Source organism: Zea mays, chromosome 2, assembly GCF_902167145.1.
Source record: "Zea mays cultivar B73 chromosome 2, Zm-B73-REFERENCE-NAM-5.0, whole genome shotgun sequence".
NCBI lineage: Eukaryota > Viridiplantae > Streptophyta > Magnoliopsida > Poales > Poaceae > Zea > Zea mays.
The window spans coordinates 198,318,068-198,462,246 of record NC_050097.1 but is presented as its reverse complement, the minus strand read 5'-3'; the positions used below and the strand labels follow the sequence as shown (position 1 = coordinate 198,462,246).

Here is a 144,179-nt window from a genome sequence, read left to right as displayed (position 1 = left end):
TTTCCCATTAACAAGGCGCCAGACCTCCCGACCTGGTAGGAGGAGAACATAGAGGCATCAGCACACACATGAATGTTTGCACCACTGTCCATCCACCACTCAGGTGAATTACAAACTGAGAGAACAAATGGTAAAGAATTACCATACCCAGATGTTCCACCTTCAGTTTCAGTGGTAACAACATTAGCTGATTTCTTGTCTTGAGTGAACTTGCGATCAGGGCACTCTCTAGCCCAATGTTGATCACTGCCACAGACAAAGCAACCTCCCTTTCCCTTGTTGTTGTTGTTCTTCTTTTTAAACTGTGCTGTATGAACAGGTTTATTTGCGTTCTCTGGTTTGTTTTGGTTTTTCTTCTTGTTAAACTTGCGAAAGTTTCTCTTCTGCACCACATTAGCAGTAGAGGTCTCCACACCTTTTCCATTGTCCTTTGATCTAGCTCTTTCCTCAACATCAAGAGTACCAATGAGCTCCTCCACATTGAACTCTTGTCTCTTATGTTTGAGAGAGGTAGCAAAGTCCTTCCAAGAAGGTGGCAACTTGGCGATTATACCGCCAGCCACAAACTTGTCAGGCAAAGGACAAGGAAAAAAGTTCGAGTTCCTTAGCCAGTGCCTGAAACTCATGAGCCTGTTCTACTACAGATCGGTTCTCAACCATCTTGTAGTCATACAGCTGCTCCATGAGATACAGCTCGCTACCAGCGTCAGTGACTCCAAACTTTCCAACAAGAGCATCCCACAGCTCTTTCCCCGTGGGAAGGATGATATAGCTTTTCTGGAATTTTGTGTCAAGTGCGCTAATCACTGCACCTCGAAAGAGGTTGTCTTCAGCCTTAAACTTAGCCTCATCCTCAGGAGGTAAGTTGGCAGGCTTGCCCTCAGCGGCATGAAAACAAGACATTGCAGTTAGCCACAATTCCATCTTAGCTTTCCATATCAAGAAGTTTTTACCATCAAAAGGATCAGGCTTTAGCACAGCAGCAAAACCTCTGACAGAAAAATGCCTAACATTAGGTTTTTGGATTGTTAGAATTATAGGCATTTTCCGTATCATTTTAATTCCATAAATTAATATTATGATGATGACATATAAAAGATAATTAACCATAGAAATCGTAATCTCAAACATATCCATAACAATATGGATCATGAGAACACAAAGCATATGAATCATATAGATCATATAAATACGATAAACATATAAACTGACTGAACAATTGAAAATAAACAAATAGAAACATAAACAGCATGATTGTAAAATTAAAACAAACAGATATAACACATTATAAGGTAACAGAACAGATGAGATAAACTCTTTGCTATACATGAAACAGTACAAATGCATATATAAAACATATATGATCTGTAAAACGCAAAACAGTAAGGAAATAAACTGATCATACCCTCCCATGCGCTCTGATCCAGATCCTTGTCCAACTTCCTTTGTCATGTCGCAGATGTTTTGGGCAGTCGCGTAGACGCTCCCCAAAAACCTAATTGCCGATCCCCCGTGCAAGGTCTCGAACGGCACCGGCTTCGGAGGCACCTGCCCTCTCGCTTCTCTGTGCGCGCGCAGAGTCACGAGATGGAAATACCCTCACTCGGCGGCTGGACTGTGATTCTGAAAGTGGTGTGTTCGCGTGTGCCGAGTGACAGGGGTGCTCCTCTATTTATCCTCTCACAGAGGGAAGCTGAAGGAGAAAGGTCGCCGAGTCACGCCAAGGGTCGGTCAGCTCTCGCCGAGTCATGCCATGAGTCGGCCAGCACTCGCCGAGTCACGCCATAAGTCGGCCAGCTGAAGGAGAAGGGTCACTCGGCTGGCTGACGAAGAGACAGAGTCACTCGGCTGACGAAGAGACAGGGTCACTCGGCTAACGTACGCGGTTAGTGAGTGCTAAAAATTAACACAACCACACCACGCCCGCTCGCCTGCCTGCCTCGCCTGCCTGCCTGCCTGCCTGCCTGCCTCGCCTCGCCTCGCCTCGCCTCGCCACGCCACGCCACGCCCGGCCCGGCCGGCGGCGGCGGCGGCGCGCGTGTGGCACGCCCATGTCCATTTCTTGACTTCTCAAGATAAGTGGAATAAATCCCACCATATAAGTCAAGGCAAAAGACCCTTGGACTTCCAATGTGGTGCTATTGGTATTCTCCACCATTACACACCATAGAGTTTATTCAATAAATGGGCCAAGCCCATAAAAGATTCAACAATAGCATGACTGTAAAATTAAAACAGACAGATCTATCATATTATAATAAGACATAACAGATAAGATAAAATCATTCCTACATATGAAGCAGCATAGAAGAATATATGAAACATATATAATATCCAGAACACAAAACAGTAAGTAAATAAAACGATCATACCCTCCGATGCGCTCTGATGATCCAGATCCTTGACCAACTTCTTTTGTCATGTTGGAGATGATTTGGCCAGTCGCGTAGACGCTCCCCAAAAACCTAATTGCCGATCCCCCGTGCAAGGTCTCGAATGGCACCGGCTTCGGAGGCACCTGCCCTCTCGCTTCTCTGTGCGCGCAGAGTCACGAGATGGAAATACCCTCACTCGGCGGCTGGACTGTGATTCTGAAAGTGTTCTCTCTTGTACCGAATGACAGGGGTGCTCCTCTATTTAACCTCTCGCAGAGGGAAGCTGAAGGAGAAAGGTCGCCGAGTCACGCCAAGAGTCGGCCAGCTCTAGCCGAGTTATGCCATGAGTCGGCCAGCTCTCGCCGAGTCACGCCATGAGTCGGCAGCTGAAGGAGAAGGGTCACTCGGCTGGCTGACGAAGAGACAGGGTCACTCGGCAGACGAAGAGACAGGGTCACTCGGCTGACGTACGCGGTTAGTGAGTGCTAAAAATTAACACAACCACACCACGCCCGCTCGCCTGCCTGCCTGCCTGCCTGCCTCGCCTCGCCTCGCCTCGCCACGCCACGCCCGGCCCGGCCCGGCCCGGCCGGCGGCGGCGGCGCGCGCGCGCGCGCGTGGCACGCCCTTGTCCATTTCTTGACCTCTCAAGTTAAGTGGAATAAATCCCACCATATAAGTCAAGGCAAAAGACCCTTGGACATCCAATGTGGTACTATTGGTATTCTCCACCATTACACACCATAGAGTTTATTCAATAAATGCGCCAAGCCCATAAAAGATTCAACAATCCCCACCAAACTCTAGGGTTTGTAATGATGAAGTATCAGAATCACAATCCTTTGATATACCAGTGTTTCGATGGAGACTGTTAAGTTGAACATCCATCTAGAATAAGAGTTTCACTCATTCACAACTGAACAATGGACTAAGCCTTGAATTGACAGTTTTGTGCGAAATAAGATTCACTCAAATCCTTTGCTGATACTAGGCTGCAAAAGGGTATTCTCGCTGTTTAGAAGCATATAAGTCACACTTCAGTGCCTTTCATGAGTATTTAGGGATTACCCAAGTCCCATAGACTGTGACCAGCAGTCTGACTCATATAGGTGTATTCCTCAAAAGATGTTCTGTAGGACAACATCTCACCTTTATAAGACTCTTGGAATACATTAAGGTAAATACCATCCTGCCTTACAGAAAGGAAAGATGTGCATCAGAAATGAGTTAAGAAAGGGATCTTTCCTCACAACCTACTCCTAGCTTGTTTCTCCACTCTACTTCACGGGATCTCCGATCACATAGAGCAGGTTACCACTAGAGTAGATCTCACATGGGTCTCATACCCATTTCCCTCGATGCACTTTCTATCACATTGCGTGATAGACCCTTAGTGAATTGATCTGCCAGATTATTCGATGTGTGGACATAATCCATAGTTATAACTCCGGAGTTTTTCAACTTTCTGACAGATTTCAATCTCCTCTTAACATGCCTTGTAGACTTCATGTTATTCCTAGAACTGTTAACCTTTGTAATCACCGTTTGATTGTCACAGTTCATGGAAATAGCCGGTATCGATTTTTCAACTACCGGTAAGTCCAATAGGAAATCACGAAGCCACTCGGCCTCAGCCCCAGCAGTGTCTAATGCTGCGAGTTCTGCTTCCATTGTAGACTTTGTTAAGACAGTCTGCTTGCAAGACTTCCAGGAAACAGCGCCACCTCCAAACAGAAACACATATCCGCTTGTGGCATAAAGCTCATCAGCATCAGAAATCTAGTTGGCATCACAATAGCCTTCCAGCACTTTTGGGTTTCCGGTATAATGAATACCGTATGTCATAGTACCTTTCAAATACCGCAACACTCTCTCAAGAGCACGCCAGTGATCATCTCCTGGTTTCGACACAAACCGACTTAGCTTACTCACAGCATAAGAGATGTCTGGCCTTGTTGCACTTGCAAGGTACATGAGCGAGCCAATGATCTGGGAGTATGTCAATTGATCCCTTGCTATTCTCCGATTCTTTCTCAATAGCACACTAGGATCATAAGGTGTTGGAGCAGGATCACAGTCACTAAGACCAAAGCGACTCAATACCTTTTCCACATAATGGGATTGTAACAAAGTTACCCCACCATCAGCTTCTCTAACAAGCTTGATGTTTAGAATGACATCAACTTCTCCCAAATCTTTCATCTCGAAATTGCTCGATAGAAGATTTTTAACTTCCTCAATCACATTGAGATTTGATCCAAAGATCAAGATGTCATCAACATAAAGGCACAGCATAACAGACTCACCCCCACCATACCGATAGTATACACACGTGTCAGATTCATTTACAACAAAGCCAGCTGCTGTAAGAGTATTATCAAACTTTTCATGCCATTGCTTAGGTGCTTGTTTTAGGCCATACAATGATTTTATCAACCTGCACACCTTGTTCTCTTGACCATCCGCAATGAACCCTTCTGGCTGATCCATATAGATCTCCTCATCCAACTCTCCATTTAGGAAAGCTGTCTTAACATCCATCTGATGAATGATAAGACCATAAGAGGCTGCCACGGCTATTAATGTGCGAATCGTAGTCAATCGAGCCACTGGTGAGTAGGTATCAAAGAAATCTTCACCCTCCTTTTGGGTATATCCTTTGGCCACAAGCCTTGCCTTGTACCTCTCAATTGTACCATCAGGCCTAAGCTTTTTCTTGAAGATCCATTTGCAACCTATAGGTTGACAACCATAGGGACGGTCAACGACCTCCCAAGTTCCATTAGACATAATAGATTCCATCTCACTCCTTACTGCTTCCTTCCATAAGTCAGCATCAGGAGAGGAATATGCCTCACTAATGGTAGTTGGTGTGTCTTCCACAAGGTACACTATAAAGTCATTACCAAAGGATTTTGCAACCCTCTGTCTATTGCTCTTTCGAGTGACTATAGTGTCATCCTCCTCAGGGATGTGCACGTGAGAATCCTCAGCATGATCTATAGGAATCGAAAGTTCGTGCTCATGGGGAAGTATAGTCTCATGACTTGTATCACTAGGTGTATTCTTCATGGGAAACTCATTCTCAAAAAATGTTGCGTCTCTTGATTCCATGATAGTATCAACATACATATCAGGCACATCAGATTTTATAATTAAGAACCTATACCCAGTGCTGTGAAAAGAGTACCCAAGGAATATACAGTCAACAGTTTTAGGCCCAAGTTTACGCTTTTTGTTGATTGGCACATTCACTTTAGCCAAGCAACCCCAAGTGCGCAAATATGAGAGATTTAATCTTCTCTTTTCCCATTCCTCGAATGGTGTGATCTCTTTGTTCTTTGTTGGAACTCTATTCAGGACATGACATGCTGTCAAAATCGCCTCACCCCACCATGCCTTGGATAATCCCGTTGTACTCAACATGGCATTCACCAAATCTGTTAGAGTGCGGTTTTTCCTTTCAGCAATCCCATTGGATTGTGGTGAGAATGGCGGTGTCCTCTCATGAATAATACCATGTTCCACGCAGAACTCATCGAACACATTAGAGAAATATTCTCCACCTCGATCAGACCTTAACCGTTTTATTTTCCTCTCAAGTTGGTTCTCAACTTCAGCTTTATAGGCCTTTAAATAATTGAACGCTTCATCTTTTGTTTTTAAGAGATACACATAACAAAATCTAGTGGAGTCATCTATAAAAGTGAGAAAGTATTTTTTACCACCTTTGGTCAAAATTCCATTCATCTCGCACAGATCAGAATGAACAAGTTCTAGAGGTGCCAAACTCCTCGCCTCAGCAGCCTTGTGAGGCTTGCGGGGTTGTTTTGATTCAACACACACATGGCACTTAGACTTTTTGACCAAGTTAAATTTAGGAATTAAATTTATATTTGCTAACCGCATAAGACAGCCAAAGCTTGCATGACAAAAACGTGAATGCCATAAATCCGACTCATCAGAAAAATGAACAGAATTCACGAGTTTATTACACACATCATGCAGAGATAAGCGGAACAAGCCTCCGCAGTCATATCCTTTACCAACAAAAATACCATGTTTAGACACAACACATTTATTAGACTCAAGAACAACTTTGTATCCATCTCGACATAGTATAGACGCGCTAACGAGATTCTTCTTGATAGAGGGCACATGCTGCACGCTCTTCAATGGCACCGTCTTTCCCGAAGTAAACTTCAGAATGACCGTACCAACACCAAGAACATGAGCACACGACCCATTTCCCATTAACAAGGCGCCAGACCTCCCGACCTGGTAGGAGGAGAACATAGAGGCATCAGCACACACATGAATGTTTGCACCACTGTCCATCCACCACTCAGGTGAATTACAAACTGAGAGAACAAATGGTAAAGAATTACCATACCCAGATGTTCCACCTTCAGTTTCAGTGGTAACAACATTAGCTGATTTCTTGTCTTGAGTGAACTTGCGATCAGGGCACTCTCTAGCCCAATGTTGATCACTGCCACAGACAAAGCAACCTCCCTTTCCCTTGTTGTTGTTGTTCTTCTTTTTAAACTGTGCTGTATGAACAGGTTTATTTGCGTTCTCTGGTTTGTTTTGGTTTTTCTTCTTGTTAAACTTGCGAAAGTTTCTCTTCTGCACCACATTAGCAGTAGAGGTCTCCACACCTTTTCCATTGTCCTTTGATCTAGCTCTTTCCTCAACATCAAGAGTACCAATGAGCTCCTCCACATTGAACTCTTGTCTCTTATGTTTGAGAGAGGTAGCAAAGTCCTTCCAAGAAGGTGGCAACTTGGCGATTATACCGCCAGCCACAAACTTGTCAGGCAAAGGACAAGGAAAAAAGTTCGAGTTCCTTAGCCAGTGCCTGAAACTCATGAGCCTGTTCTACTACAGATCGGTTCTCAACCATCTTGTAGTCATACAGCTGCTCCATGAGATACAGCTCGCTACCAGCGTCAGTGACTCCAAACTTTCCAACAAGAGCATCCCACAGCTCTTTCCCCGTGGGAAGGATGATATAGCTTTTCTGGAATTTTGTGTCAAGTGCGCTAATCACTGCACCTCGAAAGAGGTTGTCTTCAGCCTTAAACTTAGCTTCATCCTCAGGAGGTAAGTTGGCAGGCTTGCCCTCAGCGGCATGAAAACAAGACATTGCAGTTAGCCACAATTCCATCTTAGCTTTCCATATCAAGAAGTTTTTACCATCAAAAGGATCAGGCTTTAGCACAGCAGCAAAACCTCTGACAGAAAAATGCCTAACATTAGGTTTTTGGATTGTTAGAATTATAGGCATTTTCCGTAACATTTTAATTCCATAAATTAATATTATGATGATGACATATAAAAGATAATTAACCATAGAAATCGTAATCTCAAACATATCCATAACAATATGGATCATGAGAACACAAAGCATATGAATCATATAGATCATATAAATACGATAAACATATAAACTGACTGAACAATTGAAAATAAACAAATAGAAACATAAACAACATGATTGTAAAATTAAAACAAACAGATATAACACATTATAAGGTAACAGAATAGATGAGATAAACTCTTTGCTATACATGAAACAGTACAAATGCATATATAAAACATATATGATTTGTAGAACGCAAAACAGTAAGGAAATAAACTGATCATACCCTCCCATGCGCTCTGATCCAGATCCTTGTCCAACTTCCTTTGTCATGTCGCAGATGTTTTGGGCAGTCGCGTAGACGCTCCCCAAAAACCTAATTGTCGATCCCCCGTGCAAGGTCTCGAACGGCACCGGCTTCGGAGGCACCTGCCCTCTCGCTTCTCTGTGAGCGCAGAGTCACGAGATGGAAATACCCTCACTCGGCGGCTGGACTGTGATTCTGAAAGTGGTGTGTTCGCGTGTACCGAGTGACAGGGGTGCTCCTCTATTTATCCTCTCGCAGAGGGAAGCTGAAGGAGAAAGGTCGCCGAGTCACGCCAAGGGTCGGTCAGCTCTCGCCGAGTCATGCCATGAGTCGGCCAGCACTCGCCGAGTCACGCCATAAGTCGGCCAGCTGAAGGAGAAGGGTCACTCGGCTGGCTGACGAAGAGACAGAGTCACTCGGCTGACGAAGAGACAGGGTCACTCGGCTAACGTACGCGGTTAGTGAGTGCTAAAAATTAACACAACCACACCACGCCCGCTCGCCTGCCTGCCTGCCTGCCTCGCCTCGCCTCGCCTCGCCTCGCCACGCCACGCCACGCCACGCCACGCCCGGCCCGGCCGGTGGCGGCGGCGGCGCGCGCGCGCGCGTGTGGCACGCCCTTGTCCATTTCTTGACTTCTCAAGATAAGTGGAATAAATCCCACCATATAAGTCAAGGCAAAAGACCCTTGGACTTCCAATGTGGTGCTATTGGTATTCTCCACCATTACACACCATAGAGTTTATTCAATAAATGGGCCAAGCCCATAAAAGATTCAACAATCCCCACCAAACTCTAGGGTTTGTAATGATGAAGTATCAGAATCACAATCCTTTGATATACCAGTGTTTCGATGGAGACTGTTAAGTTTTACATCCATCTAGAATAAGAGTTTCACTCATTCACAACTGAACAATGGACTAAGCCTTGAATTGACAGTTTTGTGCGAAATAAGATTCACTCAAATCCTTTGCTGATACTAGGCTGCAAAAGGGTATTCCCGCTGTTTAGAAGCATATAAGTCACACTTCAGTGCCTTTCTTACACACCTTGTTTTGATTCAACACACACATGGCACTTAGACTTTTTGACCAAGTTAAATTTAGGAATTAAATTTATATTTGCTAACCGCATAAGACAGCCAAAGCTTGCATGACAAAAACGTGAATGCCATAAATCCGACTCATCAGAAAAATGAACAGAATTCACGAGTTTATTACACACATCATGCAGAGATAAGCGGAACAAGCCTCCGCAGTCATATCCTTTACCAACAAAAATACCATGTTTAGACACAACACATTTATTAGACTCAAGAACAACTTTGTATCCATCTCGACATAGCATAGACGCGCTAACGAGATTCTTCTTGATAGAGGGCACACGCTGCATGCTCTTCAATGGCACTGTCTTTCCCGAAGTAAACTTCAGAATGACCATACCAACACCAAGAACATGAGCACGCGACCCATTTCCCATTAACAAGGCGCCAGACCTCCCGACCTGGTAGGAGGAGAACATAGAGGCATCAGCACACACATGAATGTTTGCACCACTGTCCATCCACCACTCAGGTGAATTACAAACTAAGAGAACAAATGGTAAAGAATTACCATACCCAGATGTTCCACCTTCAGTTTCAGTGGTAACAACATTAGCTGATTTCTTGTCTTGAGTGAACTTGCGATCAGGGCACTCTCTAGCCCAATGTTGATCACTGCCACAGACAAAGCAACCTCCCTTTCCCTTGTTGTTGTTGTTCTTCTTTTTAAACTATGCTGTATGAACAGATTTATTTGCGTTCTCTGGTTTGTTTTGGTTTTTCTTCTTGTTAAACTTGCGAAAGTTTCTCTTCTGCACCACATTAGCAGTAGAGGTCTCCACACCTTTTCCATTGTCCTTTGATCTAGCTCTTTCCTCAACATCAAGAGTACCAATGAGCTCCTCCACATTGAACTCTTGTCTCTTATGTTTGAGAGAGGTAGCAAAGTCCTTCCAATAAGGTGGCAACTTGGCGATTATACCGCCAGCCACAAACTTGTCAGGCAAAGGACAAGGAAAAAAGTTCGAGTTCCTTAGCCAGTGCCTGAAACTCATGAGCCTGTTCTACTACAGATCGGTTCTCAACCATCTTGTAGTCATACAGCTGCTCCATGAGATACAGCTCGCTATCAGCGTCAGTGACTCCAAACTTTCCAACAAGAGCATCCCACAGCTCTTTCCCCGTGGGAAGGATGATATAGCTTTTCTGGAATTTTGTGTCAAGTGCGCTAATCACTGCACCTCGAAAGAGGTTGTCTTCAGCCTTAAACTTAGCCTCATCCTCAGGAGGTAAGTTGGCAGGCTTGCCCTCAGCGGCATGAAAACAAGACATTGCAGTTAGCCACAATTCCATCTTAGCTTTCCATATCAAGAAGTTTTTACCATCAAAAGGATCAGGCTTTAGCACAGCAGCAAAACCTCTGACAAAAAAATGCCTAACATTAGGTTTTTGGATTGTTAGAATTATAGACATTTTCCGTATTATTTTAATTCCAAAAATTAACATTATGATGATGACATATAATAAATAATTAACCATAGAAATCGTGATCTTAAATTGGTCCATACCAATATGAATCAAGAGAACATAGAGCATGTGAATTATATAAATCATATAAATACGATAAACGTGTATACTGACTGAACAAATGAAAATAAACAGATAGAAACATAAATAGCATGACTGTAAAATTAAAACAGACAGATCTATCATATTATAATAAGACATAACAGATAAGATAAAATCATTCCTACATATGAAGCAGCATAGAAGAATATATGAAACATATATAATATCCAGAACACAAAACAGTAAGTAAATAAAACGATCATACCCTCCGATGCGCTCTGATGATCCAGATCCTTGACCAACTTCTTTTGTCATGTTGGAGATGATTTGGGCAGTTGCGTAGACGCTCCCCAAAAACCTAATTGCCGATCCCCCGTGCAAGGTCTCGAACGGCACCGGCTTCGGAGGCACCTGCCCTCTCGCTTCTCTGTGCGCGCAGAGTCACGAGATGGAAATACCCTCACTCGGCGGCTGGACTGTGATTCTGAAAGTGTTCTCTCTTGTACCGAATGACAGGGGTGCTCCTCTATTTAACCTCTCGCAGAGGGAAGCTGAAGGAGAAAGGTCGCCGAGTCACGCCAAGAGTCGGCCAGCTCTAGCTGAGTTATGCCATGAGTCGGCCAGCTCTCGCCGAGTCACGCCATGAGTCGGCAGCTGAAGGAGAAGGGTCACTCGGCTGGCTGACGAAGAGACAGGGTCACTCGGCAGACGAAGAGACAGGGTCACTCGGCTGACGTACGCGGTTAGTGAGTGCTAAAAATTAACACAACCACACCACGCCCGCTCGCCTGCCTGCCTGCCTGCTTCGCCTCGCCACGCCCGGCCTGGCCCGGCCGGCGGCGGCGGCGCGCGCGCGCGCGTGTGGCACGCCCTTGTCCATTTCTTGACCTCTCAAGTTAAGTGGAATAAATCCCACCATATAAGTCAAGGCAAAAGACCCTTGGACTTCCAATGTGGTACTATTGGTATTCTCCACCATTACACACCATAGAATTTATTCAATAAATGGGCCAAGCCCATAAAAGATCCAACAATCCCCACCAAACTCTAGGGTTTGTAATGATGAAGTATCAGAGTCACAATCCTTTGATATACCAGTGTTTCGATAGAGACTGTTAAGTTGAACATCCATCTAGAATAAGAGTTTCACTTATTCACAACTGAACAATGGACTATGCCTTGAATTGACAGTTTTGTGCGAAATAAGATTCACTCAAATCCTTTGCTGATACTAGGCTGCAAAAGGGTATTCCCGCTGTTTAGAAGCATATAAGTCACACTTCAGTGCCTTTCATGAGTATTTAGGAATTACCCAAGTCCCATAGACTGTGACTAGCAGTCTGACTCATATAGGTGTATTCCTCAGAAGATGTTCTGTAGGACAACATCTCATCTTTATAAAACTCTTGGAATACATTAAGGTAAAAACCATCCTGCCTTACAGATAGGAAAAATGTGCATCAGAAATGAGTTAAAGAAGGGATCTTTCCTCACAATCTACTCCTAGCTTGTTTCACCACTCTACTTCACGGGATCTCCGATCACATAGAGCAGGTTACCACTAGAGTAGATCTCACATGGGTCTCATACCCATTTCCCTCGATGCACTTTCTATCACATTGCGTGATAGACCCTTAGTGAATTGATCTGCCAGATTATTTGATGTGTGGACATAATCCACAGTTATAACTCCGGAGTTTTTCAACTTTCTGACAGATTTCAATCTCCTCTTAACATGCCTTGTAGACTTCATGTTATTCCTAGAACTGTTAACCTTTGTAATCACCGTTTGGTTGTCACAGTTCATGGAAATAGCCGGTATCGGTTTTTCAACTACCGGTAAGTCCAATAGGAAATCACGAAGCCACTCGGCCTCAGCCCCAGCAGTGTCTAATGCTGCGAGTTCTGCTTCCATTGTAGACTTCGTTAAGATAGTCTGCTTGCAAGACTTCCAGGAAACAGCGCCACCTCCAAACAGAAACACATATCCGCTTGTGGCATAAAGCTCATCAGCATCAGAAATCCAGTTGGCATCACAATAGCCTTCCAGCACTTTTGGGTTTCCGGTATAATGAATACCGTATGTCATAGTACCTTTCAAATACCGCAACACTCTCTCAAGAGCACGCCAGTGATCATCTCCTGGTTTCGACACAAACCGACTTAGCTTACTCACAGCATAAGAGATGTCTGGCCTTGTTGCACTTGCAAGGTACATGAGCGAGCCAATGATCTGGGAGTATGTCAATTGATCCCTTGCTATTCTCCGATTCTTTCTTAATAGCACACTGGGGTCATAAGGTGTTGGAGCAGGATCACAGTCACTAAAACCAAAGCGACTCAATACCTTTTCCACATAATGGGATTGTAACAAAGTTACCCCACCATCAGCTTCTCTAACAAGCTTGATGTTTAGAATGACATCAGCCTCTCCCAGATCTTTCATCTCGAAATTGCTCGATAGAAGACTTTTAACTTCCTCAATCACATTGAGATTTGATCCAAAGATCAAGATGTCATCAACATAAAGGCACAGCATAACAGACTCACCCCCACCATATCGATAGTATACACACGTGTCAGATTCATTTACAACAAAGCTAGCTGCTGTAAGAGTATTATCAAACTTTTCATGCCATTGCTTAGGTGCTTGTTTTAGGCCATACAATGATTTTATCAACCTGCACACCTTGTTCTCTTGACCATCCGCAATGAACCCTTCTGGCTGATCCATATAGATCTCCTCATCCAACTCTCCATTTAGGAAAGCTGTCTTAACATCCATCTGATGAATGATAAGACCATAAGAGGCTGCCACGGCTATTAATATGCGAATTGTAGTCAATCGAGCCACTGGTGAGTAGGTATCAAAGAAATCTTCACCCTCCTTTTGGGTATATCCTTTGGCCACAAGTCTTGCCTTGTACCTCTCAATTGTACCATCAGGCCTAAGCTTTTTCTTGAAGATCCATTTGCAACCTATAGGTTGACAACCATAAGGACGGTCAACGACCTCCCAAGTTCCATTAGACATAATAGATTCCATCTCACTCCTTACTGCTTCCTTCCATAAGTCAGCATCAGGAGAGGAATATGCCTCACTAATGGTAGTTGGTGTGTCTTCCACAAGGTACACTATAAAGTCATTACCAAAGGATTTTGCAACCCTCTGTCTCTTGCTCTTTCGAGTGACTATAGTGTCATCCTCCTCAGGGATGTGCACGTGAGAATCCTCAGCATGCTCTATAGGAATCGACAGTTCGTGCTCATGGGGAATTATAGTCTCATGACTTGTATCACTAGGTGTATTCTTCATGGGAAACTCATTCTCAAAAAATGTTGCGTCTCTTGATTCCATGATAGTATCAACATACATATCAGGCACATCAGATTTTATAATTAAGAACCTATACCCAGTGCTGTGAAAAGAGTACCCAAGGAATATACAGTCAACAGTTTTAGGCCCAAGTTTACGCTTTTTGTTGATTGGCACATTCACTTTAGCCAAGCAACCCCAAGTGCGCAAATACGAGAGATTTACTCTTCTCTTTTCCCATTCCTCAAATGGAGTGATCTCTTTGTTCTTTGTTGGAACTCTATTCAGGACATGACATGCTGTCAAAATCGCCTCACCCCACCATGCCTTGGATAATCCCGCTGTACTCAACATGGCATTCACCAAATCTGTTAGAGTGCGGTTTTTCCTTTCAGCAATCCCATTGGATTGTGGTGAGAATGGCGGTGTCCTCTCATGAATAATACCATGTTCTACGCAGAACTCATCGAACACATTAGAGAAATATTCTCCACCTCGATCAGACCTTAACCGTTTTATTTTCCTCTCAAGTTGGTTCTCAACTTCAGCTTTATAGGCCTTAAAATAATTGAACGCTTCATCTTTTGTTTTTAAGAGATACACATAGCAAAATCTAGTGGAGTCATCTATAAAAGTGAGAAAGTATCTTTTACCACCTTTGGTCAAAACTCCATTCATCTCGCACAGATCAGAATGAACAAGTTCTAGAGGTGCCAAACTCCTCGCCTCAGCAGCCTTGTGAGGCTTGCGAGGTTGTTTTGATTCAACACACACATGGCACTTAGACTTTTTGACCAAGTTAAATTTAGGAATTAAATTTATATTTGCTAACCACATAAGACAGCCAAAGCTTGCATGACAAAAACGTGAATGCCATAAATCTGACTCATCAGAAAAATGAACAGAATTCACCAGTTTATTACACACATCATGCAGTGATAAGCGGAACAACCCTCCGCAGTCATATCCTTTACCAACAAAAGTACCATGTTTTGACACAACACATTTATTTGACTCAAGAACAACTTTGTATCCATCTCGACATAGCATAGACGCGCTAACGAGATTCTTCTTGATAGAGGGCACATGCTGCACGCTCTTCAATGGCACCGTCTTTCCCGAAGTAAACTTCAGAATGACCGTACCAACACCAAGAACATGAGCACGCGACCCATTTCCCATCAACAAGGCGCCAGACCTCCCGACCTGATAGGAAGTGAACATAGAGGCATCAGCACACACATGAATGTTTGCACCACTGTCCATCCACCACTCAGGTGAATTACAGACTGAAAGAACAAATGGTAAAGAATTACCATACCCAGATGTTCCTCCTTCAGTTTCAGTGGTTACAACATTAGCTGATTTCTTGTCTTGAGTGAACTTGCGATCAGGGCACTCTCTTGCCCAATGTTGATCACTGCCACAGACAAAGCATCCTCCCTTTCCCTTGTTATTGTTGTTCTTCTTTTTAAACTGTGCTGTTTGAATAGGTTTATTCGCGTTCTCTGGTTTGTTCTGGTTTTTCTTCTTGTTAAACTTGCGGAAGTTTCTCTTCTGCACCACATTAGCAGTAGAGGTCTCAACAGCTTTCCCACTGTCCTTTGTTCTAGCCCTTTCCTCAACATCAAGAGTACCAATGAGCTCTTCCACATTGAACTCTTGTCCCTTATGTTTGAGAGAGGTAGCAAAGTCCTTCCAAGAAGGTGGCAACTTGGCGATTATACCGCCAGCCACAAACTTGTCAGGCAAAGGACAAGGAAAAAGTTCGAGTTCCTTAGCTAGTGCCTGAAACTCATGAGCCTGTTCCACTACAGATCGGTTCTCAACCATCTTGTAGTCATACAGCTGCTCCATGAGATACAGCTCGCTACCAGCGTCAGTAACTTCAAACTTTCCAACAAGAGCATCCCACAGCTCTTTCCCCGTGGGAAGGATGATATAGCTTTTCTGGAATTTTGTGTCAAGTGCGCTAATCACTGCACCTCGAAAGAGGTTGTCTTCAGCCTTAAACTTAGCCTCATCCTCAGGAGGTAAGTTGGCAGGCTTGCCCTCAGCGGCATGAAAACAAGACATTGCAGTTAGCCACAATTCCATCTTAGCCTTCCATATCAAGAAGTTTTTACCATCGAAAGGATCAGGCTTTAGCACAGCAGCAAAACCTCTGACAGAAAAATGCCTAATATTAGGTTTTTGGAGTGCGTCTACGCGACTGCCCAAATCATCTCCAACATGACAAAAGAAGTTGGTCAAGGATCTGGATCATCAGAGCGCATCGGAGGGTATGATCGTTTTATTTACTTACTGTTTTGTGTTCTGGATATTATATATGTTTCATATATTCTTCTATGCTGCTTCATATGTAGGAATGATTTTATCTTATCTGTTATGTCTTATTATAATATGATAGATCTGTCTGTTTTAATTTTACAGTCATGCTATTTATGTTTCTATCTGTTTATTTTCATTTGTTCAGTCAGTATACATGTTTATCGTATTTATATGATTTATATAATTCACATGCTCTATGTTCTCTTGATTCATATTGGTATGGACCAATTTAAGATCACGATTTCTATGGTTAATTATTTATTATATGTCATCATCATAATGTTAATTTTTGGAATTAAAATAATACGGAAAATGCCTATAATTCTAACAATCCAAAAACCTAATGTTAGGCATTTTTCTGTCAGAGGTTTTGCTGTTGTGCTAAAGCCTGATCCTTTCGATGGTAAAAACTTCTTGATATGGAAGGCTAAGATGGAATTGTGGCTAACTGCAATGTCTTGTTTTCATGCCGCTGAGGGCAAGCCTGCCAACTTACCTCCTGAGAATGAGGCTAAGTTTAAGGCTGAAGACAACCTCTTTCGAGGTGCAGTGATTAGCACACTTGACACAAAATTCCAGAAAAGCTATATCATCCTTCCCACGGGGAAAGAGCTGTGGGATGCTCTTGTTGGAAAGTTTGGAGTCACTGACGCTGGTAGCGAGCTGTATCTCATGGAGCAGCTGTATGACTACAAGATGGTTGAGAACCGATCTGTAGTAGAACAGGCTCATGAGTTTCAGGCACTGGCTAAGGAACTCGAACTTTTTTCCTTGTCCTTTGCCTGACAAGTTTGTGGCTGGCGGTATAATCGCCAAGTTGCCACCTTCTTGGAAGGACTTTGCTACCTCTCTCAAACATAAGAGACAAGAGTTCAATGTGGAGGAGCTCATTGGTACTCTTGATGTTGAGGAAAGAGCTAGATCAAAGGACAATGGAAAAGGTGTGGAGACCTCTACTGCTAATGTGGTGCAGAAGAGAAACTTTCGCAAGTTTAACAAGAAGAAAAACCAAAACAAACCAGAGAACGCAAATAAACCTGTTCATACAGCACAGTTTAAAAAGAAGAACAACAACAACAAGGGAAAGGGAGGTTGCTTTGTCTGTGGCAGTGATCAACATTGGGCTAGAGAGTGCCCTGGTCGCAAGTTCACTCAAGACAAGAAATCAGCTAATGTTGTTACCACTGAAACTGAAGGTGGAACATCTGGGTATGGTAATTCTTTACCATTTGTTCTCTCAGTTTGTAATTCACCTGAGTGGTGGATGGACAGTGGTGCAAACATTCATGTGTGTGCTGATGCCTCTATGTTCTCCTCCTACCAGGTCGGGAGGTCTGGCGCCTTGTTAATGGGAAATGGGTCGCGTGCTCATGTTCTTGGTGTTGGTACGGTCATTCTGAAGTTTACTTCGGGAAAGACGGTGCCATTGAAGAGCGTGCAGCATGTGCCCTCTATCAAGAAGAATCTCGTTAGCGCATCTATGCTATGTCGAGATGGATACAAAGTTGTTCTTGAGTCTAATAAATGTGTTGTGTCTAAACATGGTATTTTTGTTGGTAAAGGATATGACTGCGGAGGCTTGTTCCGCTTATCACTGCATGATGTGTGTAATAAACTGGTGAATTCTGTCAATTTTTCCGATGAGTCGGATTTATGGCATTCACGTTTTTGTCATGCAAGCTTTGGCTGTCTTATGCGGTTAGCAAATATAAATTTAATTCCTAAAAACCTAATTGCCGATCCCCCGTGCAAGGTCTCGAACGGCACCGGCTTCGGAGGCACCTGCCCTCTCGCTTCTCTGTGCGCGCAGAGTCACGAGATGGAAATACCCTCACTCGGCGGCTGGACTGTGATTCTGAAAGTGTTCTCTCTTGTACCGAATGACAGGGGTGCTCCTCTATTTAACCTCTCGCAGAGGGAAGCTGAAGGAGAAAGGTCGCCGAGTCACGCCAAGAGTCGGCCAGCTCTAGCCGAGTTATGCCATGAGTCGGCCAGCTCTCGCTGAGTCACGCCATGAGTCGGCAGCTGAAGGAGAAGGGTCACTCGGCTGGCTGACGAAGAGACAGGGTCACTCGGCTGACGTACGCGGTTAGTGAGTGCTAAAAATTAACACAACCACACCACGCCCGCTCGCCTGCCTGCCTGCCTGCCTGCCTCGCCTCGCCACGCCACGCCACGCCACGCCACGCCACGCCACGCCCGGCCCGGCCCGGCCCGGCCTGGCCGGCGGCGGCGCGCGCGCGCGTGTGGCACGCCCTTGTCCATTTCTTGACCTCTCAAGTTAAGTGGAATAAATCCCACCATATAAGTCAAGGCAAAAGACCCTTGGACTTCCAATGTGGTACTATTGGTATTCTCCACCATTACACACCATAGAGTTTATTCAATAAATGGGCCAAGCCCATAAAAGATCCAACAATCCCCACCAAACTCTAGGGTTTGTAATGATGAAGTATCAGAGTCACAATCCTTTGATATACCAGTGTTTCGATAGAGACTGTTAAGTTGAACATCCATCTAGAATAAGAGTTTCACTTATTCACAACTGAACAATGGACTATGCCTTGAATTGACAGTTTTGTGCGAAATAAGATTCACTCAAATCCTTTGTTGATACTAGGCTGCAAAAGGGTATTCCCGCTGTTTAGAAGCATATAAGTCACACTTCAGTGCCTTTCATGAGTATTTAGGAATTACCCAAGTCCCATAGACTGTGACTAGCAGTCTGACTCATATAGGTGTATTCCTCAGAAGATGTTCTGTAGGACAACATCTCATCTTTATAAGACTCTTGGAATACATTAAGGTAAAAACCATCCTGCCTTACAGATAGGAAAAATGTGCATCAGAAATCAGTTGAAGAAGGGATCTTTCCTCACAATCTACTCCTAGCTTGTTTCACCACTCTACTTCACGGGATCTCCGATCACATAGAGCAGGTTACCACTAGAGTAGATCTCACATGGGTCTCATACCCATTTCCCTCGATGCACTTTCTATCACATTGCGTGATAGACCCTTAGTGAATTGATCTGCCAGATTATTTGATGTGTGGACATAATCCACAGTTATAACTCCGGAGTTTTTCAACTTTCTGACAGATTTCAATCTCCTCTTAACATGCCTTGTAGACTTCATGTTATTCCTAGAACTGTTAACCTTTGTAATCACCGTTTGGTTGTCACAGTTCATGGAAATAGCCGGTATCGGTTTTTCAACTACCGGTAAGTCCAATAGGAAATCACGAAGCCACTCGGCCTCAGCCCCAGCAGTGTCTAATGCTGCGAGTTCTGCTTCCATTGTAGACTTCGTTAAGATAGTCTGCTTGCAAGACTTCCAGGAAACAGCGCCACCTCCAAACAGAAACACATATCCGCTTGTGGCATAAAGCTCATCAGCATCAGAAATCCAGTTGGCATCACAATAGCCTTCCAGCACTTTTGGGTTTCCGGTATAATGAATACCGTATGTCATAGTACCTTTCAAATACCGCAACACTCTCTCAAGAGCACGCCAGTGATCATCTCCTGGTTTCGACACAAACCGACTTAGCTTACTCACAGCATAAGAGATGTCTGGCCTTGTTGCACTTGCAAGGTACATGAGCGAGCCAATGATCTGGGAGTATGTCAATTGATCCCTTGCTATTCTCCGATTCTTTCTTAATAGCACACTGGGGTCATAAGGTGTTGGAGCAGGATCACAGTCACTAAAACCAAAGCGACTCAATACCTTTTCCACATAATGGGATTGTAACAAAGTTACCCCACCATCAGCTTCTCTAACAAGCTTGATGTTTAGAATGACATCAGCCTCTCCCAGATCTTTCATCTCGAAATTGCTCGATAGAAGACTTTTAACTTCCTCAATCACATTGAGATTTGATCCAAAGATCAAGATGTCATCAACATAAAGGCACAGCATAACAGACTCACCCCACCATACCGATAGTATACACACGTGTCAGATTCATTTACAACAAAGCCAACTGCTGTAAGAGTATTATCAAACTTTTCATGCCATTGCTTAGGTGCTTGTTTTAGGCCATACAATGATTTTATCAACCTGCACACCTTGTTCTCTTGACCATCCGCAATGAACCCTTCTGGCTGATCCATATAGATCTCCTCATCCAACTCTCCATTTAGGAAAGCTGTCTTAACATCCATCTGATGAATGATAAGACCATAAGAGGCTGCCACGGCTATTAATGTGCGAATTGTAGTCAATCGAGCCACTGGTGAGTAGGTATCAAAGAAATCTTCACCCTCCTTTTGGGTATATCCTTTGGCCACAAGTCTTGCCTTGTACCTCTCAATTGTACCATCAGGCCTAAGCTTTTTCTTGAAGATCCATTTGCAACCTATAGGTTGACAACCATAAGGACGGTCAACGACCTCCCAAGTTCCATTAGACATAATAGATTCCATCTCACTCCTTACTGCTTCCTTCCATAAGTCAGCATCAGGAGAGGAATATGCCTCACTAATGGTAGTTGGTGTGTCTTCCACAAGGTACACTATAAAGTCATTACCAAAGGATTTTGCAACCCTCTGCCTCTTGCTCTTTCGAGTGACTATAGTGTCATCCTCCTCAGGGATGTGCACGTGAGAATCCTCAGCATGATCTATAGGAATCGACAGTTCGTGCTCATGGGGAATTATAGTCTCATGACTTGTATCACTAGGTGTATTCTTCATGGGAAACTCATTCTCAAAAAATGTTGCGTCTCTTGATTCCATGATAGTATCAACATACATATCAGGCACATCAGATTTTATAATTAAGAACCTATACCCAGTGCTGTGAAAAGAGTACCCAAGGAATATACAGTCAACAGTTTTAGGACCAAGTTTACGCTTTTTGTTGACTGGCACATTCACTTTAGCCAAGCAACCCCAAGTGCGCAAATATGAGAGATTTAATCTTCTCTTTTCCCATTCCTCGAATGGTGTGATCTCTTTGTTCTTTGTTGGAACTCTATTCAGGACATGACATGCTGTCAAAATCGCCTCACCCCACCATGCCTTGGATAATCCCGCTGTACTCAACATGGCATTCACCAAATCTGTTAGAGTGCTGTTTTTCCTTTCAGCAATCCCATTGGATTGTGGTGAGAATGGCGGTGTCCTCTCATGAATAATACCATGTTCCACGCAGAACTCATCGAACACATTAGAGAAATATTCTCCACCTCGATCAGACCTTAACCGTTTTATTTTCCTCTCAAGTTGGTTCTCAACTTCAGCTTTATAGGCCTTTAAATAATTGAACGCTTCATCTTTTGTTTTTAAGAGATACACATAACAAAATCTAGTGGAGTCATCTATAAAAGTGAGAAAGTATCTTTTACCACCTTTGGTCAAAATTCCATTCATCTCGCACAGATCAGAATGAACAAGTTCTAGAGGTGCCAAACTCCTCGCCTCAGCAGCCTTGTGAGGCTTGCGGGGTTGTTTTGATTCAACACACACATGGCACTTAGACTTTTTGACCAAGTTAAATTTAGGAATTAAATTTATATTTGCTAACCGCATAAGACAGCCAAAGCTTGCATGACAAAAACGTGAATGCCATAAATCCGACTCATCAGAAAAATGAACAGAATTCACGAGTTTATTACACACATCATGCAGAGATAAGCGGAACAAGCCTCCGCAGTCATATCCTTTACCAACAAAAATACCATGTTTAGACACAACACATTTATTAGACTCAAGAACAACTTTGTATCCATCTCGACAAAACATAGACGCGCTAACGAGATTCTTCTTGATAGAGGGCACATGTTGCAAGCTCTTCAATGGCACCATCTTTCCCAAAGTAAACTTCAGAATGACCGTACCAACACCAAGAACATGAGCACGCGACCCATTTCCCATTAACAAGGCGCCAGACCTCCCGACCTGGTAGGAGGAGAACATAGAGGCATCAGCACACACATGAATGTTTGCACCACTGTCCATCCACCACTCAGGTGAATTACAAACTGAGAGAACAAATGGTAAAGAATTACCATACCCAGATGTTCCACCTTCAGTTTCAGTGGTAACAACATTAGCTGATTTCTTGTCTTGAGTGAACTTGCGATCAGGGCACTCTCTAGCCCAATGTTGATCACTGCCACAAACAAAGCAACCTCCCTTTCCCTTGTTGTTGTTGTTCTTCTTTTTAAACTGTGCTGTATGAACAGGTTTATTTGCGTTCTCTGGTTTGTTTTGGTTTTTCTTCTTGTTAAACTTGTGAAAGTTTCTCTTCTGCACCACATTAGCAGTAGAGGTCTCCACACCTTTTCCATTGTCCTTTGATCTAGCTCTTTCCTCAACATCAAGAGTACCAATGAGCTCCTCCACATTGAACTCTTGTCTCTTATGTTTGAGAGAGGTAGCAAAGTCCTTCCAAGAAGGTGGCAACTTGGCGATTATACCGCCAGCCACAAACTTGTCAGGCAAAGGACAAGGAAAAAAGTTCGAGTTCCTTAGCCAGTGCCTGAAACTCATGAGCCTGTTCTACTACAGATCGGTTCTCAACCATCTTGTAGTCATACAGCTGCTCCATGAGATACAGCTCGCTACCAGCGTCAGTGACTCCAAACTTTCCAACAAGAGCATCCCACAGCTCTTTCCCCGTGGGAAGGATGATATAGCTTTTCTGGAATTTTGTGTCAAGTGCGCTAATCACTGCACCTCGAAAGAGGTTGTCTTCAGCCTTAAACTTAGCCTCATCCTCAGGAGGTAAGTTGGCAGGCTTGCCCTCAGCGGCATGAAAACAAGACATTGCAGTTAGCCACAATTCCATCTTAGCTTTCCATATCAAGAAGTTTTTACCATCAAAAGGATCAGGCTTTAGCACATCAGCAAAACCTCTGACAGAAAAATGCCTAACATTAGGTTTTTGGATTGTTAGAATTATAGGCATTTTCTGTATTATTTTAATTCCAAAAATTAACATTATGATGATGACATATAATAAATAATTAACCATAGAAATCGTGATCTTAAATTGGTCCATACCAATATGAATCAAGAGAACATAGAGCATGTGAATTATATAAATCATATAAATACGATAAACATGTATACTGACTGAACAAATGAAAATAAATAGATAGAAACATAAATAGCATGACTGTAAAATTAAAATAGACAGATCTATCATATTATAATAAGACATAACAGATAAGATAAAATCATTCCTACATATGAAGCAGCATAGAAGAATATATGAAACATATATAATATCCAGAACACAAAACAGTAAGTAAATAAAACGATCATACCCTCCGATGCGCTCTGATGATCCAGATCCTTGACCAACTTCTTTTGTCATGTTGGAGATGATTTGGGCAGTCGCGTAGACGCTCCCCAAAAACCTAATTGCCGATCCCCCGTGCAAGGTCTCGAACGGCACCGGCTTCGGAGGCACCTGCCCTCTCGCTTCTCTGTGCGCGCAGAGTCACGAGATGGAAATACCCTCACTCGGCGGCTGGACTGTGATTCTGAAAGTGTTCTCTCTTGTACCGAATGACAGGGGTGCTCCTCTATTTAACCTCTCGCAGAGGGAAGCTGAAGGAGAAAGGTCGCCGAGTCACGCCAAGAGTCGGCCAGCTCTAGCCGAGTTATGCCATGAGTCGGCCAGCTCTCGCCGAGTCACGCCATGAGTCGGCAGCTGAAGGAGAAGGGTCACTCGGCTGGCTGACAAAGAGACAGGGTCACTCGGCAGACGAAGAGACAGGGTCACTCGGCTGACGTACGCGGTTAGTGAGTGCTAAAAATTAACACAACCACACCACGCCCGCTCGCCTGCCTGCCTCGCCACGCCACGCCCGGCCCGGCCCGGCCCGGCCGGCGGCGGCGGCGCGCGCGCGCGTGTGGCACGCCCTTGTCCATTTCTTGACCTCTCAAGTTAAGTGGAATAAATCCCACCATATAAGTCAAGGCAAAAGACCCTTGGACTTCCAATGTGGTGCTATTGGTATTCTCCACCATTACACACCATAGAGTTTATTCAATAAATGGGCCAAGCCCATAAAAGATCCAACAATCCCCACCAAACTCTAGGGTTTGTAATGATGAAGTATCAGAGTCACAATCCTTTCATATACCAGTGTTTCGATAGAGACTGTTAAGTTGAACATCCATCTAGAATAAGAGTTTCACTTATTCACAACTGAACAATGGACTATGCCTTGAATTGACAGTTTTGTGCGAAATAAGATTCACTCAAATCCTTTGTTGATACTAGGCTGCAAAAGGGTATTCCCGCTGTTTAGAAGCATATAAGTCACACTTCAGTGCCTTTCATGAGTATTTAGGAATTACCCAAGTCCCATATACTGTGACTAGCAGTCTGACTCATATAGGTGTATTCCTCAGAAGATGTTCTGTAGGACAACATCTCATCTTTATAAGACTCTTGGAATACATTAAGGTAAAAACCATCCTGCCTTACAGATAGGAAAAATGTGCATCAGAAATGAGTTAAAGAAGGGATCTTTCCTCACAATCTACTCCTAGCTTGTTTCACCACTCTACTTCACGGGATCTCCGATCACATAGAGCAGGTTACCACTAGAGTAGATCTCACATGGGTCTCATACCCATTTCCCTCGATGCACTTTCTATCACATTGCGTGATAGACCCTTAGTGAATTGATCTGCCAGATTATTTGATGTGTGGACATAATCCACAGTTATAACTCCGGAGTTTTTCAACTTTCTGACAGATTTCAATCTCCTCTTAACATGCCTTGTAGACTTCATGTTATTCCTAGAACTGTTAACCTTTGTAATCACCGTTTGGTTGTCACAGTTCATGGAAATAGCCGGTATCGGTTTTTCAACTACCGGTAAGTCCAATAGGAAATCACGAAGCCACTCGGCCTCAGCCCCAGCAGTGTCTAATGCTGCGAGTTCTGCTTCCATTGTAGACTTCGTTAAGATAGTCTGCTTGCAAGACTTCCAGGAAACAGCGCCACCTCCAAACAGAAACACATATCTGCTTGTGGCATAAAGCTCATCAGCATCAGAAATCCAGTTGGCATCACAATAGCCTTCCAGCACTTTTGGGTTTCCGGTATAATGAATACCGTATGTCATAGTACCTTTCAAATACCGCAACACTCTCTCAAGAGCACGCCAGTGATCATCTCCTGGTTTCGACACAAACCGACTTAGCTTACTCACAGCATAAGAGATGTCTGGCCTTGTTGCACTTGCAAGGTACATGAGCGAGCCAATGATCTGGGAGTATGTCAATTGATCCCTTGCTATTCTCCGATTCTTTCTTAATAGCACACTGGGGTCATAAGGTGTTGGAGCAGGATCACAGTCACTAAAACCAAAGCGACTCAATACCTTTTCCACATAATGGGATTGTAACAAAGTTACCCCACCATCAGCTTCTCTAACAAGCTTGATGTTTAGAATGACATCAGCCTCTCCCAGATCTTTCATCTCGAAATTGCTCGATAGAAGACTTTTAACTTCCTCAATCACATTGAGATTTGATCCAAAGATCAAGATGTCATCAACATAAAGGCACAGCATAACAGACTCACCCCCACCATACCGATAGTATACACACGTGTCAGATTCATTTACAACAAAGCCAACTGCTGTAAGAGTATTATCAAACTTTTCATGCCATTGCTTAGGTGCTTGTTTTAGGCCATACAATGATTTTATCAACCTGCACACCTTGTTCTCTTGACCATCCGCAATGAACCCTTCTGGCTGATCCATATAGATCTCCTCATCCAACTCTCCATTTAGGAAAGCTGTCTTAACATCCATCTGATGAATGATAAGACCATAAGAGGCTGCCACGGCTATTAATGTGTGAATTGTAGTCAATCGAGCCACTGGTGAGTAGGTATCAAAGAAATCTTCACCCTCCTTTTGGGTATATCCTTTGGCCACAAGTCTTGCCTTGTACCTCTCAATTGTACCATCAGGCCTAAGCTTTTTCTTGAAGATCCATTTGCAACCTATAGGTTGACAACCATAAGGACGGTCAACGACCTCCCAAGTTCCATTAGACATAATAGATTCCATCTCACTCCTTACTGCTTCCTTCCATAAGTCAGCATCAGGAGAGGAATATGCCTCACTAATGGTAGTTGGTGTGTCTTCCACAAGGTACACTATAAAGTCATTACCAAAGGATTTTGCAACCCTCTGTCTCTTGCTCTTTCGAGTGACTATAGTGTCATCCTCCTCAGGGATGTGCACGTGAGAATCCTCAGCATGATCTATAGGAATCGACAGTTCGTGCTCATGGGGAATTATAGTCTCATGACTTGTATCACTAGGTGTATTCTTCATGGGAAACTCATTCTCAAAAAATGTTGCGTCTCTTGATTCCATGATAGTATCAACATACATATCAGGCACATCAGATTTTATAATTAAGAACCTATACCCAGTGCTGTGAAAAGAGTACCCAAGGAATATACAGTCAACAGTTTTAGGACCAAGTTTACGCTTTTTGTTGACTGGCACATTCACTTTAGCCAAGCAACCCCAAGTGCGCAAATATGAGAGATTTAATCTTCTCTTTTCCCATTCCTCGAATGGTGTGATCTCTTTGTTCTTTGTTGGAACTCTATTCAGGACATGACATGCTGTCAAAATCGCCTCACCCCACCATGCCTTGGATAATCCCGCTGTACTCAACATGGCATTCACCAAATCTGTTAGAGTGCGGTTTTTCCTTTCAGCAATCCCATTGGATTGTGGTGAGAATGGCGGTGTCCTCTCATGAATAATACCATGTTCCACGCAGAACTCATCGAACACATTAGAGAAATATTCTCCACCTCGATCAGACCTTAACCGTTTTATTTTCCTCTCAAGTTGGTTCTCAACTTCAGCTTTATAGGCCTTTAAATAATTGAACGCTTCATCTTTTGTTTTTAAGAGATACACATAACAAAATCTAGTGGAGTCATCTATAAAAGTGAGAAAGTGTCTTTTACCACCTTTGGTCAAAATTCCATTCATCTCGCACAGATCAGAATGAACAAGTTCTAGAGGTGCCAAACTCCTCGCCTCAGCAGCCTTGTGAGGCTTGCGGGGTTGTTTTGATTCAACACACACATGGCACTTAGACTTTTTGACCAAGTTAAATTTAGGAATTAAATTTATATTTGCTAACCGCATAAGACAGCCAAAGCTTGCATGACAAAAACGTGAATGCCATAAATCCGACTCATCAGAAAAATGAACAGAATTCACGAGTTTATTACACACATCATGCAGAGATAAGCGGAACAAGCCTCCACAGTCATATCCTTTACCAACAAAAATACCATGTTTAGACACAACACATTTATTAGACTCAAGAACAACTTTGTATCCATCTCGACATAGCATAGACGCGCTAACGAGATTCTTCTTGATAGAGGGCACATGATGCACGCTCTTCAATGGCACCGTCTTTCCCGAAGTAAACTTCAGAATGACCGTACCAACACCAAGAACATGAGCATGCGACCCATTTCCCATTAACAAGGCGCCAGACCTCCCGACCTGGTAGGAGGAGAACACTGAGGCATCAGCACACACATGAATGTTTGCACCACTGTCCATCCACCACTCAGGTGAATTACAAACTGAGAGAACAAATGGTAAAGAATTACCATACCCAGATGTTCCACCTTCAGTTTCAGTGGTAACAACATTAGCTGATTTCTTGTCTTGAGTGAACTTGCGATCAGGGCACTCTCTAGCCCAATGTTGATCACTGCCACAGACAAAGCAACCTCCCTTTCCCTTGTTGTTGTTGTTCTTCTTTTTAAACTGTGCTGTATGAACAGGTTTATTTGCGTTCTCTGGTTTGTTTTGGTTTTTCTTCTTGTTAAACTTGCGAAAGTTTCTCTTCTGCACCACATTAGTAGTAGAGGTCTCCACACCTTTTCCATTGTCCTTTGATCTAGCTCTTTCCTCAACATCAAGAGTACCAATGAGCTCCTCCACATTGAACTCTTGTCTCTTATGTTTGAGAGAGGTAGCAAAGTCCTTCCAAGAAGGTGGCAACTTGGCGATTATACCGCCAGCCACAAACTTGTCAGGCAAAGGACAAGGAAAAAAGTTCGAGTTCCTTAGCCAGTGCCTGAAACTCATGAGCCTGTTCTACTACAGATCGGTTCTCAACCATCTTGTAGTCATACAACTGCTCCATGAGATACAGCTCGCTACCAGCGTCAGTGACTCCAAACTTTCCAACAAGAGCATCCCATAGCTCTTTCCCCGTGGGAAGGATGATATAGCTTTTCTGGAATTTTGTGTCAAGTGCGCTAATCACTGCACCTCGAAAGAGGTTGTCTTCAGCCTTAAAATTAGCCTCATCCTCAGGAGGTAAGTTGGCAGGCTTGCCCTCAGCGGCATGAAAACAAGACATTGCAGTTAGCCACAATTCCATCTTAGCTTTCCATATCAAGAATTTTTACCATCAAAAGGATCAGGCTTTAGCACAGCAGCAAAACCTCTGACAGAAAAATGCCTAACATTAGGTTTTTGGATTGTTAGAATTATAGGCATTTTCCGTATTATTTTAATTCCAAAAATTAACATTATGATGATGACATATAATAAATAATTAACCATAGAAATCGTGATCTTAAATTGGTCCATACCAATATGAATCAAGAGAACATAGAGCATGTGAATTATATAAATCATATAAATACGATAAACATGTATACTGACTGAACAAATGAAAATAAACAGATAGAAACATAAATAGCATGACTGTAAAATTAAAACAGACAGATCTATCATATTATAATAAGACATAACAGATAAGATAAAATCATTCCTACATATGAAGCAGCATAGAAGAATATATGAAACATATATAATATCCAGAACACAAAACAGTAAGTAAATAAAACGATCATACCCTCCGATGCGCTCTGATGATCCAGATCCTTGACCAACTTCTTTTGTCATGTTGGAGATGATTTGGGCAGTCGCATAGATGCTCCCCAAAAACCTAATTGTCGATCCCCCGTGCAAGGTCTCGAACGGCACCGGCTTCAGAGGCACCTGCCCTCTCGCTTCTCTGTGCGTGCAGAGTCACGAGATGGAAATACCCTCACTCGGCGGCTGGACTGTGATTCTGAAAGTGTTCTCTCTTGTACCGAATGACAGGGGTGCTCCTCTATTTAACCTCTCGCAGAGGGAAGCTGAAGGAGAAAGGTCGCCGAGTCACGCCAAGAGTCGGCCAGCTCTAGCCGAGTTATGCCATGAGTCGGCCAGCTCTCGCCGAGTCACGCCATGAGTCGGCAGCTGAAGGAGAAGGGTCACTCGGCTGGCTGACGAAGAGACAGGGTCACTCGGCAGACAAAGAGACAGGGTCACTCGGCTGACGTACGCGGTTAGTGAGTGCTAAAAATTAACACAACCACACCACGCCCGCTCGCCTGCCTGCCTGCCTGCCTGCCTCGCCTCGCCACGCCACGCCACGCCACGCCACACCCGGCCCGGCCCGGCCGGCGGCGGCGGCGCGCGCGCGTGCGTGTGGCACGCCCTTGTCCATTTCTTGACTTCTCAAGATAAGTGGAATAAATCCCACCATATAAGTCAAGGCAAAAGACCCTTGGACTTCCAATGTGGTGCTATTGGTATTCTCCACCATTACACACCATAGAGTTTATTCAATAAATGGTCCAAGCCCATAAAAGATTCAACAATCCCCACCAAACTCTAGGGTTTGTAATGATGAAGTATCAGAATCACAATCCTTTGATATACCAGTGTTTCGGTGGAGACTGTTAAGTTGAACATCCATCTAGAATAAGAGTTTCACTCATTCACAACTGAACAATGGACTAAGCCTTGAATTGACAGTTTTGTGCGAAATAAGATTCACTCAAATCCTTTGCTGATACTAGGCTGCAAAAGGGTATTCCCGCTGTTTAGAAGCATATAAGTGACACTTCAGTGCCTTTCATGAGTATTTAGGGATTACCCAAGTCCCATAGACTGTGACCAGCAGTCTGACTCATATAGGTGTATTCCTCAAAAGATGTTCTGTAGGACAACATCTCACCTTTATAAGACTCTTGGAATACATTAAGGTAAATACCATCCTGCCTTACAGAAAGGAAAGATGTGCATCAGAAATGAGTTAAGAAAGGGATCTTTCCTCACAACCAACTCCTAGCTTGTTTCTCCACTCTACTTCACGGGATCTCCGATCACATAGAGCAGGTTACCACTAGAGTAGATCTCACATGGGTCTCATACCCATTTCCCTCGATGCACTTTCTATCACATTGCGTGATAGACCCTTAGTGAATTGATCTGCCAGATTATTCGATGTGTGGACATAATCCACAGTTATAACTCCGGAGTTTTTCAACTTTCTTACAGATTTCAATCTCCTCTTAACATGCCTTGTAGACTTCATGTTATTCCTAGAACTATTAACCTTTGTAATCACCGTTTGATTGTCACAGTTCATGGAAATAGCCGGTATCGATTTTTCAACTACCGGTAAGTCCAATAGGAAATCACGAAGCCACTCGGCCTCAGCCCCAGCAGTGTCTAATGCTGCGAGTTCTGCTTCCATTGTAGACTTTGTTAAGATTGTCTGCTTGCAAGACTTCCAGGAAACAGCGCCACCTCCAAACAAAAACACATATCCGCTTGTGGCATAAAGCTCATCAGCATCAGAAATCCAGTTGGCATCACAATAGCCTTCCAGCACTTTTGGGTTTCCGGTATAATGAATACCGTATGTCATAGTACCTTTCAAATACCGCAACACTCTCTCAAGAGCACGCTAGTGATCATCTCCTGGTTTCGACACAAACTGACTTAGCTTACTCACAGCATAAGAGATGTCTGGCCTTGTTGCACTTGCAAGGTACATGAGCGAGCCAATGATCTGGGAGTATGTCAATTGATCCCTTGCTATTCTCCGATTCTTTCTCAATAGCACACTAGGATCATAAGGTGTTGGAGCAGGATCATAGTCACTAAAACCAAAGCGACTCAATACCTTTTCCACATAATGGGATTGTAACAAAGTTACCCCACCATCAGCTTCTCTAACAAGCTTGATGTTTAGAATGACATCAGCTTCTCCCAAATCTTTCATCTCGAAATTGCTCGATAGAAGATTTTTAACTTCCTCAATCACATTGAGATTTGATCCAAAGATCAAGATGTCATCAACATAAAGGCACAGCATAACAGACTCACCCCCACCATACCGATAGTATACACACGTGTCAGATTCATTTACAACAAAGCCAGCTGCTGTAAGAGTATTATCAAACTTTTCATGCCATTGCTTAGGTGCTTGTTTTAGGCCATACAATGATTTTATCAACCTGCACACCTTGTTCTCTTGACCATCCGCAATGAACCCTTCTGGCTGATCCATATAGATCTCCTCATCCAACTCTCCATTTAGGAAAGCTGTCTTAACATCCATCTGATGAATGATAAGACCATAAGAGGCTGTCACGGCTATTAATGTGCGAATCGTAGTCAATCGAGCCACTGGTGAGTAGGTATCAAAGAAATCTTCACCCTCCTTTTGGGTATATCCTTTGGCCACAAGCCTTGCCTTGTACCTCTCAATTGTACCATCAGGCCTAAGCTTTTTCTTGAAGATCCATTTGCAACCTATAGGTTGACAACCATAGGGACGGTCAACGACCTCCCAAGTTCCATTAGACATAATAGATTCCATCTCACTCCTTACTGCTTCCTTCCATAAGTCAGCATCAGGAGAGGAATATGCCTCACTAATGGTAGTTGGTGTGTCTTCCACAAGGTACACTATAAAGTCATTACCAAAGGATTTTGCAACCCTCTGTCTCTTGCTCTTTCGAGTGACTATAGTGTCATCCTCCTCAGGGATGTGCACGTGAGAATCCTCAGCATGATCTATAGGAATCGACAGTTCGTGCTCATGGGGAATTATAGTCTCATGACTTGTATCACTAGGTGTATTCTTCATGGGAAACTCATTCTCAAAAAATGTTGCGTCTCTTGATTCCATGATAGTATCAACATACATATCAGGCACATCAGATTTTATAATTAAGAACCTATACCCAGTGCTGTGAAAAGAGTACCCAAGGAATATACAGTCAACAGTTTTAGGCCCAAGTTTACGCTTTTTGTTGATTGGCACATTCACTTTAGCCAAGCAACCCCAAGTGCGCAAATATGAGAGATTTAATCTTCTCTTTTCCCATTCCTCGAATGGTGTGATCTCTTTGTTCTTTGTTGGAACTCTATTCAGGACATGACATGCTGTCAAAATCGCCTCACCCCACCATGCCTTGGATAATCCCGCTGTACTCAACATGGCATTCACCAAATCTGTTAGAGTGCGGTTTTTCCTTTCAGCAATCCCATTGGATTGTGGTGAGAATGGCGGTGTCCTCTCATGAATAATACCATGTTCCACGCAGAACTCATCGAACACATTAGAGAAATATTCTCCACCTCGATCAGACCTTAACCGTTTTATTTTCCTCTCAAGTTGGTTCTCAACTTCAGCTTTATAGGCCTTTAAATAATTGAACGCTTCATCTTTTGTTTTTAAGAGATACACATAACAAAATCTAGTGGAGTCATCTATAAAAGTGAGAAAGTATCTTTTACCACCTTTGGTCAAAATTCCATTCATCTCGCACAGATCAGAATGAACAAGTTCTAGAGGTGCCAAACTCCTCGCCTCAGCAGCGTTGTGAGGCTTGCGGGGTTGTTTTGATTCAACACACATATGGCACTTAGACTTTTTGACCAAGTTAAATTTAGGAATTAAATTTATATTTGCTAACCGCATAAGACAGCCAAAGCTTGCATGACAAAAAACATGAATGCCATAAATCCGACTCATCAGAAAAATGAACAGAATTCACGAGTTTATTACACACATCATGCAGAGATAAGCGGAACAAGCCTCCGCAGTCATATCCTTTACCAACAAAAATACCATGTTTAGACACAACACATTTATTAGACTCAAGAACAACTTTGTATCCATCTCGACATAGCATAGACGCGCTAACGAGATTCTTCTTGATAGAGGGCACATGCCGCACGCTCTTCAATGGCACCGTCTTTCCCGAAGTAAACTTCAGAATGACCGTACCAACACCAAGAACATGAGCACGCGACCCATTTCCCATTAACAAGGCGCCAGACCTCCCGACCTGGTAGGAGGAGAACATAGAGGCATCAGCACACACATGAATGTTTGCACCACTGTCCATCCACCACTCTGGTGAATTACAAACTGAGAGAACAAATGGTAAAGAATTACCATACCCAGATGTTCCACCTTCAGTTTCAGTGGTAACAACATTAGCTGATTTCTTGTCTTGAGTGAACTTGCGATCAGGGCACTGTCTAGCCCAATGCTGATCACTGCCACAGACAAAGCAACCTCCCTTTCCCTTGTTGTTGTTGTTCTTCTTTTTAAACTGTGCTGTATGAACAGGTTTATTTGCGTTCTCTGGTTTGTTTTGGTTTTTCTTCTTGTTAAACTTGCGAAAGTTTCTCTTCTGCACCACATTAGCAGTAGAGGTCTCCACACCTTTTCCATTGTCCTTTGATCTAGCTCTTTCGTCAACATCAAGAGTACCAATGAGCTCCTCCACATTGAACTCTTGTCTCTTATGTTTGAGAGAGGTAGCAACATCCTTCCAAGAAGGTGGCAACTTGGCGATTATACCGCCAGCCACAAACTTGTCAGGCAAAGGACAAGGAAAAAAGTTTGAGTTCCTTAGCCAGTGCCTGAAACTCATGAGCCTGTTCTACTACAGATCGGTTCTCAACCATCTTGTAGTCATACAGCTGCTCCATGAGATACAGCTCGCTACCAGCGTCAGTGACTCCAAACTTTCCAACAAGAGCATCCCACAGCTCTTTCCCCGTGGGAAGGATGATATAGCTTTTCTGGAATTTTGTGTCAAGTGCGCTAATCACTGCACCTCGAAAGAGGTTGTCTTCAGCCTTAAACTTAGCCTCATCCTCAAGAGGTAAGTTGGCAGGCTTGCCCTCAGCGGCATGAAAACAAGACATTGCAGTTAGCCACAATTCCATCTTAGCTTTCCATATCAAGAAGTTTTTACCATCAAAAGGATCAGGCTTTAGCACAGCAGCAAAACCTCTGACAGAAAAATGCCTAACATTGGCGTGCCACACGCGCGCGCGCCGCCGCTGCCGGCCGGGCCGGGCCGGGCGGGCCGGGCGTGGCGTGGCGAGGCGAGGCAGGCAGGCAGGCAGGCAGGCGAGCGGGCGTGGTGTGGTTGTGTTAATTTTTAGCACTCACTAACCGCGTACGTCAGCCGAGTGACCCTGTCTCTTCGTCTGCCGAGTGACCCTGTCTCTTCGTCAGCCAGCCGAGTGACCCTTCTCCTTCAGTTGCCGACTCATGGCGTGACTCGGCGAGAGCTGGCCGACTCATGGCATAACTCGGCTAGAGCTGGCCGACTCTTGGCGTGACTCGGCGACCTTTCTCTTTCAGCTTCCCTCTGTGAGAGGTTAAATAGAGGAGCACCCCTGTCATTCGGTACAAGAGAGAACACTTTCAGAATCACAGTCCAGCCGCCGAGTGAGGGTATTTCCATCTCGTGACTCTGCGCGCACAGAGAAGCGAGAGGGAAGGTGCCTTCGAAGCCAGTGCCGTTCGAGACCTTGCACGGGGGATCGGCAATTAGGTTTTTGGGGAGCGTCTACGCGACTGCCCAAATCATCTCCAACATGACAAAAGAAGTTGGTCAAGGATCTGGATCATCAGAGCGCATCGGAGGGTATGATCGTTTTATTTACTTACTGTTTTGTGTTCTGGATATTATATATGTTTCATATATTCTTCTATGCTGCTTCATATGTAGGAATGATTTTATCTTATCTGTTATGTCTTATTATAATATGATAGATCTGTCTGTTTTAATTTTACAGTCATGCTATTTATGTTTCTATCTGTTTATTTTCATTTGTTCAGTCAGTATACATGTTTATCGTATTTATATGATTTATATAATTCACATGCTCTATGTTCTCTTGATTCATATTGGTATGGACCAATTTAAGATCACGATTTCTATGGTTAATTATTTATTATATTTCATCATCATAATGTTAATTTTTGGAATTAAAATAATACGGAAAATGCCTATAATTCTAACATTGTTGAATCTTTTATGGGCTTGGCCCATTTATTGAATAAACTCTATGGTGTGTAATGGTGGAGAATACCAATAGCACCACATTGGAAGTCCAAGGGTCTTTTGCCTTGACTTATATGGTGGGATTTATTCCACTTATCTTGAGAAGTCAAGAAATGGACAAGGGCGTGCCACACGCGCGCGCGCGCCGCCGGCCGGGCCGGGCGTGGCGTGGCGTGGCGTGGCGTGGCGAGGCGGGCAGGCGAGGCAGGCAGGCAGGCGCGCGGGCGTGGTGTGGTTGTGTTAATTTTTAGCACTCACTAACCGCGTACGTTAGCCGAGTGACCCTGTCTCTTCGTCAGCCAGCCGAGTGACCCTTCTCCTTCAGCTGGCCGACTTATGGCGTGACTCGGCGAGTGCTGGCCGACTCATGGCATGACTCGGCGAGAGCTGACCGACCCTTGGCGTGACTCGGCGACCTTTCTCCTTCAGCTTCCCTCTGCGAGAGGATAAATAGAGGAGCACCCCTGTCACTCGGCACACGCGAACACACCACTTTCAGAATCACAGTCCAGCCGCCGAGTGAGGGTATTTCCATCTCGTGACTCTGCGCGCACAGAGAAGCGAGAGGGCAGGTGCCTCCAAAGCCGGTACCGTTCGAGACCTTGCACGGGCGACGGCCGGGCGTGGCGTGGCGAGGCGAGGCGAGGCGAGGCAGGCAGGCAGGCAGGCAGGCAGACAGGCGAGCGGGCGTGGTGTGTTTGTGTTAATTTTTAGCACTCACTAACCGCGTACGTCAGCCGAGTGACCCTGTCTCTTCGTCTGCCGAGTGACCCTGTCTCTTCGTCAGCCAGCCGGGTGACCCTTCTCCTTCAGCTGCCGACTCATGGCGTGACTCGGCGAGAGCTGGCCGACTCATGGCATAACTCGGCTAGAGCTGGCCGACTCTTGGCATGACTCGGCGACTTTTCTCCTTCAGCTTCCCTCTGCGAGAGGTTAAATAGAGGAGCACCCCTGTCACTCGGTACACGCGAGAAACACTTTCAGTCTCACAGTCCAGCAGCCGAGTGAGGGTATTTCCATCTCGTGAATCTGCGCGCACAGAGAAGCGAGAGGGCAGGTGCCTCCGAAGCCGGTGTCGTTCGAGACCTTGCACGGGGGATCGGAAATTAGGTTTTTGGGGAGCGTCTACGCGACTGCCCAACGTCTGTCGTTGTCTTCATCGCTGATTCTTGGCGTCTTCATCTCGATCGGATGACAAGAGAAGTTGGACAAGAATCAGGATCCTCGGAGCGCATGGGAGGGTATGATCAATTCAGTTCATTACAGTTTTATATTCTGCATATTATATATGTCATATGTAGCTTTGTTCTATCGTATTATAATATGTTATATCTGTCTGTCTTAATTTTACAGTCATCCTGTTTATGTTGTATCTGTTTATTTCCAGTTGTTCCGCAATAATCCATGAACCATGTTTATATACTTATTTTATTTATATGATTTACATGCTTCATATGCTTTGTGTTCTCATGATCCATATTGTTATGGATATTTTTGAGATCATGTTTTCTATGTTTGATTATCTATTATATGTCATCATCATAATGTTAATTTATGGAATTAAAATGGTACGGAAAATGCCTATATTTCTAACAATCCAAAAACCTAATGTTAGGCATTTTTCTGTCAGAGGTTTTGCTGCTGTGCTAAAGCCTGACCCTTTTGATGGTAAAAACTTCTTGATATGGAAAGCTAAGATGGAATTGTGGCTAACTGCAATGTCTTGTTTTCATGCCGCTGAGGGCAAGCCTGCCAACTTACCTCCTGAGGATGAGGCTAAGTTTAAGGCTGAAGACAACCTCTTTCGAGGTGCAGTGATTAGCGCACTTGACACAAAATTCCAGAAAAGCTATATCATCCTTCCCACGGGGAAAGAGTTGTGGGATGCTCTTGTTGGAAAGTTTGGAGTTACTGACGCTGGTAGCGAGCTGTATCTCATGGAGCAGCTGTATGACTACAAGATGGTTGAGAACCGATCTGTAGTGGAACAGGCTCATGAGTTTCAGGCACTAGCTAAGGAACTCGAACTTTTTCCTTGTCCTTTGCCTGACAAGTTTGTGGCTGGCGGTATAATCGCCAAGTTGCCACCTTCTTGGAAGGACTTTGCTACCTCTCTCAAACATAAGAGACAAGAGTTCAATGTGGAAGAGCTCATTGGTACTCTTGATGTTGAGGAAAGGGCTAGAACAAAGGACAGTGGAAAAGGTGTTGAGACCTCTACTGCTAATGTGGTGCAGAAGAGAAACTTCCGCAAGTTTAACAAGAAGAAAAACCAGAACAAACAAGAGAATGCAAATAAACCTGTTCAAACAGCACAGTTTAAAAAGAAGAACAACAATAACAAGGGAAAGGGAGGATGCTTTGTCTGTGGCAGTGATCAACATTGGGCAAGAGAGTGCCCTGATCGCAAGTTCACTCAAGACAAGAAATCAGCTAATGTTGTAACCACTGAAACTGAAGGAGGAACATCTGGGTATGGTAATTCTTTACCATTTGTTCTTTCAGTCTGTAATTCACCTGAGTGGTGGATGGACAGTGGTGCAAACATTCATGTGTGTGCTGATGCCTCTATGTTCACTTCCTATCAGGTCGGGAGGTCTGGCGCCTTGTTGATGGGAAATGGGTCGCGTGCTCATGTTCTTGGTGTTGGTACGGTCATTCTGAAGTTTATTTCGGGAAAGACGGTGCCATTGAAGAGCGTGCAGCATGTGCCCTCTATCAAGAAGAATCTCGTTAGCGCTTCTATGCTATGTCGAGATGGATACAAAGTTGTTCTTGAGTCTAATAAATGTGTTGTGTCGAAACATGGTATTTTTGTTGGTAAAGGATATGACTGCGGAGGCTTGTTCCGCTTATCACTGCATGATGTGTGTAATAAACTGGTGAATTCTGTTCGTTTTTCTGATGAGTCAGATTTATGGCATTCACGTTTTTGTCATGCAAGCTTTGGCTGTCTTATGCGGTTAGCAAATATAAATTTAATTCCTAAATTTAACTTGGTCAAAAATTCTAAGTGCCATGTGTGTGTTGAATCAAAACAACCCCGCAAGCCTCACAAGGCTGCTGAGGCGAGGAGTTTGGCACCTCTAGAACTTGTTCATTCTGATCTGTGCGAGATGAATGGAATTTTGACCAAAGGTGGTAAAAGATACTTTCTCACTTTTATAGATGACTCCACTAGATTTTGTTATGTGTATCTCTTAAAAACAAAAGATGAAGCGTTCAATTATTTTAAGGCCTATAAAGCTGAAGTTGAGAACCAACTTGAGAGGAAAATAAAACGTTTAAGGTCCGACCGAGGTGGAGAATATTTCTCTAATGTGTTCGATGAGTTCTGCGTGGAACATGGTATTATTCATGAGAGGACACCGCCATTCTCACCACAATCCAATGGGATTGCTGAAAGGAAAAACCGCACTCTAACAGATTTGGTGAATGCCATGTTGAGTACAGCGGGATTATCCAAGGCATGGTGGGGTGAGGCGATTTTGACAGCATGTCATGTCCTGAATAGAGTTCCAACAAAGAACAAAGAGATCACACCATTCGAGGAATGGGAAAAGAGAAGATTAAATATCTCATATTTGCGCACTTGGGGTTGCTTGGCTAAAGTGAATGTGCCAATCAACAAAAAGCGTAAACTTGGGCCTAAAACTGTTGACTGTATATTCCTTGGGTACTCTTTTCACAGCACTGGGTATAGGTTCTTAATTATAAAATCTGATGTGCCTGATATGTATGTTGATACTATCATGGAATCAAGAGACGCAACATTTTTTGAGAATGAGTTTCCCATGAAGAATACACCTAGTGATACAAGTCATGAGACTATAATTCCCCATGAGCACGAACTGTCGATTCCTATAGATCATGCTGAGGATTCTCACGTGCACATCCCTGAGGAGGATGACACTATAGTCACTCGAAAGAGCAAGAGACAGAGGGTTGCAAAATCCTTTGGTAATGACTTTATAGTGTACCTTGTGGAAGACACACCAACTACCATTAGTGAGGCATATTCCTGTCCTGATGCTGACTTATGGAAGGAAGCAGTAAGGAGTGAGATGGAATCTATTATGTCTAATGGAACTTGGAAGGTCGTTGACCGTCCTTATGGTTGTCAACCTATAGGTTGCAAATGGATCTTCAAGAAAAAGCTTAGGCCTGATGGTACAATTGAGAGGTACAAGGCAAGGCTTGTGGCCAAAGGATATACCCAAAAAGCGGGTGAAGATTTCTTTGACACCTACTCACCAGTGGCTCGATTGACTACAATTCGCACATTAATAGCCGTGGCAGCCTCTTATGGTCTTATCATTCATCAGATGGATGTTAAGACAGCTTTCCTAAATGGAGAGTTGGATGAGGAGATCTATATGGATCAGCCAGAAGGGTTCATTGCGGATGGTCAAGAGAACAAAGTGTGCAGGTTGATAAAATCATTGTATGGCCTAAAACAAGCACCTAAGCAATGGCATGAAAAGTTTGATAATACTCTTAAAGCAGCTGGCTTTGTTGTAAATGAATCTGACACGTGTGTATACTTTCGGTATGGTGGGGGTGAGTCTGTTATGCTGTGCCTTTATGTTGATGACATTTTGATCTTTGGATCAAATCTCAATGTGATTGAGGAAGTTAAAAATCTTCTATCGAGCAATTTCGAGATGAAAGATTTGGGAGAGGCTGATGTCATTCTAAACATCAAGCTTGTTAGAGAAGCTGATGGTGGGGTAACTTTGTTACAATCCCATTATGTGGAAAAGGTATTGAGTCGCTTTGGTTTTAGTGACTGTGATCCTGCTCCAACACCTTATGACCCTAGTGTGCTATTAAGAAAGAATCGGAGAATAGCAAGGGATCAATTGACATACTCCCAGATCATTGGCTCGCTCATGTACCTTGCAAATGCAACAAGGCCAGACATCTCTTATGCTGTGAGTAAGCTAAGTCGGTTTGTGTCGAAACCAGGAGATGATCACTGGCGTGCTCTTGAGAGAGTGTTGCGGTATTTGAAAGGTACTATGACATACGGTATTCATTATACCGGAAACCCAAAAGTGCTGGAAGGCTATTGTGATGCCAACTGAATTTCTGATGCTGATGAGCTTTATGCCACAAGCGGATATGTGTTTCTGTTTGGAGGTGGCGCTGTTTCCTGGAAGTCTTGCAAGCAGACTATCTTAACGAAGTCTACAATGGAAGCAGAACTCGCAGCATTAGACACTGCTGGGGCTGAGGCCGAGTGGCTTCGTGATTTCCTATTGGACTTACCGGTAGTTGAAAAACCAATACCGGCTATTTCCATGAACTGTGACAACCAAACGGTGATTACAAAGGTTAACAGTTCTAGGAATAACATGAAGTCTACAAGGCATGTTAATAGGAGATTGAAATCTGTCAAAAAGTTGAAAAACTCCGGAGTTATAACTGTGGATTATGTCCACACATCAAATAATCTGGCAGATCAATTCACTAAGGGTCTATCACGCAATGTGATAGAAAGTGCATCGAGGGAAATGGGTATGAGACCCATGTGAGATCTACTCTAGTGGTAACCTGCTCTATGTGATCGGAGATCCCGTGAAGTAGAGTGGAGAAACAAGCTAGGAGTAGATTGTGAGGAAAGATCCCTTCTTTAACTCATTTCTGATGCACATCTTTCCTATCTGTAAGGCAGGATGGTTTTTACCATAATGTATTCCAAGAGTCTTATAAAGATGAGATGTTGTCCTACAGAACATCTTCTGAGGAATACACCTATATGAGTCAGACTGCTAGTCACAGTCTATGGGACTTGGGTAATCCCTAAATACTCATGAAAGGCACTGAAGTGTGACTTATATGCTTCTAAACAGCGGGAATACCTTTTTGCAGCCTAGTATCAGCAAAGGATTTGAGTGAATCTTATTTCGCACAAAACTGTCAATTCAAGGCATAGTCCATTGTTCAGTTGTGAATGAGTGAAACTCTTATTCTAGATGGATGTTCAACTTAACAGTCTCCATCGAAACACTGGTATATCAAAGGATTGTGATTCTGATATTTCATCATTACAAACCCTAGAGTTTGGTGGGGATTGTTGGATCTTTTATGGGCTTGGCCCATTTATTAAATAAACTCTATGGTGTGTAATGGTGGAGAATACCAATAGTACCACATTGGAAGTCCAAGGGTCTTTTGCCTTGACTTATATGGTGGGATTTATTCCACTTAACTTGAGAAGTCAAGAAATGGACAAGGGCGTGCCACACGCGCGCGCGCGCCGCCGCCGCCGCCGGCCGGGCCGGGCGTGGCGTGGCGAGGCGAGGCGAGGCGAGGCAGGCAGACAGGCGAGCGGGTGTGGTGTGTTTGTGTTAATTTTTAGCACTCACTAACCGCGTACGTCAGCCGAGTGACCCTGTCTCTTCGTCTGCCGAGTGACCCTGTCTCTTCGTCAGCCAGCCGGGTGACCCTTCTCCTTCAGCTGCCGACTCATGGCGTGACTCGGCGAGAGCTGGCCGACTCATGGCATAACTCGGCTAGAGCTGGCCGACTCTTGGCGTGACTCGGCGACTTTTCTCCTTCAGCTTCCTTCTGCGAGAGGTTAAATAGAGGAGCACCCCTGTCACTCGGTACACGCGAGAAACACTTTCAGTCTCACAGTCCAGCAGCCGAGTGAGGGTATTTCCATCTCGTGAATCTGCGCGCACAGAGAAGCGAGAGGGCAGGTGCCTCCGAAGCCGGTGCCGTTCGAGACCTTGCATGGGGGATCGGAAATTAGGTTTTTGGGGAGCGTCTATGCGACTGCCCAACGTCTGTCGTTGTCTTCATCGCTGATTCTTGGCGTCTTCATCTCGATCGGATGACAAGAGAAGTTGGACAAGGATCAGGATCCTCGGAGCGCATGGGAGGGTATGATCAATTCAGTTCATTACAGTTTTATATTCTGCATATTATATATGTCATATGTAGCTTTGTTCTATCGTATTATAATATGTTATATCTGTCTGTCTTAATTTTACAGTCATCTTGTTTATGTTGTATCTGTTTATTTCCAGTTGTTCCGCAATAATCCATGAACCATGTTTATATACTTATTTTATTTATATGATTTGCATGCTTCATATGCTTTGTGTTCTCATCACTACCGGAATCAGCTTCTTTGCCGTGTGTTCTAAACACACGGCAAAGGCTATTTTACACTCGGCAAAGCCTTTGCCGAGTGTAACACTCGGCAAAGAACGCTCGGCGAACTGTACATCGGCAACAGCTTCTTTGCCGAGTACTTTTTGTCGGGCACTCGGCAAAGACTTTGCCGAGTGCCATTTGGCACTCGGCAAAGAAAAGTCACCGTCACGGCGCCAAGTGACGGTGACGGATCCTTTACCGAGTGCCAACGGCGACACTCGGCAAAGACTGGTCTAGTGGACCCCACAGCCAGTCTCTGTGCCGAGAGCCCTAGTAGGCACTCGGCAAAGGAGGTTTCTTTGCCGAGTGTCTGGTGGACTGGCACTCGGCAAAGAACCCTCCAGTGGGCCCCTTTGCCAGTCCCTTTGCCGAGTGCCTTGGCAACGGCACTCGGCAAAGACATCTTTGCCGGTTCCCAGGTTTCCTTCTTTGCCGAGTGCCATGGTCAGCACTCGGCAAAGATGGCTTTACCGGTTCCCAGGTTTCCTTCTTTGCCGAGTGCCATGGTCATAGCACTCGGCAAAGCGACCTTTGCCGAGTGTTACACTCGGCAAAGTGACCAGGATGTCCCTTTTTTATTTGTTTTTGCTGTTCCATCCAAACAAACAAAAGATATATATCATTCACATCACATTATATATCATTCGCATCACAGAATCAACACATTTATCATCAACACCATATATATCACAAATATCACCACATAAATCAGGTTTCACAGCACATAAGTCTCATTAAGTATCTCACAAGACCAAGTATAACTAACATCACCAACACTCACAAATATAAGTTTGGATCATCACAAAACAGATATAAGTCTGGATCATCACTAACATCACCAAGTATCTCACAAGACCAAGTCTAGCCAAACATCACCAACACTCACAAGACCAAGTCTGGATCATCAACGAGGTGGGCATCTGGACTGGTTCGGCGAAGGGCTGGACGAAGCATGAGGGTTGTTCGACGCCGCCGATTGACCCTGCATAGAGAGTAGATTGTATGTGTGAGAACATATGAATATATATCATGCAGTACTAAAATTTTGATACTCACAGGAGTAGTGAACTCAGCAGGGTCAGTTGCAGGGAACAACGGAGGTGGTGGAGCATGACCCTGTGCGGCGCCAAGGCTCTGCATGTACGCGAACATCTCCGCCATCCTCTTCTCCAGCTCCTCACGTTGCCTCCTCTCATCATCTAGCTGAGTCTGTAATATTTCGCCCTAATGTTACGATAATGCAAAGAGAAGATATATAAAAATTAATGAACGATGAATAGATAAGGAATAACCTGGAGTTGCTGGATACGATGCTGTGAGGTGTCCTGCCGAGGTCGTATGGCTGGGCTCGCGCTCGTGCTCCTTGCTCGCACCTGAGAGAGAGTGGGAGTGGAGGACGAGTCGATTGCCCCGTCGGCAATCCAGTACCGCCCATGCCTCTTGCCTCCTCCGACCCTCATGAGGACATCTCCGTCGATGTCCTCGGTCCTCGGATCGTAATCTGGCCCATGGACCTCCTTGGCCATTCCGGTGTACTCACTGAGTCGGCTGTGGATGGCGGGGTTGGTGTACGCCTCGGGCCCGTCATCCGGGTTGTAGGTGACGTCGGACGTCGCCTTCCCCTTGTGGGCCATGGCATATGCCGAGAACGTGGAGCAAGGCGCGCCACCATGTGCCGCCGACTGCGAGAAAACCAACGATATGGTTAGAAATCATGTCTAATCGAAAGTTATATACCTAAATAAAAAAGAGCGCGTACCCATGCTTCCGCGTATTTGCCCAGGCTGCGGCTGCCTTGATGGTGGGAGGGACCTTGCATCAGCAAACGCCGTTCCCGGCTAGCGTTGTGCGCCTCGTCCCACTCAGACGAGCACCACCTCTGCACCATCTTCTCCCAGCACTCAGGATGCGCGGCGCACCAATGAGGAATCATCTAAAAAAATATAAGTACACCGCATATCAGAAGATAAGAATAAGCATATTTAGTACCAATAATAAAGTTTTGTATTTACCTGCAAGTACTGGTCCGCAGTCAATGACATGGTTCGGGCGTCCTTCTTGTTCACCTTCTCCCCAAGGACGGAGCCGTGGTAAGTGACGATGGCCTGGATGCGCGCCTCGTAGTGCATGTCCACGACGAGCTTCTTACAGCACGTCGTAGACACCACATCCGCCCTGGCCTCGTATCCAGCATCGCACCTGAAGAAATCCTACATACAAAGACGATGTATCCATACATTATTTAAAGAATATGCAACAAATGCGACTTATTAAACAATATAGTGCGAGGAAGACTTACCCACAGCTCTTGCTTGACCCGCTCCGCCTTGTTGTTGAATTGTCTGCCGTCCCGATCTACTGCATCGGGGGCGACGGCGTAGTGGTCGAAGGTGTATGCTGGGCTCGTCACTCCGGCGTACTCGACAAGTCCAGGGAAGTGTTCCCGGCATAGAAGGCCGAGGATGCCATTGGGGTTGCGGCCGTGACCCCCTGCAGTCTCCAAAACCATCCAAGACCTGTCCAAGTGATTAAGATGAAGTATTAGTTTCTATTATTAATTTGAACATATAATATGAAAAAGCAGCAACAACTCATGCTATACTGCGACTTGAACGCCATTATACGCCCAATGGCATCCAGTTGAGAAACCTTTGTCTTGCCGTGAAGGGATTTCTGTGCCGCGTCAAACATGTCGTAGAATGCCTTTGCGGTCGCCTCTGGCTCGTCCTCCGTACGTCCTTCGGCGAACTGTGCCTCGTGATAGTCGTTCAACATGTCCGCTACCCCGGCATCAGCATCGTAATCCTCGACGCGTTGTCTCACCACCTCCTCTCTCGTGCGATGCGCTTCACCATGGAAGATCCACCGAGTATAGTCCGACGTAAATCCATTCTTCCAAATATGTTCTACCATGGCCTTCTTTGGTTTTCTTTTCCGGTTGTCACATTTGCTGCACGGACAAGGGACTAGGCTAGCTCCTTTAGCAGCTTCGCCATATGCCCGTTCCACGAAAGCATCGGTCTTCCTAATCCATTCTGGGGTGACATCATTACGTCGAACGCGGTCCGTGTACATCCACTCACGGTCCTCCATCCTCTAACATATATAACCGAGTATAGTTTAATATAGACATGTAATGCATGTACACTACGTTCCTACCTTCTAATAGGTGAGTATAGGTCCTAATCCCACCCGCGGTTGCGTAGATGGAGTTAGTTTCCATGCTCTACTCCGATCCGAGATAGAATTTCGGCAGCACCTCCCCGCTGTTCTCCGGATACACGTCCTGGCAGGGAGAGTGTACTGTCCGGAGAACAACAGGGAGGTGACGCCGAAACTCTTTCTCGGACCGGAGTAGAGCATGGAAACTAACACCATCTACGCAACCGCGGGCTGTCCAAAAAACGTGGACAATTCGAAACTGATACATTTGTAGATATGCAAAGATCTGCATATCTACACCGTATCACTTTCGAACGGGAGACGCCTAACTGGGTTAGGTGATCTACGACCATGATGCGGATGTAGAGGTTATACCTAGGGTGGCGGTGGAGTCAGGCTGGTGGGGCTGTGGCGGGTCGGTGCAGTGGCGACGGGACGCGGTGCAGGGAGACCCGCAGCGGCTAGGAAGACAAGTATCTTCTCTGTAAAAAAGAAACACAAGTCTGTTAATACAAAAGCCTAGCAACAGAAAATTTCGGCAGCACCTCCCCTGCACGGGGAGGTTTCAAAATCCTGCAAATAAAACTATCAGCACGATGGCTGACATCCACGCATAATTCAACGGCACGATGGCCGGCAATCCACAATACTAAAACTAATCATTTCATATAAATCATACACGTATAACATAAATCAAGTAATCACCTTAGAGGTTTCGGCACGGTCGAGACGACGGGTCGCGGGCGAGGCGCCTGGCGGGCGAGGGCACGGCGGGCGCGACTGCGGCGAGCGCGAGGGCGGGCACGGCGGGCACGGCACGACGAGCGCGGGCCTGGGCGGGGCGAGCGCGGCGTGGGCGTGGGCGCGGCGGCGTGGGCGCGAGCACGGGCAAGCGTGGGCGCGGGAGAGTGTGGGCGCGAGCGCGGGCGAGCGTGGGCGAGCGTGAGCGCGCGCGGCGTGGGCGAGCGAGGGCACGGGCGCGACGGCGTCGCGGCGGCGCGGCGGCGAGCGAGGGCACGGGCGCGACGGGCGCGGGCGACCGCGGCTGGCGAGGGCCGGCGAGGGCCGGCGACGGCGAAGGCGGGCGAGGGCCGGCGAGGGCCGGCGAGGGCGGGCGCAGGCGACCGCGGCTGGCGAGGGCCGGCGACGGCGAAGGCGGGCGCGGGCGGCCGCGGCTGGCGAGGGCCGGCGAGGGCGGGCGCGGGCGTCCGGCGAGGGCGCGGCGCGGTGGGGTGGCGAGCCGGCGACGGTGCGGGGCGGCGGCGGTAGCGCAGGGAGGCGGCGGCGGCGCGAGTTAGCGAGAGCAGAGAAAGAAAGGAGGAAGAAGGGTGCGGGCGAAGTATATTCGCCTACTTTGCCGAGTGCCCGTGATCTGGCACTCGGCAAAGTTTTTTTTTAATTTTTAAAATAAACTTTGCCGAGTGCCAGATCGGTGGCACTCGACAAAGGATCCTTTGCCGAGCGTCTGCCATCTGACACTCGGCAAAGATGAACTTACACATCTTTGCCGAGTGTCAACCTGGGGACAGTCGGCAAAGCATACTTTGCCGAGTGTCAACCATTAGACACTCGGCAAAGTATATTTTTATTTTTTTGATTTTGTCTCTCAAAATTTTTGTGGTATGTTCCTACACTATGTAGACCTACATGTATCATTTGTGGACAATTTTAACAGAGTATTCAATCGTTAGTAGATTTAGTTCGTTTATTTGAAATTCTTCGGAAAATTTAGATTTGAACTGCAGGTCACTCGAAACTTGGAAAACCGTGCATGCAAAAATGATATTCATGTTACTTAGCATAAGTTACGACCGATTCCAGGAGCGGACCGGAAACTTCGAGCAACATGCTCACTAAACATGGCCGTGAACTTGGCATCCACATGTTTAAAAATTGTATAAAACACAAACAAAGTCAGAAAATCATGAAACTTGTCCACGTGTCATGATATCATATGTACAGGCTGTGATAAAAATTTTAGAATGTTTGGAGAAAGTTGTGAGACACTATGTGTAGAAACCTAAGAGGACTACACATGAAATCATAGAGTTTCAATGTGAATCTAGAAGGTTTCTACAGATAGTGTCTCACAACTTTCTCCAAATACTCTAAAATTTTTATCATAGCCTATACATATGATATCATGACACGGGGACAAGTTTCATGATTTTCTGACTTTGTTTGTGTTTTATACAATTTTTAAACATGTGGATGCCAAGTTCACGGCCATGTTTAGTGAGCATGTTGCTCGAAGTTTCCGGTACGCTTCTGAAATCGGTCGTAACTTATGATAAGTAACATGAATATCATTTTTGCATGCACGGTTTTCCAAGTTTCGAGTGACCTGCAGTTCAAATTTGAATTTTCCGAAGAATTTCAAAAAACGAACTAAATCTACTAACGATTGAAAACTATGTTATAATTGTCCACAAATGATACATGTAGGTCTACATAGTGTAGGAACATAACACAAAAAGTTTGGGAGACAAAATCAAAAAAATAAAAATATACTTTGCCGAGTGTCTGGATAAGACACTCGGTAAATCATCCTTTGCCGAGTGCCAGATGCGCGGCACTCGGCAAAGAAGCATCTTTGCCGAGAGCCGACTGTTGGCACTCGGCAAAGACTGACGGCCGTCAGCTTTGGGACGGCCGCTGACGGCCCTTTGCCGAGAGCCCCATTTGCCGAGTGTTTGACACTCGGCAAACATGGATTTGCCGAGTGTGGACCTGTACCGAGTGTCCTACGCTCGGTAAAGACGCTCGTTACCGAGAGCCAAGCTTTGCCGAGTGCGGCTCTCGGCAAAGCCGTCTTTGCCGAGTGCCCGAGAAAAGGCACTCGGCAAAGCGTCCGGCACTCGGCAAAGGCTCTGATTCCGGTAGTGCATGATCCATATTGTTATGGATATTTTTGAGATCATGTTTTCTATGTTTGATTATCTATTATATGTCATCATCATAATGTTAATTTATGGAATTAAAATGGTACGGAAAATGCCTATATTTCTAACAATATATTTAGTCTAAAATAAATTATATTTTAGGATGGAGATAGTACATCTTAAAGAATGCCTGGCTACGTTTTTAGATTTTACACACCATCGGGCCGTTGCAGGTTGCAGCGCCCATTTTCTAGTTCCAAATCAAAGTGGATGCTGCTTCACAGATGAAGCGTAGAAACTATTGCTCCTGATTTAAACTCAGGTTGCCAGATCCATTTGATATGATATTTCGGGATCACTCCTGCGCTGGACATGCCTAAACCTGATTATCTCGTGCTTAACTCATCATCATTGTATGGTACCAGAAAAAGGTTGGGCTACGGGACCATGAGAGAGGGGGGAGGGAACACTTAAAATCCCCATCAGGCCTCTCTCTGAGGTGCAACTCTTGTTATGCTGCCGCTGCTGACTTCGTCTTCTTCGTCTGACAAGTCGGTAACGCCGGTGACACAGCTTGAGGACGGCGACTGTGGCGCCGGGAACAGCAACGGCTGCCGTCCTCCCACACCTTCCCGGAGCTGCGGCGGCGCAGCGGATGCGCGGTGTCTCAGAGCTCTGCTGTGGTTACCATCCCGGCCCGGCCTGCTTCTTCTTGCTCCCTTCTTCAGAAAGACCCGGCACACGACCCACTCTCCCGGCTCAGCATCGCAACAACCCTGCAGTCATTGGCACGCCATGTTTTGTTCGGGGGCAAATGTAAGCTACATGCGGCAAAATATCGCGGTCGAGGTTGCAAAGCGAACCAAGCTACTTCCAAACGGAGGCATCATGGTGGGAGTTCTGAGTTCTCACGTGGCTCGCATTCTTCTTCCTCTGCTCGGCCACGCCGCGGGACGCGGCGGCGAGCCGGTACTCGTGCATGACCCAGCCTGTCCGCGACGACGACGGCGGCGACGGCTCACTGCGGTGGAAGGCGAGCGCCGTCTTGCCGCCCACGAGCAGCTGCCTCTTGCCGCCTACGCCGCCGCCGCCGCACTGCAGGAACACCGGCTCCTCCTTGCCCGTGGCCTTCCAGTACCCGCTCCCAGCTCTCCTCCTGCGGCTGCCACGGCCGGTCGCCGGCGCTCGCCGCAGGCTAAAGAAGTAACCCTCCCCTTCGCTTGCCCCTGCGTGGTTCAGTCACACCAAATAACCAGGAAAAACTCCGCGTCAGTACGCTCACGTCTACGCTGATCCGAAGGTGCTCGCGCTCAGATGAAGAGCGCGTGCACACGCACCAGGGAGGTCCCATGGATCGAGCCCGGCGACGTCGTGGACGACGGGGATGACGGCGGCCGGCAGCGGGCGAGCCAGGGCCTTCCGGCGGAGGTACAGCACTACCAGCTCCTCGTCGGTGGGGTGGAACCGGAACCCCGGCGGCAGCTGCGTGGGCGCCTGCGCAGGTCTCTCCATGGCACTGAATCCTCTCTGGTCAGGGCTCACAGCCGGACTCTGCTCTGCTGCAGAGCTGGCTGGCTGTGCACACTGCACAGTAGCGCCGAAGCAGAGCAGGACAGTCTAGCTGGAGCTTGTAGAGAGAGAGAGAGAGATTTGTGATGAGTGGAGTGGAGAAGAAAAGGCAGGGGAATTTATAGGATCCCCAGTGGCGTGTAGCGGACTCCATCCTGCATCTACTCTCCTTTGCTTATAAACCGTATGATTCCTTGTCCGGTTTCACATGATCCCGTCCCAGTCCGAAACAAATCTTCTCTAAAATCTCTTCCCTGTTGCTGTCAGTTTCAAGATGGCGAATTGATAATCGCAGACTAGCGCGAGCGAAAACAATAAAAAAAAAAGTAGGAAAAGGAGAACTAATCTAACTCAAGCAATCTAAGCTCTTTCTTAATTTTAGCTGCAAATGAACCCATTTTTTTTTCTTCTGGGAGTTCTCCTTCATATGCTCGCTCGCTTTCCCTGAAAACGAAAAGCTCTCCGTTTTTATATTCAGACGCGCTTTCAGCAGGTTTGTGCATAAAACATGGACAGCACGGACCCTGACATGGCGAATCGGATGGAATGGAAGCCTGATTGATGTGGGCTTCTTGTAAATGATTGCTAAAAGAAAGAAGGGTTGAACCAACGTTTTTGCTAGTTGGAAAAATGCTTTCCAATCCAACACATATTTTTTTTAATACACAAAGCGATTTACCATAAGGATATCTTCCATGCTAATCGACAGCGCCAGCTGTTTTTTCCCCAGACGAAGAGCTCAGCTGAATATTGACATGTGTTGTACGTGCTGTATGCCTACGAGACCACTTTATATACTCCTTAATCTGGATTACAAGGAACGATTACAATAAAAAACATGCTGCCTGCCTCCTCCTTCGAAGCAACCCAGCATATATAGCGAGCACTTGGGGGTCCACTCGTGGTCAGATATTTCTCAGGGGCGCTGTCAGGACCACACATTTTTAACGCAGATGAGATGTGAAAGTTCTCAGCATCGTATGACTTTTCCGCCGCTCCTCGTTATGACGCAACACTTTTGACAAGTCTCTTTGCTTCTGGTTCTGAAGAAGTGAAACATTCTTTGCGTTGCGTGGCTACGCAACGCATATAACATGTGTATTAAAAATTAAACTGAACTGTTTTGGTTCAGACTTTTGGAGTACAGTTAACTGTCTCCTCTGCTCTGAAAGCACCGGCATCAGCAGCAGAGCGAAAGCTACAACACGGAAGATCGAATGACAGAAACTATTAGTGTATCATGCATGCATCTTTAGTTAATTAGCAGATTTATTTACGCTTGATCTCGTAATGGGGACAGGGTTAGCTAGGCCAATGTTAGCCTGCCCAAGCAAAGCAACAGGTCCCCTTCACCTGACCTCTCACAAGCCAAAGAAGCAGCACCGTATGGTCCACACGTACGCAGCGCAATCATGCAGGTGTTGACAGGAATTAACGCAACCCAAAACACGAAGGGTTGGCATCAGGAGGCATGCAATGCAATGCCAGACCACCACAAGTAGGAACCCGCAAAGGCCGAATCCTCCCCCTAATTACAAGCAAGCCGAGCCCCAGTCATCGCCTCTTTCTCGTCGGTTTGCTGTCGCGCGCGCGCTCGCTCTGTCCACACCGACCTGCTCAGGCCTAGCTAGTTGCAGTAGCAGTGGAGACTGGAGAGGTTTGGGTTAGGAGGGCATCTGCCTCACAAAGTCCAGTCCGGCCAACAAGGCTGTCAGCTCACTTGACATGCCATGTCTATTCCTTAAACAAACAGCAAGAGCCTAGCCCAGAGACGGTGGCTGCTGAGAACAGGCATGGAAGCAAAAGGCGTGTGTGTGCAGCAGTAGGTAAAGATCAATCATATGGGGAGAAAGGAGGGAGCGAAACAGAAAGTGAGATGTTATTAGCTAGGACGACGTCCTACGTTTCCTCAAACACAAGCTAGCTAGCTAGCCAAATACTACCAACTGACGTAGGAACCCAGAAAGCCTCGGACGATCCGATCATGTGTGCAGGTGTGAACAGTGGCGTAATAATCGCCATGCATTACTGAGAAGAAAAAGATGACTAGATCCCGACGACATCGTCTGGATTGGTTGTAGCGGCTGCTCTTCTGCGCATGCATGCGCCACTGCAGCAAGCACGTCGTCGATGGCAGCCGCCTAGCTAGCTGTTGGCCGGCCGGCCGGCGGGGTTGCTTTTGGTTTTGGAGCGGGCGGGGTCCCGCATCGTCAATGCCTTTGGAGTGCAGGTACCTCTGACTTGTGGCTGCGCGAGCCCGCCCGTGGAAGTGGGACGAAGCAACACCCATCCGCGCGCGGTTCATAATCGTTCGTCTCGAGTAGATTATTCCTATAGATGGCTAATAGTGCCGGACTAATCGGGCTAGCCCGGAGCACGGCACGGCACGACACGGTACGGTTGGAGCCGGGCCTGTGCCGGCACGGTCCTATGGGTAGTGTCGTGCCTAGGCCGAGCACCGGGCACGCTGGGCCGGCATGGGCACGGCCCGATTAGCCCCTAGGCACGGTTAGACACGATTATGCATGATTAGATCCAATCACGACTAATTAGCTGTGTTGTACTCTTTTTTTCTATTTAGGGTTTTCGGTGAGTTTTTACCTAGATAGGTTTTTAATGAGTCAGTCATTGCACTAAACAGCTCAGTATTAGCTATTTTAGTATGTTTTAACTGTGTTTGTGAATACCTGACTAAAATTCTGTGGTGCTAAACGGGCTAAATGGACTAAACAGGCTAAACGGACCGGCACGGCTAAGCAGGCTTAGTGCCGTGCTTGGGCCTGGTCTTAGGCACTAGTGGCACGACACGACTATTAAACGGGCCAAACGAGCCGTGCCCTAACCGTGCCGTGCTTGGCCGTGCCCGGACCGTGCCGGGCCGGACCGCCTATTTAGCCATGTACAATTATTGCAAGGAGAAAACAAAGCGACGCCCCTGATCGAAGCAATAGAAAGGAAAGAAAAAAAAGTGAGGGTTAGGTTGATGCCTTCTGTCGCCGGATAAGCGGCTGCTGGACCAGGGGTGCAGAGGGGTAGCCTTCTTAGACATCTGGGGTATGTTTCGTACGTTACGTATTTATCTTTTCTCCTAGTTTTGTTGGCCAAAAATCATGGACTGCTCTTACATGTATCCATCCAACTATCCAACAAAGTTTTTTTTTAAAAAAAAAACTGCTCGAACGGTGATGTTATCGCGGGAACCGTGATGAAGGCCGTGTGATGTACAATCTTTTTTTTTCTTTCTTTTGTCCGTGTTGACCCTTTTTTTTTTCTCCTTCTTTTGTCCGTGTCATCCTCATCGAACGCACTTCTCTGCCTCGCGTGTCGCGTCGCGCGCGCATCCCTCTGCCATCCTCAGTCTCCCTCCCGCTGCCTCGCAGGCAAGGAAGCTGAGCTATCTCAATTGATCGATGGTGTGGACGTAAACCATCTAGCTAGATGCAAGTCCTGGTCGAGACGAATTTGATTGTCTAGTTTCTTCTTAACATAAAAAATGACTCCTAGATTGGTCTATTTCTTTTTTTCTTGGCGAGAATTGTCGCACACACGTGAGAATGAACCACTTGCTACGAAATTCTTTGACACAGAGCTAACCACACAAAAAAAACGCGAAGAATAGTCTAAAGATGATACCCTGAGAAGCAACATTGCCATCGCTAACCACGAGTAACGAGGCGGGCGCGCGGTACATCACATGCACATGTGCGAATTGTGACGATGTGAAGTGTCTCACTTCCGGAAGCAACGGCCTGCTCTCAAAGTCACAAGGGATTATTGATAGGTCAGGGCACATGTCTGGTTTTTAAAAGTTTTTTTTTGTTCGGCTACACGTGTTTTATTTTATTTTTAAATCTTAGGATCGGTGTCGTGACTCACGGTATCAAGATAACACGTTTTTGCACCATTAGTAACGGTATCGAGATGCATAGCATGGTGATGGACGTGGCGCTAACATGCCAAGTAGATCGGTACCACACACCATGACCAGTGGCGCAGAGCTACGTATCATATATTCTCGATTTGTTTTCTGACCGAGGCAACCAAGTTTTGTTCCCTCGTTATATCCTCTTCTTTTTAATTGATGGTAGGAATAATCGTATTGTGTAGCAATATGTTTTATTTATGTTATATTGTATAGTTTGACCACGAATTGTTACCCGTATTGTAGAAGCTAAAAATAAGTAGTTATTGCGCTCTTGTTTTGTCTTTGAATAATTTGATGCAACAAGCACACCAAATAACCTAGCCCTATCTGAACATTATATTGAACAACATATGACATGTACGGAACTCTATAAAGCTAAATAGTCCCACCACTAATCCTAACATGCCCTGTCAAAATTAAATAAAACGTGACTTGCGTGAAACCCTATAGAACTCCATTTGTTAGTAATAATATGCATGAGATAATATAACTTGTCAAGCCTATTAAATTTTATCTACTAGGTGTAGTGTGGGTGTTTTCTTTTCCTCTCGTACTCTTAGGTAGTGTTTGGTTGGAGAGCTAAGTAGAACAGAGCCGTTATGTCCTAGTTTTATTGTTGTTTGGTTACAAAGCAACTAGAACAGAGTGACTCCAATTAGGGAATATTCTCCTCAGATCCGGAACCATCCCACTCCAAAAAATCAATGGGACGGAGCCGCTCCGTTCCCAGCCCGCTCGCACAGCTCGCTCTCCCATCCGTGCGCAGCAGCTCACGTGCCTCCCTCTGCAACCAAACAAAAAACAGAGCCGCTCTGTTTCAGTTCACTCTGCAACCAAACAAAAAACAGAGCCGCTCCGTTCTAGCTTACCAAACACAAAATAGAGCGGCTCCGTTCCTAGAATCAGGAATGGAACGGCTCCGTTCTACTTGGCTCATCAACCAAACACTACCTTAAGGTGCTTCTACCACTTCCTTGTTTCTTTGACTGATATTCTTAAGAGCTGCCTCCTGAGCTTGGAGCTCTTTCCCACAATGCTTGATAGTTCTTCACGCGCACTTAGCCGCTCTCGCCTCCTTACAGCTCATCCTTCTTGATATTCAGGCATGCATATTGGATCCACCATCACGCGCAACGGTAAGAAATAGATAGTTATCTACAAGAGTTAGGTATAACATTTGATAAAAAGGAGGACACGCATATTCTAACTCAAAATGGAGTCGAGTCGAAGATAGGTGGAGCGGTATCACATCTTTACCTTGCAAGCAATCTGACCATCGTTAATATAAAAGGGAGGTTCTCGAACACCATTCCTTCTCAATCACCATGCTTGCCCTATCCTCTGGATCATCTAACAACTCATCTTCTCATCCTTCTGCATAAGTGTAATGACAATGACTAGTTGAACTCATGAACTATGGGATCTTGACTATGACAAATATGGCTGATCAACTCAATACCACTCTTTGTGAGATCCCCAATGTGACAATGATCGTTAGAATTAGGGATGTTCCTAAAACATCCAACTTATATGACAAATCTAATATTTTAACATAAATATACATGGAATTTAAGCTAATTTTTTGGCAATGTTATTAAGAATATTATGAAGTATTTAAATAAAGTTTTGTATATTTTTTATGTGCATTATTTTCTCCCTGCAACAAAAAGGTGAAAAACATCTGAATCCGTATTCGAATAGACATTCGAATTTTATACCAATTATTTAAAAAGATATAGAAGGAATTTAAGGTTTACTTTTTTGTGAAGATTAATAGCATCAATGCTAAAACAAGAATATAAATTTACATAGCAAATTATATATGTTATTTATTCACAATTAAATAAAGAAGACTAAAAATTTGATATGCAAATAAGTATCCAGGTTCATCCCTAGTTAGAATCAACGACCCTTGAGATCTTGTGAGGCTCCACACCATCCATAGTTTGAACAGACGCACTATTGAATATCTTGCATACTTCTTCAACATTGACACATGGAGCAACAAAAAAACCACCCACATTATCACGGGTGTATCCTGCATCATAAGCACAAAAGGATCGAACTGAGACAAATTAATAGAATGAACAACGAAAGTTAACAACAATTGCAGAGGCGACACTTACTGGGTTGATTCTAGGTCAAAGGGATCTCCCAAGATGTTGCCAAGACATCATCAGTCTAAAATTTATCTCGAATTAGCTAAGAAGTTTGGACCTCATTAGGGGTAGATAAAGCATCAGGTACCGTGGGCCCATGTTCCACCTCTACATAACGATCTGATAACAAATGGTCAAAGGGTGCATGCTGACCCTGTTCTAGTAAATACCGACAAGGGGTGAGATCAACTCACTACAGTAAACGAAGGAATTTCTGACGGCTAAAGCCGTCGGACATAAGATTCAGACCGTCGGAGATAGGTTATGTCCGACGGCATTAACCTATCTCCGACGGTTTTAAGCCGTCGAGGATAACGCGTCGGAAATAGCATTATGTCCGACGGCCGCCGTCGGACATTAGCTATGTCCGACGGCCCTATCGGACCGTCGGAGGTAAGATGTCGTAACCGTTTTACCCGCCGCCTGGGCCCACTGCTGTTATGTCCGACGGCTTGCACTAAGCCGTCGGACATAACATTTTTCAGAAATTGCACAAAATTCTGAAATTTAAAAAATCTGACATTTGCAAATACAAAACAGATTTCATACACATATACACATTCACAATCACAAATATACTCACATAAGTATACACATTCACAAATATAATCACATAAGCATTCACATTCACAAATTTAACATAACGACATAGTTCCAAATGGTTGCAACAAGTGTTTACATCAACATAGTTGTCCAAAAACCAAAATGAACATTATTCGACGGATAGGCTTTCACATGAAAGATTGCAACAAGTGTTTTACATCATTATCACTCATATCCATCGCCACCTCCTCCGGCTGGACTATGCGTGTTGAAAAGATTGTTCACCCACGAATGTGTTGTGTCGTCTTGACCAGACCCATCTCCAGGTGCGACAACTGAAGCGGGTGGTGTCTGAAATCCCTATAACACAAGCACATGAAATAGTAACCACTCAGTTGTTCATTTAAACACATAAGACATCTATGAACATGTCACACACGCATATGTGTACATACCATAGGGAATTGTGATGGAGGCGGAGGCGGAGGTGGAGGTGGAGGCGCCAACATTGGCATTGGCAGTGCAAAGTCCGGAGGCGGTATCCCATGTGACGCCTAGGTTTCGTTTGTTCACACTATGATACACTATGATTAACTATAATCATCGTGCATTATTAAATAATTAAACTAATAAACCACAATACAATATTACATACGAAATAACATTGTTATGGATGACAAATCATATAAAATGACCTTATTTCCGAGGGCATAATAATTATCCTCGGAAATTAAAAATTTAAATTATCTAAAGCACCACTAAATAAACTAAAACAAGCTAATTTAATTACGTAATCAAATTTTGGCCGTCGGACATAATAAACTAAACAATCAAATGCATTCATACATACAATTCTAATCAAATACATTAATACATGCATACAATTCTAATAAACAATATTGTTAAGGATACTCACTTAGCGGGCGTGGGGAGCCGGACGGCGACGGGCGCACGGGGCGGCGGGCGCACGGGGCCGGCGGCCGGAGCACGGGGCGGCGGCGACCGGCGAACGGGGCGGCGGCGGCCGGCGAACGGGGCGCACCGGTGTGTGCGACGGGACGGCCGGCGGCGACCGTCGACGGTGGGCGGGGCGGCGACGGGGCTGTGGGCGGCGGCGGGGCAATGGCGGCAGGGCGACCGGCGGCGGCGACGACGCACGGGCAGAGAAACGGACGGCGCGCGGGTGAAAATGAAACGGCGCGCGGGTCGGATCCGCGTTAAAACGCCTTATGTCCGACGGTTATGGACTCGGCCGTCGGACGTAAGCTTATCTCCGACGGCTGTGTACGAGGCCGTCTGAGATAAGCACTATTTCCGAGCGCCCGTTGTGGTCGTCGGACATAACCTTATCTCCGACGGCCTCGTACACAGCCGTCGGAGATAAGGCGGCCGTCGGATGTTTGTTAGTTTACTGTAGTGACTGATACCTTCTATAGAAACAGGTCCCAAGATTACAAGCTAGCCTCCGTGTATGGAGGAAACCATTCACCTCGAGCATGGTCAACGGATGCGATGGACATGCATGCATTCGTCGTGGCAACGGATGTTCAACGGATGTTCATATTACAGACACACGAATTATATCTTATGAGCATTTTAAAGATTTGGTAGCAAATTCTTGAGATTGATAAAGTCATGTATAGACGTCTTGTTATTAAAAAAATACAATTTGTCATTAAAAACATAACACCCTTAAATTATGAATATTCACACAGAAAGTCAAATCGAGGCGTTAGATACATGCTCTTTCGGCTCATTGATTGTTTGTTTGGGAGGCAGGATGGGCCAACCAGCCTGATGCCTCCATGTGCATGCATGCACGCTGTTCATTTCTGACGCCGCAGGATGCTAGATCGTGGTGTGTCAGTGTGTGCAAATGGCCAGAGGTTCAGAACGGTAATTGCTTGGATCTGAAGAGTGTAAGCTATGATTATTCCAGGAAGTGATGGTGATAATGGAGAATGGTAACGTACGCTAATGACATCCGGTGTATTTGTATATTTGGTAGTGGAGCACGTGTTCTCTGCGGCTGCATAGTATCCTGAAGCTGTCATGGGCTCATGGCTACGGACAATGAGCTTGTTTCGTCCCGAATTTTTTGTATTTTAGCCATTTTTCGGAAAAAAAATTCATGTTTAGATCTTAAAAAATTTTAATGTCATTTTTGGACTCTTTGTTCGGCGACATAGACTATGGCGCCGAAGTAACACAGCTCGGCGCCATAGGCTATGACGCCGAGGTCGTGTTGCGTTGGCACAATCCAGACGCGTGGCGTCGACGTGGCACCGAGCTCGGCGCCGCAGATCTTGGCGCCGAGCTCGGTTGTGTTATTAACATATTTGTTGTAGACATGAGCACAAAGCCCATCTAGCCCACTTGGTGGAGCACAAGGCTTCTAACCTTGTGGTTGTGTGGGTTCAAGCCCCACAATTTGCATTTTTATTTGTTTTTTTTGTTTATGTCGCTGGTGTGTCCGTTCAAATTTATTTCTCACCTAGATTTTTTTTATCTAGCCACTACTCATTTTTTTAAATAACTCATTAGGTATAATTTTTTTGTCTTGGGGCTTTTGCTGCCAGCACAAAAGCGTCCATGCACGAACTCATTTCCTAGCTTCCAAAAATAAACGTGTGCACTGTGCAGTAAAGCCCGCAAAGCAATAAAGCCAGTGACAAGATCAGCAACCTTGTCACGATGTGCATATATATTTTATCTGGCCAGGTAGATGTGCATCGTCTTTAACAAATCCGGAGCCACTTTTCTCTTTGAAATTAAGGCAAACCATCCGGAGCTATGTGCACCTCCTATTGCGAGCTCAGAAAGGCTCGTCGAATCGACCGAATTTTTTGTATTTTAGCACAAAAGCGGACACAAGAAAATGAGTTCTGGCAGCAAAAATCCAAGAAAAAAAATATACCTAATGAGTTATTTAAAAAATGAGTAGTGACAAAGATAAAAAAATCTAGGCGAGAAATAAATTTGAGCGGACACACCAGCGACATAAACAAAAGAAAAACAAATTAAAATGCAAACTATGGGGCTTGAACCCACAACCATAAGGTTAGAAGCCTTGTGCTCTACCAAGTGGGCTAGATGGGCTTTGTGCTCATGTCTGCAACAAAAATTTTAATAACACAACCGAGCTCGGCGCCAAGATCTGTGGCGCCGAGCTCGGTTCCACGTCGACGCCACGCGTCCGTGTTGTGCCAACGCAACACGACCTCGGCGCCATAGCCTATGGCGCCGAGCTGTGTTACTTCGGCGCCATAGGCTATGGCGCCGAGCAAAGGGTCCAAAAATGACATTAAAATTTTTTAAGATCTAAACGTGAATTTTTTTCCGAAAAATGGCTAAAATACAAAAAAATCGGTTGTTTCGTCCCTCTAAGTCTAAGGTGTAGCACGTGTTCTCAGCGGCTGCATAGTATTCGATGTATTTTTTATATCAAACTTTCTTGGAGACATTCATATTTATATTATTTGCTATATTTTTTTAAAAAAATATTAACTTGTTTTCTGGGTGTGTGTGAGGCGGGACACTGGAAGTGGTTTGACTACTTGAGCGTCAAAACTAAGGCTCTTTACAACAGCACCTAGGGTTGTTCCTGACTTTTCATGGGCCAGTGCGAAATCTAATATAGATGCCCTATCTACACACAAATATATATAATTATATATATTATCAAATATTTGACTTATAACTTATATTATACATTCAAAAGTTTTGAAGTTTATAAAATAACAAATGTAAAATATAGCCAAAACACTTACTTGTTATCTGATATTATTAAAAAAAACTTCTAATATTTTCTGATACAAAGTCATCGCTTGTATCATTGAGATTAATCTCATCCAACAACTTTTCTTCGATATATAGAATCACCAAGTCATTTAACCTCTCTTGAGTTATTGTTGACCATAAATAGTTCACAAAAATATTTCAATTTTAAAAAGTTTCTCTCTGCCGAAGCAACCATCATATGTATAGTTTATAATACTCTCTATATATCAAAATAGAATTTGTTTTGCTTCTTTAGTGGATTCATCATCATCAATATAAACATAAAAACCAAAAGCTAAAACAAATATTATTTTGAAACGGATGGAGTATTCGATAAGTAACTGAGACATTAGTTTAACAATATAAACAAGACTAGTCGATAACTCGATAGCGCATCGCTCTTTGTGTATTTGTGTCTATAATAGATAGATTTAACAGGAAAAATGCTAGCATCCAGTGGCTAGGGACTTCTCTGTTTTGGGGGGGCCGATGCGGCCGCATCCTCCGCACCCCCTCAGGTACCCCCTAACAACACCTATATCCATCTCCCTCTAAGTTGTTGTTTGTTTCACATATTTATAACATGATAAATAATTGATAACATTAATCTATGTTTGTTTAAGTCCAGATGTAATCGAACACTATGCTAAAAAATGATATCAACTTATTCAAACTTATTACCGCTGATACTAAAGTGTGAATTATTATCGTTGTCATTTACGTCACATTTTGTGAACCAAACAACACATAAATGTATTTTATACTATATTTCCATACCTCCCCTAAAAGATTTCTCCAACATCCCGACAATTCCCCTATATCAACTAACTCTTCTTTTTCATTACAAATTAATTTGTGAGCATAAAACAATTTTGTCCAGGTTGCAATAGAATACTTTATACTTACCTGCAAATAGTGGATCCGGGGAAGGAATGTCCCTGGATGCGTCCGGAGAAATCCATACGTCCCCATGTTCGGACAACGGATAGGGTGGATTGTTAGAGCCGTTCGGTCAACACTGTTTACTCGAACATGTAAGGTTAGGAGACATGGTTTGGGGACATATTAGGAGGCTTTCGGTTCTCTCGGAACGGTGAACTGAAACAATTCCAAGCTTTATTATTGTTCTAATTTACGTAAGTTTTAATCAACCTGAAAAATTCTAGAGTCATTCCGAGAGAAACGAACGGGGCCTTAAGGATATTGTTGGAGAGAGACTAAACAGGGAGCCAGGGACAACTTGAGTTCTCACTTTTCAACAAGGTAAAAGATAGCGTTTGGTGGATTAATAGTGGATTGGAGTGCTTGTCACTTAGCTTTTAGGGTCCGTTTATTTCGCTGCCTAATTTGTTACGTTTATCTAACTTTTTCTATCTAAAATTAGTGCTTCCATTTAAACGACTAACTTTAAAATGTGACACAGTTAGTCACAAACCAAATACATGCTTAATGGTTCGCGGTGCAAACAATCCTAGTTGAGGTTGAGATGAGAATGTGGAAGATCACCGCTGGCTGTTGGAGTTGGCTACTGCAGGTTTGGAATTCAACGTGGCAGCAGCTCACAACAGGATTGCGATTCGAATGGTACAGATTCTTGACCTCGAAGTAGTGTCGTGTCGTGCTCATACGGCCGTACCTGTGACTAGTTGTGCTACATCGGTTTTCTTGAAACATGCGCACCTCGCAGCTGACCGGTGTCTGACCACGGCCCATGTACTAGAATGTAAGTGCTGGTCCAGTCCAGCACCAGAGCCTTTTTTTTATCAAATTTCGATTCAGGATTCAGATGGCCCGACCCATGAGAAGCCTTTGCCGATTTTTGAAGCCTTTGTTTGAAGAACTAACCAACTTAGATGGAATGATGATACACCATGAGTTTATTTTTTTAAAAAAAATAGTGGAATAACTTTAGGTGCGTTTAGTTTAAGAAATAAGTTTCTCCAACATCTACTATTTTTTCATTTTTTTTGATTCGTTTGTGAAATATAATAAGTTGAGTCATCATCACCGTATTTCTCACAAGCTAATAATCGGTACTGGTGTGAGAAATCTAGTCCTTTTTTTTTACAAAATTTGTGGAATGAATAAGGTTATGATGCACCACCTCGAGAATAAGATGATTCCTTGAGCTAAACATGTCGTTTATTCTTTAAACTAGTACTAATTATTAGCTCACGAGGAATAAGACGAGTGATCGATCAACTCTCCATTCTACTTCTACACACCAAATGAAAAAATATATATTAGAGTGAGATGATGATGACGATTTCTTTAGATCATTCGGCAAACCATACACCCTCCAACCAAATCATGTATGGGACTTACTGCCAGCCAATCTGAAGTGGTACCGTAGCAGTGGCCATTTCATTTGTGATATCACATTTGCATACCGATCCTTGCTAGTTCTTCTGCTTTTGCTACGTACCGTTTTGAATTTGAAGTGTGCGGCCGGTCATTTCTGGATTCATCTAGACTCCAGTGACGTGTCTCATTCTAGTTTGGAGGCTCCCAGCCCTAATCTACTGGTGGTTGCATTTTGTGTGTAAAAGTAAAACCTTACCCATAATGGGATGGTGGCACAATTTGAGGACTTATTGTTTGTTTTGTTTTTAATCCATATTGATTGAGTGAGATTAAGTGGCTTTAAATTTCAGATAAGTTATTTTTTTTTCTAATCTTATCTGATCTATATGGGATAAGAATGATGGAACATTACAAGATCTCAATGGCGCTTCGTCATGTAACTTAGCATCGTGATTTCGGCATCTCTCATGGTCAGCTCTAGTTGGTGTTTCTTTAATTTTCTTTGGGTCGTTCTTGCGCACAGTTACTTCAGACCCAAACGTGCGGGACTTGGACCCCTAATTTTCATTCGAAAACAGCATATAGTTTAATTACTATACACATTGCGCTTAATTTCAATTGTAGCTTAAAAAAAAGCCTGCACCATTTATCAGCGACCGGCTCGGCAGCCTCGCGAGCTCGGCCTTGCATGTAAGCAGAAGCTTTCCTAGGGAGAGCGATTCCATTTCGCCGTTCCCATAACTGGCAGCCAGCAGCATAGGTAGGGCGACGAGAGCTTGCTGTGCTGCTTTGCGGGAACAGTATTGTCTTTTGCATTGCAGGGGAACCTTTTTTCTACAATATTTTGCATTGCATTGCATGAGGCCTGAGCTTTCGGTGTACAGTATTGATAACAGTCTTGATAGGTGGTACAGTTAGCATTGCCTATCTGGCTACCTCCCAACAACAGTTAGCAATGCCAGTCGGTATTGCTACCATACTCTTGATTTCACCATCTGTTGGCCGGTTACCATAGACGTGTTTCACCTTGATTATTTTAACATCTGTTGGCCGGCTGATTAACTGACAGAAGACATGCCGTGCTTTGCCTACTGCTGCACGAAGCCCTTTCGAAATTGATGGGTTTGAAATAGGGAGAAAGCCAAGGTTAGCTAAAGTTAAAAATATAATGGCTCTCTCATTCACCTCTCTGCTCGCTCTGGTCGTCGTCTCGTTGGATCCTTGGAATAACGTACTCCCTGCTCCAGGTGGGCAGGCCAGGCTTGAAGATTTTGTACAGCCCCTTTCTTCTGACGTACAGTACGCAGTTCCCACGCGTGGCAGTGGCAGGTAAATGCTTCTGCAGACGAAACTCTAGTGCTGTCAGCCAGCCGCGACCGCGAGGGATCACCATCGATTGGAGCCGGCCGCCGGCGGCCGGCGGGATCGCCTGCGTGCGCTGCGCCAGCCACCGCGTCGATCGGTCTGGAGAAGGTGGCAAAATCCAAATGGCCTGCCCTGGAACCGTGAGCGATTCTGTTGCCATGCCAGGTGGCTACTTCTTGAGCTGTTTCTCTTCTTCGCAGAATCGCAGTCATGGCCCCGGTCTTTGAAGCAGAAAAGTTATATATATAGTAGTACGCCTGAAGGCTGCAGCTGCGGCGGAAGGTTCAGGCGTCCCGCGTCCATTACTACGGCCTTTGATTGGGCCTGTGTGTGTTTTCCAAAATGAGAAGGGCAGGCCGTCACTCAGATCAGAGCAGCTATGAGGCGACGGTACCGGTGCCGGTGCCGGTGAGCGAGAGAAATTTGACGCGGAGGAGGAGCGGCAGCGCGGGTAATGCGTCCACGTACGTGAGCTTTTATGAACAGCGACCCACTGCTTTTATGAACAGCGACCCACTGCTTTTATGAACAGCGACCACCGGGGTCAAGGTCAAAGATGTGCAGTTGCGGAGTGGATTGCGAGGCCGGCAGAGAAGACGAGGCACGGGAGGGGATTGCTTTGCTCTTCTCAGACTCAGAGTTCCAATTGGATGATGCCAATTCTTATAGCCGTTCGCGTCGGATTGGGATCCTCGATAGACGACTGCTCGCACGCGTCGACACGAAGAGACCCCACCTGTCAGCCTCCCAGTAGTCGACTGCGCGACTGCTGAGGATCCGGGGTCCCGTTCGCGTCCCCGAGTCGTTGGTCCGCGTGGGACACTGGGACCAACCTGGCAACTGGCCGATCCATCCACGCACGCGTAGACGGGTCAAACTCAGATGTGGCATAAATCGAATCGCGCCGGCGCGGATCGCCACCAACAGGGCAGCCGAAACCGAGAAGGGCAGGGGAGTTTTAAATGGCCGGCGCTCTCATCCCGGCTGCCGAAGCGTGGACCGATCGACGGGCGCGCGAGCGTGCGTGCGTGCGGGATTCATTCGTATCCGGCTGACGCTCGTTGATCGGGGCATCGCCTACCGTGCTCTATCTACTACGGGAGACGGGCGGCGTGCTTGTTCTTGTTCCCGTGCCAACGCGAGCGGGTGCGGCGGCGGGATGGGGGTAGTGCTCTGCTCTACTAGTGCGGCAGTGGCCACGGCCCACGGTGAGTCTACAGTTTCCAGGCCGGATGGACGTGGAGAGTGGAGGAGGAGCCGTGACCGTGATGGAATGGAAAAGCCGATCAACTCCATCTAGTACATTGCATGCACGCGCGAGCAGCAAGTGTGGTGGAACCAACATCCGGGCGAGGCGAGGCGAGGCTAGACTGGACGCGGATGTCGACGTGAGGACCTGCCGAGGTGGCCGTCGGCGTCGGCGAGGTCATTGCCATGCGTGCAATATATATAGTAGCATCTCGATCGCCGAGCCGAGTGGCAAAGCCCAACATTATAATCCAACGTGTTATAGCTGTCGCTATTATAAGATATATACACTGGCTCTCTGCAGAGGTTAAAGCTATTAACTACTCCCTCCGTTTATGTTCTATAAATGAATAATAATGAATCTATATACATATATAAAACATATACATAAAATATTCTATGAATCCGGTAACAACCTACGCGTGACTAGGGATATCAGCGGGTCGGATTTTGTTCGGGTATAATAATACCTGACCCGAAATTGTACCCTTAACTTTTACAAATATCCATACTAACCAAGCTAATCGGTCGAGAAACTGTACCTGTATCCGTGTCCATCGGGTATCCAGTGGATATGTTATTGTAGACTAAATAACATTCGATTAGTGTTAAAATAAATGCATAAAATATTTTAGTTTCCATCTAAGCACCAGTGCAACACGAGAATGACTATATTTGGTTACGGGTCAACTCATAACTATCATATCCAATAGATTTAAATTCGAGTACAAAGAATAAAAGCTTAATGAGTTCATGACAATTAACAGTCTTAATATTGTCAATATCTCATTGGCACGGTTGATTGTTAATACAACACAAATTAATATTCATTAATCAACAACACATGCGCCATCATAAAATGATAATAAAAACAGCATGCAGCAATCAGCTCCAGCAGCACGTGACATGGTGTATAGTAGCAGCCTGCCGCCAGCACCAGTAACTTGTGGTCGTGCCTGTGCCCATGGTAAAATAGCATCATGCAGCAACCATTATGCATCAAACAAGTATTGTTGTGTATTTTTTTGGCTCCATTGTATTATGGGCCTTAATTTTCAGTGGATGTAGCATATTTAAAGAGGTATATTGATATCTCAGGTATCCCCTGCGGAAGAGTATCTTACGCATACGCATACCCGATCCGATGTATTTCAGGTATCCGACCCGATAAACCCCGCGGGTATCCATACCCACGGGTCCAAATGTCCAACTGTCATCCCAACGCGCGACGGCGGTCCTAACATTTTAGAAACTAGAGTAAGATTTTAATAGATATCTTTCTAATTACTTTTGATATATAAATGTTACCGATATAAATACTAAGATACATCTAAAATATTCATATTAAGTCACATTTAAACAAAAAGATATGAATGCTTAACTTCAAAACGACGTGACTCTAAGATAGAAATAAAAGGAGGATTAATGTTTATAAATCTAAATTCTAATTTACACTCCAAATATTCCAATCTTTGTTTAATTAGGACCAAAATTATATCGGCGTCTGGGTAAGTGTTGGGCACCCAAGGACAGGTGTCCAAATAAAGCCTAAGAAGTCCTTGCCGAGCCACCTTGCGAGACGGAGCGGACGACTAAGTCCCTACCGAGCCACGTTACGAGGTGAAGCGGACAACCAAGTTCCTACCGAGTAATCTTGCGAGACAGAGAGGGCGACCAAGTCCCTGTTGAACAACATTGCGAGACGGGATGGACGACCAAGCTCGTGTTGAGTAGCTTTGCGAGGCACAGCACACGACCAAGTATCTGTCGAGCAACCTTACCAGAGACAGGCGTAAGAGAAGGTCGGCCCAATAATATAAGCCCACGTCAGCGAGACAAAGACGAGTCATCACCAAACTACGTCTGGGCCTCAGGTACGATTTGAGCCATGTTTCGATGCCGAGGAGAATGTTGTTGAGCTCAAAGCGGGCAGCACGAAAACGAAGCAAGGATTTGTCGATGTGCGCGCCAAGACTTTGGAAGAGAAAGACGATAATGTCATAGTAGATTACATAGTTGCTTGTATAGGGTTTGAGGGTATGATAGTAATTTTATACGAAGTTGTACACCGAATCGTCACTATAAATAGAAGCACAGTGTCGTGCACGAGGGACATGCACGGGAACGAAATCGCTCCACCTCCGAAGATTACGTTGCCACCTTCAAACCGTTGTTATAACCTTCAAAGGTACAATTATAATCATTCGTAGTCACGAGAGAACAACAAAATGAGGGTATCAATAACGAACTATCTTGAGCATTTTCACCTATCATGCTTTTTTCTAAATTTGTAAGGATCTTCTGTCTTCAATCTATCTCTTACATGGTCTTCAATCTATCTCTTACATGGGATAGATTTCAAGGGCGAAGATCTTATGGTGTTGTCCTGTTCTGGTTCTCCACATGAATCTTTTAGCAGACGAACAACATTAGGAATTGATGACGTCGGCACTAGTAAATTTGCAACCAATGAAATAGAATTTCAAATCCTCTTTTGTGGGTCCGTGCTCGTGCAAGCAGTAGGAGGTGGAAGGCATGTCCGACCCCCACGTGCCCCTCACGCTCAGATCAGAAGACTGAAACTGTAACGGTAACAGAATGAGTGAAACTTTAATAGAATGACTAAATGAGTAAATGCATAAAACAGTAATGAAATGATTGAAACTGTAACGATAACAAAATGACTGAAACTATAATAGAAACTAATAACTAAAACTTTAGTGGAATTACTGAATAAGTGAATGATTTTTTTCTAGTTCCGTCCTTGCTCTTAATTGAGTGATAAAAGATAAAATTGACCCCATTTTGTAATGCGCTATTTGCTGCTGTAATCTAATTTAGCTTGCTACTATTGATTGTTTGAGAAGGAGTTCAAATGTGGGGTGGGGGTGGTCATGTTGGCTCGCCCATGGCCCATGGCCCATGGGCCATAGCTTTGTGGTGTGTGTGTGTTGCTCGCTTGCGGGTTTCTCTGTGGGTGGACTACTACTAGCACTAGCAGTACATACGCCGATGGCAGCATTGATTGCGGGAAAGACAGTGCCGAGTAAATGGCCACTGCCCCGCCATTAAAGCGTGTGCCTGCCTGCCATCTCCCACTTCCCTCTCTCCTCTCCTCCCCCGGCTCTCTGATGAGGCAATAAATGCCTGCGCTACGCCCATTAATGTCTCGAGATGGAGAGCTACTGGACGGTGGTGACCACAATCCGCCTCTACTACGAGCTTTTCTTCTTCTTCCTCCTCGCGTCTGTCTGTTGTCTCATCATTCCGCCATACATATACTTGCTCCCCGCTCCTGTGTAGCGCTGCGACTGCGAGGAACAAGAGACGATCCCTCGGCGGCAGCCGGCAGGAAACCAATGCAATTGCAATCAGGGATGACAAGTTGAAGGAAGATAGGCCTTGGGATTAATTAGGCCTCTTCGCTCTGGACGCTAAACCACATGACGTAGACGTATGCATGTGCCGTTTGTTCGGCAGTCGAGATCACCATAAACTCTGGATCTGAGAAGTGTACCATTTTCGATCATTGAATGATTCCCCCTCGTGTACCATCCGACTCGGGTTTTTTTTTCTTTCTTGAGGATGATGCATACGGATACGGCTGACTCATTCACTCCGTAGTGAAGTTGCAAGGCATACGGCTGGCACTACAGTATTTGACAGGTTTAGCCTGCCATTTTTTATACCGTGAAAAAAAATGTATCGACTTCCTAATCAGCTGGCAGAGAAGAACACGAGGTTCAGGAAAGATTTATTTATGTATATGAGGTGTTCTTTTTTTTTTGTACAAGCCAAGAAAGAGTTCAAGATCTGTGTGCAGGCAGGCAGATTGCCGAGCCGAAGGGATGATACGATGCGCTTGTTAACACGGTAGCATGGCTTCTACTGAAGCCCTAGAACAGTACAACTATATATTCATATATGTTCATCGTCCACCTAAAACCCTTCACAGCCTCATCATGGCCATGGCTGCCTTTCTGACGAAGATCTCACCATCTAGATCCTGGTCAAACACACACAGAGAGCGAGGGAGATGCGTAGTAGTTGACCTCGTACACAACTTCTGTACAGACTACAGAGAAAGTTGTGATCCAAAACTCCCCTGCAACAACAGAGCCAGGCTCTTTCTTTCTTCTTCTCTTGCTGCGCTTCACAAGCTGACCACGTCGCTCACGCCCTCTTGCATGCGCCTGAGGGTGTCGCCGGGCCATTCCTTTCCTCCTTGACCGGGGTCTGCGGCGGCGGGGCGGCGCACACCGGGATCACCGACCGCACGCTCACAGCCGGGGCGTGGAACCCGCCCGCGGCGAAGGTCCTCGGCGCGCTGCCGTGGCGGTACGCCGAGGCGGCAGGCGCCGCGTAGTAGCACGGCGAAGGCGGCGTTGCCTCCCGGTCGCGCACCATGGCGCGCTCCAGCATCCGCACCAGCTCTGCCGCCGCGGCGTCCCTGGAGCCGCACGCCGGCCGTTGTAGCAGATGCAGTGGGGGCAGGATCCTTGGGCCGGCCGGCGGCTGCAGGGGCAGGGCCCCCGTCCTCGGCGGCAGGGGTTGGGCTTGGGCAGGGGTACTGGTCCGAGGCCGCCATTGGTGTCTGTACAGCGACGGGTTCGGAAGAGCGGAGGAAGAAGAGCCGTTGCTGCTGTGCTTCTGCAGAGGCGGCGCCGCCTTTCCGTCGCCGCCGTCTCGCGGCTTCAGCGCCGCGAGAGCTCTGGCGACAGCCACGTGCTCCTGCTCGTCGCCGGCGCCGGGCTCCTTGCGAGCCTCCGGCACTGCAAAGACCATGGCGGGGGCCATTAATGATGCCCCGTGACGCGTAAAGATATGCGCAAGGTTTGTGTTTTCGGGATTGGGCCGATGACGTACTCTGTTTGAGCGAGGACCAGGCGGCCATGGCGGCGTTCTTCTCCGCCTGCTTCTTGGTCCTGGCGGGGTCGCCCGCGAAGCTCAAGCCGGCGAGCTCGACGGTGGAGGAGAACACCGGCGAGTGGCCCGGGCCCGATCGCACCGTGGTGTACGCCGGCAGCTTCAGCCCCGCCCGGTGGGCCGTCTCCTGCAGCAGGTTCTTGTACACCCCCGTCTCATCCTGACATAACGGGCACGGTTTCACTTCCACATCAAGCTCGGCGCCAGCAAGAAGCAGAGCACGTGAAGATGATGGGCGGTGACTTACGAGGACCCGGGCGGCGAGGGTAGTGGACGGGCCGCGGAGGGAGAGGCGGGCGAGGGCGACTTCGGCAGCGGCGTGCTCGGCCTGGCGGAGCGTGGTGCAGCCGCTGGGGCCCTCGAAGGTCTCGCCGTTGAAGGTGACGGCCGCCCGGAAGCGTGGCGCGTGGTCAGGGCCCTCGCGCGTGCACACGTACGACGGCAGGCTGAAGCAGCTCCTCTGCGCCAGTTCTTGGAGCTGGTTCTTGTACATCCCTACTGCTGGCGGCGTGCTCCTCCCTCCGCTACCTCCTAGCTGTATAGTTCTTATCCTATAGTACCCTACATGTACCTATGTAGCACTCTCTGCTTCTCCTTGTCGTTCACGGGGAAGCTGTGGTTATGGCGTCATATTCGTGCAACAAGAGAGAGGAGGAGAGGGAAGCTGTGGTTATGGCGTTGTTGGAAGGAGATGAGGGGAGGAGGAAGAAGAAGAAGAGGGGAGGTGCACGTTTGAAAGCAAGTGAGGGTGTAGACTGCAGGAGCACACAAATCAAATGGTGCAGTGTTCTTTATCTGCCCCTCCCTCCCCTTTCTCTCTCTATCATGTTGAGCGTTTCTCTCTCTATTTGTATTGGACTGATGAGTACGCTCGCTGCTTGAGAGAAGAGGTGGGTGGAGGGAGATGGGCACAGACACCTTCTGGTATTAATGGGGCATTTATGGTGCTTTGTAAGGAGTATGCTGGATCGATCACACTCGCCCAGAGCCCGTCAGCCGGTCAGAGACTCAGAGGCCGTCCCTTTCTCCCTCTCCTCTCCGCTCGATTCCAACATGGATGTTTCCCAGAGGTCGCATTGCAAGTAGCAACACGTTACACGTCTCATGAACTCTTGGGGAAGAAAAAGGATGGGTGTGAGCAATGGAGGCCGATGGAGAGGAATTAGGGAAGAAGGAAGAGTTTATGACGGTTCAGATGTCTAGTTCTTTACTAGAACAGTAGAATCCAGTTACCATCCAAAACATAGTTAACACTCTGACGTCTCTCCTTTTCTCTCTACTGCAGGAATAGAGCCCATCCACAGCAAACTGCACGTCTCCTTTTCCTCCCCATTTATCTTTTTCTCCTTTCACCGTCGCCCGCAGCAGATCCGCAACGAAAAATTCCCATGCCGTCCGCTCCGCGTCTGGTGGACGCCTCACAGATATCTATAGTGAAACACGAAGTGTCTTCGAGTATGTAGTCATGTTTAGGACTGATTCAGCTTGTGAACCCCTGAAAGATATTTAGGTTAACTTATTTTGTTTATCATTTAAATTATAACATTCTTAAAATATTAAAATTTATATTGTAAACTATAACTCTTCACCGAATCTAGAACATAGAGCAGTCTCAAATATCCCTATAATCGACACGTTGCCTAAACCCCAACCCACATATTGCCTAATCCTCATCCCAAACCATGAGGCCACACCATGTATGACTCCCTAACTCCCACCAACACCACGAGCGGATCTAGATTTTATTTTTGACTTAGACCAAATCTGTTAAATTGTGTTCTCTTTCTTTCATCTTAGCCATTTTATATTAGATCAAATAGAGACTCGTATATGGTTATTCAGATCAAGCCCCGAGCCATGGACCAGGTGATCTAGGATGCAGATTCGCCCCTGACCAACACCACATATCACTTGCTTCAGCTCTCTCTCTCTCTCTCTCTCTCTCTCTCTATATATATATATATATATATATATATATATATATATATATATATATATATATATATATATATATATATATATATATATATATATATATATATATATATAAACTCTAGCCCCATGCTCCCTACTCCCTCTCCCTGCTGCCCTCTGATAACCCAATTGTGTTCCTTCATCTTCTCCCATTCCACTGAACCCTATCGCGTGAGTTGTCTTACCCAACCCTCATCTATGACGATCCCACCTCGTCCCCTATCTTCGCGACCCTGACCCAGTCACCCTATACACATCAACAAACACATCAACAAGGGTGTACTGATAGCCAGAGGCTGACGACAAGGGGAAGGCACCCAGCCACCCCACCAGGGATGGCTTTTCTCTCCTATGTTTGTTTCACATTACTTTTGTTCGAAACCTACCAATATAAAAAAATTACGAGACATCTCTACTACTATTAAGAGCAAAAAAAAGTCTGTAATCTATAAATGATTGAATTATTTGGTTTTCACACATTTTCATTAGGTGATGGTTCAAATCATAATCATGAGATTGGTGTTGTGTATTATGAGATTTATCCTATTTGAAATCCTTTGTTGTAGTATATTTTTTTTATATTTGCATGATCTTTATGAGAGGTTGTAAAGGCATGGCGTAGAGGTTCTACTATCTAAGGAATGCTCGTATCCGATCCGGATAAAAAATACTCGAACTCGTTTTTGAAAATCTGGTGTTTTTACTATCTGCATCTGGTACCCGACGGAGTGGCGGACGCAGAATTGGAATTAAGGAGGTGCTAGTGTATCAAAAAATAGTATATATGTAGCACATGTGTACCAATAAAACATTATATTTTTTATTTGTGTTTTTGTTAATGCGAGGAGTACTGCTCGAATCACTTGAGAAAAAACTATGCAATGTTCCTCTCGACATGTCTTGCTAACCTATGAATACATTAAGTTGCACATAAATCTAAGCTGCTACTTGCTAGGACTGAACTTGATAAAAAGCAAGGCAACTGGGTAGGACAACTAATTTATCTCACGATAGTTTATTTTCCCTTGCCGTCTAGCTGAAAATAAATATATCGTCATGTGGTCTACATAAGACCAGCGGCGTGTAGGAGATGCGCTCGTCCCGATTACCGATCAACGACCGATCCGATGGGTATACCGACCCGTTTTTGGCCCTAGGATCTGAGGCATCGGCCTCGTGAGCGCTTGCAAGTAGAGATGGCAATGGGTACCCATGACCCGATAACCGATGGGTATTTACTCTATTAGGGTTTGTATGTAGGCTAAATATTCTACCTGTGGGTCTGTTATTGGGCAAAAATCTTCACCCAATGGGTAAACGGATATTAGAACGTTCCACCTTCACCCATACCCGTTAACCCGTGTGTATAAAATATCCAATATAAACTTAGTCCAAGCATGAACTTGTACTTTAGTCATCCATCTTTTTTACTATTTAACAACCTTTTAGGCTATAATGTCATAGAAGGCTTAACGACAATTTAATGACCGTGTAATAGAACATGTAATGTGCTATGTAGTATTGTCCTAGTGTTACTACTTTATTTAATTATCTTTGTTGTGTTGAATGGATGGTTAAATGATGCTAGAAATTTTACAATGATATTTAGATGGAAATATTAACGTTTGTATAATATAATATTTTGATAGATGTTTAATTTTTGTGGGTACGGATGATCCGATGGGTGACCCATACCTAGGGATGGCAACGGGGATTTCCCCGTCGGGGAATGGCTTCCCATCCCCGTCCCTGCGGGGACAAAAATTCCCCGTCCCCGTCCCCGTGAACGCTCACGGGGGAGCTTTTTCTCCCATCCCCGTCCCCGTCGGGGAATTTATCCCCGTGGGGAACCCCGCGGGGAATCTATCCCCGCTAGAAGTACAATATTTAAAGATAAATTTAAATTGATTGTATCAAATTAATACAAATTTAACAAACAAGATTGAAAATTACAAGAGACATCTACTTTAGAGTTTAGTTTTCTATTTTATAACATGCCATGCACTAAGTTCTTACTATAATTTTAACAAGTAAATTGACTAACTTGGATAAAATAGTTTCGTGGGGCGGGTACACGGGGAACGGGGACGGGGGATGGTTCCCCGTCCCCGTCCCCGCGAACCCGACGGGGATTAAATTTCCCCCATTTAGATCCCCGCGGGGACTAAATTCGTCCCATAACCGTCCCCTAATAGAGGAATTCTCCGCGGGGAATCGGGGATCGGGTCCCCGTTGCCATCTCTACCCATACCCATGTGGGTATGGGTATGGGGGTAAATCCATACCCATCAGTGTATATGTGTGACTCGATGGAGTTATTTTTTGTCGTGGGTATGGATATGGAGTAGTAAAATCCGATGGGTATTTACCCATTGCCATCTCTACTTGCAAGCGCAGGGGCGCTCACTCACGCTCCCGTGCGCATTTGTGTGGCCGTAGCCCATCCTGTAGTACGCCAGCGCCTTGCCGAGCCGTTGCCGGACGGCTAAGTGGTAACACTATCGATCAATTCACTACCGATCAACGACCGAGATCAGCCATATCAACGTCCATACGGCCTGGGCTAGATCAAAAGAGGCAAGCATGTCATCGACCTTAGCGATGCTGTCACGCCTGCTCTCTGAATTCTAACTTTGATGCTGATGCGAGACTTGTGTGAGTGGGGTTCACTTGTTCACGCGTGTAGGGAAAATGCTAGAGCGTGATTGTGGTTGTGTCGGTCAACTATTGTTGGTCAATGACCTTATTTGGAAGCACCAAGTTTTTAAGAATCTGGTTTATAAAATTTGAGTTGGTTCCAAACATACTAATTTATAACCTAGTTTATAGAAGTTAGTTTCTCAGTTTCTTAAAAACTAATAAGCTAGCCTCCCCTAACTAAAAAAATAAAAACTGGTTTGTTTCCAAACATGCCTTAGTCATTTAGCAACAAAATTGGCCACATAAAACTGTAGGTTTAGTTCAAGTGACGCTTGGCCAAACACGTAAGACGGTAAGAGTATATACATAGCGTAATGCAATATCTGATGTTTGAAGAAAACATGGGCATTGTCAAAGATATTGCTCTACGTGCAACGACACACTGTTTCCTCCGTTCCAGGAAAAAAAACAATAATAATATTTGTGTCAATCAAACACTCTCAAATTCGATTAAATTTATAGTAAGAAATACTAACATTCATGTCTCTAAATAAGTTTAATACAATTATATAACTAATTCAATGATATTTATTCTATATTAATAAATATCAGTACTTTTTAGGTAACTTTGATCAAAGCTTAAAGTATTTTTTACGGAAGTAAACGCTGCCTTCATATGAAACAACATAGATGAGAATGTATCAGAGACAAAGATAGAGGTGGGAGAATCTTTTTAAAAATATTCAGAAGAGGTGGGAGGTGGGGGTTCTCTTAAAAATGACATTTTTTTAAAAAATCTCTCTCTATCCTTATGTCTTGGTTACACGGTTACAAGATTGCACCTGGTATGTTTGCAAGTTCAAGTTTCCGGAGAAACCAGCTTACAATACAAAGCTCAAAAGAAAACCACCGCTCACAGACATAGCGAAAAGATACTGGCAGTCCAACATCCTCTCAGCTTCCACGCTCCTCCGATCGAAACCTGCTTTGCCCCACAACTACGCCAAACTCTAAACAAACTCGACTGAACAAACCTAAACAAAAGCGAAACTAAGCAGAACTCAGATCAACCCTTCAGTGACCATGTCTTCAGTTCGTCACCAAAAAATCCTGCAGCCAATCCCTCGCGCTCTTGAATTCTTGATCGCTTCGTCCATGTATTTGACATCGGGTACAACATTTCTTTCCACAGTGGTTTAAATCATTTAACTTCTCGAGATGTTTCAGCAAAAAAAAAAAAAACTTCAACAAAAGTTGACAAATCCTAACCTGCAAGTGTTAAATGTCAAGATAACACCACGCTCCCAAAGGGTCAACAATTCTACGGCCTCAGACATTTCCTTGTGTCCTTGCCCAAAAAAAAAATTGGTCAGCTATGCTTAAACCCGGTCAAACGGTACAACGCTTTCCCGGTCGCTCAGCCGTTCTCCAACTACTCGCGGAACTGGAAAGGTCAAGGAAGGCTCCTTGCACTCGCAGTCCCATCCTCTTCAAAGAAAAGCGAGCCCAGAACATGCGCACTGTGCCACTGCCAAGTGGATCCCACCCGTAAACTATAAACATCCCGGCCACACTGCTTGCTGACACGGTGGCACACCGCCCGCTGCTACGCTCACGCCACCGTGTACCCCCAGGCCGTGCGCGCTCGCGGAGGCGCATTTCTGTCGCGAGTGCTCGAGGACTTGCCTGCTCCGTTTTCTTTTCGCCCACATCCGCCGTTTTGCCTCGCCGTTCTGCCGCGCCATCGCATCGTCCGCGCTCCTTCTCATCGTTCTTCCCCCGGTACGGCTCGACGGCGGGCGTGGGCGCTGGAGTTGCGGCTCCGAGGCCGAGGCGCCGGGTGGTGCGTTGGGTGCGCTCGGTTCGGGAGATCCCGGACTTTGCTGCTCGCGCGGTCAGACAGGGAGCGCCGGAGGAGGAGGAGGCTGTTCAAGTGCAAGCTGTGCTGAACTAAGGGTTCTGGCTTCGGACTCTGTGTACGCGCCGCGGCAGGAGGGAGCTGGAGATGTACGGGCCGCCGTCCCGAGGCGGCGGGGGAGCCGGCGCTGCCGGAGAGCAGCCGAGGGTTTACCAAGTTTGGCATGGAAGCAACGTGAGCCCTCGCTCTCTCTGTTTCTCTAGCTCCTGTTTTTGGATTTTTGTGTGCTTGTGAACAGTGCGTCTGGATCTGGGCGTACGGTGATTACCAAGGGTTTTGTGAGAAGACGGTAGGGTCCCTGACGCGATTCTGCACGAGTGGTGGGAAAACTTGATGCTGCGGCTGTGCGTTAGGTTCAGGTGCCTGTGGTATGTGTGATCCTGTGCTTGAAGTGTAGGGGTTTAGTCACTTTAGTGGATAGAATTGTGGATTGTTGAGTATGTTGGTGCCACTTGTGTTTTAGTGTTTACCTAAGCTTGAAATTGTCATTCGATGGGTACCAACCATGCAGATGTTTCAACTCTCTGTGCCTTCGTAGTTGTTCCAGCTTGGAATCTAGTTTCCATTTCTCCCATACGGACAACAAAACCCTATCCATTTGTCTCTTTTTATTCTTGTAGCTTTGGTTCAAGCTTGGGCATGCTTTTGTTATCTCGAGCATAATAGAAGACAAGAAATGGCTTTTACTTCCTTTGTATTCGTCTGTTGGATATCATAATGGGAATATGTATTGCAACATGATTTCATATTTTATTCTGTTGATCAAATTGTGTGGGCACAATAGATTGCATAATGGCAAAATTCTTCGGGTTTTCAGTTTTTGGACTTCTTGCAGCTATTACATGTTCTGGAATGAATCATGAAATGTGGATCAAGACTAGGAACAGCACATGCTTTGTTTAATTTAAACATTACACTGACAGCCTGACAACATCCTGTATAATGGTTGCCTTTCATACTTGTAGTGTACCGATCAGTCTGGGCAGGACATACTAGTTCTCGTGATGAAAGATAACTTTAGTTGATGTAACTGCTAAACAGTTCTGGAATGAATTATAAAACATTGATTGAAACTAGGTGGAGCAAAGGCTTCCTTTGTATTGGTGTACAGATGGCTTATCTCTTTGTGGCATGTCGATTTGACTTTGGTGTTTGGTGGAAAAACATATTTCAAGGCATTGAGCATAATAACAAAATATTTAGGTTAGTGATGTGCATGCCTACCATTTTGGGGAAAATCATTGGGTACTGATGATGTTGGTCTAATTTATAGAAATGCCCTTTTGTCCGTTCACGGAGATAGGGATACTTTTCATTAAAAAAACTTTTGTCTATTTTGGGGGAACTGGGATACTTTTTTTTTGTGTGGTGGTGGTGGGGGTGGGGGTGGGGGTCTGGGATACTTTTTATTCATCTGTGGGGAATTGGCACCCATTCATCGATGGATACTTTTTATTCACCTGTGGGGAATCACCATCTGTTGATTGTTTGAAACTTAACTTACTAGATGGAATCAGCTTTCTTTTACTGGCCATTGAGCGTAATTTCAGCAGAACCTCCTTTCCCCCATCCCTTTTCTTTCCTGTTTCTCCACCCATTCTGTTACTCTAGATTGGCCAGTTGGGTGCAAGCTGATATCCTCAACCAATATATGTACCAGTCCTTCTTCTCAGGTTATAGACTGTGGACTCTGTTTACGAGCTATTGGGGCTTCTTTTGAGATGGTCTACGACTTGTGCACACTGCACAGTTCCCAGGCAGGCAGTATTGTGTTTCATTGTGAGCGACTAAACATTTGTTCTCAGCTGCTCATTGACCATGTGTTTACTCATGCAATTCTTGTGGCATCTGTAGTTTGAATTTGTTTCTGGTAGTCAGGTACAACTTCTTTCCTGTCAGTGGTCAGTATCCCTTGGCTTATAGAGAGAGATATAAAAATCGGCTTCAAGTTTACAATTAATTAGAGGAGGTACCTGGCTAACTTCCAGAAACCATTATATATGGCCTGTCAGCCTGCCCAACACATCCTCCCTGTGAACAGAATCATAATTTACACTATGACATGTTCAGACGCTTCTATAGTTCATTATAATTCTTTGCTTTATACAGTGTGCTTCTAGTATCTTTCTTGTATTATATGTTCATATCCCATTGACAGATTTTATGGCTGTAGTGTTGAGTGGATATTTGTGTTGTTTGATATCTGATGGATGAAATGTTATCAAACTCAATGCCCTTCGTATGCTACAGGATGCTTTATTTTTTTATACATCTGTTTTACTATTGCAATGCCATTTAACTTTGCTGATATTCTTTTCAGGAGTTTTTCTTGCAAGGCCGGTTCATATTTGGACCTGATGTGAGATCCTTGTTTCTCACCATATTCCTTATTCTTGCACCAGTGGTGGTCTTCTGCATATTTGTGGCCAGACATCTTATCAATGACTTTCCTGATCATTGGGGAGTTTCAGTCATGGTCATAGTGATTGTCTTCACAATATACGTAAGTGTTGTTGTGCTTTCTAAACTATTTCTGTGGAAGCTTGTCTGAAGCTAGTTATTTCATATGATAGCTAAATCATGTTCTTGATAATTCGATGTTTTGGATAAATAAGATATATGACAGTGTACAACAAGCAAATTGTTAATGCTTGGTGTTAGACTCTGTGTGTGGGCCGGCACCACTGTTGGGCTGCCGGCCCATTAGGGTTGTGAGTCTATATATTGTACCCTATCTCCTATCAATACATGAAGCACTCCATAATTCTACACATGGGATGGCCCAAATTTTTTTTATGTTAGTTCGTCGATGAAATTCTGTTAAGTTCATTCCTGAATTACTATATTGTAGACAAATCTATCAGAAACAGTGCACACAATTTTAATATGGGTCCAGAAATGTAATGTGTAGTCACATGATCTATAATTTGTGACATGCAATCAAATTAATAGGTTTATTAACAGGATCTTGGACTGTAAATCTGTTGTCTAACCGCATATTTTATTTGATCCTCATTTTTTATGTTTGAATTCCAATTTTTTCAGAGTTGTAGCAGTTGAACCCCTTAGTGACGGTGAGCTTTTAGATCCCAAATAGTGTCGTTGGGTTGTTTGTGCTAAACGGATGCAGTTGTACCAGTTGCTAATACCTGGAGATGGATCTTGATTATGACATCTATAAATTTTAGAAGAATCACCCTTTCATCTTCTACTATAACTAGTTGCTTATATTAAGGAGCACAAGATGATTCATAAAAAATATAACCGCAACTAGTGACCTTAATTAACATGGGCAATATGGCCTCAAACTGCTAATCCCTTTGACTCCTGCCATGAACAATAGCTTGGCCTCATCTCGAATATCCTTCAAGATGATGTTAATACTAGGTGATGCACCATTAAAATAGACAACCATTTCTGTACTATAAGTAGTTTCTTTTACAACGAATTTAAAGATTGTGGACAAAGATGAAGATGTAACTCTTAAACTGTATCCACCATTGGAATGATGGCTGTTTTACATCCCAATCTAATAGAGTAGTGTGAGTAGCTGTGGTCAGTCTGTCCTACTCCTACACGAATGATGGTTCTTTGGATCCATTTTTACTTTACTGTAATTGATTGTTAAATATCAGCAATTTGGAACAACTCTCCCAGTTTAAGCAACAAAAGAACGATTCAGAATCTATAGAAGCTTTGCTGAAAGCCCTGAGAAACACATTTGGTTGGTCCGTTGGTGTTATGGAGAAATTATTGTAGTTGGCTGATAGCATTTACATGTCATGCACAAAAGGGTGTATTACTTAGTTTACCATTGAAAACGTCAAAGCAAATAAGGTTTTTTATGCTTTAGGATTATCATTGAAGGTATTTGTTTGAATAAGTTTTAGTCAGTAAATCAATCCATCGACTGAACCTTATTTCTTTTGTTTTTTTTCAGGATTTGACACTGCTCCTTCTTACCTCTGGTAGAGATCCTGGTATAGTGCCTCGTAACACCCATCCTCCTGAACCTGAAGCTATTGATATGAACAATGATGCTGGAAATGGTCAGACACCACAACAGTTGCGGTTGCCACGGACAAAGGATGTTATCGTAAATGGGACCATTGTGAAAGTCAAGTACTGTGACACCTGCATGCTGTACAGACCACCTCGATGCTCACACTGTTCTATCTGTAATAACTGTGTGGAGCGCTTTGATCACCACTGCCCTTGGGTTGGGCAGTGCATAGGATTGGTAAGTTTGAGAATAACTTGAATAGTTTAGCATTGTTGTTGCAATATGCATTACAGTTTAATCTTGTATCCAGTAGTGTTATCAGAAGATTGCTCAGCGGTTCAATATTCATCCAGTATTGATATATCTCAGCATTTTGATATTGCATCCAGTAGTGTTATCAGAAGATTGCTCAGCAGTTCAATATTCATCCAGTATTGATATATCTCAGCATTTTGATATTGCATCCAGTATTGTTATCTGCAGATTGCTCAGTAGATTTCTTTGTAATTAACAGCAGATCTTGTTATTTGGTGCTAACTGCACGTTTATCTGCTGCAGCGCAATTATCGGTTCTTCTATATGTTTGTATTCTCTACAACATTACTGTGTCTCTATGTATTTGGCTTCTGCTTTGTGTACATTGTCAAGATTAAAGACGCAGAGCAGTCGACGTTCTGGAAAGCAATGTTAAAGACCCCAGCATCAATCGTTCTGATCATATACTGCTTCATCTGTGTGTGGTTTGTGGGTGGTCTGTCTGTCTTCCATTTCTATCTCATGAGCACTAACCAGGTTGGTACCCTGTCAACTTTTTTAATATAGTTGGTTTTACCCGTAAGCATATTGCTGATAATTGGTTAGTTTACTCGTAAGCATATTGCTAGGAATTTGTAATTACTCTCATGTGGGAGCCTCTGGCATTGGGTCTGCCCTTTTCCTATCCTTTGCAGACAACCTATGAGAACTTCAGATACCGCTATGATCGGCGGGACAATCCGTACAACAGAGGGACCGTGAACAACTTCATGGAGATATTCTGCACCTCAGTCGCTCCTTCCAAAAACAATTTCCGAGCTAGGGTCCCAGCAGAGCAAGGTTTACAGCAAGCACGTGCGCCAGCAAGGGGTTTCATGAGCCCAAACATGGGTAAACCTATTGGGGAACTTGAATTGGGCAGGAAGCCAATATCATGGGATGAACCTCGGTCAGCAGCTGATATCAGAGACTTGGAGGTTGGTCTAGGCAGCCTACTGGACGAGAAGGAAGGCAGGGTAGCCCATGCATCCCCGGACCTGAGCAGAGAAGCCCTTCCTGAGCTTGTGGAAGGGAGGGCTGGTACGCATTCGAGGCGATCAAGCTGGGGTCACAGAAGTGGGACCTCGGCCTCCATGGATAGCCTTGCTGCGCAAATGGGGACCGCAGAATCAATGGGGCTCCATTAGCAGTGTCCATGGTACAACCAGTGGAGCTCACTAGCAAGCCGCTCCACGTCTTGATGCGTCTCTTTGTGTAAACCTGCCTGATACCACCAACTAAGAAGCAACCTTTGCGTGCTCTGTGCGCCTGTGCTTTTCACTCTACCTAGGATATACGTCTGCAGCGTTTTCTTTACTCAGCGCCCTGGGAGAGCGCATCAGTTCTTCTGATGTGCTTCCCGTTTGGTGTCCTAAGCAAAAATAACAGAAGTGCCATTTAACTCCTTATTAGTTGTTTCTTGTTTGGACCAACCACTGTATATAGATATATATCATTGCAAATTGGAATTGTCTGCAGAAAGGGTTTGTCATGTTTGGCTTTCGCGCGTCCTGGTTTCTTCACGCCCTTCAAATTTGCACCGTGTTGGAATGGAATCGCATGGGCTTTCTATTCACTTGTGTGAGCATGTCAACTGGTGCCAGGCCGAGTTTACCCACGGGATGTTGAGCGCAATCATCCCCTGGGTGCTTGCCACCAAAAATCATCAAACCGTTTTAGAACAAAAAAAAAACGCCCTTTGGAGGTATCGGATTACCGCCAGAAACTGGCCGATTTAGCAAATTAAACTCGAATTTTTCAAAAAATCAGTAACCCGGTGAACCGCACGGGAAACCGCTAAAATTCACTGAGAAACTGGTTTTTCGTAGGTTGTTTCATTTTTGACCGTTATGTATTTAGGGCCTGTTTGGTTTGATGACTAACTTGCCACACTTTGCCTAACTTTTCTGCCTAAGGTTAGTTATTCAATTCGAATGACTAACCTTAGGCAAAGTGTGGCAGGTTTAGCCACGAACCAAACAGCCCCTTAGATTTAAACAAAACGGTTTCCTCGGTGGTAAACTAGTATTTTATCGTTTTTTTCTTGTTCTTTACCGGTTTTCATGGGGTTTTAACCCAAAACGCTAATTATTTTTAAAAATAAATATAAAACGAATATAATATATACCAGGAAAATATTTATTTTTCCATATGGTTTTTTTTTCTATTTTTACAAATTTTCCAAAAAAACAAAATATTTTTTTTTTAAAAAAAAGGTGGGAGACCGTCCCCAGAACATACCGGTTTCGGGAAACCGGTTGGTTTCCGATCAAAACCGGCAATTTTGTTTTCCTTGTTTGCCACTCATATTCACAACCGTTTTGGGACCAGAAAGTGCATTATCAAATACCATAATAGCAATATGGGTCTTAAACTCTTAATGTCAAACAAGACAAATTATATTTACTTTTCCAACTGTGATTATGTGAGCGAGTTAAAGGCCTCTTCTACTATGAATGTATGTGATGTAAACAGTAAGCATAAGTAAAATGAGAATCAGTCATCATCAAAATTATGGCATTGTCGTTTAGGCATATTTTAAGGGGAGGATTGAACAATTAATCAAAAGAAAATATGCAACTATTAAACTTCTCAGATTTTGACTAATGTATATAATGTAATGAGGGAAAGTATGTGAAACAAATTAAGTAGAAGCATAAAGTTTGAGATAATTCATACATACATTCATAGTCCTTCTTAGTGACGATAGTAGATGTTTTTGATTTGATCTTCCTCCTACTTGCTGACTAACGGGTGGATCTAGGACTTCTTGAGAGATTTGCTTGGATTCAACCTTAAACTGAAGCTTCTAGCATCTAGGATTTTGAGTTTGGGCATGAACCGGGCTTCAATGCCACTGCAAGAAGAAATTAGGACCTTATCTGCGTAAACAATAGTAGAGTACGTTCGAGGTTGGAGGATGGCATCATTAGGGCGGTTGTTCTTCACATAGAGACAGTGAAGAGCGACGACGGCGTTTCCTTCACTAACCGCGACAAAGTTAGATCGGTTATGGGTATGTCAAGAAAAGTAAGTAACGACGAACGTTGGTTCACGTGCCAACTCATCTTTCCTTTTATATCCGTGGTGTGAAAGGGGGCATAACCAAAGAGGTTGTTAGTTGCTCCACCGATCAAGAGGTGTTGGATAAGTCCGACTTGGTCATGAGATTAATTGAGCTGGTTGAGATCAACACTAATATTAGATATCCTTGATGTGAGATGGAGTGTTATAATAAGTGAACAGATTAAACTCTTTCCATTAGCTTAATCTTTTAGGTTTGAATTGGTTGGTCTATGGAACTCAATCATATAAAAATGTCAAACGGCTGCTCACAACCTATATCTATGATGTTTGGAGTTCATATGCTGCACAGGTGTGTGGCCGTTGGGCGTACACATGGTCATGGAGTGGGGGTGGGGCATAGTTTTGATGTGGATTCTGCAATTGAGCTATTGCCTATTGGAACTACTACAAAAACAGGCGTTTCCGTAGCCGATGTGCAGGTGACACGGAGTAGGTACAGGTGTCCGTTGTAGCCGATCCCTGAACATGGAGTTCATCAGGATCGTTACCTCTTGTCTTTTCTGCTGGACTCAAACATGGTACTTACGTACGGATACGATGCTGCGACCGCCAAGGTGGGTGCAATCTTTCCCGTACGCATGAATGCACGAGAGAGAGAGAGAGAGAGAGAGAGAGAGAGAGTACAGCACAGCCAAGCAGCAGGGTCCGGAGAGCTTCAAGAATCATGGTTGCATTTTGGTTCCAGCTGGTGTTTGAACGCGCTGTAGTGTAGACTGTAGAGTGTGTTTTGTCACGTACGAAGCCCAAGGACTGAAACCATAAAAACAAATCTGCCAGAAGCTGACGTTTTGGAGCTAGCTAGCGTTTTCATCGGTGAAAAATCAGGGAAGACAGACGTTGCTAATTAAGCTAATTAAACAACCCTTGTGGCCGGGGAGTCTGACACCTCCAAACTAATTGCAATCATGCACGCAACAGGCCCTAAATCTACTGCATTATTTGCCATGACGCCATGAACTGGCCCTTCGAGTCGATCGGCCACGCTTCATGTCACGACTCATGCCTGCTGCATCGATCCGTGCACGGATTGTCTCCGGCTCCTGCTAGCTCTGCAGTCGTTTACCCTTCCGAAATACTATTGTATGCACGTACGTACGCGCTACAAGTTGAACTGTGCAATTCTATATGTGCAATGATTGTGTACTAACAAACTATAAAGAGCCTCTCTGGTGAACATAATCTTATATACAAACAAACAGCTTGATCATGACCCTTTCTAGTTTCACTGAACATCTTCTCCTCTATATATATATTCATCTAACATCTCTCACCTTCTCATTCTTGAGTCTTGACCACACTAAGCTTGATTTCACATTCTGCTCTAGCTTTGCGACGTGCCCAAGCGCTGTTTTTGACGTGCCCATGCTTGAGAAGAAGCTCACGGTCACGGGCACGGGCACGGCCATGGCCATGGCCACGGAGAAAGGAAGGAAGCCGGGGCTCATCACGAAGACGCTGGGCCGGTGCCGCGGCGCGCGGCGGAGGAGCAGGCCGCCGGCGCCGGAGGGGTGCTTCGCGGTGCGCGTCGGCGCGGGGCGGCAGCGCTTCGTGGTCCGGACGGAGTGCGTGAACCACCCGCTGTTCCGGGCGCTGCTGGAGGAGGCCGAGGAGGCGTTCGGGTACGCGGCCGCCGGCCCGCTCGTGCTGCCCTGCGACGCCGACGCCTTCGTGCGGGTGCTGGAGCAGATCCAGGAGGAGGAGGAGGACGCTGCTGGCCAGGCGGCGCCGGCCGTGGCGAGGTGCGGCCTTGTCAGGGGCCACTCCGCGTACCGACTGCTGCTCGTCCCCGCCCGCCCGCTCCTCGTCGGCCGGTCCTAGTCTGTAGTCCTCGGCTCCGGCCGGCCAGCCTGGGAGTGGGAGGTGACGACGACGATGCTTCACCTCATGATTGCACCGAGAGCGAGATGGATATGTGTACTGAATACTGATATGAGTCGTGTGCAAACCGTGTAGTATGTTTGTAGATGCCAGCCGCCAGAGGTGGGTGGTTCCTGCGTCGTAGCAGTTGATGCGTTCTTGAGCTCTAGTTTTTGTTGAGCATGTTCTTATTGTCAAACAGACAGAACGCCATGCGCTTTAGACGTGTTGATGCATGGCAATTGGCATGTTGGTACGATGCATGTTGCCCTCATATGATCGATGTAATCCCAGTTAGTTTTCCCCTTTTTCTCTAGAATCAAGAAGGTAGTGTCTTTAATTAATACATGTAATACAACACAGAGTGTCAATTTTCTAGCCCAAATGATCTTACAGCATGGAGAAGCTAGAGGTATTAGGTTTACAGACGTAAAGAAAAAAATAAACATTATCCTCGGCAAGTGTAACTTGTAATAAGAGACATGTTTTGACTACATCAAGACAGGAAATTAATATTGCACATATAGACCTTGATACAGTATTGATCCGATCATTGTCTTTCGAAGTAAGTTTTGTTTAAGAAAACCATTATCCATCAGCTTTTGGAACACTTGGACAGCCAGTGGAGATAGCATCAACTCAAAATCTGAGGAGATGCTCCCTGCCTCATTTTCAATATTGAATCCTCTGAATTCTGGAGCCAGAAGGTTGGATGCTCGGAGACACCTTATTTTGTTAGCTATAGGCCTATAGCCCTCTCCAAAAGGCTGAAGGGAGACTATGTAAAAGGGCTTTTGGTGACAATGCAGGGCACATAATTCGGCTTCTGATTGCCTCAGCAGGTTGACAAACAGAGTGCAAATGATATAAAGCAATCAGAAACAGGGTATTTTGAAAGACGTGCAATGCAGAATGAAATAATCAAACAGTATTGCTTTTTAAGTTACAAATCTAATGAAGTAAAAAACATAACTGCCTATAATTGAACCGCAAAGTCAACATACATAAGTTTGAATGAGATTAACCGTTCAGGCTGAGTGCAGTTTTGTAGACAAGTAGACAAGACTCGGTGGACCTTTGATAAACACGACAAAGACCTGAGGCTATATGCAATAAAATGGTACACCTATTGACATATGTTTCCACATGAATGGAGACTCTCTACAATATAAAAACTAATATATTCATGATGAGAGCAAAATATACCTAGAGGTCCATTAATTTTTGAAGAGGTGTTGTCTAGGTCTCTAGACTCTTTAACTAGTTCAACGGACATCCATACCACTTCGTCTGACAATTAAATGGCAAGCCCATTTAATGACCAACACAATGGATATATACTATAAATCTCATCGTTTTCTTCTTCTTCTTCTTTTCCCATCCATTTCCTTCTTACTCCCCGTCGCCCATATCTTGTTTAACCTTGGTTCTAGCCCCCTCACCTTAGCGGTATCTCATCTACGCTACTTTACTTTCTTCTTCTTCTATTCACGCCCAAACCTTCTTCCTCCTGTTCGACGCCATGTCTTGGTTGACCTTGGTTCTACCCCCTCACCCTAGCAGTATCTCGTCTACACGTCTTTTATCTGTAGGTAGCTAATGGATATCTGCAATCTAATAATATATACAAATGTATATTATTTATATATTGTGGATATTACGTCTACTAGCTCATTTAACATGTAATTTGTATAATCCACATAGTGTGTTGAAATATAAAAATGTTATTTTTATGAGTGATTAGATAAGGTGATTGTGTGAGCTATTAACTTGTTACTATAGTTCTTATTAATGTTGTTTTGTGTTATTAGTATGAGCATGAATGTCTAAATTATAAATTTATGATGTATTGTGTCCTATGAGATTCGACACTTGAACAATGGTGTTTCATAATTTTTCAAGAAGCCAAAAAAAGAAAAAGAAAAAAGAACTTCAAGTGAATGTAGTAGGGCAACAACTAGAGCAACCTATTTTCGAGTGATATATCTCCAGCATGCTGATAGCCTCAATTTGCAAGCACAAACTAATCGTCCAAAATGCCAATAATCACCTATAAAAACTTGGCCGGGGAGAGAATGATCATCCTCCTCGTATTTCTAGGGCTGACACTCAATACGCACACGACACTCTTAGGTCTAAGAAGGACAATTAGGGGTTTTTTTGGTGCAGAACCAAAGGTCGAACCCTTGAATGTCGCCTTCACCACTAGGCTATACACCCAACTGTGCTAATCACATGTACTCGAGAGAATATGCCAATTCTACCCATGAAGTATGAGCCGATCGTGAGTTACACTAAAACCTCTAGAATTTCATTTAGGTATCCCTTTCCCAGTTTTCAAGCCCTCGACAGAAGCATAGGCATATAGATCAAGATGGGAGAGAAAGAACCGAGGGTAAACTTCACCTAAATGCAATTAAGCTCAGACACACCGGAGAGTCTCATTCCTCATGGAAATCTGGTGTCTGGGCTCGTCGCCGTGGCGCAACAACTAAGCGGGTGTTTAGAACCAAAAGTATTTTTAGAGTTTTAAGGTAAATATTTACTATCTGAAATACATGATTTACAGCTTTACCGTTGGATCACAATTTGTTTTAGTGCTCTACACTACACACTTTAAATGATATAATATTTTAGTTTTTAGGGTGATATTTTGAGTCATCTTGTTAGAGATGATCTAAGCGGTACAACTGTACAAGCAAAGTGAAAGACGTTTCATTTAAAAAGTGCCAAATAAGTGGGCTCAAACAGAAACCACTGATCAACAAACGGCCCAGATTATAGAGGCCCACCTACCTTTCTCTCCTAACGACCCAAATGGCATCGCCTAAACCCTAGTCCCGGCACCAGACGGCCGAGACCGGCCCGCTTGCTTCTTTACCTCGCATCCGACGGCCGAGACCGGCCCGCTTGCTTCTCTACCTCACATCTGACGGCCAGAGTGCGTCCAACTCGGCGCGAGTCATCCTTATAGAATCACCTCTCCGCCTCCAAGCGCCAGTCGCCGCCTCTCCCCACTCCCTCTCGTCGCCGTCCTCTCCCGTTCGCAACGCCACGCTCCCCACCGCCGAAATGGTGCGTTCGCTCACGCCGCCGATCTTCCGCTTGTGCTTTTGGATTCCCACTGACCCAATCACTTCTCTGTGAAAAAACCCTGGGATTTTTGGGATACCATTCAATTGTATTTCAATCCTGTTTCGTGGATCTAGGGGGCACATGTTTTGATGCTTACGTTCTTGTGGCTTTCTGATGTTAACCTGCTGCATATCTCCGTACGATTCATGTAATGTGCTAAGAGTTCGACTTACGAATCTGCAGGCCCCGAAGCGAGGTGGCAGGGCACCGGTGCCGGCCAAGAAGAAGACGGTATGTATTGCGCTTTCCCGCGTTCTTGCTCGAGGTGTGGGCGGCGCCATGATGGAAATGTGTGGTCTGATTGTGTTGGGTTTGGTTGGGTGCAGGATAAAGTGACGAACCCTCTGTTCGAGAAAAGGCCGAAGCAGTTCGGCATCGGCGGCGCGTTGCCTCCCAAGAAGGACCTGCACCGATTCGTCAAGTGGCCCAAGGTCGTGCGCATCCAGCGCCAGCGTCGCATCCTCAAGCAGCGCCTCAAGGTGCCTCCGGCGCTCAACCAGTTCACCCGCACCCTCGACAAGAACCTCGGTATGAATGCCACTCACCCCTCTGGTTGACTGTGATTATTATGTTAGGTTACTAAGCAAGTAGAATTATCACTTTTTAACTGCAAGTCTTGATTTGATGCAGAAACCTGTTCTATTTCAGTTGCACAGAAGGTTAACAACTAACTGTATTGGCTTAGGCATTTACATGTTTGGGTACCTTCATTAGGACAGGAGGCTTTCCAAGAGTCTATTAGGGTGGTGCTTTTCATCAGTGTGCCTAAACATTTTGTCCTTTTCATCTACTAGTGTTACATTTTGACATAAGTAGTAGCATTTATAGTATTGGCTCTGTTACTCTCCTATAAACATGATCGAACCATCCTGCTAAAACGAGTGGGCATGCATTCATCTAAATTACTGAAAGACTGAAGGACAGATATAATACCATGTGTATCAGGAGAATTGATAGTCACTGAATGCACTCGCATGTTCTTGTTTAACTTAACTGGCTGCTATGTTTGAACTACACCTTTACTGGAATTACACCATATCTCTTTTCTTTCTATAATGATATAAGCTGCCTATTCATTTGTCAGAATGTGTATTATGGTGTTGAAAATCTATGATGTGAAATGTTTGCAGCTACCAACCTGTTCAAGATGCTTCTTAAGTACCGGCCCGAAGACAAGGCTGCCAAGAAGGAGAGGCTTCTGAAGAGGGCCCAGGCTGAGAATGAAGGAAAAACTGTTGAATCCAAGAAACCAATTGTTGTGAAGTATGGCCTTAACCATGTGACTTACCTCATTGAGCAGGTGTGACATTGGCACTTTGTTTCACTTTATTACTAGGTATATAGTCAATTGCTTGCAATACTTTTGTGGCAACGAGCAATTATATTTATTGAATGTATGAATTTGTGCAGAACAAGGCTCAGCTCGTTGTCATCGCTCATGATGTGGATCCGATTGAACTGGTTGTTTGGCTTCCAGCCCTGTGCAGGAAGATGGAGGTCCCATACTGCATTGTTAAAGGAAAGGCTCGCCTTGGATCGGTATGTTTTATGCCTGAGCTGTTCGGGACTTTCTAAATCTACCAAGGTATCTTGAACAATATGGCTCACTCTATTGGAGCAATCATATGCAGATCGTTCACAAGAAGACTGCATCAGTCTTGTGTCTGACCACTGTCAAGAACGAGGACAAGCTTGAGTTCAGCAAGATCTTGGAGGCTATTAAGGTGTGAAACTATGACATACTGCAGTATATTCTTGGTATCATGTAGTTATGCATCCCCTGATGAGCTGACTCTTGCAGGCGAACTTCAATGACAAGTTTGATGAAGTCAGGAAGAAGTGGGGAGGTGGCATCATGGGCTCCAAGTCGCAGGCCAAGACCAAGGCCAGGGAAAAGTTGCTGGCCAAGGAGGCCGCCCAGCGGATGACGTAGATTATCCACTGTTGAGTTTGCCCCTGTAGTTTGACGTGGAAGAACCGATGAGCATTGTGCACTCGTATTGTGTTTTTTTGAATCTACTTTCATATGTTTCTGTCCATCAGACCGTGTTTAGAAACTTTGGAAGACAGTTCTACAGTGTTTGTGCAATGTCTTATATCGAAGTATATCATTTGCGCCTCAGGCAGTTTTGCTTTTATTTGCCTAAGCAATTGGTCCCGAATTCAGCATTCGTGCTGTTAGTCATGCACTAGCCAGAGCCCTTTCGTTTTCTAAAGCAAGAGAGCCAGTTAAGACTGCATATTTACTAAACAATTCAATTTAGTTTCAATTAGGGATGAAAACGATAATTATTGGATATTATTTTTGTCTTTTCCCTTTAATTGTGAATAAATAAATATAAAATCTGCTATTTAAGTTTGTATTCTTGTTTTTTTAGCACTGGGTTTGTAAAGAATATAAACTTTAGTATGAATTCAAATACAAATTTAGTTATTTTTCAAGTAAATAATGCATAAAATAATTTATGCAAAATTGTAATGTGCTTGATAACAAAGGAAAAGATTAACATAAAATTTTATACATATCTATTTTTAAGTGTTAAATTTGTCTTAACAATTTCAATTACCGCTTTTATCCCTAATTCTGAACGGCTGTGTCCATCTACTTTATTTGCTTGTCTTAGTGTTTGTTTCACACGATGACTTATCCAAAAATAACTTTGGCTCTGTCTTTTCCTAAAAAGCAACTTTCTGACTTGTCCAAAAATAGTTTTGGTTCTAGCTTTTCCTAAAATGCAGCTTCTTTGGTAAAGCTGAAGCTATTTCGTAAATCGTTTGGCGGAAACGGCTTATCCTAGAGTCGAAGCCATTTTCTGTATTAAAGTGTTAGAGAGAGCCGATGAAGCTACTATTTGTGGCTTATTCTTCGTAGAAAAAATGGTTCTAACTTTTAGGTGCTTTTCAGAGTAAGATATTTAAAAAAGGTATTTGGTAGGGCTCTGGCTTTTTTTTTGAAAGAAAAGCTAGAGATGAAGGGCCGCCAAACAGTCTCAGCGATATGTTTATAATGTGAATATTATCTTTGCCTAGCCTCTTGAAAATCTTCGAGACCACCACTCTGTAAACTTCTACCATAATCTCTTCCTTGCAGTCCATCCGGCTTACCCTTCATATTGTTGTTCTTTCTTTTATACTCCTTCCGTTTCTTTTTATTAGTCGCTGGATAGTGTAATTAGGCGTTTTTTAATTATATCATTTATATTCTTTCTCTATATTTATTCGTTGTAGACTTTTCTATCTATATTTTATTTCTCTCTAACAATATTCTTTATATCTCGTCTTCTTTACGTTAAAAATCTATATTAGGGATATATTTTGCTTAAGTTTTTTTTATGTATTCATAACACTTGTAAATGTCTTATATATATTTCAGTTTTAATTAATATGTTGTTTGAAGTATAGAAATAGATAGTGGAGAGTAGATAGTCTCTATATAAAAAAAATGAAAGAGTATCTTCTATATTAGAATAGACTATTGAGTTTCAAAAATTTCTAATTCATTTGCTGACACAATATTATACTAATTTTGTTCTTACATATTTATCGTTCACTAGCTTATTTTAAACTAAACCGCAACAAAAAAAAAGAACAAAGTGAGTATCATAGAAATGTTTTTATTGCACAATTCATCTGCGTGCGACAAGTAACAAACCACCATCATCTCTACATATGTTTGTACCTGCGTATCGTGCCGACATTTCTCCCTTCTTGATCTGAAAAATAGAAATGTGTGGACTGAAAGGAGACTGCATCTATCCAAACCTGCTAGCTTCTCTGGAGTTGGGAAAGCTCGGATGATACCAAATCCACGGAGGTAACGCACAACACTGGTTTGTTGCAAGCACTTGGTCATCAGATTGTTACAGTAATTCTAGGTGTAAACCATATGCAGGCATGCAGCCTTGTAGGTAGCCTGAGTCGAGCTCTCCAAGTTCAAACCAGGCTCGCTGGAGGTCGGCTCGTTGATAGCCCAGCGGCTCAGCCGTATCCCATCCGTTCGGCTCCTTTCCCGTCCGTTCTGACCTTCGGGCACCGGCGCACCGCACAGGCCCTCTCTGCCCCCTCGCCAATCGCCATGGCCATGACCGTGGCGGTCACCTGGCTCCCGTCGACCGCCTCCCGCGGGAGAACCTTAGCCGCTCCGCTCCCTCCGTTCGCGGGCCCTATCTCCATCCACATGCCACTGCGGGCGCCGCCTCCTATTCCCTTCCCCACAAGCCGCGCCTCGCCGTCGCCTCCGCACAGTTCGATTTCTCCAGAGGTATCGCGTCGTACCTCACGTATTCTTTTTTATTCCACTTGCAAGGACGACTTGGATGCCGTTATTTTATTGAGAAAATATCTTCAATGTCATCTAAACTTATACCAATCCCATAGAATTTATAGCTTACTTTTGATGCCATCAAATTTAAATTTTAATCCCTTTAATGCCATCGCCGTTAGTTTAAGGCGTGGCTAACGCCGTTAGTTCCATTTAAAGCAAATCCCTTCAATGTCATCAAAATATATACCGATCTCTTCAATGCGACTAGAAATTAGTTCGATATATTTGAGTTTTAAAAATTTCCAGAATAAAAAATTATGGAATTGAAAGGATTTTCTTGCTGAAAATATAGCAGTGAAGGGATTTTCTCGTTGATATATCTATATCTGAAAAACAGATCCAAGGGTTCTGGGCTTACATGCTCTAACTACTATACGACTGTATTATTAAACTTGATCTTATGCGTTGTAAGGAGCAAGCAAAGCAGCTTGTTTGGAACTGTACTAAACAGAGCTTGGGCAATGGCCACCGGGCAGCGCCACTGTGCAGACCAGGGTCCAGTGCTGTCACGGATTTATGAACGACCATCTACAGTTCCGCATTCCCTATGTTACACTATCCGTTGGAGACATCCTAAGATGACACTATTTGTGCTAGTATTGCATTATTTAGGGTGCCATGTTAAAGGCCACTGGCAAACGAGTTGGTCAAAACGTCACGACAGCAAAACGTCTGTCCGTTTGTTATTCCTAGATTTTTTTAGCACATCAAACACACAATAATCTGATTCTGGCACCCATTCTCACCTCCCAGGATGCTTTGCTGCTCCTGTGCTCAGTTTTCAGGGTTTAGGACCAAGCACCAAGTATGACCTGCAAACTGTACTGAATGCTAACCTAAAATACCACCATTTACATATACCGAATGTTGTCTTGCCTGCTGACTCATCATTGATTTTGTCCCTGATGAAATTATCTGTATACTTGTACACTAACTGTTCTCATGTTGGGTCACATATATTTCTATGGATGCCTAGGTAGTCTATATTATCCTTCTAGGACTAGGAGCATGATATTTTGACTGGTATATTTTTAACGTACTGAAATATATATATTGTATAACAACTTATTCTGCTATTCTCTTAACAAACTGCATATATGATAACAGCTGTTCAAACGGTATGGCGGGTCGGTAACGATGCCGTGGAGGCCGGAAGTAATCTTGTCCCAGTATGTATTCCTTTGCCATTCATATCGCTCAAGCTATTGTCCTCTTAGTTCTGAAGAAAATGTTTTTTCTCGAAGCTTCGGTCTCAAGAAAATATACTGAGATAAGAAACTCTAGTTCTGCTTTTTTCTTTAAGATTTGAAATTGAAGTGATTATCCCCTTCTTATGTCTGACAGGGTTCAGTTCCACGACCAATTGCTAGGATAGGTGTTGCCGTTGCTGCTGTGTCGGTTGCCCTTTTCCTTCTTAAATCCATTGTGTCCACTGCATTGTTTGTTCTGGTAAGAAATCACAACATTTGTGGTATGATTCTCTTGCCGTTGATGATCAATGTGCTGTGCGCAATATTGAATGACATTTAGTCATGTAGTAGCTGTAGTCACCTACTTGACAAATACCAAATGGACCCTACACTTCCAATAACTAACATATTTACAAGAATTAAAGCCCGTCCTTTTGACATTCCAGTCTTTTGTGGTACTTGATCCCACCAAATGATGGGTCATGTGGTCGTAGGCAATGATGGGCCTCATATATCTCGGCTTCCTGGCTATGAACCCAAAGGAGGCCTCCGACTCTAGGTTGGATGAAGCAACGGGCGACCCATCGGAAGACCAAATTGAAGAGGCCCGAAGGATAATGGAGAAATACAAGTAATGAACCTGCACAAAGGTGTTGTACTCTCAGAGGTATGATTTGTCTGTAGTTTCCTTACATGACGTGATGGACCGATGGATCTGATTTTAGCACACTGCACTTAGTGGTTTGATATATGTAAATATAGTTGCACGCATTGTTTAAAAGGCGTCGCCTAGGCGACGCCTAGGCGTCCAGGCGACATTTTTTGATAGGCGTCCGCGCCGCCCAGGTAACCTTGAGTATGGTGTTCGCCTAGGCGCGGTAGGCGTCTGGGCGACGCCTTTCTCCCCCCTGGGCGACGCCTAACCTAGGGTTTGTTGGCACTGGATTTTGGCACCCAATGCGCTAGCTTTGGCGGGCGTTCCCTCTGTAAATTGGCGCACGTTCCCCTTGCGCGCGCGGCTGGCGGTTGTTCTCTGATTCTCTCCCCTTGCGCGCGCGGCTCTTCCTGTGCGCGCGACTGCTCCTCCCTGTGCGCGCCCTGCACGCGGCTGCTGCTCGCCGCGCGCCAAAGCTGCTCGCCGCTCGCGGCTAGCCGGCTGTTCCCCCTCCCTGGGCGCCCCTCACTAGTAGAGTGGTAGACTGGTAGGTCCTCCTCCCCTGCTTTCTCTCAGGTGTGAACACCCAAAAATGATGTTCCTCCTCCCCTGCTTTCCCTGGTTTTAGACTTTCAGATTTTTGTCAAGTGTGAACTGTCAAGAAGTAGAACTCAAGACTGCAGCGAGTAGCGAGTAGCGACAACATAATGTCTTCTCCAAATGAAGCTCCATTTTTTGTGGCTGGTGAGTATGACCCGAAGAGCGATCCTACCCGAAAGCCACGGAAGTCTACTGATCCAGGGTGGAAGTATGGATTTTGGCCAGATCTTCAAAATAAAGATAAGGTGGAATGCACCCTATGTGGTCAGGTTGTTAGTGGAATGCACCCTATGTGTGATCTTACATGGGACCTTGTGGATAATGCCATTGGAGCATCACAAGCACTCCGTGGCCGAAACTTACCAAGAAGAGCTCATAATGTGTATTCAAGAAGAAGTTCTGTTGCTGCACAACATATGTCAGAGGCTGAAGAGGAAGGTGAAGATGAAGAAGATGTTCCACATGATGATGCAGAAATCACAGATTGTGAAGATGAATCTAATGGTGGCAATGATGGTGAAGAAGGGGAGGCACCCAATATCCCAGGAGAGTTTGATGATGATTTTGAGCGACGGGAGAGTAGCTATTGCTAGATTGCATTAGCAATTTAGCATATTTGCTGCATTACAAACTGCAGCTAGTTACTATTAATTATGCAATTACAAACTATCTATGTGGCTATTTCAGATTTGGTATTGTGCTGTTTTAAATTTTGTGACTTGCTATTGTGAATTTGTGATGATTTCTAGTTTATGAGCTGTAACAGCTGTTTGGTTGCTTGGTATTTGGCTAGTAAGGCGTCGCCTAGGCGCCCGCCTAAGTCGCCTAGGCGTTCAGGCGGTGGCTGGGCGCCTAGTTCCGCCTAGCCGCCTTTAAAACCATGGTTGCACGACTGAAATGAGTCCTTTGGACCAAATGAATTATGCAAATCTACAAGAGGCTAACAACAAAATCATTCTTCCAAGATTTATTCATCACGGAAATTGGATGGTTGAAAGAAGACCAATCCTTTAGATACCCAAGCTTGTTTGGGTCCTCCAAGGTTAGTGAGTAGTCCCTTGGCCACTCAAATTGTCTTCTTCTTTGGACTAATAATAGGTGCATCAATGAACACTCTCTTGGTAAGCAATAACAAAAATTAAATTTAATTGAGGATGTAACATTGATCTTGTTCTTGCGTTGTTGCTTTATATGCCACTTGCTTGCATCTAGAGCAAAACCGACTATTACCCTTCACAAAACTAGTCTCGTGAGGAGTAACAACCGTCTTTCCATTCTTGGGGTGTAGCTCAATCTCTCTTTGTTGAGCGATAGTTGTAGAAGCGAATGCTTACTCTAGTTCTATTTCTCAATAACTAAGCCCCTTTAAACAATTCTAGTTGCTACGTATCTAAGATGACCTCACTCAAACATGCTAAATAGCAACTATACAACTACACTAGAGAGCTTACTAGAGAACTAAAAACAACTAGTTACAAAATGAGCTTTGATACACAAGCAACTACCACACTAAACAAGAATATGGAAGGTAAAGCAAGTGTGATAGCAATTAAACCAAATTGGACAAGTGAATGAACATAATAATTTATCCTCGTGGTTCTGTTGGTTGCTAGCAATCTACATCATCCTTAAGTTCAAGATAGGTGGTTCACCTGCTAATTGGTATCACATGACAAGCCCTCAGTTAGGGTGTCATAAGAACCATACCAGAGAGGCACTCCAACTAGCCACGATTCCACTAGAGTTGCTTTTTGTAAATCTCCTGCGGGGAATAAGCATAAAAGCCTCTCATAAGATTACTGGAGCCAGTAAGACCGTGTCCAACTGTTCACCCATATGGTCATCCAAAACACTATTTTGCGCTGTAGACTGTACTGTTCACAGAGTGTAGTTTGAATATGGGTATAGGGATACGTAAGCTGCTGGAGATAGCCTAACAATCTCCAATAGCCGCTCAATGATTCCACGATTTCTAGGCTGTCTAGCTGGCGACAATTATCAAGAGTAACAAGAGAATAGCCGGCTTAAGCCGCTCAACTAGTGCTACAAAATGCAAGAACTAATATGATGCATTAGTAGCTCTTCAATGTCACTAAAATGATGATAAATGATGCAATTGAGTTGAATGTTTTTCTTATCTCTCAAGAGGCATACATAAGTGATTGGGGGTGCATAGATGCCATGAGGTCTATTTATAAACTCCTAAAGAAATCTCATATTTATCTTTTCGTAGGCTAAAATCGGAGACACCAAACATATTTGATGCACATGTACCACCGACGCCCTCCCAACGGATATAACTCCAACAACTATAAACTAGTTGTTATTGTGTGTCAAGTGTCCTATGCATACACTAGACATGACATTAAACATGTTTGATGCATGTTAGAGCACTTGTGTGCATTTTACATGATCGCTGAGTTTTCTATCTGATATGGTATCTGACACGTCCACTGACCTTTAGAGCAGATGTTGTCAGTTTGCATGCTCTCTGAGTCATTTGTTCAGTGCGCCATCTGGTGTATACCGTCCTCCATTATGCTCACCTAATAACTATGCAGCGTATACGGAACAATCTTGTATCAGGTGCACATGTCCGGTGTATCATCAGACACGTCCAGTGCATGCAGAATAGCTACACCGAGAGCACTTTCTCGTGTCCTCTCAAGTGTGCCAACTCTTAAATAGTTTTTCAAATATATTATAGCAAAGTTAGCATTTTAAGATTATAGCAAAGTTAGCATTTTAAGTGTTTTTCATAAATATTTTTAGCTTGGTCTCATTGTGTGTCACTTAGGCTTATATGCAATGCACATAATTCCAAATGGCACTATATAATCGATTTGTCTAATTAAGCTTCCCCCTTAACAATACAACCATTTATTCTAAATTTGATCACACACTATTGCATCTTGATCATCAAAATAAAAAATCCTAGCTATACCTTTGTTTTAAGCTCTTGCATTTTATTTCTCTTTTATTCTTTTTCTATCTAAGCACTTGATCAACGCTTATGGCCATTACCATCATCTCCATGGTTGTCATTCGTGCTCAATCTTAAATGTGGACTTAACCTTGCTTATACACAACACTAGAGTAGATGTTAGTCCATTATGCTATCTCCAGTAGATCGTGTGTATGGTCGTGCAAAACATTGTTTTGTACTGTAGGCTGCACTGTTTATAGAGTGAAGTTTGAAATAGGAGATGAGATGAGAGATAGGATGGGTAAGCTGCTGGAGACATCCTAACCTGTCTCAATTACTAAAACCACACTTGGAGCTTTTAACACACTTTTCGTGCAAAATACTTGAGAGTGTGATGCTATGATTCCAACCCAAGACATGGGGCTTCACATGTTTCCTTCTTACCACTTTGTTATAGAGCTGTTTGTGACTAGTTAGTTAGAAGATGCTTTTCTTTTATTCTAACTCCGAAAGAGCCTTTAGTACCTGTTGGAGCCAACAACTGATACTTATATGTGCTCGAGCTGTACTAATCTATGCTCTCGAGGGATTAGCATTGGTTGTGGCTCCATACGGTACTAAAGAAGGGGCATTACTACCGTTTAGAGTCATTGAGCAATACCAATACTTTGTCCTGACAATTAGAATCCATATTGATGCTTGCGTCAGTGTAGGTTCTAACTCAATCTGTACCAATGCTAGGGGTCTAAAGCCCCTTTCTCCAATGGCGATCGACCGATTAAGATAATGTTTTTGTCTATCACATTCTTTTGAGAGAGGTGACATAGCGGTCGGTTAAAATGCTCCATTGTAGCCAGGCCTCAGACCATAGATGAACCAAGAGCACTATACATTGTGTACCCTTCAGCAGCTACCTGCTACTGCAGCATGTCACACTCACTCTTGTGACACGTCAGATGTGTGCTCCATGTATGGTGGGACAACTAAGACAAATCAAAATTAGATGGACCTCTATTGAGCAGAGCCCGCTATCTTCTCTATGTATGAATGACTCTCTCATCTCTTGTGCTATAAAAGGAATATGTAGAGCAACGTAAAAAGGGTTCAATATCATTCTCTCTAGGGGTAGACATTCAGATTCTAAGTGGTAGTTAGGGCCGTTCTCACTGGGTAGCTCAGATATCATCTGAGTCTAAGCTGTATCCACATTTGCACCTAACCAATCACCACATAGATGACGTAGGGTATTATGCTTAAGAGTCCAAACCTCTTTATATTGTACGTGTGCATACAGCTATATCGATACTCTGATCCAGCGGTTTTAGGTCTGCGCTCCTCTATCTTTCTATATCTCTGATTTTTCCTAGCACTTTGGTACCGTGGTGTCTTACTCTGACGACAATATATCTACGTTCTTGAGCTCATCATACAGCGCTGGAGTCTGGAGACTGGACACAATACACAAATGTATATCCAGCGAAAGTGAATGCTCGAGTCTCTCCTGCGTCCCAGCCGGCCATGTGCCAAGGTTAATCATTGGAGTTACGTTGCGCCAACAGAAACAGAAAGTGATGAAACGTCAAATTGGATCGAAGCAATGGAATGATCCGCCGCTGCAAGTACAGTTAGTTAGCGACGTGTACACAGCACTGCGTGTCCAATTCGATCACAAATAAAAAGGCTCAAGTTCAGGTGTGTAGGCTCCGACTGATCCAGCTACCACCACATATATATAGATCCTCGCATTATTAGCTGCCAGAAAGCTTGCTTAAGGAGTGTATACCGCTGTCACCTAATTTGTCGTTGCCAGGGCGAGAAAACACAATCTGCAGATATGATATCCATTTGTATTCATGCTTGCTGTTGGTATAACTCCATGAACAGACGTAGTTGGACGCGTACCTGGTAGTTCCCAAGTGTCCGTGACTTGAAACCAGCGGCGCAGTATATGAAGTAGTATTCCCATATACGGATGAATTTCTCATCGAAGCCCAGGGCCAAAATTGCACTGCAGAGGACCGGAGCAGCATTTATATAAATCTGGTTGATGTCAGTAATCATATATAATTATATACCGTGCTAGAACTGTATTCTCTTTCAGCATCATATATTAAAACTAGCTCCAACAAGGATCTGGGTGCGTTTGGTTGCAGCATAGTCAGAACAGGGACCTCCACCGGTGTCCTCTCTCGTCCCTCCAATTTTGAGGGATAACTAGGGACAACACTGGGATAGTCATGTCCCAACCTTTGACCCTGAACCAAACAACCTTATTTGAGGGATCGTCCCATCCGATCCCGTCCTGTCATTGTAAACAAACGCATCCTAAAGGGTCATGTACCCTAAATTTAGAGGATGATGTCGTCATCTACTCCCTCCAGCAGCGTTCTTTAAACAGTCCTCTAAATTTAGAGGACGCTGTTGGATCCTCTATATATAGAGTTTCTCGAAATGGTTCTTTATCCATTTGAATACTTCAAACAACTGGTTTACTAAAACTAAAATATGTAAAATACATTTTAGAGTATGACAAATACGTATGTACAAAAATTTAAAAGTAAAAATGTCTCTAATATAGGTATTTGTGTATAGATGACGTGATTTAGAGGACGTTGGAGAGTAAGCAGATATAGAGGATATAATCTTTTAAAGGAGATTGTAAATGACGACGAATATAGAGGACAGATATAGAGGAAGTTGCTGGAGACAAGATAAGGCAAGGAGAAATACGTGTACGCTGTATGCCAGCATCAGCTACTAGCGAGTTATGTTGTGTACTACTTACTCCTTATTGGCCATGAAGTTGTCCCTCCACTGTATCAGCGTTGGGTAGTAATGGTACCCAATATTCTCAAGGTGCTCGATGCTGCACTCCAACAAATTGGATCAGCATATACTATGTACATAGCTAATCAGCAGAGATCGATATATAGATGATTGGCGACGTCGTGTACCAGAGCCTTGATGCTGCAGACATGGCAGACGTGATCCGGGCTAACGAAGGCAGGCAACCCCCAGGGAAGATGTATTCCTTGATGAAGTCTGAGCTGCGCCTGTATTCCTCATACCGTTCTTCTGGGATTGAGATGAACTACATCCGTGCAAGTTAGTCGATCACAAATCATGCAATTGGGTCTACGGCGATGCATATAGAAAGTTCATTGTGTATATAGGATGTAGATACCTGCAGGACAAATATGCCGTCTTGAGCCAAAAGGGACTCGCAGCAGCCGAAGAAATCGTCCATGTATTCGTGCCCAACACCTTCGATCATCTCGCTGAACCGTCAAACACATTTTTCATGCATGCATCAGCTCCCTCGTTATATTTTTCAGCCATATATATATCAGGAAACTAAATTACTTATAGCAGTCTCCACACTGCAAGAGATCAATTTAATCTACATCTACAGCTAGCAGTACTAACCAAGAGATGATCCTGTCGTATTTGCGCTGAGTTGGTATTTGACGGTAATCACACAACATGAAGCTTATGTGGTCCTGCCAAGCATAATAAACGTCAACATTATTTTTTGGAAGAGAAAACTAAACTAAGATAACCATTAGCAGAACAAAAGGGGCACATGTTTCACACTAACCTCTAATCCAGCTTCTTTCACCTTTCTCTGTGCATATTTCAATTGCTCCACTGATAATGTGATCCCAGTGTATTTGCAACCAGTTTGCTTCACCAATTGGATTGCTAAGCTGCCCCAACCACAGCCAATCTCAAGAACATGGTGATCTCGCTCCACTTTAGCCTACGATCGATTTAGCATGAAGCACATTGGTAATCCATCTAATCATAATACACATGTATGCATGAATATATATGCAAGTATTTACTATCAGACTAGTACCAACTTAATTTATACTTTCAGCGTCTAGTATACTGGTGATTCAACAGATCCTATAATATACAAGCATGCGTGAATATATATGAAATTATTTATTGTCAGACCAATATAATAACTAAATTGATAGTTTCGGCATCTTGTACCTTATCGATTAGGAGGCAAACTTTCTGTAGCTGGGCTGCCTCTAAGCTTTGATCCTCCGTCTACCATATAAGGCATGCACAAATCAAGAATCAGTACTTGATGGTACTAGATCAGCACTTTGTTCTCAGGCTAGACGACCAAGTTAGAGACGAGTGGCACACGTTTTCTTTTCTCGAACACACGAGTGGCACTAGCTAGTTGATCACAGGTTCACAACACAAACCTTGAAGATGGCACAAGAGTAAGTCATCGATGGATCCAGGAAAAGAGAGAAGAATTCATTACTCTGCATGAACATAAGAAGAAAAAATTGTAAACATAGATGGGAGCCTAAAGCGGAATGAGAATGGTGGCATTACTGACCAGATCATAGTGTTGAGAGATGTTTTGACGTGTTTGTGAGACAGAATTCCTCCTTGCTATGTGACGCAGGAAGTATTTAGCGGAGGCAACCCCAGCTGTCAATAGCAGGGGTGTCCACCAACCCCTGACCATACAAATTACATGTGTACATGATTACTTAGCAGTTTTTGTGAAGGAAATACTTAGCTGTTGATGGTAGAAATTAGTACTAGACTTCATATACACTGCTTGATTTTAATTTTAAAAATGGAGAAATTTGGAGGGGACTAACCTTTTACCAGCAGCGCTGCTACTACTCTTGTTTGCGTCCCTGTTCGCAATGAGAATCTGTAGCAAAATGATTCATGGATGGAATCCAAAAGTAAACATTAAACGATACTATACATGTACAATTAACTAGTACTGTATCTATGCACATGTGACATGTGCCAATTTGATCCCTAAAAAACATGTGCCAATTGTTTGACTTGACTATTTAGATTGTAAGATCTAACCAGGAAAAGATTTAGAAGACCTTCTCTCTTGTCTACAAATGAGAAATAACCGTTAATGTAGGCATCTGCCAAGCCAAGGTCTGCTTCAGTTGCAACCTGCAGAATGTATTTCAATTTCAAGTGACATGAGAGATCAGAGCCAGCAAAAGTTGTGGGACAGAATCGTGAGAAGAAAAAAGAGAACCTTCCAGTAAAACATGGGGTCATGTACTCGCAGGACAGATTTCACATGGCATTTTTTGCCTACTTCACCAAAACTGAACATAGTGCCTCCTTCTTCAAGCAAGCTAGATACAGAATTAATCAAGTCAGAGGAGTCACAATTAAACATTTTTGTGATATATTGATCAATTGGTTGAACAACTCACACCAAGTTGCCGACAGACACATATTGACCAAGAAATCTTGTTACCAGAAGACGCGCCCCAGCCTCAGACCACGATGGGATCATCTGTTTTGGGTTCACCAAAAGGTCACTCTCCTTACCAAGCAAATCTTGAGCTGCAGCTTTCCCAGCCTGCAGGGCATGCATCAATTCCAATGTCATATTGGAAATATCCAACATACTTTGTACTTCTACATGGAACTACAAAGGTAAAAATCCCATCCAAACATTGGTAACTAGGCATTGCAGGTTGTAGTACAGTACCTTGAGTCCATCTTCATGGAAACCATAACCTGTTATCGAATCAGAAGATACATAAATTTCAGAACTAATCACAGTGTTGTAATTGCTGATATGCTTACATATAGTTGGTAATTTTTTTAGAAAACACTCCTACTTAGTGCTTTTTGATGAAAGCACTGAAAAATGATCTTTGTTGTTGGATGCTACAAAAAGCATATGTATTTTCTGCAAGACACAATCTACAGTACTGCAGTTAATATGATTAGTTCATTTGCTGTAGGACACTGGACTCCTGTAGTCGTCCAACAGCAAAAATCCATTTTCTCTGTCTTTCTGTGAAAGCCAGAAAGTCAGAGTGTTCTTTTTAATAAAGAATGCTTTTATTGATTTCAAAACAATTACATCAATTGATACAACTATCTTGACTCTTGCTTCCAACCTCTGCATTTAGAATGCACACAGCCCACACAGCGTTTTGAAATAAAACAGACAGACTGGCTCAATAGATGCAAGCCATGTATATCTTTCAGCGTTTTGAATGTCCTTCTTGATGCAAGCCATGTATGTATTACTAAAGGTTAATTGGTGGAGTAACTTACCTTGGTATGCCCCACAAAACCAAATTCCTCTGTTTCCTTGAATGTGATGAAGCTCAAGAGAAGCCTTTGCGGCAGCCACAGATGGGACAGGGTGGCTAGTGTACCATTTAAGAAAGACGTGGTCTGGGACATGAGGAGGATTCAGCGTCACCAGAAAAGGTCTGCTTGTAGATTCTATGTTCTAGAAAATATTCCAATAAGGATCTATTAATCAAAGTACATAGTGGCATAGTGCTATATACATACATATATTAAGTAACAATACATTGCTAATTGCTGCTATCCATGTTAAGGCAAGGTAACTACCTGAAGCAGATTTAGCCAGTAGGTTACACAAACCCCCTTGCTTGTCGTCCCCAGGAAGTTCCAGGAACTCCAAGCAGACAAACTCCGTGGCATCAAACTTTTATCGGAGTGGAGGTATATATCACTGCAGTGAAAGCGCAAATGGAGATCAGATCCAAACAAACAAACCTAGATCTGTAGGCACATAGCATGCATTACCTGTAGACGTACTGAAAAGCTCCTAGGATCCTCAATTCTTCATGTGTTGCTTCAGCTCCTAGAATCTTTAGAGCATCAGGTGCATGGACACCAAATATGATTCTGTCATACGTCTCCTCTGAACCATCAAACACTGTAACCCTGAAACCTGAGGCAAACAGAACAATACCGATCACTTGTTTTGGATGAGTTACCAGATGATAACCAGAAGAAATTCTGGATGAAGATCGTGCATTAGCAGTACCTCCCTCAGAACTTGAAACAGATTTGATTTCACAGCTGGTTTTAATTTGGCAACCCATACTTTCCAACTCCTCCCTTACCTGCTGGTGTGCGCTACTTGAATTGATCAATCACCCTTTTTTCAATTTATTCTTCTAGAGCGGTGAAGAGAGAAAAGGGACTACAGAACAGCACCTTGTGTACATAGGAGTGCGAACGACCCTTCACGGTGAGCCACTGGGGGCGACCGAACAACTGAATGCACAGTTAAAATGCAAGAGAAAAAAATTAGCATCCATAGCAGAAAATTAGTCAGCCTAGTTAACAAGCTTGTTCACCTGAAGAAGATGATGGTTACGGCAGAAAGAGAGCACAAAGAAAGCAGAGAATCCCAACACTCCTTGCGATGGGCATGACCATATACACGCACAGATCGGGGTCTGCAGCAAAGAAAACATGCCGTTTTAATTTGCTCCAAACTGAAAACATATACACAAACAACGAACAGAGGAGTACAAGGTAAGCCTCTTGGAAGAACTGTGAATATCCATGAGACCGAATGAATTGCCCGAGAGTCTCATTCCGGTCCATATCAGGGTTGTTTTCATGGTCCTCCAAGTACCTGCAAAAGCAAGCTAGCATCAGTTCTGGGTTATCATATATTTGTTGTAAGTAAACTACTAAGTATGCAGTGACACCATAGTTAATGCTAGTTATTCGGGATGAGATCGAGATGTATTATCTCACCTGAGAGCATCGTTCTTGAACTTGAGTATCTCCCGAATCATGCGCCAGAAACTAGGGCTGAGTGCATTGCTTTTCTGTGCCAAGAGTCCTGAGATGCCATTGCGGCTGCCCCACTCGCATCTGCTGCCGCTGGCCCCCAATTCCGTGCTCACTGAGAAGGACATGTCGGATATCTCCATCTCTACACCGAGCCCTTCAAACCACTCCAGCATGTTTGGGTATGTTACCTGAAATTTAGTGCATTGATATGTCACAAGTTCTATGGTATACGAAAGCACAATATTTGCAACACATAAATTCAAACGGTGCACAAAATTTGTGCCGTAATTGGTGCACCACTGGTCAAAATTGTAAATCTTGGTAAACCCACAAAATTCAGTTACTGGTAAAACTGATAGGAAACTGTACACTTAAGTTGTCGTTCCACTTACCTGCACATTTTGCCAAGTTGATCAAGGAGCTCTATCCTGTTACCTTTATATGGATCGTGGTAAGGCGTTCTAACATTTTAGCACCACAACAATGTTGCGTTTGCCATGTGGGCAGGACACACTCTGATGTGATGTTGGCCAGGGTATCTGACTAATATGCTCACCGCACATCACGACGTGCATTGCCTTTTACAATGCCACTGACACGCAGGCCAGCCTATGTTAACTTTTGTTTCCTGATAAAAGTTTACGCAAGTCAATTGTTCTGTGAGGTAGGTACATACTTAAAACAGGTAGGTACATACTTAAAACACGCAATCATGTATTTTTGCTCTGCCAGTAGATATGCAGTTTTGCTCGCTAGCACATAATACAGCCCAAGATTAGCCATATAATAACTAATGTGCACTGGTCATATGCAAGTGTGACCTGTCAGCTCCTGTCAAATATGTCCACTGACCAAACTAGGTTATGCTGGTGGTCAAGCATAACCTCGAGGCTGAAGCTGATACTAACCGTGATTGCTCAGCTCGTTGAGGACGGTCCAGACCCTGGTGCGAGCCTCCTTGGCTGCCGTGGCAAGTGGCCGTCCACATTGAGCTGCATGGGGAGCACTTCTCCATGGACGACCTGGCGGTCCACCACGCTGCACTTGAGCACCATTGATCGCCGCCTAGAGACAGAGAGGGTAGGAGTACGTACGCGTACGGTGTGCCTCACAGGCATTAAGACGAACGCTTGACGTGCACGGGCATGGGGCGCGACTAAAGCACGGATGAACCGCACCAGCACCGACGCCGGGTCAATTCGCAGTTTATCGTGTACTTGGTTGCTCGTGTGGCTCTGCGCTGACCAGTGACCACATAGAGATAGAGGAGACCTGTCATGTCACCCTCAGCAGAAGCCATTGATCGCTCTGCCTTCGACGCCGGATTGTTCGTTCCTTTGCGGGCGGTTGTGGCCTGGCTTGTTCTCACCCCGGTCGCGATCCGTTCTCCGCCGCCCCGGATCTGTCTGTCCACCTCGCACCGCCGCCGGTTCTCCTCCTCGTCGGGGTCCGCCGGTCCGGTGTTCCTCCTCAGCTTTGCTTTGTTGGCGAGCAGCTTACTAAGGTCCTCTTCATCCTGTGAGCAGGGTCGCCGTCCGGCGATGTTGTCCCGACCTGGTTTCCCTGCTCCGGTGCTGCTTCCACGCCGATGGAGGAAAGGCCGAGGTCATCACGGCGGCCAGATGTATCCAGTGCTTGCAAGATCGGGTCACAGTTTCCCGTTGCTCTCCTTCCTTGGTTGCAGACGCTAGATCCTGCCATGCATGCCAGGCTAACCCAACCCAATAGCGTCGAGCCATCAATGTGATAGAATCCGCCTCAGACGATGACCACCATTGGTTCTTGGTCACCCACGGGCCACGGTCGACATCATCCCTACCACTTTTGTTGTCTTGTCCACTACCACTACCCGTCTAGCCTACTTCCTTGCCTTTTCCTCTAGTTTGTTTGGCACCCTCTCGAACCCTGAACCTTGAATTTGACCGAGGTTGATGCCGATGGTACAAGAATAATGGTGCGTGTGGTGTTACAAATCTCATTTGGATTACTTGATGCGGGAAAGTACATCTACAACCTACTAGTAACTAAGTAGATGTTTAAACTAGCACTGACATGTGCAAGGTGAAATAATAAAATAAGAATGTTCAGGGTGAGAATCAATATGGTCTAATGAATGAAGTGTGTGTGGTAATTTGACTAGTCCAAATGTTGTGATGTCACTAACAAAGGTGAAGGTTGGACTTGTATACGGGCCGGGATGAGAAAAAGACCTAATACCCTGTAGAACAAAAAACATAAGTCCATATAGATTTACATTTGTTTGCGCGAATATATATAGACAACGTAGCACTGACTTCATCCGTTGTGAAAATAATTTCATAATATATAACACTTTAATTTCTTACATATTTTATATCCTACGTATATTACTAGTTAAGTATATTATTGATGGACTTAAATTTCCATAAGGAGAAAGCACCGCCGTTTGCAAGGAGAGATCCCGAGCAAAGCATCCCAAACAGATCCAAGCCGATACATGGACCCACTAAGATTAGAGAGGATCGGACAAGACACAATAACACAGCAGAGATGTTCTACAAGTGAGGCCGACAGCATTCCTAATTAGGGTAGCATCTTATCTGGTAATAGTAACTCTAAGCTATTGGACATCTATCGCAATCAAGCAATATGACGAGTCGTAGAATATAATATGGTACATGTGATCTTTTGGAGAAAGGGGGCCGAGACAGGAAGGTGATGACCACGTTTAGCTGGTGATGACCACGTGAGCTTGTAAGGTCACTGCTGCCTCCACGTCGCCTCGATATTGCAAGCACCCTTTCCGGGCCCTCTGGTGTGTTTACAGGGAACATATGCTGCATAAAACTACCTAATCTGGATTTTTCGTACAACGTCTTTTTTTTGGGCTGACGTGTTATATATATATATATATATATATATATATATATATATATATATATATATATATATATATATATATATATATATGATTTTCCACGCTCTTGTTCACATGTCCAGCTACATTTTTTAAAACCCTCTTGCATATATACGGGCCCGATTGTTTGATATTATAATATATCTAGATTATATTTAAAAACCCTATATACTTAGGATCTGTTTGTTTAAGATTATAATATATCTAGATTATATAATCTACCTTATTTTGAACTAATTATAATCTCAAACAAAAACACTCAGCCGATCGAAGGTTATTAAATGAAAGGTCTAGAATTAGTTTGTGCATATGTACTTAAAGATGGTCTTATATACACGATATGTTCTCGTATTTATATAGTTACCATATTATTATGTGTTCGCATTTTCGCAAGCTTGATGGGTTGTTTGCGTCTTATTACCGACCAACTAATCATGCATGGAGCAATTAACCTCCATGCGAATAACCTAAATTATTCCCCATGCATATTGAATCTAGTTCTGCCAAGCCATTAATAAGAAGAATAATATGGGAAACGGAAAGGAAAAGTGGAACAGGAGACAACAGATGAGCTGCCGTTGAAGCGCAGAGGATATCGTCGCAAGGGAGGAGGGGAGAGCTGTTCATGCCGAATGGCACACAGAATGCCCGTGGATACGCCGCGCGCGAGCGCGCACGAGAAGCGACCATCACGACGCGCTTCTATCTTACAATATCATAACTACATATGTATGTGTGTACGTTGGTTGTACGTACCCGGTTGAAGACCATGAAGCCGAGGTCGAGCTGCACGGTGCTGGCGGCGTCGGCGTCCTCGACGGCCACGGTCCTGGCGTGCCCACCGAGGTAGTCCTCCTTCTCGTACACGGTCACCCGGGAGCCGCCGCTCCTCGCCAGCTCGTGCGCCGCCGCCAGCCCGCTCACGCCGGCGCCTACCACCGCCACTCTCATCCTGGCCTCTCTATCTCTACCCGGTCTCTCTACAGTACCCAATCTCTTCCCGGGCCCAGGAGGTCGATTCGCCAGCAGCAGCCGCTCTCAGGTCCTGGCGGCTCGCGCGCCTCCCCCTCCCTCCCTTTTAGGCTCTAGCCGTGTGCCCTGCGCCCGACTGCCCGTATGGCCGTATCCCCGTGTGTGATAGGGTTTTGTGGGGTTGTCCGCTGGGCGAGCAAGGAGTCCAGGACCTGTCCGCCTGTGGCTGTGGGACCGGTGGGAGCACAACAGCTACACCGACACCAACGTGTCTGGATGTGATACGCGAACCGACTATTTGCGACTATTCCCGACATGCATGCATTGCTTCCCCTCCGTAGACGCATCCCGTCGCTTAGAATATCCGCACGGGTTACTGTAGCCGTGGCACGAGATTCATTATTATATGATATAGTAAGGTATGAAGGAAGTATTTAGGGGGAATCGTTGCGGGAGATGAAAAAACAGTGGATAGAATGTTGATGATGCGACATAAAAATATGATATAGGAAGAACCGCTGCGGATAGCCTTAGGGCAGCCACAGTAGCGTAGATACAGACATACACACCCTCTATAGTAAAATATTCATATCATCGAAATATGGATATACTATACTATAGTAAATCTTTACAATGGTGTGTCTATAGTCATAGATATCTATAGTTGTTTTTAATACTTAATACACTCTTTGTACCACATCGGTTTCTGTGTATAGGCTTACTCCAGGTTCATAGATAGCACCATTCTCTTTATTCATTTAATTTGTTGCCATATAGGATAGATGCTAACATGGATTTGTGTCTATAGTCGTAGATATCTATAACTGTTTTTAATAATTAATACACTCTCTGTACCACATCGGTTTCTATGTATAGGCTTACTCCAAGTTCATAGATAGCACCACTCTCTTTATTCATTTAATTTGTTGCCATATAGGATAGATGCTAACATGGATTTCTTATAGAGAGCTGATTGTGCACCATTGCGACTGCTCTTACGACTACATGTTTGTTTTTACGTGTCGTGTCACTTGAGTTCTCGAACTCTCGAAATCTGGAAAACGCTGAAAGGATCACGATGCCCAAGAGGGGGGGTGAATTGGGCTTTTCTAAAAATCAACACTAATTAAAACCTAAGCAAGAGCTAAACAAGAGCCCAACTTCACCCCAACAACTAGCACTAAGAAAATAATACTAGAAATGTAACAAGGCTAAGACAATGCTTCAAATACTTGCTAAACAAATACACAAAGTAAATAGCTTGAATTAAGTGCGGAATGTAAAGCAAAGTTTAGAAGACTCCTCCAATTTTTCCCGAGGTATCGAAGAGTCGGCACTCTCCACTAGTCCTCGTTGGAGCACCCGCGCAAGGGTATCGCTCCCCCTTGGTCCTCGCAAGAACCAAGTGCTCACTACGAGATGATCCTTTGCCACTCCGGCGCGGTGGATCCCTCGAGACCGCTTACAAACTTGAGTCGGGTCACCAACAAGATCTTCACGGTGATCACCGAGCTCCCAACGCCACCAAGCCGTCTAGGTGATGCCGATCACCAAGAGTAACAAGCCATAGACTTTCGCTTGACCAAGAGAAGCCTAATGCAAGTGGTGTGTGCTCTAGGTGGCTCTCACTAGCGCTAATGAGGAACAAGCGCGGATTATGATTCTCTAATCTCCTCACTAGGCTTTTGGTGCTTGCAATACTCTACCAAGGTGCTGGAATAAATGTGGAGTGCAAGACATTGAATATGGTGGGTGGAAGGGGTATAAATAGCCCTCACCCACCAACTAGCCCACCGGACAGTCCGGTGCGCCACCGGTGCGCCAACGGTGCGCCACCGGTGCGCCAACGGTCACTTCCAACGGCTAGTTCTGACACAGAGCCGTTGGACTCATGGCGCACCGGACAGTGAACAGTCCACTGTCCGGTGCACACCGGACAGTCCGGTGCGGTGTCCGGTGTGCCGCTAAAATTCATTTCCGAAGGCTGCGCTCTCGGGTTTCTGCGACTGGGAGAGTCCCTGCAGTGGACCAGCCTGGCCCACCTGGCAGAGGGTGCACCGGACAGTCCGGTGCACACCGGACAGTCCGGTGCCCCAAAGCCAGAAACCCTAAGTCTTGTTTTTCAGCTGATTTTCAAATCGGTTTTCGTTCTAACTTGTGTGTGAGTTCTAGAGTGACACCTAGCACTGTATATGAGTGTGATTGTGCACCAACACTACACTAGAACTCTCTTGGTCAAACTACTCATCGACAACCCCTCTTTATAGTACGGCTAAAAGAGAATAAAAGACCTAACTAAATCGCGAGTGTCCACATCTCCTTGACACTCGGACTCCGTAGACCTTCACCTTTTGTTCCGTTGTTTTAGCCGTCGCTTCGAGTTTTTATCTCCGGGATTGCTTTCACATTGTAGTGCTTTTACCTGTCATGCGACCTAACTTACCATTTATCTCTGCAAAACACACGTTAGTCACATATAATATTACGTTGTCATTAATCACTAAAACCAACCAGGGGCCTAGATGCTTTCAATCTCCCCCTTTTTGGTGATTGATGACAACCCTACAAGTTTTGTGAGAGTAGTTTGTTTTGAAGATTCTGTCAATTGAAAGAATGGTTAGTTATACTCAGTAATTTTTGACAGAAAGAATGTGTACCATAATAATAAGAGTGAGCGCATACACATCATAAGATTCTTGTTCATATAAAAGAGAAAGTAAATTAATGAAACAAGAACTAGAAGACTGGTGATATGATATAAGGTGAAAACGTAATACACACAGTCAATCATAAGCAACGAGAGTATATGACGAGTTTGTGAGCCAAAAAACATCAAGCTAGAACAGAGAGTAGCAGGCACAAATATTACATCAAAAGGACACTGACTCTCTACTAACTCTCTAACTCCCCCTAGCTCTCACAACTCATATCTCTCCCCCTTTGGCGTCAAACACCAAAAGGGACCTGAACCTAAACATCTGAAGCAGGAGGAGGCGGCGGGGGCGCATCCGGTCGAGGTCGAGGTAGCAGAGCAAACGCCGACGGAGGGTCAGAGTCAGTCTCAGATCCAGGATCTGCGGTAGAAGCTGGAGCTGGTACTGACTCGGACGCAGGCAGCGCTGCAGGAGCTACCGGAGCAGAAGCAGTCACAGATACTGCCACAGCGGTAGTGGTAACAGCAGATGCTGGTGGCACTGGCGGCTGCGGGCAGACAGAGCTGAGAACTGGAGAAGTGAACGCCAAGGTGACCGGCCGGAGCGGAGAGGTAACAGCAGGGGGTGCAGACAAGATCGAAGGCACTACTGGAGCGTGAAGCGAAGAAGGCGGAGCAGACTGAACTGGAGGTGCTGAGATACTAGAATGCTGAAGCATGAGAGCCATGAATGCCCTACTCTCTGCCCTATCCTGAATAAGCTGCTACTGAAATGCATCCTGCCTGTCCTGCATGCTCTGAAACATCGAGAGCATCCTGTCGGATAAACGGGCCTGCTCGGCTGCCAGAAGAGCCTGCTGCTGGGTGAGAGTCTGCTGCTGCTGAGTGAGAGTCTGCTGCTGCTGGGTGAGAGTCTGAAGAATCGAAGCAAGGGCAGGGTCCAAAGCTGGAGGAGGAGCAGGGGCAGCACGGGAACTCCCAGCCTCATGATCATGTGAGCGTGGAGGCATAGGAGGCGGAGGCGGAGGAGGAACCCCAAAATCATCATCATCATCATCATCAGCTGCTGCACCCTGGGTGTCAAACTGTCGAAGTGCAGCATCCTCGGCCTGAGTGTCAAACACAGGAGCATAAGCTGGCACTGGAATCTCAGGAGCAGGACGGTAAGATCCAAATACAAGGCGTGAGGCCTCAAGGGTACTCTGAAAACGAGGTGGCTGGATCAGCTGCGCAAAGATGTGGCACAAGTAGTGAGCATACTGTAGCTGCCGTCGAGCACGAATCCCATCTAGAACGGTGTCCTCAATCTCACAGATCAGAAAGTCAACAACATCAAACTCAGAGTGGGATACCAGGGCACCAAGGAGCCAAAGCTGAATATGAGTGGTAGCCTCCCTGTATCCCATCCTAGGCAGGAGTGTCCGTCTGACGAGCTCATATAAGTACTTCGCTGCAGTAGTGAAGTCGGCTGGAGAACGTCGCGACCCATCTGTGAAGGGCGGGCGGAACAGAGCCGCGACGTGAGCTGTCCCTGGAGCCACACCGCCGTGAGGGCGACGTGGAGGATCTGAAGTGCCGTAGCAGAGACTGTGGAGGCGAGTAGACGACTCAGGGAATCCAAAAAGCTGTCTGATCTGACTGGCAGTGATCGTGACATCCTCGCGCTCAAAGCGGAACCTCATCCAATGATGATCCGGGTCAATCCAAACAGAGGCATAGAAGACGCGGACCCACTCCTCAACATATCTGCCGCTGATAGTCAGAAGGGTCAGGAGGCCTGGCAGATAGGTGAGATGCGCCTCAGACTCAGCACCGGCTGCTAGCAAAAAAGCTGGGAGATCCAATAGGCGGTGCACTCGCAGCGCAATCTGAGCAGACATCTGAGCCCTGAAGAACGACTCCTGAATCCGTGTGCTGAAAAGAACTCCTGCTGCTGGGTCTCTCTGAGCTGGCAGCCAAGACTCCACGGGTACGTACCTGAACCGACGTACCCGGGCTGCAGTAGCACGCTGAAGATCAAACAGACGAGGATCCGAAACCAGTGGACGGACCTCAGTCTCATCACGCTCCCGGAAGCGAGGTGGAGGGACAGGAGGAGCTGAAGCGGGAGCGGGGGCAGGGGAAGCAGTGGAAGCTGGCGTAGAGCTGGTAGTGGGTATGGCGGTGGAGGTGGATGGAGCAATAGGAGTGACTGGAGCAGGCAGAGTGGGTGGCGGAGTGGAAGCGGAGGTGTGAGTGGAGGAGCGAGACCGGGAGGCGAGACGACGAGCACGGAAAGCAATCTGATCTGATGGAATATCCGGCTGATCTCCAAGTGCTGCCTGCGCAGCGGCTGCTGCAGCTGCTGCTGCTGCACGAGCCTCTCTGTCCGAACGCCGCTTCTTGCGGCCTTCCTGCTGCTCCAAAAAGACAGTCTTCCCCTTCACCTGCCGGAAGGGGCGACGAGGGTCCTCGTCATCGCCACCCCCTAATGCCGACGCATTCTTCGTGCGCGGCATCTTGAACTAAAGTCTGCAAATGAGATAGAGAGACTAAGCACAGAGCAAATAGTGACTGATAGATTTAGCAAAGAGTGTGATGTCTACCTGGAAAGGTCACACGAGAGGTGGCAATCCAGGCAGGACGGGAGACGGCACACGGTCACACAAGGTCACTGAAATGACAGAAGAGGTGAGCACGTATTAGTCACATAGTCATAGGCATATGAAATGTGAATAAATACATACACAAAGAGATATGGCACGAGACGGGACGATCGATAAGTCAAAAGCCGTGAAAACGACGTTTGACGGACAAATAGAGACATAGGATGATTGGAATTCAAATTGAGGCACAAAACGATATGGGATTGAGCCGATACGTCACGAATAGGTTTATATAGGTCAATATGAGTGAAGTGTGTGCTTGGTTTGAATTTAGGCGAAGAAATAGGGTTTTGGGCACTCGGCTCGGAAACGATCGTGCAAAACGAGAATTTTGGTTAAATTTAAGCCTGGGATCTCGGATTGGCGTGAAATTTGGCAAGTAGGTTACTGGAAGTGTGGTGAAAGTGCCTGAAAAATTTGGGTTCAATTGGAGCAAGTTTGGCTGGTTTGGGCATTTCACCGAACACTTGGTGTGCGGGGATCTAGGGTTTTAGGGAAATGGCTATTTGAGGTGGGAATGCCCTCCCGAAGGAGCTAAAAACAGGTAGGGATACACACTAGAGACATTAGAGCACTGACCACCAATTGGATTCACAAGAATTCACTAGATTTCAAGAAGTGTGAAGAGGTGCACAAACAGGGGAAAGAACTGCTGTTCACAGGGAGAAACTGCTGCTCACAGGAAAAGAGAGAGAGGAGATCTGAGGGAAGATCTGCTCACCGAGGAGGGGGAAGTGGTCGCCGGAGGTTGGAGGCCGCCGGTGGCGGGAGGTTGCCGGACTACCGCCAGGAGCAGAGGGGAGGCGCCTGGAGACAGAGAGCAGCGAGCACAGGCTGGAAAAAGAAGGCCTCTGGCCTGGCTCGGGCTGGAGGCGAACAGTAGCTGTCCGGTGAACCACCGGACAGCGCACAGGAAAAGAGGAATTTTGCGCGCGGCTGCCGGTGCACCGGACATTGCACAGTGCAGTGTCCGGTGCACACCGGACTGTCCGGTGAGCCCAGACAGAGGGGAGTTTGGAAAATTTTGAATTTTTCTATCTAACTCCTAACCAAACCAAATCCCAACTTATAATCACACAAAATAACACTTGTTGGGATAGGTATTGGCACTCTCATATACTTTTCAAAATATTTTGCCATAGGCTAGTTAATTTTTAGAGAAAATAGGCAAATGGTGAAATTTGCATTTGTGCTTGCACTAGGGGTTTTCAAGAGTGATTTGAGTTTTGAATACTCCCCCTAAGTGCAGTACCTCATGCATATTTCAAGAACCAATAATTGCATGAAAAATAAGAATTTAAGTGCTAAAAGCTTTAAGACTAAGACTTGTCAGGTTTGACCCAAGTTAAGCTTTTTCACTCGCTTTGTTGGCGGTTATCTCAACTAGGTTAGACAAGTCCTAGATGCAATACAAGGAATTTTAAATATGCAATGCAAGTGACAACACCATTTGACATTTCACATAAAATTTCTGAGATCAAGAATATTTAGTTCATTCCTCAACATGCAAAAGCGGGTCTTATCAAGTAGCTTAGTGAAAATATCCGCTAATTGATCTTCCGACCTCACTCCTTCTAAAACAATATCTCCTTTAGCAACATGATCTCTAAGGAAGTGATGACGGATATCAATGTGCTTGGTGCGAGAGTGTTGTACAGGATTATTAGCAATTTTAACAGCACTCTCATTATCACACAACAAAGGTACTTTTTCTAGAACTACGCCATAGTCTAGAAGAGTTTGTTTCATATATAAAATCTGTGTGCAACAAGCACCTGCGGCAATGTATTCCGCTTCGGCAGTTGACAAGGCAACACTATTCTGCTTTTTGGATGTCCATGAAACTAGTGATCTACCAAGCAGATGGCATCCCCCAGAAGTACTTTTCCTATCAATTTTGCAACCGGCATAATCCGAATCGGAATAGCCAATTAAATCAAAAGTAGCTCCTTTGGGATACCACAGACCAACGCTTGTGGTGTGCTTGAGATACCTAAGAATTCTCTTAACAGCGCGAAGATGAGCTTTCTTAGGATTAGATTGAAATCTAGCACACATGCAGACACTAAACATGATATCGGGCCTAGATGCGGTAAGGTATAATAAACTACCAATCATAGAACGGTAGAGAGTTTGATTAACCGGGTTACCTCCCTCATCTAAGTCGAGATGTCCATTTGTAGGCATGGGGGTCTTGATTGGTTTGCACTTCTCCATGTTGAACCTTTTCAACAAGTCTTTGGTATACTTCTCTTGTGAGAGAAAGTTACCGTCTTTCAATTGCTTGACTTGAAAGCCGAGGAAGTATGTTAGCTCACCAATCATTGACATCTCGAACTCCTTCGACATCAACTCACCAAATTCCTTGCAATGACAGTCATTTGTCGAGCCAAAGATTATATCATCAACATATACTTGACAAATGAAAATATCACCGTTATGTTTCTTTGTGAAGAGAGTTGTGTCGACGGTCCCGATTTTGAAGCCCTTTTCGATGAGGAAGTCGCGAAGACGCTCGTACCAAGCCCTTGGAGCTTGCTTTAGCCCATAAAGCGCCTTGGACAACCTGTAAGCATGGTTAGGATATCTAGGGTCTTCAAATCCAGGCGGTTGCTCAACATATACAAGTTCATTTATGAAGCCATTTAAAAATGCACTTTTTACATCCATTTGATAAAGTTTTATATCGTAACATGATGCATATGCAAGTAGGATACGGATGGCTTCCAGTCGAGCAACCGGTGCAAAGGTCTCTCCAAAATCTAAGCCTTCAACCTGAGAGAATCCCTTTGCGACAGGTCTTGCCTTGTTTCTTACAATCACACCTTGATCATCTTGTTTGTTTCTGAACACCCACTTTGTTCCAATGATTCTTGCATCTTGTGGGGGCTTCTCCAGGGTCCAAACTTCGTTACGGGTGAAGTTGTTAAGTTCTTCATGCATGGCATTCACCCAGTCCGGATCCTGTAGCGCCTCATCTATACAAGTAGGCTCAACACAAGAAACAAAAGAGTGATGTTCAATAAAATTAGCATGTTTATGTGATCGAGTAATAACCCCTTGTGAAGGACTCCCGATGATTTGGTTTTGAGGATGAGCTTGAAGTAGTGATGAGTTCCTCCTGTCAACCACTTGGGAAGAAGATCCTGGAGCATCAACATCTTTGGCTTGTACCCTTGCTTGTTCATGAGAGACAAATGTATCTTCATTTGCATGCCTCTCATCTTTTTCATCATCTTGTGGTACATTTGATGAAGAAGGCTTGTCAATGATTTGCACTTCTTCTTCATCTTCTTTTGGTTTGATAGCTCCAATAGGCATGTTCTTCATTGCTTCCCTAAGTGGCTCATCACCTACATCATCAAGATTTTCAAGTGCTCCTTGGGAGCCATTAGTCTCATCAAATTCCACATCATATGTTTCTTCTACCACGCCAGTGGCATGGTTGAATACTCGATATGCTTTGGACTTTAATGAATAACCCAAAAGAAAACCAATATCACAACGTCTTTGAAACTTCCCTAGATGATGGCGTTTTTTGTAGATGTAGCATTTGCACCCAAACACCCGGAAGAAAGAGACGTCTGGCTTTTTCCCATTTAGCAGTTCATAAGGAGTCTTCGCAAGTAGCCGGTGAGGAAATAGCCTGTTTGATGCATAGCAAGCAGTGTTGACAGCTTCGGCCCAAAACCTCTCCGGTGTGTTATACTCATCAATCATTGTTCTTGCAAGAGTGATCAAGGTCCTATTTTTCCTTTCAACAACTCCATTTTGTTGAGGTGTGTATGTGGCAGATACTTCATGTTTGATCCCAATTTCATCACAGTACTCATGAATGTTGGTGTTGTCAAATTCTTTGCCATTGTCACTTCTAATCTTCTTAATCTTGCAATCAAATTCATTTTGTGCTTTCTTGGCAAACTTCTTGAATATAGATGCAACTTCAGATTTGTCATGGAGAAAGAACACCCAAGTGTATCTTGAGAAGTCATCAACAATCACTAGACAGTAGAGGTTGCCACCGGCACTGACATAATTTGTAGGTCCAAATAAATCCATGTGAAGTAGTTCCAGTGGCCTTGATGTTGACATGAAAGCTTTAGTGGGATGTGTATTAGCAACTTGCTTTCCAGCTTGACATGCACTGCATGGCTTGTCTTTTTCAAACACCACATCCTTTAATCCTCTAACCATATCTTTCTTTAATACCTTCTTGAGTGTGCTCATTCCAACATGTGCAAGCCTCCTATGCCAAAGCCATCCAAGAGAAGCTTTGGTGAAGAGGCAAGTTCTTAAGTCTGCATCTTCTGAAGTGAAGTCCACTAAGTAGAGGTTGTTGTATCTAAAACCCTTGAATACCATTGATTCATCATCCATTTTTGTTACAATAACCTCTGATGGAGTGAATAAGCATTGAAGTCCAAGATCACAGAGTTGTCCCACTGATAATAAATTGAAGCTCAAAGGTGCAACTAAGAGAACATTTGATATTGATAGGTCATTTGAGATTGCCACCTTGCCAAGTCCTTGTACTTTTCCTTTTGAGTTGTCTCCAAATGTGATTTTATCTTGACCATCAACATTCTCATCTAATGAGGTGAACATCCGTGGGTTGCCTGTCATATGTTGTGTGCATCCACTGTCAATAACCCAATGGCTCCCACCGGTCTTGTAGTTCACCTACATTCACAGACAATTCAAGCTTGAGTTTTGAGAGCCCTATATTGCATAGGACCAGTGACTCTCTCAATTAAGGACTTTGCCACCCAGATTTGTCTAGGTCTACTCTTATTTGGTGGACCTAGGAATGTAACCTTAATCTTTCCATTTGCAACCTTTCTTAGAACATAGTGAGCATTGAAAGCAAATGGTCTTGAGTGCTTAGGCAAGGGAGTTGGTGATTTAGCTTTGCAGTTGTGGGCAAAATGACCTTCATTTCCACACTCAAAGCATTTGATAGGCTTGTGAGTCTGCTTTGGCTTGTATTGAGTGATAGCTTTCTTTTGCACAAAAGCATTGTATCCAATACCACTCTTGTTATTTTTCATAACAGTGTTCATAAGCAGCTCATTTTGGAGGTATTGACCCTTGTTGAACTTTTGCACACTTGTTGCAAGATGTTCATTTTCACTTTTTAGTTTCTTGACCTCATTCTTAAGCCTTTGATTATCCACTGTCAACTCATTGTTGAAATCATTGTTCTCAATAGCAACTTTTCCTCTAGTAGTTGCATCAGTCAAATAATTCTTCAATTTTTGGTTGTCTAAAGTCAGGACTTCAACTTTTTCAGTCAATTCAGCATGTAGACTAGTTTGCTCTTCTTGAATCAAATCATCACATGAGGTTGCTACATCAAGCTTAACAACGGGGTTAATAGCCTCATGTGTTTTGCAAGATAAAAGTTCATTTTCAACAAGAAGATTGTCATGATCAAATTTAATTTGAGTATAGTCTTCCTTGATCTTAACTAGTCCATTTTGCAACTCCCTATTAGCTTCATTTAATTTGTCATACTTCTCCTTAGCATCTTTTAGGGAGTTTGTGAGCTCATTTATGGTTGATGACATAGTTTTATTTTCTTCTTTTATTTCATCACTAGCCTTTATAACTATGTCATACTTGGCATTTAAAGATTCATTTTCATTTTTCAACCTATCACATTTAGCTTTTGACTTTCTAATGATTTGAGTATATTCTTTAAGTAAGTCAGCTAACTCATCATATGAAGGTGAAGCAAATTCTTCATCACTATCACTATCACTATCATCATCAATATTAATATCATTTTGTACCTTCCGTTCACCCCTAGCCATGAGGCATAGGTGAGAGGTGGATGATGGCGATGGTGGTGGTGAAGAGAAGTCCCCGGCGATGGCAGCAACCTTTTCATCATTTTCTTCTTCACTTGAAGAAGACCCACTTGATGATTCGATGTCGGTGAGCCAGTCGCCAACAATATATGCCTTTCCATTCTTCTTCTTGTGGAACCTCTTTTGCTTCCCATCCTTTCTCTTGAAGAATTTCTTTTCCTTCTTTTCATCATCGCTGTCATCTTCCTTCTTGCCCTTGAACTTGTTCTTCTTGGGCTTGTTGCATTGATGAGCAAGATGACCAAGCTCACCACAGTTGTAGCAGTCCATCTCAGAAATGGGCTTTCTTTTGTTGGAAAAGAACTTCTTCTTTCTTGAATCAAATTTGATGCCTTCTCTATTTAGCTTCTTCAACATCTTGGTGGTCTTCCTTACCATCAAGGCAATGTTTGCATCAAGGTCATCATCACTTGAGGATTCTTCCTCAACTTGCATTTTCGCTTTTCCCTTTCTTTCATGATTTGCTTTGAGAGCCAAATCCTTTCTTTTGGAAGATGATTCTTCTTTGTCGTTGATGTGCATGTACATTTCATGGGCATTGATCTTTCCCAAAATTTGTGTAGGTGTGGTAACCGAAAGATCCATTTGATGTAGCACAGTGACAATGTGTCCATATTTGGCTATTGGGAGGACACTGAGAATCTTCCTCACAACATCCGGTTGTGAGATTTGAGTAAGCCCCAATCCATTGACTTCCTCTACAAGAATATTAAGTCGTGAGTACATAGCGTTTGCATTTTCATTAGCAAGCATTTCAAAAGAATTTAACTTTCGCATAGCTATGTGATATCTTTCCTCACGTTCACTTCTAGTTCCTTCGTGTAGAGCACAAATGTCCATCCACAAATCATGAGCATTTTTATGATTCCGAACTCTATTGAACACATCTTTGCAAAGGCCTCTAAAAAGGGTGTTTTTGGCCTTCGCATTCCATTTCTCATAATTGAACTCATCACCTACAAGATTTGTGGGATCTCTAGGTTGGGGAAACCCTTGTGTGGCGGCTTTATAGACACCAATGTCTATAGCCTCTAGGTATGCTTCCATACGAATTTTCCAATAAGGAAAATCGTCACCATCAAAAACGGGAGGAGGTCCATCCCCACCGGACATCGTAACTCTAGCGGTTAAGCTAATCTATGAGCAACAAGGCTCTGATACCAATTGAAAGGATCACGATGCCCAAGAGGGGGGTGAATTGGGCTTTTCTAAAAATCAACACTAATTAAAACCTAAGCAAGAGCTAAACAAGAGCCCAACTTCACCCCAACAACTAGCACTAAGAAAATAATACTAGAAATGTAACAAGGCTAAGACAATGCTTCAAATACTTGCTAAACAAATACACAAAGTAAATAGCTTGAATTAAGTGCGGAATGTAAAGCAAAGTTTAGAAGACTCCTCCAATTTTTCCCGAGGTATCGAAGAGTCGGCACTCTCCACTAGTCCTCGTTGGAGCACCCGCGCAAGGGTATCGCTCCCCCTTGGTCCTCGCAAGAACCAAGTGCTCACTACGAGATGATCCTTTGCCACTCCGGCGCGGTGGATCCCTCGAGACCGCTTACAAACTTGAGTCGGGTCACCAACAAGATCTTCACGGTGATCACCGAGCTCCCAACGCCACCAAGCCGTCTAGGTGATGCCGATCACCAAGAGTAACAAGCCATAGACTTTCGCTTGACCAAGAGAAGCCTAATGCAAGTGGTGTGTGCTCTAGGTGGCTCTCACTAGCGCTAATGAGGAACAAGCGTGGATTATGATTCTCTAATCTCCTCACTAGGCTTTTGGTGCTTGCAATACTCTACCAAGGTGCTGGAATAAATGTGGAGTGCAAGACATTGAATATGGTGGGTGGAAGGGGTATAAATAGCCCTCACCCACCAACTAGCCCACCGGACAGTCCGGTGCGCCAACGGTGCGCCACCGGTGCGCCAACGGTCACTTCCAACGGCTAGTTCTGACACAGAGCCGTTGGACTCATGGCGCACCGGACAGTGAACAGTCCACTGTCCGGTGCACACCGGACAGTCCGGTGCGGTGTCCGGTGTGCCGCTAAAATTCATTTCCGAAGGCTGCGCTCTCGGGTTTCTGCGACTGGGAGAGTCCCTGCAGTGGACCAGCCTGGCCCACCTGGCAGAGGGTGCACCGGACAGTCCGGTGCACACCGGACAGTCCGGTGCCCCAAAGCCAGAAACTCTAAGTCTTGTTTTTCAGCTGATTTTCAAATCGGTTTTCGCTCTAACTTGTGTGTGAGTTCTAGAGTGACACCTAGCACTGTATATGAGTGTGATTGTGCACCAACACTACACTAGAACTCTCTTGGTCAAACTACTCATCGACAACCCCTCTTTATAGTACGGCTAAAAGAGAATAAAAGACCTAACTAAATCGCGAGTGTCCACATCTCCTTGACACTCGGACTCCGTAGACCTTCACCTTTTGTTCCGTTGTTTTAGCCGTCGCTTCGAGTTTTTATCTCCGGGATTGCTTTCACATTGTAGTGCTTTTACCTGTCATGCGACCTAACTTACCATTTATCTCTGCAAAACACACGTTAGTCACATATAATATTACGTTGTCATTAATCACTAAAACCAACCAGGGGCCTAGATGCTTTCAAACGCATGCTGCAACTTGGCGGCACATCCAAAACCATCTAAAATCAGATTTATTCAAACTGGATATCAATGTAACATGCCACAATAGACTTATTCGGGTCTCTAAATGACATAACATACCAAGTTTGAGGGCATCTACTGCATTTTACTCTAAAAAAATTATCAAACGATATATAGTTTCATTAAATTCGGATCTAACCAAAAATGATTTTGAAGGATGAATTTAGTTTTTTTGGTATAACTCATCAAGGGGTGCTCCATATAATCATGTTTCATACATTCTTGTAAAGTTGGGTGAAAATTACCCACTGCTATCACCGATTACACAACTCATACTGATTCATTTTTATGTTTTCTTTCTTTTGTGTCATTTCCACTTCCTCCTGATATCCTCATGGTTGGCCCTATCTAATTGCCTCCACCGCACCTAGGGTTGGCCTTCCCCTTCCCTCCAATATGGCCAATACTTACACCTTTGCGGTCACCCTCCCCCACCCCTTGGTGGTCGCATAGCGCCAACGATCATCGTCTCCTCTTTCCTGCCCGACATACATGTTGTTGCGACTGACCAACAACCCATGCGTGTCTTCCCCTTGTTGTTGCATCGACATTCAGGGCTCTCTGCGTGGCCCCAAGCACACCGTGGTCGACCACCAAGGCCCTCTACTAGCACCCAACCATCATCGCTGCCCTACCTTTAACTGTGTCCGTCTAACCCCTACGTTCCTTCTCCTAGGCCACCGCACTCGACCACTAAACCTCCATGGCTGGCCCTAACCCACCTCTCCTAGCCACCAAGGCCCCTGAAAGTGCATCTACATCTTTTTGGGTTTTGGTGAATTGAATGACAACAATATTAAATAACTAATCAGTTTGTCAAGTGTTGAACATGAAATTAAGTATATAGCACATGTCTTAGTGAAAGACATAGAAGGTGTAACACAAGAGAATCATGTGATATTCCATAGAAAGATCAGTCATGATTATTGATCATGGATATCACAAGAAGGATTTGATACAAGTTCAACACTCAAATTAGATAGTCAAGAATTCAATGTACACTCAAAGTGGTATGGCTTAAGAAAAGCTTGATAGAGTGAAGATAACAAGGAAAAGGGCATTAAGGGACTAAGCAAAGAAGAAAGTCAAGATGACTAAGGTACCAAGGCTAAGGTGAAGAAGTAAGTATTTGCATTTAGTCGAGGGACTAATCAAGCTCAGGAGAAGTCTTGCAATGTTTGTGCGATCCTTGTTGAAGAAGATGAGGAGAAGAATGGACATTGATTAAGTTGGTTTTCAATGTGATATACTTGGAGACAGTCTGATAGGGTGAAGACAAACAAGGAAAAGGCTTTAAGGGACTAAGCAAACATGAATGTCAAGCAAATGGCTTATGGACCGAGGTACCATGGCTAGGGTGAAGAAGAGAATACTTGCAAGATGTCGACAGACTAATCAGATTTTGAAGAGTTATGTTGTGTTAGATATCACAACATTAGAATACATGATTGGATGCCATCGGATTAACTCATATTTATTGTGATGGTTCAAGTCATAAGGATTAAGGGATGCAAACTCAAGGGATCAAGCATGGTCACAAGTCCAAGCAGAAGGTATCAAAGATAGAACCTGGTAGGGCTCACTTGTTGTGTAGAGTTTGGTAAAAAAGCCAAGAATGATAAATCAATAAGGAATTGGATTTTGGGTAATTACAGAGTTTAGATGTGTTCTTGGTGATTATTTTATCATATTGGAATTCAATGGAATAAGATAATTGATCAGATTTGGAGTTTGAGGTTCTAAGTGCCAACTAGACCTAATCATTGGCCACCCGACTTGATCAATGCAACGGGCATGTACGTGTCATAGTTTTTGATCCGCAACAATCCACGGGCTAAGTACGAGCCATGATTTTTGACCCAACCCGAAAAACCCCAACCTAACATGCCCAACAGGCAAGCACGGGCCGACCCGACCCGATCCGACACTAGGCACGAGTTGATACGGGCCATGCCAAATTACCAACGGCCCGACCTTGACCTGGTCCGACCCGACGTTTAAATATATCTAATTCCAACTAGAGCAAAAAAAGGATGATGAAAATAAGAATAGAAAGTTGAAGGTTGAGTTGAAGCCAATGAGATGACTTAGAATGTGTGGACACATTCGAGGAACATTTGTCTAAGTCATGAAAGTGCCCAAGAGAAGAGCTAAATGAAGACAAGATAAAGTGCCAAAGTTTAGACTAATCTGTTATACTGCGGTACACCAGACCAGTATGGTTTGTATCAGATTGTGCACCGAACCAAGTACGCAGAGAGCAAGTTTCTGCGTTTCGAAGGCTTGGTGCACCGGACCAGGTCCCTTGACCTCTGTTGGACCAGATTGGACTCAACTCCATGAGCCGCTCGTGAGCTGGCTCGGCTCGCCTATGCAGTGAGCATGAGAAAAAGGTTCGATTTGGCTTGGTCCGAGCCACTGTGAGCCGAGCCGACTCGTTAGTTCCAAACTATTTTTCTAGACCATCTAAGATATGAGCTCTTTAGAGATCGATTACTATACCAATATATTGTACATGTTCTAGTACAACATCCAGTTCAACCTTGTCTATCAACTAGTAAATAACTTAGGAGTTTTATATACTTCAATTTGCAATTCATGAAAATCTAACTCCTGTCCTTCAATCCTTTTCACTTATCCTGGTGCACTGCACACTCTATATACAGGCCCACCCAGGCACCCACCTACCCTGTGCTCATTTGCGGAGCCTTCCAAGCTAGCCACTTCACTGGTCACTCCATTAGCAGATGCGCTCTGCATCTTCTCCCCTCTGGAACACACTCCCACACAGAACTAGAGCTCCAAGGCCATGGAGAAATGGAGAAGACGCAGGCACTTGCTGCTTGCTGTTGCAGCCGTGGCCCTGGTGGCAGCAATAACGCTGCCGTCCGCGGAGGCGAAGCTGTCCCCGGACTACTACCGGTCGACGTGCCCGGACGTGGAGGCAATCGTGCAGGCAGTGGTGGCCAAGAAGGTGAATGAGACCTTCGTCACAGTCCCGGCCACGCTCAGGCTCTTCTTCCACGACTGCTTCGTCGAGGTGAGCAACATCCATCAGGCCATTCTGGCCTGCTCGCTGCAGCTACTCTTGCAGCGCCATGCTAGCTTTTGTTGCCGATTCCTGTGAAGATCTTGTGTTTTAAACACCTCGCTTTAGATTTTACCCATTAAGCTTTCTCGATTTGCAGTCTCCTAGAGGTTTAGCTCGACAAGGCTTTTCAGATTCTTTCAGATCGACTTGCAGACTACTGCTCTTACTATTAGATCAGACTGAATTTTTAGATTTTACCTAGGCAATCATTTCATACTGAATTTTTAGATCAGACTGAATTTGGTAGTGTTAGTGGTACTAGATAGAAGAAAGACTATTGGTACGAATGACAGCTCGATTGTTGCCTTCTAATCACACACTCGCCGGCTTGCCATGTGACTGCACGACATTTTCTGTCAACTAGGCTGAATTCTATCAGATATTCAGGTCAGATGTGTCGGGCGTCCCTGCTGGCAAATAATCCACCCATTTGTCATTTTCCAACGAGTGGAATTCGGAATTGTACTCCTTGATTTTAAAAAGTCAGTTTATGCCAATAACCACTTCAGTTTGAAGGTACACTGTTCCAAGGATGGACATGGGTCTGTAAACTTTAGAGCCAGAGCTCTGAATAAGTGGTCTAAAATTATCTTTAGATTTTAACCCACCTTATATTAAAGTTATAAAGTTTTATAGATAAAAGATAAACTAAAATGCTATAAGGTTTAAAAGTTTAGGAGGGAATCCTGTCCTATATTTTCTACTAGTTTGCACGGGGTGAAATTGAAACTAACATTTATGTTTATGTTGAATCAACTTGCAGGGCTGTGATGCGTCGGTCATCATCGCGTCCCGCGACAACGACGCCGAGAAGGACGCGCCCGACAACGTGTCCCTCGCTGGCGACGGCTTCGACACCGTGGTGCGCGCCAAGGCCGAGGTCGAGAAGAAGTGCCCCGGCGTGGTCTCCTGCGCCGATATCCTCGCCATCGCCGCCAGGGACGTCGTCACCATGGTAACTGTCTCACTTCTTACTGACTACTGAGCCATGCCATTTCGGTTTCTGATACTACTGTGCTTGTGCAACGGCATGGCAGTCGTCCGGCCCCCACTGGACCGTCCAGCTTGGCCGGCTTGACGGGCTCGTCTCCAAGGCCGGCAACGTCGCGGGCAAGTTGCCGGGACCCAACATGCGCGTCAAGGACCTCGCCGCCCTGTTCGCCAAGCACAACCTCACCACGCTCGACATGGTCGCGCTCTCGGGAGCGCACACCGTCGGGTTCGCGCACTGCACCCGCTTCGCGGACCGCCTCTACCACCACGGCGTCGGCGACAGCGATGGCGCGTCGGTGGACCCGTCGTACAACCCTGCGTACGCGCGGCAGCTAATGGACGCCTGCCCGCCTGGCGTCGGCGCAGACATCGCCGTCAATATGGACCCAATCACACCGACCGCCTTCGATAACGCCTACTACGCCAACCTCGCCGGCGGCCTGGGATTGTTCACCTCGGACCAGGCGCTGTACAGCGACGGCGCGTCGCAACCGGCGGTGAGGGACTTCGCTAAGAACCAGACCCGCTTCTTCGAGGCGTTCAAGGACGCCATGGTCAAGCTGGGCAGTGTTGGGGTGAAGACCGGCCGGCACGGGGAGATCAGGAGTGACTGCACTGCATTCAACTAGTAGATCGACCACCCATTCTTTTGAAGAAAAAAAAAACAGCCGCGTACCTGAGCGAACTCAACCACGTCCACGTGACAGCACAGAACTCAATCCTTAGAGCTAGGATGAAAACGGACGAAATCGGTCTAAAAAACCGCTCTCCCGTTTTTATTTTTATATTTTATTTCAGGATAGAAACGAACTGTTAGAAACGAGATCGAAAACGGAACTAGCAGGATGACGGAAACGAACCTAAGCGAACGGAACAAATTGATAACAGATCAGAATCGAACATAAAAACGGAAACATTGCCGCATAGAGTATAAAAATAAAGTAGCATTGTAATTAATTGAAATATCTCATCTAGACATGTGGAAACAATATATTATAATATACATACGACTATCAAAGAAAATAATCAATTACAGAATAGTTTCGATGTGACATTGATATTATATGATTTGTTCATTGTATTATCTGAAACGGAATGTTATATGCGGATAAAAACGGGATATTCCGACTAAAAACGAAAAAGCGAAAACAGAAAAAACACTCATACCATTTCCGTTTGTCAAAAACGAAAAATGAAAATGGTCGGGATGTCCATAAATACGAATTCGAACGAAGCAATGTAGAAAACAGATCGAAACGAAACAGGATATAGACTGGTTTCACCCCTACTTAGGGTGCCTGCCCTAGTGGCATCGACGACCGGTCCATATCATCTGTCACGGTGCTAACGGACAGCCGTTGAGGCCGTCGACCGGATGCTAGGGTTAATACCGATCGTGTTGGAGCCATACCGGTTGGTACCCACCCAATCACTATTGTCACTCTCAGTATCGGTTGTTTGGTGCCTATAGCGTGTTTTGATTGGTTCGGTCAATTTAGATTTAAAAATTTAAGAAAAAAATTAAAAAATTGGAACCTGGTCTATAAATACATGAGTGTTTGAGCTTATTCGCACATCTCACACTTCAAATTTATCTACCACCTCCTCATACTTCTCCCACACTCATTTCATTCAAATCGAGCGTTGTTGCAATATCTTCATCAAGCTCGAACATCGACATGGCCAAAAAAGAGTTGTTCAAGTTGTCGTAGCAAAACATAATGCAACAGGCGACGAAGCTTATCTCTGAGTCTTCCACATTGAGAAGGCGACTGAGGCAGCGTTGGAGATACATTGACCACTGAAAGTCGCCTAGAGGGGGGGTGAATAGGGCGAATCTGAAATTTAACAACTTAAGCACAACTACAAGCCGGGTTAGCGTTAGAAATATGAATGAGTCCGAGAGAGGGCGTAAAAACAAATCGCAAGCAAATAAGAAGTGAGACACAATGATTTGTTTTACCGAGGTTCGGTTCTTGCAAACCTACTTCCCGTTGAGGTGGTCACAAAGACCGGGTCTCTTTCAACCCTTTCCCTCTCTCAAACGGTCCCTCGGACCGAGTGAGCTTCTCTTCTTAATCAAACGGGAACCAAACTTCCCCGCAAGGACCACCACACAATTGGTGTCTCTTGCCTCGGTTACAATTGAGTCGATCGCAAGAAATAAGCAATCCAAGCGCAAGAGCTCAAAAGAATACAACAAATCTCTCTCTCTAATCACTAGAGCTTTGTGTGGAGTTGGGAGAGGATTTGATCTATTTGGTTGTGTCTAGAATTGAATGCTAGAGCTCTTGTAAGTAGTTGGAAGGTGGAAAACTTGGATTACTTGAATGTGGGGTGGTTGGGGGTATTTATAGCCCCAACCACCAAACTAGCCGTTTGGTGAGGGCTGCTGTCGCATGGCGCACCGGACAGTCCGGTGCGCCACCGGACAGTCCGGTGCGCCACCGGACAGTCCGGTGCGCCACCGGACAGTCCGGTGCGCCACCGGACAGTGTCCGGTGCGCCAGCCATGCCACTAGGCCGTTGGGTTCCGACCGTTGGAGCTCTGACTTGTGGGCCCGCCTGGCTGTCCGGTGGTGCACTGGACAGGCCCTGTAGGCTGTCCGGTGTGCCACCCGCTCGTGCTCTGCTCCTCTGCGCCCGCAGGCGCGCATTTAATGCGTTGCAGTCGACCGTTGCGCGCGAAATAGCCGTTGCTCCGCTGTCACACCGGACAGTCCGGTGTGCACCGGACACTGTCCGGTGACTCACCGGACAGTCCGGTGAATTATAGCGGAGCGGATTCCCGAAGCTGGCGAGTTCAGAGTCGCTCTTTCTTGGAGCACCGGACACTGTCCGGTGGTGCACCGGACAGTCCGGTGAATTATAGCGAAGCGTCTCTTAGAATTTCCGAAGGTGAATAGTTTAGCTTGGAGTCCCCTGGTGCACCGGACACTATCCGGTGGCACACCGGACAGTCCGGTGCGCCAGACCAGGGCACACTTCGGTTATCCCTTGCTCTCCTTGTTGAACCCTTTTCTTGGTCTTTTTATTGGCTTTTTGTGAACCTTTGGCATCTGTAGAACTTATAGACTAGAGCAAACTAGTTAGTCCAATTATTTGTGTTGGGCAATTCAACCACCAAAATCAATTAGGAAATAGGTGTAAGCCTAATTCCCTTTCAATCTCCCCCTTTTTGGTGATTGATGCCAACACAAACCAAAGCAAATATAGAAGTGCATAATTGAACTAGTTTGTATAATTGTAAGTGCAAAGGTTACTTAGAATTGAGCCAATAGAAATTCATAAGATATGCATGGATTGTTTTTCTTTCTTATTTAACATTTTGGACAACGCTTGCACCACATGTTTTGTTTTTGCAAAGGTTTTGGAAATTCTTTTCAAAGTCTTTTGCAAAGAGTCAAAGGTAAATGAATAAGATTCTTGAGAAGCATTTACAAGTTTTGAAATTTTCTCCCCCTGTTTCAAATGCTTTTCCTTTGACTAGACAAAACTCCTCCTTTTTGAAATCCTCCTCTTAGTGTTCAAGAGGGTTTTGATGTTAATTTTGAAGAGGGTATACCAATTTGAAATTATATTACAAATAAGATACCAATTTGAAAATACTTCTTTAAAACCAAATTGAAAGACTAATTTTTTTTTGAAATTGGTGGTGGTGCGGTCCTTTTTCTTTGGGCTCATGCTCTCTCCCTCTTTGGCATAAATCGCCAAAAACGGAATCATTAGAGCCCTTTGAATTACTTTCTCCCGCTTTGGTAAATAACGTATGAGTGAAGATTATACCAAAGACGGAGAGTTGCTCGGAGCGACGACGAAGGATGAGTTATTGAGTGGAGTGGAAGCCTTTGTCTTCGCCGAAGACTCCAATTCCCTTTCAATCTATGACTTGGTTTGAAATATACTTGAGAACACATTAGTCATATGATATAAAAGAGACATGATCAAAGGTATATTAATGAGCTATGTGTGCAAAACATCAAAAGAAATTCCTAGAATCAAGAATATTTAGCTCATGCCTAAGTTTGTTAAAGGTTTGTTCATCTAGTGGCTTAGTAAAGATATCAGCTAATTGATCTTTAGTGTTAATATATGCAATCGCGATATCTCCTTTTTGTTGGTGATCCCTTAGAAAATGATACCGAATGGCTATGTGTTTAGTGTGGCTATGCTCAACGGGATTATCCGCCATGCGGATTGCACTCTCATTATCACATAGAAGAGGAACTTTGGTTAATTTGTAACCGTAGTCCCTAAGGGTTTGCCTCATCCAAAGCAATTGCGCGCAACAATGGCCTGCGGCAATTGAAAGGGAAATGTGCCTTTGGGCCATTTCTAAGTATTTTGGTGATTGAGTGCAAACACAAGTGCTTAAATGTGAAAATATGCCCAAGGATGAACAAAGTGCAAATCACAAGTTAAGGTATGTTTCTAAGCCTTAGTACATTGGTTTTGTGTACTAATATATTTGTCTAAGTGTTAGAAACAGATAGAAGAAGAGAAGAGAAGACTTGGCTGTGTACAGCCAAGGGGCTGCTTCGGTCTGGGGCACCGGACTGTCCGGTGGTGCACCGGACAGTGTCCGGTGGTGCACCGGACAGTGTCCGGTGCGCCAGGCTGCCTCGGCCGAAGAGGCCGCTCTCGGGTTTTTCTCCGGCGACTTCGACTAAAATTCACCGGACTGTCCGGTGTGCACCGGACTGTCCGGTGAGCCAACGGTCGGCCGCGCGATCGCCGCGCGACACGTGGCCGAGCCAACGGTCGGAAGGAAGCACCGGACTGTCCGGTGTGCACCGGACTGTCCGGTGCGCCAGATCTGCAACGGTCGGCAACGGTCGGCTTCGCCATTTAAGGAAACAAATCGGGCACCGGACAGTGTCCGGTGTGCACCGGACTGTCCGGTGCGCCCGACGACAGAAGGCAAGGATAGCCTTCCAGATGTGCTCTCAACGGCTCCTAGCTGCCTTGGGGCTATAAAAGGGACCCCTAGGCGCATGGAGGAGAACACCAAGCATTCCTACAACTCTTCTAAGCACCAAGACATCAATCTCACGCATTCGTTTCATTGTGATAGCATATAGAGCTCTTGTGGAGTTGTGAACTCTTAGTGTTGCGTTGCGAGCTCTTGTTGCGACTTGTGTGCGTGTTGTTGCTCTGATTTTCGAGTCTTGTGTGTGTTGCTCATTCCCACCTTACTCCGTATTTCTTTGTGAACTCAATTGTAAGGGCGAGAGACTCCAAGTTGTGGAGATTCCTCGCAAACGGGAAAAGATCAAAGGAAAGAAAAACACCGTGGTATTCAAGTTGATCATTGGATCACTTGAGAGGAGTTGAGTGCAACTCTCGTCCGTTGGGACGCCACAACGTGGAGTAGGCAAGTTTTGTACTTGGCCGAACCACGGGATAACCACCGTGTCAACTCTGTGATTGCTTTCTTGTGGTTATCGTGTTTTGAGTTATCTCTAGCCACTTGGCCATACTTGTGCTAACCCTTAACAAGTTTTTGTGGCCTAAGTTTTGAACTTTTACAGGATCACCTATTCACCCCCCCCTCTAGGTGCTCTCAATTGGTATCAGAGCCGTTCTCTTCAAGAAAGGGACTAACTGCCCGAAGAAATGGATCCTAAGGGGAAGGGAATTGTGATCAACGACAAGGAGAAGGAGTCCTTCGTCAACGAGCCAAGGGATGACAAGTCCAATGACTCGGGCTCGGGCCACAAGCGAAAAGATGGGAAGAAGAAGAAGACAAGACGCATCAAGGAGATCGTCTACTACGACAGCGATGAGTCCTCTTCTTCCCAAAAGGACGACGACAACGACTACAGGAAGACGGTTAATTCGAACTTCTCATTTGATTATTCTCGTATTCCACATAGTTCGAATTCGCATTTACTTTCCATTCCTCTTGGTAAACCTCCACATTTTGATGGGGAGGACTACGGATTTTGGAGTCACAAAATGCGTAGTCATTTATTCTCTCTCCATCCAAGCATATGGGAGATTGTAGAGAATGGAATGAAATTTGATAGCTCGGATAGCCCTATGTTTATCAATGAACAAATTCATAAAAATGCACAAGCTACTACTGTTCTCTTAGCATCTTTGTGCAGGGAAGAGTACAATAAGGTGAGCGGCTTGGACAATGCCAAGCAGATATGGGACACCCTCAAGATCTCTCACGAGGGGAACGACATCACCATGCTCACCAAGATGGAGTTGGTGGAGGGCGAGCTTGGACGATTCGCCATGATAAGGGGAGAAGAGCCAACTCAAACTTACAACCGGCTCAAGACCCTTGTCAACAAGATAAGGAGCTATGGAAGCACGCGATGGACGGACCACGACGTCGTCCGCCTAATGCTAAGGTCCTTTACTGTTCTTGATCCTCATTTGGTGAATAATATTCGTGAGAATCCCGGGTACACCAAAATGTCGCCCGAAGAAATTCTTGGAAAATTTGTAAGCGGGCGGATGATGATCAAGGAGGCAAGGTACGTCGATGACGCGTTGAACGGTCCAATCCACGAACCTCAACCCATTGCTCTCAAGGCATCGAGGAGCAAGGAGGCACTACCAAGCAAGGTGGCGCAAATTGAGGCGGCCGGGCTTAATGATGAAGAAATGGCTCTCATCATTAAGCGCTTCAAGACGGTGCTAAAGGGTCGCAATGGACAGCCGAGCAAGACTAAGACCAAGGGGAAGCGATCATGCTTCAAATGCGGTAAGCTTGGTCATTTTATTGCTAACTGTCCTGATAATGAAAGTGACCAGGAAAAGGGGAACAAAAGGGAGAAGAAGAAGCACTACAAGAAGGCAAAGGGCGAAGCGCATCTAGGCAAGGAATGGGACTCAGATTGCTCCTCTTCCGACTCCGACAATGAAGGACTCGCCGCCACCGCCTTCAACAAATCAACCCTCTTCCCCAACGAGCGCCACACATGCCTTATGGCAAGGGAGAAGAAGGTATGTACTCGCAACTCTACCTATGCTTCTTCAAGTGAGGACGAATCTAGTGATGAGGATGAAGTAGATTATTCATGTTTGTTCAAGGGCTTAGATAGATCTAAGATAGACAAAATTAATGAATTAATTGATGCCTTGAATGAAAAGAATATACTTTTAGAAAAGCAAGAGGATTTGTTGTATGAAGAGCATGATAAATTTGTTGAGGCACAAAAATCCTATGCTTTAGAAGTTAAAAGAAATGAAATGCTCTCTTTTGAACTATCTACTTGTCATGAAACCATTTCTACTTTGAAAGGTGTCAACAATGATTTAAATGCTAAATTAGAAGTAGCAAATAAATCCAATTCTTGTGTAGAACATGTTGAAATTTGTACTAGGTGTAAAGATTTTGACATTGATGCTTGTAGTGAACACCTAGTTTCAATTTCCAAGCTTAATGATGAACTGGCTAGTCTTAATGCTCAACTTAAGACTAGCAAAAGTGATTTTGAAAAACTAAAATTTGCTAGGGATGCCTACACGGTTGGTAGACACCCCTCAATTAAGGATGGACTTGGCTTCAAGAGGGAAGCCAAGAACTTAACAAGCCATAAGGCTCCCATTCCCGCCAAGGAGAAAGGGAAGGCCCCTATGGCTACTAGTGCTAAAAGGAACCATGCCTTTTTGTATCATGATAAAAGACAAACTAGAAATAGAAGTTATGATACTTTTGATTCATATGTTTATGATTCTCATGCCATGTTTGCTCCTAGTTCTTCTTATGTGTATGATAGAAATGTTACTAGGAGAAATGTTGTTCCTAAAAGAAATGTTGCAAATGTTCATAGAAAAGTAGTGAATGAACCCTCTACAATTTATTGTGCTTTGAATGCTTCATTTGCAATTTGTAGAAAGGATAGAAAAGTAATTGCTAGGAAGTTAGGGGCAAAATGCAAAGGTGATAAAACTTGCATTTGGGTCCCTAAGGAAATTGTGACTAACCTTGTAGGACCCAACAAGAGTTGGGTACCTAAGTCCCAAGCCTAAATTTGCCTTGCAGGTTTATGCATCCGGGGGTTCAAGCTGGATTATCGACAGCGGATGCACAAACCATATGACGGGGGAGAAGAAGATGTTCACCTCCTACGTCAAGAATAAAGATTCCCAAGATTCAATTGTATTCGGTGATGGGAATCAAGGCAAGGTAAAAGGTTTAGGTAAAATTGCAATTTCTAATGAGCACTCCATATCTAATGTATTTTTAGTAGAGAGTCTTGGATATAATTTGCTATCTGTTAGTCAATTATGTCATATGGGGTATAACTGTCTATTTACAAATGTAGATGTGTCTGTATTTAGAAGAAGTGATGGTTCACTAGCTTTTAAGGGTGTATTAGACGGCAAACTTTATTTAGTTGATTTTGCAAAAGAAGAGGCTGGTCTAGATGCATGCTTAATGGCTAAGACTTGCATGGGCTGGCTGTGGCATCGCCGCTTAGCACATGTGGGGATGAAGAACCTTCACAAGCTTCTAAAGGGAGAACACGTGATAGGTTTGACTAACGTGCATTTCGAAAAAGATAGACCTTGTGCAGCTTGTCAAGCAGGTAAACAAGTGGGAGGAGCACATCACAGCAAGAACGTGATGACCACTTCAAGACCCCTGGAGCTGCTGCATATGGACCTCTTCGGACCTGTCGCCTATCTAAGCATAGGAGGGAGTAAGTATGGTTTAGTTATTGTTGATGACTTTTCCCGCTTCACTTGGGTGTTCTTTTTGCAGGATAAGTCTGAAACCCAAGGGACCCTCAAGCGCTTTCTCAGGAGAGCTCAAAATGAGTTTGAGCTCAAGGTGAAGAAGATAAGGAGCGACAACGGGTCCGAGTTCAAGAACCTTCAAGTGGAGGAGTTCCTTGAAGATGAAGGGATCAAGCACGAGTTCTCCGCTCCCTACACACCACAGCAAAATGGTGTGGTAGAGAGGAAGAACAGGACGCTCATCGACATGGCGAGGACGATGCTAGGAGAGTTCAAGACCCCCGAGTGCTTTTGGACGGAAGCCGTTAACACTGCTTGCCACGCCATCAACAGGGTCTACCTTCATCGTCTCCTCAAGAAGACGTCGTATGAGCTACTAACCGGTAACAAACCCAATGTATCGTACTTTCGTGTATTTGGGAGTAAATGCTACATTCTAGTGAAGAAGGGTAGAAATTCTAAGTTTGCTCCCAAAGCTGTAGAAGGGTTTTTATTAGGTTATGACTCAAATACAAAGGCGTATAGAGTCTTCAACAAATCATCGGGTTTGGTTGAAGTCTCTAGCGACGTTGTATTTGATGAGACTAATGGCTCTCCAAGAGAGCAAGTTGTTGATTGTGATGATGTAGATGAAGAAGATGTTCCGACGGCCGCTATACGGACCATGGCGATTGGAGAAGTACGGCCACAGGAACAAGATGATCAAGATCAACCCTCTTCCTCAATTATGGTGCATCCCCCGACTCAAGACGGTGAACAGGTTCATCAAAAGGAGGCATGTGATCAAGGGGGAGCACAAGATAATCATGTGATGGAGGAAGAAGTGCAACCGGCACCTCCAACCCAAGTTCGAGCGATGATTCAAAGGGATCATCCCGTCGACCAAATTCTGGGTGACATTAGCAAGGGAGTAACTACTCGATCTCGATTAGTTAATTTTTGTGAGCATTACTCCTTTGTCTCTTCTATTGAGCCTTTCAGGGTAGAAGAGGCCTTGCTAGATCCGGACTGGGTGTTGGCCATGCAAGAGGAGTTAAACAACTTCAAGCGCAATGAAGTTTGGACACTGGTGCCTCGTCCGAAGCAAAATGTTGTGGGAACCAAGTGGGTGTTCCGCAACAAACAGGACGAGCACGGGGTGGTGACGAGGAACAAGGCTCGACTTGTGGCAAAAGGTTATGCCCAAGTCGCAGGTTTGGATTTCGAGGAGACCTTTGCTCCTGTGGCTAGGCTAGAGTCAATTCGAATCTTGCTAGCATATGCCGCTCACCATTCTTTCAGGTTGTACCAAATGGATGTGAAGAGCGCTTTCCTCAACGGGCCAATCAAGGAGGAGGTGTACGTGGAGCAACCCCCTGGCTTCGAGGATGAACGGTATCCCGACCATGTGTGTAAGCTCTCTAAGGCGCTCTATGGACTTAAGCAAGCCCCAAGAGCATGGTATGAATGCCTTAGAGACTTTTTACTTGCTAATGCTTTCAAGGTTGGGAAGGCCGATCCAACTCTTTTTACAAAGACATGTGATGGTGATTTGTTTGTGTGCCAAATTTATGTCGATGACATAATATTTGGTTCTACTAACCAAAAGTCTTGTGAAGAGTTTAGCAGGGTGATGACGCAGAAATTCGAGATGTCGATGATGGGCGAGTTGAACTACTTCCTTGGGTTCCAAGTGAAGCAACTCAAGGACGGCACCTTCATCTCCCAAACGAAGTACACACAAGATCTGCTAAAGCGGTTTGGGATGAAGGACGCCAAGCCCGCCAAGACTCCGATGGGGACCGACAGACACACCGACCTCAACAAAGGAGGTAAGTCCGTTGATCAAAAAGCATACCGGTCAATGATAGGTTCTTTGCTTTACTTATGTGCTAGTAGACCGGATATTATGCTTAGCGTATGCATGTGTGCTAGATTTCAATCCGATCCTAAGGAGTGTCACTTAGTGGCGGTGAAGCGAATTCTTAGATATTTGGTTGCTACGCCTTGCTTCGGGCTCTGGTATCCAAAGGGGTCTACCTTTGACTTAGTTGGATACTCAGACTCCGACTATGCTGGATGTAAGGTCGATAGGAAGAGTACATCGGGGACGTGCCAATTCTTAGGAAGGTCCCTGGTGTCATGGAACTCTAAGAAACAAACATCCGTTGCCCTATCCACCGCTGAGGCCGAGTATGTTGCCGCAGGACAGTGTTGCGCGCAACTACTTTGGATGAGGCAAACCCTCAGGGACTTTGGCTACAATCTGAGCAAAGTCCCACTCCTATGTGACAATGAGAGTGCTATCCGCATGGCGGAGAATCCTGTTGAGCACAGCCGCACAAAGCACATAGACATCCGGCATCACTTTTTGAGAGATCACCAGCAAAAGGGAGATATCGAAGTGTTTCATGTTAGCACCGAGAACCAGCTAGCCGATATCTTCACTAAGCCTCTAGATGAGAAGACCTTTTGCAGGCTGCGTAGTGAGCTAAATGTCATAGATTCGCGGAACCTGGATTGAATTGTAGCATACATGTACTTATGCTTTTGATCATGTTCCTTTTTGCATTTTGTTGCTTATTGTGGTGCTCAAGTTGTACCAACACTCCCTGGACCTCACAAGTCCGTTGCAAAGTGATGCACATGTTTAGGGGGAGATGTGTTACAACTTGACCCTTTGAGACTAACCATTTGCTTGAGTTTGCTTGATTGAGTCTCGAAGGAGGATTGAAAGGGAAAAGGTGGACTTGGACCATGAAAGACTTCCACTGCACTCCGGTGAGAGGGTAACTAATTCCAAGTTCATCTCATGAAATCTTATTGCCATTTGCTCTTAATTGAAGACTTTGGTGAGGCAATGGGGTTAAAAGGCCAAGATTGATCCCGTTTTGGTGCTTGATGCCAAAGGGGGAGAAAATAAAGGCCAAAGCAAGAAATGGATCAGCTACCACTTGAGAGATTTTGAAAATAGTAGGATAGAGTTTTTGTTTTGTCAAAAGCTTTTATTGTCTCTTATTGTCTCTATTGTCAAAAGTTGGCTTCTTGAGGGGAGAAGTATTGATTATGGGAAATAGGGGGAGTTTTTGAAATCTTTGATCAATCTCTTTTGGAATGACTCTCTTTATGCTTCAACATGTGTGTTTGACTTAGAGATAGAGATTTGAGTTTGATTTGCAAAAACAAACCAAGTGGTGGCAAAGGATGATCCATATATGCCAAAATTGAATAAAACTCAAAGTTAGTTTTTATTTGAAGTGATTTTGCACTTGTTCTAGTTGCTTTATGTTGTGTTGGCATAAATCACCAAAAAGGGGGAGATTGAAAGGGAAATGTGCCTTTGGGCCATTTCTAAGTATTTTGGTGATTGAGTGCAAACACAAGTGCTTAAATGTGAAAATATGCCCAAGGATGAACAAAGTGCAAATCACAAGTTAAGGTATGTTTCTAAGCCTTAGTACATTGGTTTTGTGTACTAATATATTTGTCTAAGTGTTAGAAACAGATAGAAGAAGAGAAGAGAAGACTTGGCTGTGTACAGCCAAGGGGCTGCTTCGGTCTGGGGCACCGGACTGTCCGGTGGTGCACCGGACAGTGTCCGGTGGTGCACCGGACAGTGTCCGGTGCGCCAGGCTGCCTCGGCCGAAGAGGCCGCTCTCGGGTTTTTCTCCGGCGACTTCGACTAAAATTCACCGGACTGTCCGGTGTGCACCGGACTGTCCGGTGAGCCAACGGTCGGCCGGGCCAACAGTCGGCCGCGCGATCGCCGCGCGACACGTGGCCGAGCCAACGGTCGGAAGGAAGCACCGGACTGTCCGGTGTGCACCGGACTGTCCGGTGCGCCAGATCTGCAACGGTCGGCAACGGTCGGCTTCGCCATTTAAGGAAACAAATCGGGCACCGGACAGTGTCCGGTGTGCACCGGACTGTCCGGTGCGCCCGACGACAGAAGGCAAGGATAGCCTTCCAGATGTGCTCTCAACGGCTCCTAGCTGCCTTGGGGCTATAAAAGGGACCCCTAGGCGCATGGAGGAGAACACCAAGCATTCCTACAACTCTTCTAAGCACCAAGACATCAATCTCACGCATTCGTTTCATTGTGATAGCATATAGAGCTCTTGTGGAGTTGTGAACTCTTAGTGTTGCGTTGCGAGCTCTTGTTGCGACTTGTGTGCGTGTTGTTGCTCTGATTTTTGAGTCTTGTGTGTGTTGCTCATTCCCACCTTACTCCGTATTTCTTTGTGAACTCAATTGTAAGGGCGAGAGACTCCAAGTTGTGGAGATTCCTCGCAAACGGGAAAAGATCAAAGGAAAGAAAAACACCGTGGTATTCAAGTTGATCATTGGATCACTTGAGAGGAGTTGAGTGCAACTCTCGTCCGTTGGGACGCCACAACGTGGAGTAGGCAAGTTTTGTACTTGGCCGAACCACGGGATAACCACTGTGTCAACTCTGTGATTGCTTTCTTGTGGTTATCGTGTTTTGAGTTATCTCTAGCCACTTGGCCATACTTGTGCTAACCCTTAACAAGTTTTTGTGGCCTAAGTTTTGAACTTTTACAGGATCACCTATTCACCCCCCCCCCCCTCTAGGTGCTCTCAGCAATATACTCGGCTTCGGCGGTAGAAAGAGCTACGGAATTTTGCTTCTTTGAAGCCAAAGACACCAAGGATCTTCCCAAGAACTGGTAAGTCCCCGATGTGCTCTTTGTATTGATTTTACACCCTGCCCAATCGACATCCGAATAACCAATTAAATCAAATGTGGATCCCCGAGGATACCAAAGCCCAAATTTAGGAGTATGAACCAAATATCTCAAGATTCGTTTTACGACCGTAAGGTGAGCTTCCTTAGGGTCGGCTTGGAATCTTGCACACATGCATACGGAAAGCATAATGTTCGGTCGAGATGCACATAAATAGAGTAAAGAGCCTATCATCGATCAGTATACCTTTTGATCGACGGATTTACCTTCCGTGTCGAGGTCGAGATGCCCATTGGTTCCCATGGGTGTCTTGATGGGCTTGGCATCCTTCATCCCAAACTTGTTTAGAATGTCTTGAATATACTTCGTTTGGCTAATGAAGGTGCCCTCTTGGAGTTGCTTCACTTGAAATCCTAAGAAGTACTTCAACTCCCCCATCATTGACATCTCAAATTTTTGTGTCATGATCCTACTAAATTCCTCACATGTAGATTCGTTAGTAGACCCAAATATAATATCATCAACATAAATTTGGCATACAAACAAATCATTGTCAAGAGTTTTAGTAAATAAAGTAGGATCGTCCTTTCCGACTTTGAATCCATTAGTGATAAGAAAATCTCTTAGGCATTCATACCATGCTCTTGGGGCTTGCTTGAGCCCATAAAGCGCCTTAGAGAGTTTATACACATGGTTAGGATACTCACTATCTTCAAAGCCGGGAGGTTGCTCAACATAGACCTCTTCCTTGATTGGTCCATTGAGGAAGGCACTTTTCACGTCCATTTGATAAAGCTTAAAGCCATGGTAAGTATCATAGGCAAGTAATATGCGAATTGACTCAAGCCTAGCTACGGGTGCATAGGTTTCACCGAAATCCAAACCTTCGACTTGTGAATATCCCTTCGCCACAAGTCGAGCTTTGTTCCTTGTCACCACACCATGCTCGTCTTGCTTGTTGCGGAAAACCCACTTGGTTCCTACAACATTTTGATAAGGACGTGGAACTAAATGCCATACCTCATTCCTAGTGAAATTGTTGAGCTCCTCTTGCATCGCCACCACCCAATCCGAATCTTGTAGTGCTTCCTCTACCCTGTGTGGCTCAATAGAGGAAACAAAAGAGTAATGCTCACAAAAATGTGCAACACGAGATCTAGTGGTTACCCCCTTATGAATGTCGCAGATGATGGTGTCGACGAGGTGATCTCGTTGGATTGCTTGGTGGACTCTTGGGTGTGGCGGTCTTGGTTCTTCATCCTCCTTGTCTTGATCATTTGCCTCTCCCCCTTGATCATTGCCGTCATCTTGAGGTGGCTCATCTCTTTGATCTTCTCCTTCATCAACTTGAGCCTCATCCTCATTTTGAGTTGGTGGAGATGCTTGCGTGGAGGAGGATGGTTGATCTTGTGCATTTGGAGACTCTTCGGATTCCTTAGGGCACACATCCCCAATGGACATGTTCCTAAGAGCGATGCATGGAGCCTCTTCATCACCTATCTCATCAAGATCAACTTGCTCTACTTGAGAGCCATTAGTCTCATCAAACACAATGTCATAAGAAACTTCAACTTGTCCAGAGGACTTGTTAAAGACTCTATATGCCCTTGTGTTTGAATCATATCCTAGTAAAAAACCTTCTACTGTCTTAGGATCAAATCTAGATTTTCTACCTGTTTTAACAAGAATAAAGCATTTGCTACCAAAGACTCTAAAATATGAAATATTGAGCTTTTTACCGGTTAGGAGTTCGTATGATGTCTTCTTGAGGATTCGGTGTAGATATAACCGGTTGATGGCGTAGCAGGCGGTGTTGACCGCCTCGGCCCAAAACCGATCCGAAGTCTTGTACTCATCAAGCATGGTTCTTGCCATGTCCAATAGAGTTCGATTCTTCCTCTCCACTACACCATTTTGTTGTGGGGTGTAGGGAGAGGAGAACTTATGCTTGATGCCCTCCTCCTTAAGGAAGCCTTCAATTTGAGAGTTCTTGAACTCTATCCCGTTGTCGCTTCTAATCCTTTTGATCCTTAAGCCGAACTCATTTTGAGCCCGTCTCAAGAATCCTTTTAAGGTCTCTTGGGTATGAGATTTTTCCTGCAAAAAGAACACCCAAGTGAAGCGAGAATAATCATCCACAATAACTAGACAGTACTTACTCCCGCCGATGCTTATGTAAGCAATCGGGCCAAATAGATCCATGTGTAGGAGCTCGAGCGGCCTATCAGTCGTCATGATGTTCTTGTGTGGAT

At 44.7% G+C, this 144,179-nt stretch overlaps 7 protein-coding genes and 1 pseudogene across 10 annotated transcripts; 5 read left to right on the top strand and 3 right to left on the bottom strand.

Annotated features, from left to right (window-relative positions):
- Positions 1–48,861: 48,861 nt before the first annotated feature.
- Positions 48,862–50,384, bottom strand: LOC107275227 (NAC domain-containing protein 18). The gene is given in 3 exon segments (NM_001320462.1): positions 48,862–49,499; positions 49,636–49,949; positions 50,061–50,384. Coding segments are annotated over 3 exon segments (783 nt in total). The 5' UTR covers positions 50,236–50,384; the 3' UTR covers positions 48,862–49,205.
- An 18,974-nt stretch (positions 50,385–69,358) lies between these two features.
- On the bottom strand, positions 69,359–71,662 carry LOC100274020 (uncharacterized). Of its 3 annotated transcripts, XM_008669346.4 has the most exons (3): positions 70,790–71,648; positions 70,483–70,702; positions 69,359–70,388 (listed from the first exon to the last, which is right to left on the bottom strand). In XM_008669346.4, the coding sequence occupies exons 1-3, from the start codon at positions 71,033–71,035 to the stop codon at positions 69,790–69,792; spliced, it is 1,065 nt and encodes a 354-aa protein (XP_008667568.1). In that variant the 5' UTR covers positions 71,036–71,648; the 3' UTR covers positions 69,359–69,789. The 3 variants fall into 3 exon arrangements, with proteins under 3 accessions (XP_008667568.1, XP_008667567.1, NP_001141877.1); XM_008669345.3 differs by having other exon boundaries at positions 70,483–71,662; NM_001148405.1 differs by having other exon boundaries at positions 69,451–70,702; positions 70,790–71,293.
- A 5,159-nt stretch (positions 71,663–76,821) lies between these two features.
- Positions 76,822–82,846, top strand: LOC100283526 (palmitoyltransferase ZDHHC9). The gene is made up of 5 exons (NM_001371944.1): positions 76,822–77,248; positions 79,395–79,577; positions 81,015–81,314; positions 81,636–81,869; positions 82,028–82,846. The coding sequence occupies exons 1-5, from the start codon at positions 77,162–77,164 to the stop codon at positions 82,517–82,519; spliced, it is 1,296 nt and encodes a 431-aa protein (NP_001358873.1). The 5' UTR covers positions 76,822–77,161; the 3' UTR covers positions 82,520–82,846.
- Positions 82,847–85,640: 2,794 nt separating this feature from the next.
- LOC103647576 (auxin-responsive protein SAUR72) lies at positions 85,641–86,713 on the top strand. Its single transcript, XM_008672092.3, has one exon. It carries the CDS (start codon positions 85,665–85,667, stop codon positions 86,274–86,276), a length of 612 nt encoding a protein of 203 aa, XP_008670314.1. The 5' UTR covers positions 85,641–85,664; the 3' UTR covers positions 86,277–86,713.
- Positions 86,714–89,264: 2,551 nt separating this feature from the next.
- On the top strand, positions 89,265–91,553 carry LOC100280746 (60S ribosomal protein L7a). Its single transcript, NM_001153667.1, is given in 7 exon segments — positions 89,265–89,390; positions 89,634–89,681; positions 89,777–89,978; positions 90,581–90,750; positions 90,861–90,989; positions 91,082–91,174; positions 91,252–91,553. Coding segments are annotated over 7 exon segments (777 nt in total). The 5' UTR covers positions 89,265–89,387; the 3' UTR covers positions 91,384–91,553.
- A 1,422-nt stretch (positions 91,554–92,975) lies between these two features.
- LOC111589238 (uncharacterized) lies at positions 92,976–96,951 on the top strand (annotated as a pseudogene).
- A 3,441-nt stretch (positions 96,952–100,392) lies between these two features.
- On the bottom strand, positions 100,393–110,684 carry LOC100281392 (cyclopropane fatty acid synthase). Of its 2 annotated transcripts, XM_035964785.1 has the most exons (25): positions 107,836–108,228; positions 107,650–107,763; positions 106,703–106,929; positions 106,472–106,577; positions 106,294–106,395; positions 106,151–106,210; positions 105,978–106,056; positions 105,734–105,881; positions 105,536–105,659; positions 105,230–105,410; positions 104,652–104,680; positions 104,371–104,519; positions 104,187–104,289; positions 104,003–104,098; positions 103,780–103,835; positions 103,509–103,632; positions 103,369–103,431; positions 103,145–103,204; positions 102,744–102,905; positions 102,572–102,645; positions 102,330–102,423; positions 102,100–102,236; positions 101,931–102,011; positions 101,048–101,153; positions 100,393–100,971 (listed from the first exon to the last, which is right to left on the bottom strand). In XM_035964785.1, the coding sequence occupies exons 3-25, from the start codon at positions 106,912–106,914 to the stop codon at positions 100,894–100,896; spliced, it is 2,424 nt and encodes an 807-aa protein (XP_035820678.1). In that variant the 5' UTR covers positions 106,915–106,929; positions 107,650–107,763; positions 107,836–108,228; the 3' UTR covers positions 100,393–100,893. The 2 variants fall into 2 exon arrangements, with proteins under 2 accessions (XP_035820678.1, NP_001147782.1); NM_001154310.2 differs by lacking the exons at positions 107,650–107,763; positions 107,836–108,228 and adding an exon at positions 110,394–110,684 and having other exon boundaries at positions 100,715–100,971.
- Positions 110,685–127,160: 16,476 nt separating this feature from the next.
- LOC100191304 (Peroxidase 55) lies at positions 127,161–129,425 on the top strand. The gene is made up of 3 exons (NM_001136738.1): positions 127,161–127,495; positions 128,310–128,501; positions 128,584–129,425. The coding sequence occupies exons 1-3, from the start codon at positions 127,265–127,267 to the stop codon at positions 129,166–129,168; spliced, it is 1,008 nt and encodes a 335-aa protein (NP_001130210.1). The 5' UTR covers positions 127,161–127,264; the 3' UTR covers positions 129,169–129,425.
- Positions 129,426–144,179: the final 14,754 nt, after the last annotated feature.

What these genes read in the sequence shown, in the direction of transcription:
- LOC100274020 (NM_001148405.1), bottom strand. Translation starts at nt 71,035, where the DNA reads ATGTACAAGAACCAGCTCCAAGAACTGGCGCAGAGGAGCTGCTTCAGC. An exon ending in CCCTCGCCGCCCGGGTCCTC is followed by an intron (nt 70,703 to 70,789) that starts GTAAGTCACCGC and finishes CCGTTATGTCAG; the next exon opens with GATGAGACGGGGGTGTACAA.
- LOC100283526 (NM_001371944.1), top strand. Translation starts at nt 77,162, where the DNA reads ATGTACGGGCCGCCGTCCCGAGGCGGCGGGGGAGCCGGCGCTGCCGGA. An exon ending in TGATTGTCTTCACAATATAC is followed by an intron (nt 79,578 to 81,014) that starts GTAAGTGTTGTT and finishes GTTTTTTTTCAG; the next exon opens with GATTTGACACTGCTCCTTCT. An exon ending in TTGGGCAGTGCATAGGATTG is followed by an intron (nt 81,315 to 81,635) that starts GTAAGTTTGAGA and finishes TATCTGCTGCAG; the next exon opens with CGCAATTATCGGTTCTTCTA.
- LOC103647576 (XM_008672092.3), top strand. Translation starts at nt 85,665, where the DNA reads ATGACCCTTTCTAGTTTCACTGAACATCTTCTCCTCTATATATATATT.
- LOC100281392 (NM_001154310.2), bottom strand. Translation starts at nt 110,588, where the DNA reads ATGAGAGTGGCGGTGGTAGGCGCCGGCGTGAGCGGGCTGGCGGCGGCG. An exon ending in CGCACTCCTATGTACACAAG is followed by an intron (nt 106,057 to 106,150) that starts GTGCTGTTCTGT and finishes GCACACCAGCAG; the next exon opens with GTAAGGGAGGAGTTGGAAAG. An exon ending in TGAAAGAAGCTGGATTAGAG is followed by an intron (nt 102,646 to 102,743) that starts GTTAGTGTGAAA and finishes TATGCTTGGCAG; the next exon opens with GACCACATAAGCTTCATGTT.
- LOC100191304 (NM_001136738.1), top strand. Translation starts at nt 127,265, where the DNA reads ATGGAGAAATGGAGAAGACGCAGGCACTTGCTGCTTGCTGTTGCAGCC. An exon ending in TCCACGACTGCTTCGTCGAG is followed by an intron (nt 127,496 to 128,309) that starts GTGAGCAACATC and finishes ATCAACTTGCAG; the next exon opens with GGCTGTGATGCGTCGGTCAT. An exon ending in CCAGGGACGTCGTCACCATG is followed by an intron (nt 128,502 to 128,583) that starts GTAACTGTCTCA and finishes ACGGCATGGCAG; the next exon opens with TCGTCCGGCCCCCACTGGAC.